The sequence below is a fragment of the Girardinichthys multiradiatus genome, chromosome 7 (genome assembly GCF_021462225.1).
Source record: "Girardinichthys multiradiatus isolate DD_20200921_A chromosome 7, DD_fGirMul_XY1, whole genome shotgun sequence".
Taxonomy (NCBI): domain Eukaryota; kingdom Metazoa; phylum Chordata; class Actinopteri; order Cyprinodontiformes; family Goodeidae; genus Girardinichthys; species Girardinichthys multiradiatus.
This window is the reverse complement of record NC_061800.1, coordinates 24459443-24582388: the sequence shown is the minus strand read 5'-3', so window position 1 is coordinate 24582388 and position 122946 is coordinate 24459443. Positions and strand designations below refer to the sequence as shown.

General features: G+C 38.6%; 2 protein-coding genes and 1 long non-coding RNA gene across 6 annotated transcripts; 2 read left to right on the top strand and 1 right to left on the bottom strand.

The window, feature by feature from the left end:
* Positions 1–17769: 17769 nt before the first annotated feature.
* LOC124871971 (rho GTPase-activating protein 6-like) lies at positions 17770–47053 on the bottom strand. 2 transcript variants are annotated; one of them, XM_047371618.1, is made up of 13 exons: positions 46772–47053; positions 32568–32727; positions 31845–31916; positions 27881–28134; positions 27457–27652; positions 27319–27374; positions 27084–27234; positions 25012–25160; positions 23166–23345; positions 22478–22575; positions 22120–22382; positions 20274–20348; positions 17770–20182 (listed from the first exon to the last, which is right to left on the bottom strand). In XM_047371618.1, the coding sequence occupies exons 1-13, from the start codon at positions 46916–46918 to the stop codon at positions 19635–19637; spliced, it is 2349 nt and encodes a 782-aa protein (XP_047227574.1). In that variant the 5' UTR covers positions 46919–47053; the 3' UTR covers positions 17770–19634. The 2 variants fall into 2 exon arrangements, with proteins under 2 accessions (XP_047227574.1, XP_047227575.1); XM_047371619.1 differs by lacking the exon at positions 46772–47053 and adding an exon at positions 39074–39207.
* A 10476-nt stretch (positions 47054–57529) lies between these two features.
* On the top strand, positions 57530–104851 carry frmpd4 (FERM and PDZ domain containing 4). Of its 3 annotated transcripts, none has more exons than XM_047371480.1 (17): positions 57530–57703; positions 76714–76830; positions 87020–87180; positions 87431–87533; positions 89452–89497; positions 90329–90433; positions 92528–92635; positions 93006–93137; positions 93252–93371; positions 93578–93714; positions 93952–94078; positions 94762–94851; positions 94947–95129; positions 95238–95361; positions 95457–96428; positions 98331–99485; positions 103227–104851. In XM_047371480.1, exons 1-17 carry the CDS (start codon positions 57660–57662, stop codon positions 104456–104458), a joined length of 4956 nt encoding a protein of 1651 aa, XP_047227436.1. In that variant the 5' UTR covers positions 57530–57659; the 3' UTR covers positions 104459–104851. The 3 variants fall into 3 exon arrangements, with proteins under 3 accessions (XP_047227436.1, XP_047227438.1, XP_047227439.1); XM_047371482.1 differs by lacking the exon at positions 57530–57703 and adding an exon at positions 65185–65577; XM_047371483.1 differs by lacking the exons at positions 57530–57703; positions 76714–76830 and adding an exon at positions 77103–77276.
* A 2733-nt stretch (positions 104852–107584) lies between these two features.
* LOC124871955 lies at positions 107585–109514 on the top strand. The gene is made up of 3 exons (XR_007039171.1): positions 107585–107866; positions 108835–108994; positions 109433–109514. It is a non-coding gene; the product is annotated as an uncharacterized LOC124871955 (long non-coding RNA).
* The last annotated feature ends 13432 nt before the right edge of the window (positions 109515–122946 follow it).

Genomic DNA, 122946 nt, shown 5'->3' with positions numbered 1-122946 from the left:
TTTAACCTTGTTTTAGGATGCTTTGCAAAGCAGAGACGGCCCACCTTAAAAGTATTTAACCCCTACAAAATGTCTAACCAAATTTAGATGTCTGTGAACATTTTTCCCAGCTATCACCAGGGCGATATGTAAAAAGCCCTAGGAGGTGTGCAGGTGATTTTATAGCCTGAAAGCCTAAGATGTTTTTAACAGTTCCTTGCTCTACTGCAAGCATAAATGCCTGAAATTAAACTATCACTCCTAATTTAATGTAATTTAAAATACTTCCTTTTTTTATTTGGTGCAGAAAATTAAATTAACATGTTTTCAAGGTAAACACTTGTCTGTGCAATAATAATGAACCTTTACTTTAAGAACGTTAAGTCTATGCTTTGTTGAAGCTGCTGCCACAGTTTTTGACCTATCCACACATCTAGACTGTTTTATGTGCTTGTTCTGCTTCTACTGTGTATTTATTTATTTAGTTTTTTGCTTTATTGTGATGAATAGTGCAACATTTACAGTGTAAAGGTGGAGTATGTTACTTTTTACTGTCCCTTCATTGACTTATTTTTTCTTTCTTTCTTTTCCATATTTAATAATTGCCTGATCATCTTGGGATTAAGGTCTAACGCTTTATGCATAGTCAGGAGTACAAGCAGAATCAGCATAAAGTGAAGGTAGAGGTGGCTAAGGCCAAACAAGGGGCATATAGTGACTAGGCTGTTCAATGAGATCTTAGAGAGTGAGACGATGCCTGAGGAATGGAGATGTGTGCTGGTGCCAATTGTGCCAGTTATGTCAATTACAGATCAATAAAGTTGATGAGTCATCCAATGAAGTTATGGGGAAGAGGGGATGCTAGACTGAGATCAGAAGTGAGCATCTGTGAGCAGCAGTATGGTTTCATGCCACGAAAAAAGTACTACAGATGCAACATTTGCTTTGAAGATGTGGTATAGAGAAGGCCAGAAGGAGCTGCAATAAGTTTTTGTAGATCCACAGTACCGAGCGAGGAGCTGTGGTACTGTATGAGGGAGTCTGGAATAGCAGAAAAGTACGTTAGAGTAGTGCAAGACATGTATGAGAACTGTAAGACAGTGGTGTGGTGTGCTGCAGGTTTGACAGAGGAGTTCAAAGGGGAAGTGGGACTGCATCAAGGATCGGCTCCGAGCCCTTTATTGTTTCCTATGGTGATGGACTGGCTGAGAGATGAGATTAAACAGGAATCTAAATGGGCTATGATTTTTGCAGATGACATTGCGATCTGTGGTGAAAATAGGGATCAGGTGGAGGAAAATCTAGAGAACTGGAGGTTTGCCTTAGAATACAGAATACCTGTGCAAATGAGAGGGAACCAAGTAGAGCTGTGAGGTTACAGTGAACAGGCAGAGCTGGAGGCAGCAGAGATGAAGATGTTATGGTTCTCTTTGAGAGTCACAAGGATGGATTGGATCAGGAATGAGTATATCAGAGGGACAGATCATGTTAGATATGTTGGAAATAAAGCCAGAGTGGCCTGACTGAGATGGTTTGGACATATAAAGAGGAGGGAAAGTTAGATAGAAGGATGGTGAGGAGGGAACTGCCAAGCTGGAGGCCTAGAGGAACACCCAAAGGGAGATTTATGGATTGAGTGAAAGAGGATGTGAGATGTGGATGTGAGAGAAGATGCAGAAGATAGTTTTAGTTGAAGACAAATGACTCGCTCTGGTGACCCCTGAGAGGGAAAAGGCAAAAGAAAACATAAAGGAGAAGAAGCTCTATACAAAGTGTATGAGAGTCCGAAGTGGTTAAATAATTATTACCTGCGTTATTCAGGAAATCAGTCCAACATATCATTTACATAAATGCTGAAGACATATGCATGACATCTCTAGGTTGCGGTGCACAGGTTACCAAATTTTTCAACATGTCAAAAAACTCTGGCGTAGTGTGCCTTAGCTGGAGATCACCTTACATATGCTACATAATGAGATGCATAGAAAGCGATGATGGAACATTACTTATTTAAAGTTACTTATCTTTGTATGTAATGGAAAAGCAAGGGAGATATGTAATAGTCAGACTGGGGTAGTCCCATCAAATTACAAGGCAGAGGTCTAATCTGCATTGTGGACATCTGAGGCATCTGAGCGTTCAGGTTCTTCAGCAAAATCCATTTCTCCCAAAACTTCCTTCCTCTTTCTTTCTATTATTGCTTTCATCATCAGATTAGTAATGTTTCTCTTTTAATTCTCCTCCCTGTAAAAAAAGTTTGTGTTGAGAATGATTGCTGGGCTGGAGATTTTCTTTGGTTTTCAACACAGGTTTTGTTCCATCCTGCTGAATGTTTAGGATTTCTAATTGAAGTTTCATCGCAAAATGAAATACAACTTAAAGGCAAATATTTTGGCTAGTGATGGAACACTCTGTTTAAGCGGTCCTAAAAAATAATTCTTCTTCTTTTTTTATTAGTATGGATGAAAAGCTTCATTACTCTTACAAAGGTGACAGTTCATTTGTTTCGTAACAAAAAACAGCATGTTTTTTATGTGTGAAGAGAACATTTGCTCACCAGTTAATATGTCATGAGAACATTTTTCCAAAGCAACACGTTTGTTACATAGGCAATGTTTAAGGGGACCAGAAAAAACTGCTGGAGGTGATGAGAAGGGGCTTTTCAAACACCTGTGGAGGTAGGATGATTACACCTTTACAGTTCCTTTGAGCAAAGTAGACTTGGATGACTTCAACAAATTTCCTCCAAACAGCAGCCAAAACCCAGATTGACTCACCACATGTGGATGTGTAGAGGCTTCAAACATTTACAGCAGATGTGCACTATCAACCCAAAGCCGCAAAACAATTGTCTGGGAAAATATCAAAACTTCTATTATCTATTGTTTCAAGGTACAGTCATGTCAAACTTGTAGTGTTAGCAAGGACGAGAAGTGGAAAATACACCTAATGAACTGGACATTGATGCTTTAACTGTAAGATTGGGTTTCATACTGCTGGAGCTAATCAACCGTGTTTAGTTTATTTGCTTTCATCACCTCAACAAATGTTCTCCAGAGTTATTCTGGAGGAAAAAGAAGGGGACTCCACTTTCCAGGAACAAATAGCACACTCAAAGTTAAAGTTGAAGCTGTGATTTGGGTAAATAGTAGTGTATGAGAAGCAATTTGTTCTCATAGAAAGGTATTAGCCTTTTTCCTGCTAAATAGTTAGCATAAACTAGTGCTAACTAAGTTCAACATTTACATTTGATAAAACAATGGTCATTAAATCAATCTACACAGGCAACATTTTGTAAAGTGATACATGGAGGATGAAGGTTTATTGTAAAGTTGTATTGCAACAAACTGCAACTGTGGTATAATTAGGATTGAACTGAACTTGTTTGGTCTCCAGTGATTAAATACATCTCTTAGTGGTGTTGGGGGAATGGTTTTGGCGTCTCGGCATCGGGGGTTGAGGGGTATGGGGATGCTGTCACCAGGGCAGTGCTGTCTCTAGGCAGACTGAGCATTTGGGTGCTGCCCTGGGGTGGCAGTGTTTTTGGCCCGGAGATGTCAGTGATGTGGTGCGGTTGACGGCACTGAGGAAAGGTAGGGCAGTGGACTGCTGTGCTCTCCTGTCGGGCCTGTTGCCGCTCCTGGCTGATGTTGGCGGGTTCTGGGCTCAGTTCCTTGACGGCCTTAAGCCTGCTATGGCTCCCAGTTGGGTGGCTCCCTGTGTGCCAGGCAGGGGGGTGCCTCTCTGGTGTTTTGCGCCTTGGTACCCATCCGCTTCTCCCTAACATATGCAAGAACACAAATCAATAGGGTCTTGAGGTGTGGCCTTCTGAAGCTGAGTCCTCCTGTCCTTTGCTGCTCTTGGGTGCTGTGTGTTGCAAGCTCGTCACTCTAACAACTGTACAATGCCAGGTGTCCGACTCGCTTATTTACACCCGCTCAACACAAACACACTTAATTCTATGCACATGCTCACCCACACACACAAACACATACACACACACACACACACACACATGCACACACCGACACACAGATAATCCAAATGGTTTTCAGTGATTAAGGTTACTGGCAGTCAAAACAGTCAGTCAGTGAGTCAGTCATTTTCTTCTTCCATAGTGGGTCGCTGGTGCCTATCTCCAGCAGTCTATGGGTGGTAGGCGGGGTACACCCTGGACAGGCAGTCAAAACATGAATTGTCAAATATATTGTTGAAATAATTGGGTTTAGCCAGTGATCAGGCACTTAGCAATATATTTACCCATGTGGTGCCTTGAGTAAAGTAATTGCCCACTTTTGGTCTTATTAAACATAATTAAGTTATTGTCTTTTTAAATCCTTAATTAAATGAAAAATAATAAAGCAGTAGAGTTATAAAATCCTTAATTTACGTCAAACGGAGGTCACCAAAGTTAGTGTAGCTTTGGTGTGTAAGTTTGCCAAAACAATGTCGGACTCCGTAATTTTCTCTGGTCCCCTCCCTGATCTGACCAGTGACAACATGTTTAGCCGCATGCTGTCATTCAACCGCTGGCTGTCTAGGTGGTATCCAGAAAACGATGTGGGTTATATTGATAATTGCCTAACATTTTGGGGAAAACCTGGTCTGATCCAGAGAGACGGCATCCGTCCCACTTTGGATGGAGCAGCTCTTCTTTCTAGGAATCTGACCGAATTTATTAGTTCTCCAAAACTCTGACAACCCAGGGTTCAGACCAGGAAGCAGGGTTTAACACTCCTCTCTGCAGCTTCTGTACTGCTACCCACCCATTACCCTATTAAGACAGTGTCCTGCCCATGGCCAAAATTGAATAGATTAAAAAATAATCTTAAAGGAGGAAATCAGGAAAATCTCATAAAAATAAACACAACTCAGACTAAAAAGAAAAATAAAACAATTAAATATGGCTTACTGACCATAGTTAGTGACCTGATTTGTGACAATCAGATTGATTTATTTTGCCTCACAGAAACCTGGCTGCAGCAAGAGGATTATGTTACTATAAATGAGTCAACTCCTACTAATTATTTAATACCAGGCGAGGAGGACGAGTAGCAACCATCTTTCAGTCCGATTTATTGATTAGTCCCAGACCAATCAATAGCTACAACTCTTTTGAATATTTAATCGTTAGTTTTCCTCATCCAAATTGCACTTCTGTTTGTTGTTTTGTACCGTCCACCAGGTCCTTACTCTCAATTTTTAGATCATTTTTCAGACCTTTTATCTGATTTAGTGTTAAATACAGATAAGGTTATTGTAGCGGGGGATTTTAACATTCATGTTGACACTGAAAGTGATAGCCTATAGCCTTTAATGCTATCTTAGACTTAATTGGCTTTCCACAAAACATTAACATACCTACCCACCTTTGTCTTCATTCTCTGGACCTTGTGCTGACATATGGCATTGAGTGTAAAGAGATAACAATATTTTTTCATAACCCTGTCCTGTCTGACCATTTCTTAATAACCTTTGAGTTTAATTTAACCGAGTACTCCACACCTGAAAGAAAATTTCATTACAGTAGATAATTATCAGACAATGCTGTAACAACCTTTAAAGAATCTGTTCCACTTTTGATTTCCTCATTATCACAGAAAAGCACAGTGGAGGGCAAAAATTTAGTTTCTGTCCCTTCACAAATTGATTCTCTTGTTCATAGTGTTACTTCATCATTGCGTGGTGTATTACACAATGCAGCCCCCTTTGAAAAAGAAGGTAATTATTCACAGGAGGCAGGCTCCTTGGTTTAATTTAGATCTGCGTACTTTAAAGCGCAATGTTAGAAAATTGGAGAGAAAATGGCGCTGTACACATTTAGAGGATTCCTACTTAATCTGGAAAAATAGCCTACTGTTGTACAAAAAGACACTTCACCAAGCCAGAACAGCTTATTTCTCATCATTAATTGAAGAGAACAAGAATAATCCTAGGTTTCTCTTTAGTACAGTTGCTAAACTTACACAGAGTCATAGCTCTGTTGAGCCATCCATTCCCTTAGCTCTCAGCTGTCATGATTTTATGGGATTCTTCTTAAATAAAATTGATTCTATTAAAAATAAAATCTTTGACATACTCCCGAAGATGATTACTTCATCCTGAGCAAGAGAGACAACATTGGAAATAACTGCAGAACCTCATTTGTGTTTGGACTGTTTTGATCCTGTGGAGCTTCCTGAGTTATCAGAAATATTAGCTTCATCTAAACCTTCAACTTATATGTTAGACCCATTCCCAACCAAATTATTTAAGGAAGTGTTCCCTCTGAGTTTTACCAGCCCCATTTTAGATATGATTAATCTATCCTTAGTAAATGGATATGTACCACAAGCTTTTAAGGTAGCTGTAATTGAACCTTTATTTGTCGGGGTTGTGGGTTCAGTGTGTGTTTGTGTTTTTGTCTGCACTTTTGTTGTCAGTTTTCAGATGGTGCTGGAGATTCTCAGGTGTGCTGGGTGACAGGTGCAACTGATCTGCTGATTGCATGGCAGGAGTATTTAGGCTGCCAGCACTTCGATGCCAGAGTGTTTGCCTTCAGTGGTAACAAGCTCAGCCACTTCTAAGCTATGCTTTGTTCTTTGTCACTAAGCTGATGTTGTTTATGTTCCTTCGCAGGCAGAAACCTGAACCTTCTGATCATTCTTCATTGAACTTTGACTCCGGTTCCAGACGTTTCTGGACGACCAAGATTAGCTATGTTTGGTGGATTTCGTTTCCAAGTACCAAGCTGGCAGCTTCCTGTTATCCTCCGTCTCCTGAACCAAGGCAGAAGCGTACCCTGTCCACCATCCAACGCAAGTACCTGAACATTGAATTAACTCCTGAACTCACCAGAACTCACTCTACAGCTCAAGTAAACCATCGGGATTTTCTCCGCTTCACACACCTGGGTCCCGACTCCCTCTACCCCTGGCGACCTGACTTCACTCACTTAGTAAGCCGTTCTACTATTAACATAATTACTTCTCGTTTATTCCTCAAGATTATAGTTCTTATTTTCACCAGTTTTCCTTCCCCTCTTTCCATGCAGTTGGCGATTCTACCGTTCACGTTCCAGTATCACTTTGTAAATAAAACACCTTTCACTAATTCAGTTGTGCTTCTGAGTGTTCTTCTGTATGTGGGTCAGATCTATCTGGAACAAAATGACATTACTTAAGAAACCGCTTGATCGAGATGACTTAAAATTACAGACCTATATCCAATCTTCCATTCTTATCTAAAATTCTTGAGAAAATGGTTGCTAATCAAATGTGTGAGCATTTACACAGCAACGACCTGTTTGAAGAGTTTCAGTCAGGCTTCAGAGCTCATAATAGCACTGAAACAGCTCTGCTGAAAGTCACTAATAACATTCTTATGGCCTCAGATAATGGACTTGTGTCTGTACTGGTTCTGTTAGATCTCAGTGCTGCATTTGATACAGTCGATCATATTCTCTTAGAAAAGCTAGAATATGCTGTAGGGATCAGGGGAACAGCGCTAGGCTGGTTTGAATCTTATTTGACAGATTCCAGTTTATTCATGTAAATGATAAATCATCTTTAAACTCCAGGGTTAATTGTGGAGTACCACAGGGTTCAGTACTTGGGCCAATTCTATTTACTATATATATATGCTTCCAATAGGTAAAATTATCAGGCAGCATAGGATAAATTTTCACTGTTATGCTGATACTCAGCTTTACTTATCCATAAATCCTGATGAGCCTGACCAGTTAGACTACAAGCATGTCTTGAAGAAATATCCTGTCCAGGAGTGACGCTGAAAAACTAGTCCATACATTTGTTCAAGGCTGGACTATTGTAATTCTTTACTATCAGGATGTCCACAAAATGCAGTTAAAAGCCTTCAGCTGATTCAAAATGCTGCAGCAAGAGTTCTGATGAAAATTAAAAAGATGGATCATATTTCTCCTACTTTAGCTTCCCTTCATTGGCTCCCTGTTAAATCCAGAATAGAATTTAAAATTCTCCTCCTCACATCTAAAGCCCTTAATGATCTAGCTCCATCATACATCAGAGATCTGATTGTTCCATATGTTCCTAACAGAGCACTTCGTTCTCAGACTGCAGGTTTACTGGTGGTTCCTAGAGTCTCTAGAAGTAGAATGGGAGGCAGATCCTTTAGTTATCGAGCTCCTCTCCTGTGGAACCAGCTCCCGGTTTTAGTCCGTGAGGCAGACACCCTGTCTACTTTTAAGGCTAGGCTTAAAACTTTCCTTTTTGATAAAGCTTATAGTTAGAGTGGCTTAGGTTATCCTGAGCTATCTTCCTTATTTTTTACCTCCGCCTTCCTCCCTCCCTGTTGGATAGAGTAAGGGGGAGTCAGGTTTAGCCTAAACCGACTCAGTTATGGTTGAGGTGCAAACACACCCTCCATTTCTGCTACCTGTATGACCTCTTCTCTTTTCCAATGGTTATAATCAGTCTGACAGAGAGAGGTATCCCACTCCTTGTGGTTTTTAGTATAACAATGGCCATCAGTGGGCTCTAGATGGACAAACTTTATCAGTTTATTATTTTACTTAGTGCCCCTACATGTGGCTCGTTCTGGGGTGGCCGGGCTCTGGCACTCGGTGGTTTGGTCTGGCCTCCGTGGTGGCCCCGCAACGTTCCGGACCCTTTGTGGGTTGCCTTGAGATATAGTTGTAAATAAGTGCTATATAAGTAAATAAACTGAAACTGAAAGTATCTCTGTAGTTATGCTGCTATAGGCTTAGGCTGCTGGAGGACATAATGACCACTTTCACCCTCTTCGCTACATTCTCACACTACTCTCCAATTTTGCATTGTTTGCAGTTATTTCAGCTTTTAACTTTGTTCTCTCTTTTCTCTTCCTAGAAGCTCCACCTGGCCTGACTCTGTGTCTACCTGTGACACCTTTCTGGAGAGGGGCTTTGTCCAAGCTTCTGCTGGCAACAACTTAATGCTCACCCTCTACCGATGATCCACATAGCCCTGTCTTTTAGTGTTTAACCCTTTCTCTCTCCTAGACATGGCGATTGACTGAGCTTTTACTGTAACTAATTATATGTGCTCTCTTTCAGACTCTAACCTTGAAAACTGGCTCAAAGTTTATCAGTTCTTTCTTTCTAGATGAAATTACTAAAGGAGCTATATCCACTAAAATGTACTTTCCTTCCCATAGAAAGTACTCCTGGATCAGTGCTTCTGTGTTCTTTTTGTGTCTCTGCTCTGTTCTCTCAAACCCCCAGTCGGTTGTGGCAGATGGCTGCTCACACTGAGCCTGGTTCTGCTGGAGGTTTCTTCCTGTTAAAAGGGAGTTTTTCCTCTCAACTGTCGCTACATGCATGCTCAGTATGAGGGATTGCTGCAAAGTCAACGCCAGTGACTGTCCACTGTCTCTACATGCTCATCCAGGAGGAGGAAATGCTGCAAGTCACTGACTGGATGCAATCTGCTGGGTTTCCTTAGACAGAAAAACGTTTTATCCAATTTGAATAAATAACTGAATCTGACTGCACTGTTCAATGATTAGGATTAATAGGAATGTATGTACCTGACTTTTGTGAAGTGCCTTGAGACAACGTGTTGTGAATTGGCGCTATATAAATAAACTGAATTTAATTTAATTAATTTTAATCCACATATTAGTTGATAAGTAGTCTAGTTTTATGAGTTATTAATTTCTGCCCATTCTCTGGTAAAGTTAAGGTTTGACACTAGCTCCTTTAATCCATTGTTGGGTTGGTAACCTAACCCAATATGCTGGCTCAATCCTAACCCAAACCTCTTGTGTTAAATCAACCAAGGGCAACTAACTTAAGAAGTTAATCCATATTTGACCCAAATATGGATTAACAAAATAATCTAAGTTGGGTTGTTTGTAACCATTAGTTTTTCGAGTGCAGAGACCTAATTGAAACTGTTGAAACTTTAAATTCCTCCACAGGGTCAGCAAGGTATGCTGCTAGACAACATCCTGCATTACCTCCTCCTCTTCACTGGGCAAATCTCTAAATATATTGTTGCTTTACAAACCCAAATTTGAGGTGGTGATGATGCCACTCCTTTTTATCTTGGATAATGATGTTATGTGTTGATCAACATGATAAACATTATCACTCTTTAACATGTTTTGTCTGCCTTGTGCAGAAAACAGTTTTTTTTCATGTTTTTCTTGATTTCGGTCATGAAAATGAATATAACCATCATGGACTAAAAGCCCAAATACAACTGAAAAGGAAACATGTAAAAAAGATAATATATGCCCTTTAAACATGAAAAGTAGAGCTAAGCAATCTGTATTATTACCACTGACCTTTTTTTCTTATTTGCCCCAAATAAGAACATTTCAGATATCGCAGCTTGGTCTTATCAGTTTTGATATATTAATACTTTACAACCATATGGCTGTGTGGCATATATTGTCACATAACATATGCTGTGAAATATCACATCTGAGAGCATATGCTAAATACTTGCTAAATGGTTTGCCGACAGTCTCAACTAAGATGAAGATAGAATCAGTATGTTCATGGATGTCCCATAAAACAACCATGATAACAACAAGCTTAGGGAGGAAAACATCTGGTTGCTTAAAGTTCCTGGTGTTGCATGGGAGTAATTTCTCTGACACATAGTTTGCTGCTTGTTACACAAGTCTGAGGAACGAACAAAGCTGCCTGTTGAAAGCTGCCTCATGGTGTCCTCAAGTGTCCCGCTGATGTAATTTAAACAGCCAATCACTTACTGCTCGGCCTTGCCAAAGAACTGACAAAAAAAAAAGAGGCTGACCAAGCTTGACCCACTGTCCCACCCTTCCTTGTCTAAAGACTACATATCGACCGAACCCTGCTTTTATATCCTGTGTGATCACAATAAAAAAGACGGGAGAAGAGAAAAATGTCCTCTGATGTGTGCACTAAAACCCTTGGGAAAGTTTGGACAAACATGCATCCACAAACCCATACTTCCTTTCTGAACCAGCATTTTCTAAGCATTTAAACACATAAAAACAAACCCTATCCGTGTATTTTTTTACATTTTCTCTTGGTCCAGTGTGGTCTCTATTTCCAAAAGGGGGGCGTTAATCAAATTTATGCCAGTGGGAGCAAGAGGCAGAACAGATGGCATGAATGAAATTTGATTTTACAGGCTTTATGAATACAGCTCTTTTAGTGCTGCACCAAGACTGTTGAAAACAGAAAAGAAAAAAAATATTCTGAGAACACACTAAATAGATAATTTAAAACAAACTTAGTATAAATAATTCCAAAACCCTTGACAATGAATGAAAGGGGTAACAAAAATCTTATTAGAAAGTATCACTTCTAGCACTAGCCTCCTCCAAGAATCCCTGTTTTGGTAAATTATAGTGAGACTCTTAACTGCCATGTCTATTTCTTAAATGTCAGTCAGTCAGTCAGTCATTATCTATACCGCTTCTTCCATAGTGGGTCATGGGGAAGCTGGTGCCTATCTCCGGCAGTCTACGGGCGGGAGGCGGGGTTCACCCTGGACAGGTCGCCAGTCCATCGCAGTATTATTTCTTAAATATTGACCCTAAAATAAAACAGAACTTTACCACGCAATATTGACTGAAACCTATTACACACTATAATCAACATTTGGATCATTTGGCTCACACTGAGCCTGGTTCTGCTGGAGGTTTCTTCCTGTTAAAAGGGAGTTTTTCCTCTCCACTGTCACTACATGCAAGCTCAGTATGAGGGATTGCTGCAAAGTCAACGCCAGTGACTGTCCACTGTCTCTACATGCTCATTCAGGAGGAGTGAATGCTGCAAGTCACTGCTGGATGCAATCTGCTGGGTTTCCTTAGACAGAAAAACTTTTTATCCAATTTGAATAAATAACTGAATCTGACTGCACTGTTCAATGATTAGGATTAATAGGAATGTATGTACCTGACTTTTGTGAAGTGCCTTGAGACAACGTGTTGTGAATTGGCGCTATATAAATAAAACTGAATTGAATTGAATTGAATTGAATTGAATTGAATTATTGGGTTCATTACCAGTTGGTTTTTGTCATTCTATTTCCAATCTGTCAAATATTCGACATGCTAATTTATATTGCTAATTCTTGTTATTTCAACTGACAACTCAAGTCATGAATTATCATAAAAAAGCATATTAGATCAAAGTTTTAAGATATTACAAAAGAAAAATCTGGATTAAATTTTAAAGCTGTATGCAATATGGCAAAAACTGCATTGATTCAAAGACAGCTGCTTAATTTAGAGTTTCATTTAAAATGATATTCACAAGATGGGACATGTACCAGTCATAAATATTGACACCCTTATTTTAATTAGCATTAAGCAGTATTAAGAGTAGCTTTATAAATATATGTATAAAAGCGTGAAAAGAACAGTTTTCATATATAAAAGAAAAGAATCATCAAATGTCTAAAACATTTTCATTAATGACCTGAACAGATGAAAATCTGAAACCTCTGCTCACCAGAGTTTATTTTACTTTCAGATATCCTATCAATACTAAAAAACGTGTCTCATTTGAAAATGTGAATTTACTCTCACAAGTGTGAAGACAAAACAGATTCCTGAAATTATCATAAACTGTATTTGTTTTAAAAGTGCAAATATCTGTCAACGCTGTGTGTCAGTTAGAGAAAAGTGGAAAATTAAAAATATAAGAAAATTCCAAAGGTTTTTGGTGTAAATACATGAAAAACCATGTAGTGGAATAAAATAACTATTTATAAAAAGTGATCCTGTAGACAAAATAGCTCAAGAAAAAACAGATTCCAGATGAATTGCCCTCCACAATTATTGGCACCTTTGGTAAAGATGTGAGAAAAGCAGTAGCATGATCTCAGGAAATTTGCTGTAGTGGGTTTTGAAGATTTCTTTTACTGCTTTGTTCATCATTTCAGATTATTGCTCTTACTGTAGAAATGGGCATGTTCAGGCAAGCAACTGAAATAATTTCTACTTGCTAAATAAAGGTGAAAGAGAGGAGAGTTTTTTCAACTTTGTTCTTTACATATAATATTTTTGTGTTTTGCAGATTTGCCATTTAAACTGTATGACTTAGGTTGAAAGTTTGGGGCACCCCTCCTCAAGCCTCTCATAATAGTTTGCAAGAACCTTTCCTCATTCCTCCTTACAGAGCTGGTGTAACTGAGCCGATGTGTCCATTTTGAACACCTATTTTTTGACCAGGCTTTAACTTCCTGTTTGTTGTCTTTAGATGAAGCTTCAATATTTCCACATACCATTTGTTCGTAATGATGTCATCATTTTGTGAAAACACCAATTACTCCCACAACATGATTGTGCCAACACCATGCTTAGCATTTGGAATGGTGTTCTTGGGCTTGCACGCTTCCCCATTTTCCAACTATTGTGACAACAGCCATTTTGGCCTGACTATTAAATTTTATTTACATCAAAAAACAGTACATATCTACAATGATTAAGTCTTCGTCCCTGAGTGCATTTTTAAATGCTAATCTTGCTTGTTGTCTGGGTTAATTGTTTCTCCCTCTCTAATTGGTCTTTCAGACCATTTATATAAGATATGATATAAAATGACAAGAAGTATGATATGATATTATATAGGGGATGAAATATAAAGCTCCCATTGTGCAAACACTAATGATGAAGAGTGATCAAAACTATTTTGAATATATGTTAAATATCATCATACCTCATGAAATGCTATTTATTTTACTAACACTTATTAGACTTGTTAGTTTATTCTGATTATGAAATCATACAACATATCAGCTCTAAATTCTGAGCTATTATTTGCAGGGAGCAGCTACTTCTGATCTTTTAGGTACTTAACACATCAGGGAGAAAATCCTTCAGTTTAGTAAGCATTCAAGAGGTAAGGAAAGTATCTGAACAGCAGTCAGTATGCTGCAGCATATTAAGTAGTGAAGAGCCTATTCCTGAAATGACAGCTAAAAGACTGAGGCTTTGTACCATTTGATTTGAAAGATATTGTGCATGACTTACACCTTAATGAGCTCCAATGTACTCCATTTTTCATGTGCAGAGATTTTTGCATAAAACTTGCCCTTGAAACCACAGGGCTGTGGCTCTTTTGTTGCTGAACACACTCAGTCTCATTTTGGATATGACCTTCCTCTGTCCTCCCCGCAGCTGCTCCTGATGCTAAGGAGCCGGCTCAAAACCGATGGGCGTCCTGCTGGGAACAGCAGCAGCACTCTGCCACAGGCTCAATTTACATCCAGCAAAGATGAAAAGATAAGACATGACATAAAATAAAATAATATATCTCAGTCGTGTGCTTTCAGGAAGCAGGTTACAAAAACTTATGATCTCTACTCTGTTTATTTTTGCCCAAGCTGTTAGTGTTTAGAGGAGGGAATGGCTTAGAAAACAATATGGCAATTTGATTGTAAGCATAAAACACATCCAAAACATCATACTCTGCCTCTTTGGCCTTGTTAACATGAAACTCTGTGATGGACACTGCAGCTTTACACACATAGCTGTGTGCAGATGTGAAGGTTTAACTTGCTAAAAAGGTTAAAGTATTTGGTGAGTATTTCAAAACATGTAATCATACAAAAGCCTCAGATTCCAGACATTTTTATCATCAGTATACTGCAAGTGGAGTTTCTGACCATCCAAGTTGTTGTGACCTTTTACCTCAGATCATCTTAAAATGTCCCTGCCAGAGCCTGATTGATAGCCTGTAAAATCCAATCTTTTAACACTGAATTATGTTTGACTATTTGATATGATTGAGTGTGAACAGCAATGAACAAACTCTATTCAATATTCAATAAACTGTTGAAGCTCACTGAACAGAACCACAGTGTTTGCTTACTAATTACAGATTGAGCGAAGAACATTTTTATAGTCTTATGCTGCCCTCCTATGGCCATTTTGGTAGTGATTTCAGTTCACAATAATTGTTGCACTTATCTTCGAAACATATGACAAGTCATATTTAACTCACAACACAAGACAAAGAACTGAGTCACAGTTTGGATTATTTTATTTCTCAGTTTCCTGCTAAATATTTGCAATTTTGAATTGATATGGGAAAAGACAGAAAAATAAATGAAAATTGACACAATTCAGCAGTGTGTTTATTTCTTTAGTAATCATGTAACATAAGTTGTCATATCGTCTTACTGTGCTGTGAAACAGGTTTCTTCTGCTTTGTTTTGTTTTTTGTCACACCTAAATGTCACAGACAACAAATACATTCTGATATAAGACAAAGATAATCTGAGTAAATCAAAATGTCTTTTTTAAAGGATGAAGGGTTACAACACCATTTCTAAGGCTTTGAGACCACACTAAAACCAATATTATCAAATGCAGAAAACACTCAACATTGTGAACATCAGTCAAACATGGTGGTGATGGCGTGATGAGGCTGCTTTGGTATTTCAAGTCCTGGATGACTAGCCATAATTGATGGAACTATGAATTATGTTCAAAGGAGAATATCTGGCCATTAGTCTGAAACCTTAAGCTGAAGCTAACTTAAACTATGCAGAACTGTACAAAACTTATCTGAAGTCCACCAGCAGGTCGACTTTTTAATGGCTCAAAAGAAACAAACTTAAAGTTTTAAAGTAGGCTAGTCAAAGTTTGCACTTCTATTCAATTGAGATGTTGTGGCATAACTAAACAAGGTGTTGATGCTCAACAAACCTTCAATGAAGCTGAATTACAACAATTCTGCACAAAAGAGGAAGCGGGGGCCCAAGCAGGTTTTAGGTTTAGGAGGCAATACCCTTTTCACATAGAACCAGGTTATTTTGGATTGCTTTTTTCTCTTAATAATCAAATAATCCTCATTTGAAAACTGCATTTTGTATTTACTCTGGTTATCTTTATCTAATATTAAAAGGCAAACCTGGAAGAAATCTGTAAGAGGTGAATACTTTTCACAGCACTGTACAGTGGCTTGTAAAAGTACTAATTTCCTTTGAACTTTTCCACATATTGTCACATTACAACCACAGACAAATATATTTTATTGGAATTTTATGTGAAAGACCAACACAAAGTGGTATACAATTGTGAAGTGGAATGTAAATTATACATTATTTATTGTTTTTGTTTTACAAATAAAAAACTGAAAAGAGCATTGTGCAAGGCCCCCGTCAATACTTTGTGGAACCATATTTTGCTGCAATTACAGCTGCGAGTCTTTTAGGGTATGTCTCTACCAGCTTTTCAAATCCAGTGACTGAAATTTTTGCCCATTCTTCTTTGCAAAACAGCTCAAGCTCAGTAAGATTAGATGGAGAGCGTTTGTGAACAGCAGTTTTCAGATCTTGCCACAGATTCTCAATCGGGTTTAGGTGTGGACTTTGACTGGGCCATTCTTACACGTTAATATGTTTTGTTTTAAACCACTCCATTGTAGCCCAGGGTTTATGTTTAGGTTTGTTGTCCTGCTGGAAGGTGAATCTCCGACCCGGTCTCAAGACTTTTGCAGACTCCAACAGGTTTTCTTCCAAGATTTCCCTGCATCCATCTTCCCATCAACTCTGACTACCTTCCCTGTCTCTGCCGAAGAGAAGCACCGCCAGAGCATAATGCTGCCACCACCATATTTGACAGAAGGGATGGTGTGTTCAGAGAGAAGTGCAGTGTTAGGTCTCTGCCACACATAGCGTTTTGCATTTTGGCCAAAAAGTTCAATTTTGGTCTCGACTGATCAAAGCAGCCACAACGTTATCCCTGACCTGTCCTGGTGTTCCTTGGATTTCATGATGCTGTTTGCTCCCAGTTCTCTTAACCAACCTGTGAGGCTGTCACAGAGCAGCTGTATTTGTACTGAGATTAGATTATACACAGGTGGACTCTATTTAGTCATTAGCAATCATCAGACAACTTCTGTGGGCAGTTGGTTGCACTCAGAGTAAAGGGGGCTGAATATTTTGTCACACCGTACTTTTCAGTTTTTCATTTGTAAAAAATGCTTTAAATCATGTATAATTTTCGTTCCACTTCACAGTTATATACCACTTTGTTTTGGTCTTTCACATAAAATATCCCCTACCACATTTTATCTTGAAAATGTAAAGTTATGTTGGTTTGCAACAATTGCTTATTTATAGTAAGAACCTACCAACTGTGCAGATGACTTTAAAATCACACCCCCAATTATTTTATACATGAAAAAGTATTTCTTACTGCTAAATAAAACAAAGTTAAAGAGACACAAGTCACCTGTGATGACAAAATCTAGAAGTTACACAGCTACATATGCCACTGAGCTGATTTAGTTGTTTAAATGTCAAAAAAGTCAAGGAAAAGTACCCTTTGATTAGTATTCAACATATTTTACAAGAGAGTGCATTGTACTCTGCTTGCAGAGCACACAATCAATAAAAATGTTGTTTTAATAAAGCTGGTCAGTGCCATGTGTTTTCCTAAGTATAACCATAGTGATCATCCCTGAGCCAGGACTCAGGAGATTTATCCACTATGAGTGACATTGTGTGAGCACAGAGTGACAGCTACCTGTCTGCCTATCTAAACAAAGGTCAGATCGCTGTGTGGTGTTGGTTGCCTGACAAATGCAAAGCTGTCATTGTCTCCAGGGCCGGGATAAAAGGGTGGGAGAGTTCAACAACAAAAAGAAGCAAGAATGAAGATTCAGCTAGTTAAAAAAAAGTGTACATACTTAAACTGCTTAAATCACATGTAAGCATGTATATAGTTTAAAGACAAAACACAATTTCGACTTGAATTTGTTAGTTTCTATGCGATGTTTGGTTTTTGCATTTGAATAAATAAGGCAGGAACAGCCGAAGTCAGGTTATCAGAAAAAAATCAGATGCAAAACAGAATTTATTTATTTAGTAATACTGTATATCAACTAATAATATAAATATATCCAGCATTATGTAACAATAAAATTTGTTATTTTAGGTAAAACATGGTGCAAGTGGTGTATGTGACTTATAATAAGTTGAAATGTAACAGCAAAGTGAAATGATGCATTTACAAGACGATGCTCCACTTTTAATTTCCTGGAGCACAAACACCAATTGCAGCATTTGAACCATTGTGACCGTAACACAACTGTAACCAAAATACATAGTGACATTATCACATTTAGCATAAAACATTCAAGTGCATTTTGTTGTCAAAATTTGCTTTTCCCCTTACAAATTGCTTAGATTTTTGCCACAATTAAATGTTTTTGATCATACTTTAATATCTGGCACAGATAAAGTCAGTAAATACTATATGCAGTTTTCAAATGATTTTATTTATTAAGACAAAAGAGCTATACAAACTAACCTGAGCCCTATCATAAAAGTTAATCATCAAGTTACTCTAATGACTGGCTATGCCACCCTGTGGGGCAACAACTACCGTTGCGTGTTTGAAATGTTGCCCACTATTCTATGCAGAATTGTTTTAATTTAGCCACATTCGAGGGTTTTTGAAAATGAACTCAATAGGACATATCTCAGCATCTTAAACTGTTGTAAGGTCGGCCTTTGACTAGGCGCTTTAAAACCTTCCTTTTGTTGTTTTAGCCAGGCTGACTTGCTGGTGGGCTTTGGATCTGTGTCCTGCTGCATAACCCAAGTGTGCTTGGGCTTCAAACATGGTTCCACTATTTACTGCAAGTCTTCTGAGCCTGAAGAGGCAAGGCAGCTACAGACCATCACACTACGAGCTCTATGTTTGACTGTTGATGTTCTTTCTCTGAAATGGTGTTAGTTTTACATCAGATGTAATGGCATGTGCACCAAGATGTGTTTTTTAATATGAGATGGGCCTTTGTGTTACTTTTGATCAGAAGTGTTTTTTAACTTAAAACTTTTCCCATGAAATGTGTACCCTGTCTCTTTCCTATTGTTAAATCATGAACAATAGCATTAACTCAGGCAAGGGAGTTCTGTAACGCTTTAATCTTCTGGTTATTTTTGGTTAGGGTTATCTCCATGTTTTCTAAATTTGTGAATAATGGCTCTCACTCTAGTTTGCTGGAGTTCCAAAGCCAATGCTATTCTTGAAATCTTTAGATCTGGGCATGATGAGATTTTGTTTAGATATATAAGCCTCCTTCATCTTGTTAGACAGGTTCTATTTAAGTGATTTCTGAATATATAGGTCTAGCATTAGTAGGCTTTTGTGTGGCTTGTGAAACTGAACCTTAACTATCCACAAAATGTCTTTAAAGGTAGTTAATTCAGAATTTAACAAGGGAGTCAACTACTTTTCACATAGGACCTATAATTTGGTTCATTGAATAGTTGGTTTGGATAGTTTTTTCAAATAAAAGCCATTTGAAAACTGCTTTTTGAATTAACTCAGGTTATCCTTGTCTGATATTGAAATGCATTTTACAATATAAAGGCATTTCAGTCTGACAAAAAAAAAGCCAAAACAAAACAATTCTTAAAGGGGGCACATCGTTTTTCACAGCAGTCTATTACATTAAAGTCTACAAAAGTTTCATGGTTGAGTTGCAAACACTCTGTATTAAATAACTCAACAAAACATAATACTATACAATGATAGGAAACAACATAAAAAGTAATCCTTCAACAAACAAACAAACAAAAAAAGTCAAAAAGCTCTAAAAATTGAGAATAATAAAATGTCAAGATGGGTTGATTTTTTAACAGAATATAAATAAACAGTCACTACATAATCTAATGTTATCAGTGAAGAGAGGATCATACCAAACTTTCTGGCAAAGCTTCTTGATTTTTTTTGGACATCATCTGCCATACATTCCACTCTGTCTTTAAGTTTGAGCAGTCAGAGCCCGTTTTCTTCTCTGCCACATCTATAGTCGGGAGGGCAGTGCTCTGCTGGGGGAGAAGCAATGTTTGGGAAATGGGTCGATGGCTCAAAACAGAGAATGCGCAATGAGAAACTGAAGTTTCTCTTAAAGGTCCAGAACACACACAAGAAGACAAACCCTCTGTTCTGTCCATAAATAATGGACATGGAGGGCGTCCTGTCCTTTGTACTGAGCTGTCTGAGCTAATAGCCCTTGATTGGCTGCCTGGTGACTGATGTAACAATGATTCTGGCTGCCTCTGCTCTGCGTAGTCATGAGGACCACTACTGCTGCATGTCACTGGGAGGCGTGGCCTGCTCTCCAAAACAACCAATGGTGTTTGTGTCGCTCTGATGGGCAGCTCTTTGTTGCCTTGGTGACTGCTCAGTCCCTCTAATGATCCATACGAGTCACATTCTGAGGCATCTCCAAGGGAGCCTGTTGGGAATCATCCGTGAACATTTTGCATTTATTTGACATCCCAAGGCCGGCTGAAGCAAGCATTAAAAAACAGACATAATTTTGTTACCAGTAATGTGATGGCTAAAAAAATCCTTCCCAAACAGTTCGTGCCAGGTGTCCCAGAAACAATCAGATGAGGTGTCTGAGAGAAGCAGGAAAATAGAGAGGATTAGACTATCTGGTTTAATATATGGTTATATAAGTAGGAAATATGACTGAACTAAATTTAAGACTTTCTTTTAAGCTGGCTTCTGTTTTTTATGACCGTGAATGTTTGGGGTTTGGTTTTCATTTTGTTTTGACCAGTTCTGAGTTCTATTGTTTTCTAAATGTCTTTTTAAAGTAATTTTTAGTTTTTTCTCTGTGTTCATTATTGCTAAAAATATGTTGCCATATTAGTTCACTCCTTTGTGTTTTGTTTCTTAGTTTACTCTTGTGTGCTGTTCCTTGTGCATTTGGATTTATTTTTATTAATAATAATTTTTATTGTTAGTCGTTTTTCCTCTTGGTTTGTAGTTTCTTTGTGTCTATTCGGCTTCCATCTGTCTCCTGTTTGCTCTCATCCACAGCTGCTCCTGATCCAATGATTAACTCACCTGTATTCAAGGTTATTTCCCACTGCCCTGTGTTATTCTGCCCTCCATCGTCTTCCCTTCAAGTACCTGATTTGTTTTTGGATTTATTAAATTTAATGATTTTTAGTTCACATTTTGGGGGGTTTTGGGCCTTAGATCTTGTTGTCATAAGTTTCTTTTTTTTTTGAATTATTAAGCATCCTTATATCCTTATATATATCCTTTTATGCTCCACCTCTGAATCCCATTTGCCTGAATTTGGGTCCTCCATATCTACCACACCTATTTTTTGTGATACTGTTTTCTTTCTGCAGTTGCATTGTTCCTGTTCTGAGATAAATTATTAAAAGTCGCTATAATAGCTGGAGAGTTTGCCAATTTTTTTTATTGTAAAATAAGCAAAATATTTTTCCCCTCTTTGGCCTAGATTTAGCCTGGAGAATCTCTGAATCAGAAACCATGTTAATGTAGGTTTACCGTTCCCTCAGCACTTCCAGATGATCGCTTAAACAGCAAACTGCATGGTGGCACAGTTGGTAGCACTGTTGCCATGCAGCAAGAAGGTCCTGGTTCAACTCCCAACTGGTGGTTTTTCTGCACAAAGTTTGCATGTTCTCCCTGGGTACTCTGGCTTCCTCCCATAGTCCAAAAGCATGACTAATTGGTATCTCTAATTTGTATAAATGGATGTGTGCATGGTTGTTTGTCCTGTCTCTCCTATGTTGCCCTGTGATGGACTGGTGGCCTGTCCAGGGTTTACCCTGCCTCTCACCCCTACTGTGCTCTTTGAGATGATTAAAACTTGAGATATTACTTTATAACCTAACCTGCTCCAAACCTCTCCACTTTCTGTTGGTCTGTCACATACATACAATCCCAATAAAATACATTAGGCTTTTTAGGTTGTAGAGTGTCAAGTATATGAAAAGGGTTCCCATGAAATGATGCCTCGGAATCCCCAAACAATACGCACACTCACTTGATAGTTACTAGTCAGCCAAAAACTTCCTTTGATGTAATTTTTCTCGATGGAGGTCATATTTTACAATAAATGTCTTGCAATTTCAAGAAAATAGTCAATTAGCCTTAACTTTTAAAAATTGTTTTGCACATTTTTTATAGATCTGAGTATAATCTTGCTTTTATATCGCCTGCTCGTCCTCCAGGCTTCTAACCTCCTGGATGTCAGAAAGACTAAATGTCAGTGGGCCAGTTCCAGACCGCACTGGCTTACATGTTCAGGTGTGGTCTGAAACCCACACTGCTTCTTGTGCCAATTGTATGTCAGGGCATAAGTGGGTCAAAGTACAACTATGTGTTGAAATAAATGTAGTTCACCTTTGTTAGCGGAAAGGGTTGGTGATGTGCCTCCTGATCCATCTTTGGAATGGTCACTTAGTTTGTACTGCCTGGGGCATATGGGATCCCTATCTGAATTCAAACTGCTGTCCTCTATGTCTTTAAGTAGCAGTCGATCTGACAGCACAGGAGAGTTATTGTCATAAGGAGAAACCTCTCCGCTGGATGCTTTGAGGGAATCACTGGACATGCAACTCTCAGTGAGAGAAATTACGTCATCTTGTCTAAGAATGCCCGAATCCCTGCAAAACATACAAAAAGACCTTAATAACATAGGCAAAGAAGACCAGTGGGCTAGTAGACAAAGCACATAAAGAGAGAACTACTGGGAACTCACGAGCACTGAGAGACTCTTCTTCGCAGCAAATATTCAACAACATCAGAATCCGTGTCAAGCAAACTAATCAGCACTTCATTCTGAAGATCTGCAGGAACCTGGGTAAAGCAAAAGTCCGGTTTATATGACCGCCTTATAAATAAGCATAACATTAATTTAACAATAACATCAAACATATTTATTAACAGTAAATACGGCAGTATCATGAATAGCAGATTTATTTCATAAGAAGCTTTCTAAAATTTGTGGATTAGTTTTTTACATCAATAATTTTAGTTTTGTAATGTTTAAAAAGCAGTACAGATTTTTATTGTATAAGACATGGTTTCTGTGAGTTATTTTCTTTGAACATAATTTCCTTCTGCTAAAATGCAAAAACGTAACAGAGATGACGATGTTATCTATAACCAGACCAGAGACTGGGATGCCTTCAGTGAGGCTTCCTATTTGCTGAGCACTGTGTGTAGATAAAATCTAATTTTCCAAAGTTCTGGACTAAAAACCAACATACTTTACTGTTGTAGCTTTGCTTTATAAGCTTCTATAAAACCCTCTCTTGGTCTGTTAAGTTGATGCTTACATTTTCTTTATGTGGCTACCCTCTGTTAAGCTTAAGAACGGCTCATAAAAGTAGGCCCCACTGTTTAAACGCTGCCTGAACTGTTCTGGGCACTGTCGGTTTGCTTACCATGAACACCTTATCGTAAGCATCGATCATCCTTTGGACAACACTGATGATGGCTGTACTCTCCTCTGCATGGGCAAAACTCTGAACAGCAAACTCTTTGTCTGAGTTCTTTTGCTTATGTAACAGGTTGGGGCCAAGGATGGTGGCTAAATTGCGTGATGTCATCTTGTTTCCTGGGATCTAAGCAAAAAAAGGATGATTGAATTTATTTGCAAGTAAATCAAAAAAAATATGAATAAAATGTAAATAGCTGGATCTCTTCGAACAAGATTAGGAATGCTCTACAGTCTCCAGGATCACCAACAAAATTGCTGTGATGTGTCAGTCAAAGCAATTATGATCCAGATATGTTCTTAGTAGTTTGGCACATCTATTATTTCCTACTGATGCTACCATGACTATCACACCTGATCTAAGATGTTTCCTCATATTTGTAGATTTTCCCTACACATATTGGAGGTTTCTGCACCTCCACTGTTAGTTTCATCCTAACTGCAGAGATTGAAGAACCGTCTTTGTTTCATTGGCTTATCACCGGTGTGAGAGGATGCAGGTGAGGGGGCTTTCAGTACATGGCTTGTTGCTCTATCCACATATCGTGGCTTCAGTCAAAATAAACCATGCATACAGAATTCTAAACCTATATGTTTTTTACTGATTACTGTGAGTTGATCACACAGGGTCTCTGAAGCCTGAAGTTATTTTTCTGCTTTTCTCTTCTTCACATACTCCTCTACTCTTATCATGGCTAAATACATTGCCAGGGCTTCTTTTCGACATTGTGAAAAATACATTTTGCATTTAAGATGCAGCCTGTAGAACCCCCAACTCCCCTGAGTCTGCCAGCAACCATCCTCTGCATGCAATTTGGAGGAGTGTGCACTTCTCCCCAGCTGGTGGCCCTGTCGCATAGGGAGTGCAGTGCATACCGATCTCTATGTGCAAGAGGCCTGCTTGCTGAGATCATTTTTGCTGCAGCTAGATTGATGGCAAGACCCCATGTACATAATACCCCTAGCATAAGCCTTGCAGTAAATAAGTGCACTTATTTTAAGATCTGATTCTATGTACGGCCATTGATCTGAATAAAACCATTTATTTCAATGTGAAAGAAAAAAAGGAAATATATGGACATAAAATATAATTAAGAAAATAGATAACTGAACCATTAGAACACGGTGTTTAGTCCAACACAAATTCAAATGTAGCATCATATTATTCTCAGTCCAACACGTTACCAATCTCAAGGTAATTACCTAAAAATGATATAATATCTGGTCAATGCGCAGTGGCAAGATGAAAATAAATAGATGCTAAGTGTTCCTAAATGTCTCCTCATTATCTCACACATGCTCATAGGTACAAGGCTTTATAACAGGAATAAACAAATTAGGCCATAACAAAGTGATGCTCACAGAAGCGTGGTGTCTTTGTGCTCATGGTGCTTCATGGAGAGAGTGTTCATGAATCATTTGATAAAGCTAATTACAATCGATTATCATGCATAACGGTGCTGCTGTTTTGGCACAGCAGTCTCTTTAAATTAGAGGCTGCAGATGCAAGGCACATCTGTCCAACTGCCCTCTGCTGGCTGCTGGCATTTATTGCATTAAATCTACAGAGCAGCCTGTTTATGAGGATGCAAATTACCCTCTGATGGCTAAACGTGTTGTTTATGGTTTTGGCTTTTGCTTTTTCGTCCAAGTAATAGAACAGATTTGTAATTAACATGATGTTATTGATACAAAAAAAAAAAACAACAACTGGGAAATCATATATATTTTTTAGAGGTCATATAAAACAGATTCTGTTTTATTCAACTCATCCAAAGAGTTTTTCTTTTTACCTTCTGTCCTTCTGTGCCAAGGCTGTCTTCAGCCTGTGAGGACACGGTTGACAATAAGCTGAGGATGCGTTGCAGCGTGTCGCTGTTACAGGGAGGAAGCAGAAATATGAGGAGCTGGATGGCACTCTGTTGTTCGGAATAGTCCAGCACTACAGAAACATAAGTGCATCAGCTTTAGTCAATTAAAAAATACAATCAAAGGTTTATGCAAACATTTACATTGAAGTATTGCACAACACTGGTGAAAAACGTATATGTACTAACCACTGGCATGAATGTTATATAAATTGTGGCCCATATGGTCACATTTAAACAGTTGTTTTTACAGGGCAGATTTTTAAATACAAGTAGTTAGGGCACAAATTTGAATTTATTGTGGATTTTCTCTAATCCACAATGGTTAAAAATTAAATACACAAGCGCAAATACACTTGCATAACCCTCAAATACTATTTGGTTAAATGTATCATAGCAAGTTACAAAGAGACTACATGTTTTTAGTAGCATCAACAAGGCTCTTGTTACTCTGACTTGACATTTGATTGTTATCATTAAAAATGCTCAAGCTCCTTGAAATTAGCTGGTTTTCCTGGCACAGACCCAACATTTAAGAATAGTTTAAGAATAGTTGACAAATTTTCAATAGGGTTGAGATAGGGTCATGCCATCTTAGCCAGCCTTTCCCTTTTCCAAACCAGATTTGAGTTGAAGACTTTGGAGGCTCGGCTTCTTCTTCATTAATCCATCCATTTTCTGCAATGTACCAGTAAAACAGACCATCTTCATGATGCTGCCACCACCATATTGGATACTAGGTACAGCATTTGTAGGTTTGAAATGCTTGCCTTACCTACTCAAAAAAGACTTCCTGTCATTTTTGGACATATATCTTAATTTTTGTCTCATTTGACCAGAAAACGTTGTTGCCTGAAGAAATTTAACCTGTGGACTGTGTTTAAAATCCAGTTCTGTGCCAGGAAAAAAAACAGTTCAAATAAAATACACCATATTTGATCATAAGAAGCATTATGCCAGAAGCATATTAATGGCTACAAAAAGTGAGTAGTTTCTCTGTAACTTGCTAAGGTACATTGAACTAAATATAAGTGGGAATGTAAAGTAATGTAAAAAAAAAAAAAAAACATGTGTCTCCTTACACATTTTTTGGGTTTTAGCTTCTTTGTTTCATGTTTTCTCCATTAGTGGATAATAGCTCTCATTCTGGTTCTCCTCGAGCCCAAAGCCTTACAAATGGCTTTCTGATAGATCTTTCTGATAAATACCCAACACTTTGTTTTTGGGTATCTATCAGGGTATATGTTTGAATTTGTATGGATTGAGGCATGACGTGTGGCTTTTCATGGTGTCAGAAATGTTTTATTTCAGTAATTCCTTGATTCTACAGATCTGGTGCGGCTCTGAAAATTTAACTCAGCGTTCCAGAGATTGTTAACTTGTGCTTTTGGGGCCATTGTGGCGACAGTTGTAGGGGTTTGTCCTGTAACCAGTGGGTTGCTGGTTTGAACCCCTCTCTGTCTCTTTTGGTGTGTCCTTGGGCAAGACACTTCACCCGCCTTGCCTCCTGATCGTGGTCAGAGGGCTCGTTGGCGCCTGTGTGTGGCAGCCTCACTTCTGTCAGTCTGCCCCAGGGCAGTTGTGGCTATAATGTAGCTAACCAATGTCAGTGTGTGTATGAATAGGTGAATGACTGATTGTAGTATAAAGCGCTTCGGGGTCGCTCGGGACTCAATGAAGCCATTCATTCACCATTTAAAAAGCGGGTGATTACTTGTTCACAGGGGGTTGGTTTGGATAGCTTTTTAAATGTAATAATTGAAATACACAACCTAGTGTATGTCTATATCTGACCCTGTGTTTATTAGAAGTAAAAATACATTTAATTTCAACTTGTGTCCTAAATGTTTGTTTTTGAAATTCCCCAAACTTATCTGCTGTATTATATTTCAGCTTAAAAAAGGTTTATAGTACATCTTTAAGTTTATAGGTATTCATGACCATGGTGTGTAAAGGTAAAGTTTAATTTGGACCCTATGTGTCTGTGTCCTCCTCACGCATTGTATGGATGAAAGCCGTGTAGAGTTCTCTTGTCAGCAGCGGGTCAGGCAGGTCTCTGAGGAATTTCTTCAACAAAGCTGCAATGACGTGGACGCAGTGCTCATCATTAAAATGCACTTCCCACCCCTGATCAAACTCCTCACGAAGCTGGATGAAACATTGTCACAATCAGTGCTCCAAAGGTTGTTCTTTTTTAATGTTGATGCAGCTGATCACAGTAGAGAAGCTTACCTGTCGTACTCTCTTCTTGGAACTCCCAATGCGGAAAATTCCAACTGTCTGCAAGCCTGAACAAAGGCATGAATGGTTCATAAGTGGCAGCAACCTCATGAACATTCATAAAATGATGGACGCTTTTAAAATGTGTACCATTTTTTTCCAGGTGCTGGCAGCAGAGATCGACTATCCTTGGCACCTGTTTGTAAATAGGGTTAAGGCTGAGCTTTTTGTCGCGGGTTTTCTTCCTGTTCCCAGTCGCCTCGTCTGGCAGAGACAGCTGAAGGGCCTCCAAGAGCCGAGACTGGTTATCATCAAGGTCAGTGATGCAATCCACAGACACTCCACCCTGTCAATCATAAGGGTGACAACCATGTACTTACTGGAATGCCAACCACCTCTTCTGTGCTGTGGGAATATGAATGGCTGCACTCATTTAAAGGCCGCATCATCGGCACGCAGAGTGAATATCTAAAAAGGTCACTAATTCCCACTGAAGTCTGCAGAGCGTCTGTAATCACACAGAAACCCAGTTGTTCTACATCAGTAAGTCAGGTTTATTGACAGAAAGGCTTACCCTCCTGGATGTTCGGGAGGCTGTGTCTGGCGTGCTGGGCAGGGTTGATTCATAATGGCTCTCAGGGGTGGAGCTCAGGGAAGAGTTGCTGCTAGAGAGCTCTTTGTTAGGCCTTGAGGACAGGTGAAGGAAGGATAGCATCAATTCAGTGGGGTTACTGTGCTCCTCCCGCAGGTGGTCATGCCGCAGCTTGTGTATGCGGTCGTTGGTTATGACGTGTGACAGCGGTATGCCGAACGCCTGTGGCGAAGTCTCTGTGTGAGTAGAAAGCAAGACATGGAGATTAAAGTTGAAGTTGGCAAAGAGTTTCTGAACTTTTCTTCAGTCATGTCTAGTTTACAGTGCCTTATGTTCACTCCCCATGAACTTGTTTATGTTTTAACCTTACAACCATACATTTCAAATGTATGTTTTAGGGATGGGATAGACCAACACAAAATAGAACATAATTGTGAAAACAAAAGGGTTTTCAACAATTTCACAAATAAAAATCTGTGGCATAGATTTGTAATCAGACCCCTGAGTTAACACTTAACTCCACCCGTCGCTCCAATTACAGGTGCAAGTCTTTTGGACTGTGTCTCTATCAACTTTGCACGTCTAGACACATATCAGATTAAATGGGGAACAACTGTGAAAAGTCTTTCAAGTCTTGCCATGTGTTTTTCAGTTGGCTTTGGTCTGGACTTTGACTTAGCCTTTCTATCACATGAATATGCTTTGAAGTGATCTGCTCTGTCGTAGCTTTGGCTGTATGTTTAATGTCGTTCTCCTGCTGTAAGATGAACCCATGCCCCAGTCTCAAGTCTTTTGCAGCTTTTAATGGGCTTGCTATATTCAGCTCCATCTGTCCTCCCACTGACCTTTTAACCAGCTTCCCTATCCCTGCAAAGGAAAAGAAGTCCCACAGAATGATGCTACCGCCACCATATTTCAACTTGGGGTTAGGGTGTCCAGGACTATGTGCAGTGTTTTCCACCTTTCCTTTATTTCGCGTGAAGGGCAAACATTTGAATTTTGGTCTCTTCTGAATAGAGCACCTTCTTCCACATATTTACTGTTTCCCCTATCCAGAATGTGACAAACTGCAAACAGGACCTCTTATTGCTTTCTTTCCGCAATTGCTTTATTCTTGTAACTCCTCCATTAAGGCCAGATATGACAGATTCTCCCACCTGAGCTGTGGATCTTTGCACTTCCTCGAGAGGTACCATGGGCATTTTGGTTGCTTCTCTGATTAATGCTCTTCTTTACCAACCTCTACGTTTCCTAGGGAACATGAACATACAGGTCCTTCTCAAAATATTAGCATATTGTGATTAAGTTCATTATTTTCTATAATGTAATGATGAAAATTTAACATTCATATATTTTAGATTAATTGCACACTAACTGAAATATTTCAGGTCTTTTATTGTCTTAATACGGATGATTTTGGCATACAGCTCATGAAAACCCAAAATTCCTATCTCACAAAATTAGCATATCATGAAAAGGGTCTCTAAACGAGCTATGAACCTAATCATCTGAATCAATGAATTAACTCTAAACACCTGCAAAAGATTCCTGAGGCCTTTAAAACTCCCAGCATGGTTCATCACTCAAAACCCCAATCATGGGTAAGACTGCCGACCTGACTGCTGTCCAGAAGGCCACTATTGACACCCTCAAGCAAGAGGGTAAGACACAGAAAGACATTTCTGAACGAATAGGCTGTTCCCAGAGTGTTGTATCAAGGCACCTCAGTGGGAAGTCTGTGGGAAGGAAAAAGTGTGGCAGAAAACGCTGCACAACGAGAAGAGGTGACCGGACCCTGAGGAAGATTGTGGAGAAGGACCGATTCCAGACCTTGGGGGACCTGCGGAAGCAGTGGACTGAGTCTGGAGTAGAAACATCCAGAGCCACCGTGCACAGGTGTGTGCAGGAAATGGGCTACAGGTGCCGCATTCCCCTGACCTGGGCTACAGAGAAGCAGCACTGGACTGTTGCTCAGTGGTCCAAAGTACTTTTTTCGGATGAAAGCAAATTCTGCATGTCATTCGGAAATCAAGGTGCCAGAGTCTGGAGGAAGACTGGGGAGAAGGAAATGCCAAAATGCCAGAAGTCCAGTGTCAAGAACCCACAGTCAGTGATGGTCTGGGGTGCCGTGTCAGCTGCTGGTGTTGGTCCACTGTGTTTTATCAAGGGCAGGGTCAATGCAGCTAGCTATCAGGAGATTTTGGAGCACTTCATGTTTCCATCTGCTGAAAAGCTTTATGGAGATGAAGATTTCATTTTTCAGCACGACCTGGCACCTGCTCACAGTGCCAAAACCACTGGTAAATGGTTTCCTGACCATGGTATCACTGTGCTCAATTGGCCTGCCAACTCTCCTGACCTGAACCCCATAGAGAATCTGTGGGATATTGTGAAGAGAACGTTGAGAGACTCAAGACCCAACACTCTGGATGAGCTAAAGGCTAATCGAAGCATCCTGGGCCTCCATAAGACCTCAGCAGTGCCACAGGCTGATTGCCTCCATGCCACGCCGCATTGAAGCAGTCATTTCTGCCAAAGAATTCCCGACCAAGTATTGAGTGCATAACTGTACATGATTATTTGAAGGTTGACGTTTTTGTATTAAAAACATTTTTCTTTTATTGGTCGGATGAAATATGCTAATTTTGTGAGACAGGAATTTGGGGTTTTCATGAGCTGTATGCCAAAATCATCCATATTAAGACAATAAAAGACCTGAAATATTTCAGTTAGTGTGCAATGAATCTAAAATATATGAATGTTAAATTTTCATCATTACATTATAGAAAATAATGAACTTTATCACAATATGCTAATATTTTGAGAAGGACCTGTATCTCGGTAGGTTTGCAGCAGTGCCATTGTAATTCTTATTTCAGATGATGAATTAAACCGTGCTCTGTGTGATGTTCAAAGCTTGGGATAATATTTCAGAATCTCTGCTTTAAACCTCTGCAGAGCTTTATCCCTGATCTGCCTTGCTGTTTGTTCATTACTGTTCTCCAACAAAACTCTGCGGCCTTAACAGAACAGTTGATAAGATTAATAAGATCGATACGATTAAATTACTGACAGTGGGACGTCATCTACTAAATAAATTCTGAAGGAAAATTGTTGCACTGGATTTTGATTAGGGGTATATAATTTTCAGATTTCTATTTGGGAAACATGTCAAAAACCACATTTCACTTTGTATTCACTTTTTATTCTAAAAAAAAACAAAAACACTGTGGTTGTAACATGACAAAATGTGTATAAATTCAAAGGCGTATGAATATATGCGAAGCACTCTATCCTTTGTAATATTTTCAGTAGAACTCATTTAAAATTACGTAGTGAATCCTAAATAAATTCTACCAAAAATAAAGAAAAAACTGGCAAAGCATGCACTTGACATTCAGAGAGTGCATACTCTCCCAAGTGCCTTTTGAACAAAAGACAGAGGAGAAAAAAAAGAGCACAGAGGGGTCTAGGAATGCCAGAGGATAAGCTGCAACGAATGAGCCTCCACTTAAGATTGTTTTAGTTATTTCCCTCGACTGCCTCGTTCTGACGGAGAACATCACTTTCCTGCCACATTGCTGCAGCGGGAGGGGCAGCTTGGTGGTTGAAGATCACAGCTTCCTCTGTACTAGAAGATTCTGATCACTCACAGCTCCAAGCGTATAAACAGCTGAGAGTGTGTCTGGTGCAGTGCGTATACACTGCTTCAGCGGAAAAGGATAAGAGCAGCTTTTAAAATGTCAGAGCCTGACAAGGCCCAGAAAACTAATAAGATGCTCCCACGGATCTAAAATACAACTGTGTTTATCTCCACAGACTTGAAAATGACTTAGGAGCAGCCTTTACAGCTATAACGCTGTGCTATAATCTTTGTGTGAAATCTTCTTAAGGGATACATTTGAATAACACTACTGTTTGGGCTTATATATCTTGAGCAGCATACCTTTTTCTCTGTTCTTTTCCTTAGATAACGAATCCAGCTTCTTCCTAAGAGACTTCTTGTGCTTGTGGCCATCTGCGAAAGTAAATACAAAAATCTAGTTTATCTAACTCCTGTTCAGGCTTGTTCCACCGCTGCTCCACTTCTTAAATGGAATGTTCAAGAATATTTGGCCTTTTTGTCACATTTGATGTGACAAAAAGGCTGTATTAAATGTTGAAAATATGGTTTTGATTGTAGATATGAACAAGTTTAGGCAGGTAACAATCCTCCTGAGTGATCAGCAAACATCTACCTTACCTAAATGGTTTGCTCTATTGTCTTTCCCATTTTAAACAGTGGCTAAAATAAATAGACCTCCCGTGTCACATGATATACTCCTGTGAAACAGGAAGTCATGGATTACTGATCAAACTCTTTTTAAGGCTTGACATACATTTTTATACAGACTGTTAGGGGAGCCAATTATTGTGGTAATAGTGATTTTGTTAAAAATGATTGGCTCTTAATGTGGGATTTTATTTCCATCATTTAATAAATGTATTTAATGATGTAATGTTTTTTTTCACTGAAATAATGTCACTGCAATAAAAGATACACTTATTTTAAGGTTTTTTACACATCATCACCAAGATTTCCAATAGCTGTATCATGCTCATACATCTTAATGAACAAAAAGAGGTCTGTGAATGTAAATATTTGCATGGGTATGAAGAGGACAAGTACATTTCGGAATGGTGATGTGACAGGCCAAGTCGTGACACTGAAGCAGTCGCCTAAAGGCAACTTTCTGAAGACGGGCCCTCTCCAGTTCTGAGAGGCTTTGCAGCGGAACCGGCTTCAGGCAAACGCTGGGTCCTAATGATGTGTTCCAGGTGATGTCACCCTGAGGAGACACACAGGCATCATTTATTCAATACAGAAGACTAATGCTGCCACGTTACACTTTCAATTATCCCCCCAAAAGATTTCTGTTTTTTCTTTTTTGTCTCACTTGAATATTTCTGATTGTTAAACAAACTGTAATTTCAGACAAAGATAACTTGACATAACCTAATAACTGGTTTTGCCACCCTTGTTGCAACATTGCCATCAGGTGTTTGTGATAACTGGCACATTGCTGTGGGGTGTGTCGCACATATGGATCTTATAATCCTACAGCACGATCCAAGTGTGCCTAATCTCAGAATGACTAACTAATAGTTTGGACATTCCCCTGCAATATATACAATATCTACAGTTAAATAGACAGCATAATTCATTGTTCCATCATCCAGGTCCTATAGAAGTAACAAAGCAGCCCTAGAACATTACACTTCAACCATGACGTTTAGCTATCAGTATGATGGTCTTTTTCTGAAATGCTGAGTGCCTCATGTAACAGGAAAGACATTTTCTCAGACGTTCCACCTTTATCTAATCAGTCTGCAGAATATTTTCCTAAAAGTATTTGGGATAATTAAGATGTTTTTATGCAAATATGATTTCTTTCTTTCATTTGGGACTCTCCTAAGGGTGTCATTTTTACAACTTTTATTTCTCATTGTTAAATCATGAACTCTGACTTTAAACGGGGCAAGTGAGACCAGCAGCGTTCTTTTGTAACCTCCTCGATGAGCCATTTGTGCATTCTTGGCGTAATTTGGGTGGGCATCTGGATGAGCTTTTTGTATTTTTGCAGGTTGGGTTTGTCTGATATAAAAATTGGTTTGATCACCTGAAACATGTAAGTATAACAGAAAAGCAAAGACAAAAGAAAACTGTAAGGGAGCAAAGCCTTTTATCACATTCAACAGGCCTTTGATATGCAACAAAAAGTGCTGTTTGTTTCACTCACCATTTGAAAAATACAACAATTTCTTTTACAGCTCAGCTGTAAAAACTGTGAAGCTGTTTTCCTAATCTTCAACAATTGTGATTATACAATTTTGCAAGAAACACAGTTATTTATTACAACACTTAATGTCACACTTTAATTCTAATCCTTGACAAATCTGCTTCACTGCAGATATTTCAATGCACACTTAAAAAAGACTGTAATAATCTTTTATTATAATGAATCAAAAGGCATTTTAAAGCAATTCTGAACATTTAGCAAAGTAGCAGTAACAGGGGCACATAATCAGATTTTACATCCTGAATCTTTAAGCATCTTCATGCTGAAGATTAAAGTGCTTTGATCCACATCTATTGAGGCAGTCATTTGAGCTATGTTGCAAAGAGGCTTAGTAACTCATTATAAGGATAAGGCTTACATTGATGTGGCTCACTTTCATTTAAACAAGCATTAGGACTGAGCTACAGTAGCAGAAATATTTTACTCATACACACAAAGCAGGAGACGTGGAATATAAATGTTGCAGAGATCTATCCATCTCCACATTTCTTTTACTGCATCGCAACAACCAAAACACTGGCAAAGAAATATCTTCAATGACAACAAGGAGTTCTGTAATTACTGCTAAGCCCACACACAGTCTTGAAGTCAACATCATCATGTCAATTTGAGACGACATGAAGAGACAGAAGGGATCGACTCAGTCAAATTTCACAGAGTAGTTGAGACCGGGTTTCCAGGATGTAAGGACAACAAACATCAACACATTGTGGAAGAGTGGAAACTTCTACCTATTGCAGCCCCAGTTGGTATTTAAACAAAGTATTGAAAAATATCAAATGCAGAGAGAATTAGAGGATTATATGACTATGAAAAGGTTAAATAAGATTCCTGTTTTTTTGTTATTTTTAATAGACTGTGCAGTTTGGTTCTGTACTTGTCTTGATAGTTAGGTTTTATTGAACAATCCAGCCTGGATAAACTTAAATTCATAAATAAACTATTTTATTAATTTAAAAAGTGAAACTTATATACTATATATTTATCACACAGTGATCTATTTAAAGTTATTATTATTCATGTTAATTTTGATGATCATGTCTTACACCTAATAAAAATCCTTCTCCTAGAAGAACGTTGGATTTGATAAAACACAGCAGACCAACACCTGCAGAAAACATGGGATATATATATATATATATATATGGAACTATGGAACCTTGATTTTCAAAGGAAATGCACAATTTACTTGAGGCATTTGGACCACAGTCTAGTTTCTTTTTTCCCTTAGCCATGGTAAGACGTTTCTGACATTTTCTCTGGCTCAGAAGTGGCATTACATAAGGAACGTGACAGTTGTAGCCCATGTAATGGTAGCTTCTGTGTGTGGTAGTTATTGTGCACTGACCCCAGCCACAGTCCATGCCTTGTGAACCTCCCCCAAACTCTTGAGTGCACTTTGTTCACAGTCCTCTTAAGGCTGCATTTATCTTTGTTGCTTGTGCCCCCCAACTTCCCATTAATATACTTGCAGTACCCAATTTCGTTAGCAATGAACTTTTGGAGCTTACACCCCTTGAAGAGGGTGTCAATGACTGTCTGCTGAACAACTATTAAATCAGCAGTTCTTCCCCTGACTTACTATGGCTATAGCTTAATATTTCATTATTGGAAAGTCCTTTTTACCAGCCTCAAATCTTCAAAGAAGTGGAATTTTGGCTTTTCTTCACCTGTAAGCCAAGTTTATTAACATTAACAAAAAATAAATGCTCAAAATAAGTTTCACTTTTTGTATTGAATCAGTTAGCTAAATAAGACTTTCAATAACATTAAGTTATCGAGGTGCACCTGTAACATAAGAAACATAAGTAATCAATACTCTTTGTTGCATTTTGTTTCTCTTTATATTTTTAAGGCTAGACTTTGATGATGTGTGGAAGGTTATAGATGACTTGATATGGAGGAGAGGCTACATAACCAATTGTTGAGGAGGCAGTTTGCTGACCGAGCTGACTAAGTGAGGATGCACAGAATGCAGTTTGTTAGGAGATGGAGGCTGGGTAACACATCTCAACTAACGCCATGAATTTATTTAAGATGTAGATATACACACAGCATGTACACAGGTCTGCAAGTTATGGTCTGCTGTGTTTTTGGCTTTAACAAGCTCCATAGCAGCATCTTGGAATCCAGCTAAACATACCAGTGGACTGGCATCAAACATCCATGCATGCAAAGGACGGTCTGACTAAAACATATATACTGATGCCGTGGCATGTAAAGTTAAACGCAAATGCTGTAAGAAAGTAGTGTAGACTACTACCACCTCTTGGCAGTACATTGACTGGTTACCATAGAGACTGTGGATGCAGGCTGGTGAAGAGACATCATGGACCAAGAAATACCACTGACTTTAGAGGCAAGTCTTCCTGCTGTAGCATCTTCTCAATCAGAAAAACATACTATTTTATTAAAATCCTCTAAACAAGAGAAACTGAAATTTTTTTTCATCTTGTACTTTTTAGTTTATGTAAGATGACAAAAACAAAAAAGCCTGATATACAGCATAGCATTTTGAAATCCTTACAATTGAGTAAATGTAAATCTATAGGGTTTTATGCTCCAACAATTTTATAAATGTAAATAGTTAAACTTTTCAGATCTAAATAAATCACTGTAAATGTGTTTGCATATAAACAAATTTAAACAGTCATTGTATTTCCTTTCAAGAGTTTAGTTTGTCTAAAATCCTGAAAGTAAGTTAACCATAGCAAGAAATCATGCAGTAGATTTTCATTTCAAAAATGTTTCTTTCATTTCTGTCTCGAGATTCTGAGTTAAAAACTTTAAACAGTTCCCAAGATAAATCCTTACAGTATCAGCACTGCACTATTTTATTGCCAGTGAAGCACATTTTATAAGGCTTGTCTACATGTCTCGTCTTTTCTGTTTTTATGGGTAACATTGACAGCACTTCTAGATAGTGCCATAACATACATTTTATGGTTTCCTGAGGAGCAAAGGATGATCAACTGATAATGTTCATCTTTATGGACCAAAATGAATGTTTATGCCATCTACCAGCAGAAAGACGCGATGTGACAACGTTTTATAAGTCAAAGATGATGAGAAATGCATTGAGCAAATCGTGCCGGTTTTGACACAAATACATTCTTCCTGTATGACTATGTATGAGGTGAAACTTTATCTCTGTCTGATGCAAATGTGAGATGACTTCCCACAGTTTCTGTTGGCATCTTCAGATGTTTGTCTCTGTGAGTAGTTTCCAAGTATGTCTCAACAATGTAATACCTCCCCCCAAACCTGCTGCATAATCAAGGGTGCTTGGTGGGTCGAGCCCAGACATGCCACCAGGACGCAGTTTTACTCCAACACTTTTACTGTTATAAAAGCAATGTGAAGATGTCTTAAACAACCAAATAACCTCTCAAATTTGTCACAGTGGAGAGAGGTTATACCCAATTCTAACAGGGCTGCCCCCCTCCTCATTTTACTGTATTTTACTTAGGAAACACAAATGATATACTTTTTAAGTGGTATTAATTGTTTTCTTCAGAAAACGTCTGAATGAACCAAAAATTTGAAACTGGTAAAACTCAAAGTAAATAAAGAGAAATAACCACTCATGATAGTGTCAATTACGTTGGGTGTTTGTGTATCCCAGCCAATCAAATAAGTAATCCTGTCGAAAAGGCATGCAGCAGTAAGTCATTTCAAACCCCAGCCGTTCTCAGTGAACATGCACTACTTGGATACAGGTGTATGTGGCTGTGTTGCTAATTTTATTTCAAAGCCTTGTTGAAAAACAGCAGCACTTCCTAGAAAACAATGGGAGGAAATCTGCAAGGTGGTTCATACAGTATGCCTGAATAGATTACACTGATCAAGTAAACTTGAGCGTGATCCATGGAGGTGATGAATATTCCTCAACTCTGGATGCCAGGTTGCCAATTTAAGTTGTATTTGCTCTAGAGTTAATACTTTAACCAAAAAAAAAATAGATTTAACTTGTAGACATATTACAGTGATTTGCAAAAGTATTCACAGCCATTGAACCTTTCTACAAGTGGGCATATTACAACCACAGATTTTAATGTATTATGTGCATATTTTTGAGGTGGAATGAAAATCTACATTATTTTTATCCATTTTTTTTTCTTTTTTTTTACAAGAAATGCCTTTTGAATCGGATACCCCTAAATAAAATCCATTACAACTCACCTAATTAATAGTCTACACGTGGAGTCTCACCAAGCACTGATCAATCGATTTTCCAAAAATACCCAGAGTATGGCCACACTGCCAACCTACCAAGAAATGCCCATCAAACATTAACAGTCTGGGCAAGAAGAACATTACTCAGAGAAGTAGCTAAATTACTGGTAACTCTGGAGTAGCTGTAGTGATCCTCACTGCAGTTCAAAGAATCTTTGTGAAGTGGTGCACGCCACAAAGCTGGCTTTTATAAATGGGAAAGAGGAAGACAGCCATTGCTAAAAGAAAGCCATTCCAGTTTCCTGTTGAAGCCATGTAGGGAACACAACAAATTGGCAAATGTGCTTTGAAGTAATGAGAACAAATTGAACATTTTGTTCTTTATGCAAAACACTATTTGTGGGGGCGGGGCTCACTTTTTAGCAGAACCGAAAAACAAAAACATAAAGCCAGAGCTATAATTAAATTGTTTACCAAAGCAGGGTCTTGTATTAGACTGACTTAGTCAAAGTCTAGACCTAACTCTAATTCAGAATCTGTGATAAGGCTTGAAAATTGCTGTTCACTTATGCTTTTCATCCTATCTAACTGAACTTGAGTTATTTTATTTTATTAGTAAACATTTTGGTCTTACAAATGTAATACCACAGTTTTCAGATTTTTTTAAAAACTGTTGAAAACCATATATCATTTTCCTTCCACTTCACAGTCACGCACTGCTGAAGATTGTGGTTGCAACGTGACACAAGTTCTGAAAATAATTACTGAGGCATGAAAACTTTGGCAAGGCACCTTGTGATTTTCATACACAACATTTGGAAACTTTTCTGTTGCTTTCAAGGTGTCAAATAGTAGCTCAACTTTCTTTTACTTAAAACGTCCAACTGGCGCAGTATGCAACAACTACAGGTGCATGCAGCTTTCACACATTACAAGACTAGTTTCATTAAAAAGACACCCGTATTATATATTAAACATATTTACTAATTCTTAGATTTTCTTAGATTTCTTCACTAGTTGACAACATAAGGCATTTCCGTCATTTTGTTTTAATTCCCTTTAATTATGACTTCATTAACTTCGGCACACCTTTCAAACATTCAGAAAACACAAGTTATTGCTCACACTGCGACACAAACTAAACCCATCAGTTACTCACAAGAAAAATAAGGGTCCTTCGTTCTCCCATCACGACAAACCTGCTTTCCAAAAACAACAAGTCACCCAAACTTCGTTTATACCCGAACTTTCACACAATTTCGCCGGCGCCACCTCACTTCGCTCCAACTCTCCAGCGCAATGAACTCCAATCAGAATCACGGTGACTCTTGGCCACCAGAGGTCGCTACCAGCACAGGGAAAAGAGGCAAAGCTGAACGAGGCTGCCTCCCACATCTATCGCAGAGAGTAGCGCATGAACCAGGGTGGGGCTGACTGGAAGAGTCGGTCTCTTCCTTAATTTACCACAAACAGATTAAAGTGTTTACTGACTGATTAGCGATGACAGAAAGGCCCAAGATGGAGCCACTTAAAAGCTTTTGACATAGTTCAACAGAGCCAACAATTGCAAGACTACACTGCCCATGAACCTCAGCTCCAATTGTAGTCAAAAGCATGTACTTTTGTGGCCCCTTATTATGCCGCGTTCACAGTATTTTGTAGTTGATTCACTCATGCGAATAGGTAAGTTTGTCAATAAAAATTTGAAAGAAACTTTTTCACACCATGATTGTGCAGCCTATTAAGGTAAAAAACTAAAACAGCATTTTTAATGTATCATTTTGGGGTAATTTCTGTCCCTGAATTACATTCAAACATGCATCTGTGATCCAAAACAGAATATTATTCAAAGAAATTGCATAATTTTTACATCTGTTTTAGATATTGCCATGAAATGTTCAGTAAGTGCTTTATGATTAAGGTTCTGTTCATTTCAAGTCATATTAATCACTTAACTGACTTGTAATTGTCCTTAATTCAGCCAAAGGTTAAAGTTTGTTACTGCAGAAAAATATGCAACCTGCTGGAATTCTTTTGTCAAAGCAAACCTTATATGCAAATCCTGAAATAATAGTAAATAATGTCATTTAGTATAAAATGATGAGTATTCTGAGGATCAAAACATGTAGCATGCACAATAGTTTTTGCTCAACTTAAAAAAAAATCTGTTCAAATATCTAATCAGATTTTTTTCAGTATATAGGCACTTAACATCAACAGATGATTTGGTTTATTTTTTTTAATTACTTAATTCTGGGTTTTTCTGCTTCATCCAAACCACAATCATGGATAGGTTAACTTATTTTATTTTTTTATTAACCATGTCCTGTCTGGCAGAGTAGCGCTCAGGATTGTTGTTTGACTGCCAAAAGAAAGCCAAACAGATTTACTTTCACAAGTGGAGCAATACAGCTAACGCTTTAAAGCTCTGCTTGATATTTATAAAAGAAACTTTATTAGAAACTGCTTTGGGATTACTTTAATTGTTATGGACACAGAGACAAAAAGGAAAAGGAAAACAATAAGAAGCACGAAAGAGAAAGAGGTGGGCAAAAAGGAAAAGGGGAGAGAAGGAGAAAAGAATGGAGGAGAGAAAGAAGAATGGAGAGATTACAAGATAACACCCTGCTTGCTTCTACAGCTGCAGAAAAATTCATTTTAACAGCTTTTTTACCAAAAAGTGCACTGTACTTATGAATGCAAGATGTATTTAGTGGTAAATGCAGTTCAATATAGAACATTTGTGTATCTGTTAACACCTGAATCTAAACACCTGTGAGTCTGAGTGTGAGTGTGCTTGTGTATACAAGGTTTCTCCATAAAAATATGCAATAGTGAGTGTGAGGAGCCACAGGCCTGCTCCCCTCGACCTGGGACAGATACGGAGGGGATCCAAGCCATAGACATCCAAAGGCCCCCCAGAGCACAGGAACCCCCGGAGAACCACCGACAGGACTACCGGAACTCCCCCGGAGAAGAGCAGGGGAGAGTCCCAAGGGAACCACCCAGCAGCCACAACAGTGCAGAAGCCCCAGGGTGCTGCAGCGACGAGCCCACAGGCCTCACCGCCAGCTGTCTATGCCCGAGGAGATCCAACCATGGAGCCAGAGACCCGAGACCCCGGGACATATCACTCCCCAAGCAGAGGCCTGACAGAGCCCAGGATGGCTGCTTGCCGGGGCCTCAATTTTAAATATATAATAATGTTAATTGTTGTTGGGATTTTTTCAGTTTTGTTTTTACAAATAGCTCCTTTGTAAAAGTTTCTATTACGAAACGTAACTGAAGCATTTTTGGATCTGTGCTTTTTTAAACTTAGTGTCTAGGATTTTTGGTTAACAGTTCTTCCAGCTTCTTTGACCCAAATGTATCTTGCCCCCAAACACAGTGAGGAGGATCAGAGAAGAAAACATCCATTGATGGAATAACCTGGTCATTCAGTATATTCAGGTAGTCAGCTGACCTCATTCTTTGAACATGTACTGTTGTTGAACCCAGTCCTGACCAACTGTAGCAACTCCAGATCATAGCACTGCCCCCACAGGCTGGTACAGTAGGCACTAGGCATGATGGGTGCATCAGTTCACCTGCCTCTCTTCTTACCCTGATGCGACCATCACTCTGGAACGGTAAATCTGGACTCATCAGACCATATGACCTTCTTCCATTGCTCCAGAGTCCAATCTTTATGCTGAATAGCAAATTGAAACCTTTTTTCCGGTTAGCCTCACTGATTAGTGGTTTTCTTAAGGCTACACAGCTGTTCAGTCCCAATCCCTTGAGTTCCCTTCGCATTGTGCGTGTGGAAATGCTCTTACTTTCACTATTAAACATAGCCCGGAGTTTTACTGTTGTTTATCTTTGATTTTATTTCACCAAATGTTAAAGTGATTGCCGATCACAATCATTTAGGACTTTTGTCTGGCCACATTTCTTCCTCAAAGACGATGGATCCCCACTATCCTTCCAGTTTTTAATAATGTGTTGGTCGGTTCTTAACCCAATTTTGGTAGTTTCTGCAATCTCCTTAGATGTTTTCTCTGCTTGATGCATGCCAATGATTTGACCCTTCTGAAACAGACTGACATCTTTTCCACGACCACGGGATGTGTCTATCAACATGGTTGTTTAAGAAATGAGAAGCAACTCATTGCACCAGTTGGGGTTAAATAACTTGTTGCCAGCTGAAACATAATAACCCATGCAGTAATTATTTAATGGGAGGCTCGTACCTATTTGCTTAGTTAAATCCAGGTGGTTTTTTGTGGTCAGGCAGTGTATGATGGGTGGTGTTTTTATTACTGCCTGACTAAAAGGGGTGTTGCGATGGTTATTTCCATTTCATAGAAGTGGATCCTGTTTTGTTCCCAGGCAAATTGTTAATGCAATCTCTTTAGATCCTCTTTACTTTAAGTCATTTCATCTTATAAACCTCAGGGGAATGCAGATGACTTTCAGATGTCTTATTCTCTGCATAATACCCCTTGAGCAAAATTATATTAAAAGCCAGCAAAAAGACAACATTGCCATCCTCCTAAACAGCGTGAGGAATGTGGCTGAAAAGGAAAAGTTTAGAAGTCCACACAAAGATGTACATAGATGTCTAAATGTGATTAAAAAAGATAAGTTAGGATTTATCGAATGGGTTAAAGAGGTCTAACTTTTAGTGTCTCAATTTAGGCTAAATTTTGGGAGTGTCGGCTTAAAAAGAGTCAAATTTCCAAAGGATTTCTCTATTCTAAATTATGAAAAAGACTACTATATAACTGAAATACAGTAGTCATTAAAAAGATGTCTTTGGAAGTCCTGTGTTTGGAGGGTATTATCCTAACATTTTTATAACACTCCATTTTTAAGTTTGATCTGAAATACTTCTAAACAAGTATTTTTTTAATGTTCAGTTGTATACAAAGAATTGACCTGGAGAAGTTGCAGCATGATCCCGAGAGACAGACACAACATGACTATCTATTTTTTCGCTCTACAAACCTATACTCCTCCATCCTAATGCGCACAAACACAGAATAAAATGACATCTAATATATGGCCAAGTAAAAAATGCTTCTTTAGACAACATCTTGACCTGATGAGTTTTACACGAGACACATTTTTCCATCCTTGGATTCGGTCTCCTATTAACCTCCTGATTTCTGTTCCAGTGTCCTTATTTTGATATTATTACATCAATACAAATGAATGATAAACGGCTCCATCTAAAGGTCTTACAGGTTTCTGAAGCTCCTATTACAGGCTCCTTGTGGGGAAGAGAATGACAATATTTATTTTGAAACAGTATAGTCAATCTGGTTACTTGGAACATCATAAAAAATATTTCTCTGAAGTTTTTATAATCACCATGTTCCTCCAACAAAGTTGCACAGACTATATGAAAACGGGACACAAAGAAAAAAAGAAACAATAAATGAAGGAATTATTTTTTGATATCTTTCAAAGCCATATCCAAAGGCTAACCTAGCAACAAAGATGAACTGCAGTAAACCGTGTTAGGCATGGTATGGATCAGAGAAAGGATTAGAGTCACATTTAACTGCAATAGACCTGCAGCAGAACCGACATACCTGTTTTAATACTATTAAAGGTAGAGCAGAACACTTAGAGGTCAGTGACTGTGCACTGAGCTGGGAATAGGTGCACAGGATATCAACACATATCACATTCAAGTTGTTACCGCCAAAGGCCTATATAAAACCTTTATGTCCAACACTGCTGCTGTATATTTTTGATAAAATGTTAAGTGCTCATTGTTCTCATGTTGTTTTACTGTTGAGTGTGAAATGCTGGGGAGAACCACAAGACAAACAACCCATGTCTGGCACCTTGATAAGCCATTGTTACCATTTGTCCCCCATATTAAGCTTCCATTTCCATACTGTTTTCTCAAACAAAGAATGGATTGAAAGTGGTTATTCAATGAGAGTATCCTTCTGTTTATGGTGGGAACGCCCTTCTGGCTGTATCTGCAATGTAACCACACACAGGTTACTGAAAAATGAGGTTGACGCAAACTGACCCTAAACAATGACCATTTTTCACACAATCTCCAGATTGTAGAGTGCCGTAGTCCCTGCAACCCTGCAAGTCTACCCCCATGCCATGCAAACGTAATGTCTCTGGTGGGAAGAAATATGTGCCTGAGGGACTGTAGCCAAGGATCAGGTCATGCTGCTGCACTGTGAGAAATAAGAGTCGAAGCTTTCTTCATGTAAACCAGATGTCTCTGCTTTCCATCTCAGCTCAGGCTGCAGAGATTCAACGCGGGTGCAAAAAAAAAAGAGTACAGTGATATTTAAAGAGGCAATCTTCCCTGGTTTGCAAAGTGTGATGACATGGTACCAGCCATGACACATTTATCATTAGCCTAGCATCACAAATGTGAATTCATACACAAAAACAACAACAGTTGTTTCTGAATACATTTACACCAGATGGAACTGAACAAGCCAAATAAAGTCACTCTTGAAATGGAAGTCTTGTAGTATTGGGGCCATTACTGGGTGGAGGTGCAGCAGTTTCATGGGAAAAAAGGGAAAATACAGAGACCCTGATTTGTTGTTGCAGTGGTCTCTTGGATACTATTGTCCCTCAGTAAAGAACTTGACTATATGCACACCCACAAAAATGTGACTTTGATTACTGACTTAAAGTAAGGTTTTGCATACATAGGCCTGCCGTGATTGTAAGCTGACAGCATGGTCATGTGAGTCTCCAGGAAGGATCTTAGTTCCTCTGTTTTCAACTGGGACTGTAAAACACAATGCAGCTGCACTATGTTCAAAACAGATATTGGTGATTTATAATTAATAGCATCTTTAACAAAATAACTTTTAGTTATGTGCAATAAAAAGTAGCATGAACATCCAAAACAGAAAAACTTGGCCAAAATGTTTTACCTCATACATACTCCCAAAAGTCACAGATATCTGCTTTAACTTATTTTTTTCCCACCTTCATTCAGGTTCTGTGAAAAAGAAAAGGTTCTGGCTGTGGAGTTACTGTTGATAACTCCTGAGGACAGATACTTGGCATTCATTACAAGGCTATTACAGTGTCAGGTCAGTGATATATTTCCAATATGATAAACAAACAGTGTTGCCATAGGGAAATTTAAGCACAACAGTGCAGATTGCCTCCAATATTTAGTGCTTTGTTTTATTTAGTAATGTGATAGCTTCCAGTGCACTTTCTGCAAAGCAGCTGCTGCACATTGAGTGGCAATTTTGCTTTCCTCCATGCAAGTTCAGATTTGCTCTGCTTTATTTGATGACAGATCTGTAAGAGGTTATACATGAAGTCCAGCAGGGATATGCACAAACTATCAATGCATACAGTGCCTCACAAAAAATCTCTGTATACCTTACACCTGTTCATAGTTTGTCACGTTACAATCATGAACAATTTTATTGGTACATTATGTGCTCAAACAACACAAATTCATCCAAAATTATGAAGTGGAACGAAAAGAAAACAGTTCCTATTTTTTTTTCATTTACAAATACAAAAACTTTGATGTGCATTAGTATTCAGCCCCTGAGTCAATACTTTATTATACAACTTTGTTTCTTTTCTTTTTTTTTTTTTTTTTGCAAATATAGCTCCAGGTCTTTAGAAGAATGTCTCTAACAGCTTTAAACATCTACAAATTAAATTTGTTTTCATCCTCTGCAAGATTCAAGGTAGGGGAGATTGGACAGGTTGCATCTTTGAAATTGAACTTTCAGGTTTTGCCACACATTCGCAGGTAGATTTAGGTCTGTACTTTGACTGGACCATTCGAACACATTGATTTCACCTAAACCTTTCCATTGTAGCTCTGGCTGTATGTTATTCTGGCAGATCAACTGCCACCCAATCAAATGTCTTTTGCATCTACCAGGTCTTTAAGTATGACCCTGTGTTTATCTGCAACCATCTTGACATCAACTCTGACCTGATTTCTTGCCCCTGTTGTGTTAAAGCACCCCCACAGCATGTTGCTGCCACCACCATGCTTTCCAGAATTAATAATTTGTTCACAGGGTTAGTTTTCAGCACCACATAGTTTACTTTTCAGAAGTTAGAAGACATCTGAAGGCAGTTGTTTGCACTTGGAACTTGTAATTTAACACTTTTGTCACAATGCATAAAATGTCAACCTTTTCTGTTTGTTTTGCAAGTTCTAACATCATCACTTAGCTTTGCTCATTCCTTTAGAGGATCAACTTTAAAATATCTCCTCTTGTCATTTAAGTCTTGTTAAATTTGAAACTTTTTATTCATCTCAACCTCAGTAAATCCAACTAACAATTTAGTTTAAATTGGATGAAACGGGATGAGATTCATCATTTGTAGTGACGCAGGAAGCTGTAAAACATGTGGATCCACACGTAAGCAAACCTGTCCAGTTAGTCAGAGACTTGATGATGTTGCAACAGCAGAAGAGTGTGATTGATTAGTTTTGGGAGGTTTTTTTTCAATTTAACTTGCATCAATCATTTTTTTAATAATACCAAGATTACACAAAATAATGTTTTGTGTAATGTTAAGCCTGCGCTATAGTACATGAAAATTAATCCCATCCACGCCCGGACCTTTGTAATGCGTAATGGAGAGACAACAGTAATGTAATCAGCTCTTAGTTCCTGTCAAGGCTTCATGTTGCCCGTTAAATGGGGACTGAAATTTGCTTTTAAACGTTTAGTCACGCCAAACGAAATTGTAGCCACACAAATCATGACGATTTCCTGCAAGAATAATTAACATCCACATCCCCAATCACTGTCTGCAGCATGATCTAACACAAAATGTAGCAATAATACAGCTGTCTGGCGCTCAAAGCAATTAGTTGGAGGTCACTGACCTTATACGGAGCCTCTTCATCCTCGGTACCACAGTGCCGCATCAAAGTCGAATCCAAACTCCTGGTCTGCCTCAGTTTCTTCTTGGAAATACTTTTGGGGCTTAGTGAGCATGAGAAAACACTGTTCAACAGTCCTTGTGCGGCCATATCTCTCTCAGCTGCTCATGTAACATTGGATGAAGATCCACAAACTCATAATCCGAACGCCTGAGATGAACCGTCTCCCGATCGCGTCCAGCGCTCGAAGCCTCTCTTCAAGTATTATGAAATACGCGCCCGTACTCTCACCTCCTCCGCCTCCCGGCGCTGTGACTCAGTGCTTCCTGCTTCCAACGTCCCAATGATGCCTCTCTGAAGTATGTTAATTTCCCCAAAACAGCATGACAAACAATACAACGGGATTAAGGGCAATACTTTGTTTATATTGGCTCTGTGACTCAGCAAAACCAATTTGAGTTGGTAAAAATGAAATAGATGGTAATATAGTGGCGTAAACAGCAGATTTAAATTTCAAACATGACTAATGGAGTTTAGAAAACATAACATCTGTAAATACTGCCCTTAAAAAAATATTTCGTGCACAGTCAGGTACGATATTCAGAAAAAAAGCTTTTGCTCCCGTTGTTCTTTTTTGCTTTGCTTTTTTTTAATCACACTTCAGATTGTTATCATTATTATTATTATTAATATCAGATGATGCTGAATAAAACAAAAACATACTTTCCACATGATGTTTTCATTTACTGAGAGAAAAAAGCCATGCAAGTCAATCTGGGCCTTTCTGGAAACTAACTTGATTAACTCTAATTCATTTGAATGAATTAATAGTTAACTTAATTAATAGTAATTAACCATATTTGTTGGACAGCTGAGTTCAATTTCACTGCCCACGCTCAGGTGTAATTACTGTCTGACATGTAGAATCAAGAAATAACTTATATAGAACCTGTTTGACAACAGGAAGTAGACTTAGATATCTCAAAAAGCAAAAGATCATGCCTCTATCTAAAGAAATTCAACACCAGATGAGAAAGACAGTCATTCACATTAGTCTGGGGAAAGGTTACAAAGCCATTTCTAAGGCTTTGGGACTCCAGTGAATCACAGTGAAATAGATTGGAGAAAACATGAAACAGTGGTGAACGTTCTACCAAAATTAGTTCAGGAGTGCGTCAACAACTCATTCAGGAGGTCACAAAACAATCAATAACAACACTGTAAGCACTGCAAGCGTCACTTACCTCAGTAAAAGTCAGAGTTAATAAATTAGCAATAGGAAATTGATTATAAACAAAACAACATCACATGGGAGATTTTCATGGCAAAACCTACTGCTGATCAAAATTAACTCAAAGCGCTGTCTCATATTTCTCATTGAACATCTTTACGATCCCTAAGATATTTAGGAAAACATGCAGTCGATTGAAAATTTGACTTTATGAAAAGTGTGAATCTTGTGACATCTGCCTTAAAACTAAAACAGCATTTGGGAAATTCAACATCATACTGGCAGTCAAAGATGGTGATGGTAATAATGTCTGTTTTGTTGCTTCAAGACATGGACGACTTGTGGTAACTGATGGAAAACTGAATCCTGCTGTCTATCAAAAGATAACCTAGAGGAGAATATCCAGTAATCGGTTTGTGACCTAAACTCAATTGCACTTGGGTTATGCAGCATAAATCTGATGCTCACCCGACTTTGGAATGACCTAGTCAAAGTTTAGACCTAAATCCAGTTGAGGTGCTGTGGCCTTAGTTCAAACAAGTAGTTTAGCTTTAAAAAAACTCCAATGTGGTTGAATTAAAAGAGTTCTGCAAAGAAGAGTAGGCCAATGTTCCTCTATAGTGATGGAAGATAACCATTGCCATTTACCAGTGCCTGATGGCAATTGTTGCTGCCAGGCAGCACAGCCAGTTCTGAGCTTTAGAGGGCAAATGCTTTTTCACATCGGGAAGGTTGATTCAGATAGTCTTTTTACCCTAATAAAGGAAATCATTTGAAACTGCTGTTTATATTCTCTCAGGTTATCTTATCTAAAACATTTAAGTGTAACAAAGGAAGGCATAAAAAATCTTTAAGGGGGGAATAGTTTTTAACTGTATTGTATACATTTAAGGTTTTCCTCAGAGATTAAACTGCAAAAACTGATTACCTCTGCTTCATAGATTTATAAGTATCCAATAAAGCATAACTCTTCTAGTTGAATTCTTACAAATATAGTAAAACTAAGTGAAAGGTTGTACACTCATCAGCTGTATTCACTCTGTCACATTGTATTATTTCTTCATTGTAAAGCAGCTGAGATACATGGCATGCCATGCCCTCTGAACGGACCCTTCCTGTGGGAGCCCTAGGGAAGAGACCAGTGTGATAACGCGACATGTGAACCAGCACTGTATGGCCTCGATAAGGATTTATCAGATACAGAGAGTCCACTAAACAGACAGGGGAAGTGGCGATAAGTGGGCGGCTTTACGTTTGATCTGCTTATTTGGTGCTGATGGAGTTTGGGTAAAGAATCCCGGAAGATTCTCATCAGACATCCCGTTATATAATTTTTCAAAGGAATAGGTCAACAAGACAAATGTTAGCTTAAGCAGAAATGCCTGGCCATGTTGACTTGTAGAATACCTTGCATTGTACACTTTGGTATGTTTCAAGAATTCTCTTACATGCGCAAAACAGAAAGTTCGCCACAGTCAAACAAATTACTGAGGAAATAAACTGCTTTGCATTTTCTCAACTGGATTAAGGTGTGAACTTTGACTAGGCTGTTCTAAAGAGTAAATGTCCCAAGTATTTAGCTCCATCCAGATTCCCTCTTCCTGAAAGAAAGCAACACAGCATGATGCTGCCACCACCATGTTTCACTGTAGTAATGTTCTGTTCCAGATTAGGTGCAAAGCCTGTTTGTTGTCACACATTGCATTTTGCATGTTGGTTAAAAAATGTATTCTTCTATCCTCTGACCAGAGCACCTTCTTCCACATGTTTGAAATCTAAATGATTTGAGAAAAACTTCAAACTAATGTTCTGTTGAAAATCTTCTGAGGTTTTCACAGAACTGCTGCATTTATACTGAGAATAGATTACACACCACACAATTGAACTCTATTTAGTAATTTACAGATGTATGTGAATACCAAGACAAACCACCCTTTTTAGATTTTTCTTAGTAAAGAATTTGGTAAGGAAAACAGAAAACAATGTATCATTTTCCTTCAACGTAACAATTATACCATTCTTTGTGTTGGTCTATCAAATAAACTCCTAATAAAATGCATCTTTAGTAATAGTGTAACAACATATTAAAAATTCTAAAGATTTTAGTTTTGTTAAGCACTGCATGTGAGAGGTAATTTTCCCTCCTCATTTATTATCAAAGGGCTTCAGTGTTGTTAGATCTTTGGAAAACAAGGTTCATTTGTACCATTAAGATGTATTCTTTGATAAGTAAACTCGCCAAGGGGCTTGTTGCATTCAGCAAACGTGAGGTTCAGCATTATTGGGTAATTCAGAAAGACAAACAAAAAGGAAATGTTTTATGTTGAGGTTGTATGAGTCTCCATAGAGACAAGAAACTGAACTCTGGCTGTCAAGGCTGGAAAAAGATCACTAGATGGGAGTAAAATAAACATATTTTACTACTCAACTGATTAAGGACATGATGTGTGGTTGTGTATTTGTTTGGGGAAGGGGGTTCTACTGCATTTTTCCAGTGGTCAACAGCCCTTGAGCAAGCGGTGGGGAACACCCTGGACCAATTGCAGGTCCATCTCACTCCAATGGATCCATCACTTTCAATATTACTTCTCTGCAGGGCTTGTGGTAACTCGTCTTCAGTATTTTTGCAGATAAAACTGAATTAGCACCATGTGTATTTTGAACTGCTGTTGCTTTTTGCCACCCAAAGGTACCTTTTTCATATTTTCTCATGATACATCCCCAAACTTGAATGCAATCTTATTAGGATTATACGTGATAACATGTAAATGAGGTGGAAGGAAAATCATACATATCCTATTACAAATATAGCCTAATAATGTGGCTTTCATTCAGTCTTATTAGGCAAATGGCAAAGGGCTGCAATGAATTTTATTAACTGATATCAAATTAAGAAGTGAACTAATTATCAAATAGAGTACCATGAGTAATTTAATGCTGGTTGGGGATATCTGAGCACAGTGCAGAACAAACTAACAATGAGCTGAAGCAGTAGTTCGCTGTGAATGCAGAGTTATTGTAGCTCTGGCTTTTTGCAAGTGGCAGTTGTCCAGGCAACATATTTTCCCACCTGAGCGGAGGATCTCTGCAGCTCCTCTAGAGATACCATAGCATTCTAGGCAGCTCCCCTGGTTAATGTTCTACTTGCCTGTCCTGTCAGTTTATGAGGAACATCACTTTATGAGATTTTCAAAGCTTGGCATATTGTTTTATAATCCAACCCTGCTTCATACATCTCGACAATATTATTCCCGACCTGTCTGCTGTGTTCTTCGGTGATGCTTTTTGTTCACTAATGTTCTCCAAGAAACCTGAGGCCTTCACAGAACAGCTGTATTTATTGTGAGATTAAGTAAAGGAGTTATGCAGGGAGCAGGTGAAACACAAGCATATGATTTTAAGGTGAATGAAATCACAGCACTGAGTTCATTAGACAGGAAAATAGATATAGAGTAGAAAAAAGTACCATATACCAGCAGATGGTTGTTATGATTGACATTGTTTTCTTTAGCCGAACAACATCCGTGTTTCTTCATAAAGTTAATACTTTAGATCCAAGCCTATCATGTGTCAGGATGCACCATTCAAAGTCCAGACCAAAATCCAACTGAGAATATGTTGGAAAACTTAAACGTTTATGTCTATAGAAACTTTCTATCCTGTCTGACTGAGCTTGAGATATTTTTAATAAAAGAATGAGCAAACATTTAAGTCTCTAGATGTGCAAACCTAACAGGGATGTAACTAATTTACTTTCTTTTGTAATTGCGCCAAAGTTGTTTTTCCCCACATGTATTCACTCTTTGGGGATGAATATAAATGCATGTTGTACTTTTTAAATGTTTTTTATATTCACCCCACTTAATATAAAATCCGGACTTGTTAGTAAAAAATATATAAATGTGGTGTTACTGACAATTTTAGTTCAGTTAGTTCAGTTCAGGTAAATTGTGTACATGGATTAGGTAACTTTAAAGTGGAAAGATTGACATGCCAAGGACTGATTCATCAAAAGTAAAAAAAAAAGTGAGTACGTTTTGTAACAAATGACAGTTTTAAACCCTGAATGACCACCACCTAATAAAACCTAGCTTTATGCAATACCTCCTTTCTGTCACTTGTCTGTGCTGGTGCACCATAAAGCATTGCTAACTGCTCACAGCACTTATGAGCCATCAATATTGTCCATTAAAGAGAAAGAGAATTTGTCCCACAGGGTCAAGAAGACAGAGTTAAACAGCACCTCTTGAAATGTTGCATGGCTTTTTGTGTGTGTGTTACATAACACGGTTCTATCTCAAATTGCAACAGGTTGGGAAGATATCTTGAATATTTTCAAACTCGACATTAATTTGCAGTCTCATTTTTAAAATTTTACCTCAGTGACTCATAATTTCCAGGACACTCGAACATGTGTAACCCTCATGTGAATGCGCCCCTGGTTTTCAGGCCTTTTTGACAAACACGGAGCCGTTAGCGTTTTGGAAACTGAGAAGTAAAAATAAAGCATCCTTTCAGAAGAGTGCATTTATATCTGATTGGTGGGCTGGTTTTTATTACTCTGATTGGTGCCTCTTACATTTGATAGCACATCTCTTCTACAGTGAAGGATGAAAATGGGAGTAATGGTGAGTAGAAAATGCAATCTGAATGTCAGACAAGCACTTGATTAACCACTTGCAGACGCGGCCTCTGAGTCAGGGCTTTGGCTATGACCGGCTCACTTTTCCCTCTTAGCCGTGATCTTTCAAACATTACTGTGCACTAAGTATTGATTTTTCATCCTTCTCAATATCCCCTTACCTTTAATAGAATTTACACCAGACTATCAGCGTTTCAAGGAGGCCTTCCCCCTCCCCTTGTGGTACTGCCAGGAACTTCTAAGCCACAACGGAGGGGACACTCACAGCCCATCCTTTCATCAGCTCGTAGCTACCAGAGAAAGAAGACATGGAGCCTAAAATCAAAGATAAAAATGAAATTTGTGTTGCCAGGTGTTTGGACAAGAGCCAAGAGGAGCACAGGTAAGCCAACAACTGTTTCAGTTCATTTTTTTTTTTTTTTTACGAAGACATGAGTAGAGCAAAAGTTATTTAAAAAGAAGCACTTTTAATTATTTTGTAATTTTTATAACTTTCCCAAGGTGTATTTGTATTCTAGAAGCAAATATATGCCTTTTTGGTTGCTGAGAGCAAATTTGGACTAAATGTGTTCTCCCATGTTTTTGTGCACCACAAACTAGATATGAACAAAAAGGAAAATAAAAAATTAATACATTTGAGAAATATAGATTTTTAAGAAACTGTGTTTTTTTTTCAGCTTGATTTATTGTCTTGTTTTTTCGCTCATTTATACATTTTAGTTGGAATAAATAGCCATTTTAAATGTTCCATTTGTTCCAGTGATTGTATTTTTGGTCCAGGGTTATTGGTCCCCATTGATAACATAAACTGTAAGTCTTGTAGTCTTCACCCCACTACATCCTCAGCCTTTGGAAACCTTTATGGAAGCCTCTTTTTTTTCAAATAAAATCAGTGGATTGAATGTTAGAGAAATGTACCCATTACTTCTAGTAGGCACATTTGATAAATTAACAAATTTGATGCACACACCCAAACTAACTGACATTTTCTGTCATCCTTCTGATTTTTAATACATGTATGGATTCAACTTTAATTGATGAGCTTTGTATGCATGTGGTAATTCTGTTTATTTCATTTTCTCTAAGTGATGTACACCTCAAATACAGGTAAATAACAACAATTAAAAAAAATATAAGAAAGCAATGTTCCAAATGCAAAACAAAAAACACTTTGTCAAAGCTTGAGGCATGACATGTAAGATAAAACATCAAGATAATAAAACAACTCAACAAATGATACAGAAGAATAAAGATAAATTCATATAAGTGTGCAAATATTTTATTTAAAGTGATACATGCATGTGGAACAATGACTGGAATCTGGTATAATTTGTCATTCTGCCATGATCCTATAAAAAAAGCAATTATCTTCTGTATTGTTAGGCTAATAATTGCTGTAATCCAGGACATTAGAAATGAGGCATGCTCTCTCAGAGAGGCTTGGAGCTTAGCCTGCAGCAGTAGAGTGTTTCTGATGCAAGTGACAGCGTCGACTTGGTGACCTATAGCAGCTTTCCACAGGCGCATCGATTTTTCTCCCACATTACAGATAATTGCTGGATGCTGTGAATCCTATCCTCCCAGGGCAGCAGGGAGGAGCTTCTTTAGTATGTTGACACAGAGTGGCTATCTGATTTGCAGAATGCGATATCCTGGGATCTCACTGACTGCCATTGACTTCTGTATACTTCCTGCCTTTTCTATATGTATGCTTAACAGCTTGTTTTTACGCCTGGGTTGTTGGTCCGGATGGCTGATATTTAATTGAGCACATGAAAATTAACTTCTGGATCCCATACTTAGGTTTTCAACTTGCTTAATTAATCATGAAGCATTATCTACCAGGCAGTCTTCTGATGGCAAGAATGATAATTATCCTGATTTGTATTTTAGATAAATAGAGCAAACTACAGCACTGGAAGAAATGAGGTTGACAGCTTTTAATACATACATCTGCAGGGCCCAGTATGGGCAAAGCTGTTGCTCTTATTAGATTAATATGCATTTTCCTGTTCTGCATGGAGCAACTCTCATCATTTTATGCAAATGACTTGATCTAGTGTTTGTTGTGCTTCATAAAGTAATGAAAAAGCCACTTCCAGTGCTGTAATTGACTAAAAATGAGCTTATTTCGGCTGTTTTAGCCATAACTTTAAAATGCTTTGACATCTTGTTTTGTGTTCTGAAAGATATTTAACTAATTAATCTTAGAGAATTAAGCTTTGAGTTTTAGCTATACATAGGCCCATGTGAAAGTATTCATACCAACTGAATTTTTTGAAGTGGATTGATGGTTTTCTAAATTTTTTACCAATACAAAATTTAAAATGGTGATGTGCAATTGTATTTTGCCCCCTTTACTTTAATACACCTAAATAAAGTTTGTGCACTACCTGTGTGGCACAACTACTACCCACCCATATGACTACCTACCAAGACATGGCCATCCACCTAAACTGACAGGCCGGCAAAGAGGAGCATTACTTAGAGAAGCCAAGGGGCTCATGGTAAGTCTAGAGAAGCTGCAGTGATCAGGTGGGACTATTGACAGGGGAACTATTTCTTCAGCATGTGGAAACATTTTGAAGAAGCTGCTCTAGTCAGATGAGAACAAAGCTAAACTTTTTTGGCTACAAGCAAAATGCTATTTGTGGCAGAAAAGTGCACAAACTGATTACACCACTCACATGGTGAAACATGGTAGCATCATTTAGCATCAGCAGGGACAGTGAAGCTGGTAAGAGGTGAGAAAAAAAGACAGATTGTGGTAAATACATTACATAAAATATGTTAGAGGTTGCAAAATATTTAAACTGGACCAAAGACCTTCCTGTTTTGCAATGACCCTAAACATACAGCCAGAAGTAAAGAGAAATTATTTAAATCAAAGCAGTTTCATGTGTTATAGTGGCCCAGTCAAAGTCCAGAAATAAATCCAATTGAATATGTGTGGTAGGATTTAAAAATTGATGTTCATAGATGCTCCCCATCCAATCTGACTGAGCCTAAGCTATTTTGCAAAGAACAATGAGCAAAAATCTCAGTTTTAAGACCGGACCCACTGTCCTGCAATTTGATAAATGCATCCCTGGTCCAATACATTTGAACTAAATTAATGGCACATTACCAGGATTGTTAGGTGATGAATCAAGTGTTTAATTCAGGTGTGTTGGTAGGACTGGATCTGGAGATCCCTGCTCTAGAGGTACAAAGCTGGTAGAGAAAGGGACATTTGCAGCAAAAGATTATTCTATAAAATATTGACTGAAGCAGCTAATTAAAAATACACTTTTATGATTAATAATTTCCCAAAAAAAAAGCTTTGAAAAACATATATAATTTTCCTTCCACTTCATAATTATGCTCTACTTTGTGGATCATCACATAAAATTCCAATAAAAATGAAAGATACACTGATGTCTGTGATTATAGTTAAGCAAATTGTAAAAAAAAGTTTAAGAGGTAAATTTACTTTCCCAAGGCACAGTAAGTCAGATGAATTTTTCAAGAAGCATGACAAATTACCTTACATTGTTTAAAATGAGCTATCCACCCACACACAGGAAACAACACATTTAGTCAATCGAGTATAAAAACACATCTTAAATCAAGCCTGTCATAACCCATTGGCAGCACGCATAATTTGATTCTTAACTGCAAACACAGTGCATGATTATTGCTTTCTGCACATCCTTTGTTCCTGCTTGTTGCAACCAGTATGACACAGAAAAACAGGCCACCAATGCAGTGTGCTCTGGCCCAGGGGCGAGCGCCAAATGATTGGATGGATTCATGTACAGTATTTCTCTCACAGAAAGGTCTGCTTTAACCTCACACTGCACTCCGTTAGGGCCATATGGCCGTGCTTAGCTACTGGACATACAAACAGAGATGATGCGTGCGGCTGGCACAGTGCTCAAACCAGGGTTGCGGTGCCAAATGTCTGTAGGTTGCATGCTGCATTGCTCTTATGTTGTAAACTAAACTTTCACTTGTCATCCATTGCTTTGTGTACTTGGCATGGGATGTGTTATGCAAGCAGCTCCATTTGCTTGCAGAGGCAGACACGTGCCTCACTTCATAACTAATGGAAGACTGTGAATGCCATTCATGCATGAGAGAGTCAGCATGGCATAATCTAGTGTCAGCAAGCATGATGTTAAAATAGAATAGCTGTGGGATAAAGTGAAAAGAGATGTACAAATGTGAAAAAAATCACATGATTTCATGAGATGCTGGCACACCGTGAAATGCTAAATTTCACATAAGCTACATTAAATGATGTAACAATGAATCTATTTGAGAACATACTAGAAATAAGCTACCTGATGGCTACTGTGTAACATAGACCTAATTCTGTGGTTTATATAGGATTTAGTTCTGGCTGAGCTAGGGGTGACAGTTGGCAGGCAGACAATGATAAAGTCTGGATTATGGTTGAAGCTTAATTTCTAAGCTCTCATGGATGATAAAACACATGGCATATTCAAAACGCTTTGTACTTTAGAGAAATAAATATTTTAGATATTGTTTTGTATATAAGGTAATGTTTATTCTTAGTCCTTGCAGTACTCAAATGCATTTCAAACTCTCCCCTGAAAAGTGTTGATATAGAAAAACATGGGTTGAATTTCCGTGAGAGCTTTGCTTACTGAGGTATAGCCTTAACCCAGCACAGCCATCCAATGAAGTCCAGCTGTTCCACATTGATCCCTCTGTGTGTTTTCTGAAGCACTGGCCCGGAATGTAATGTTATTTCATTACCAAGGCAGGAGCGACAAGCTCGTTCTCCTCCCTCGGGGCACTGGCCACTCACTTGGACAGCGCCCGTTGCATGTAATAATAACTGGCTTAGTCAGACACTGCTCAGTTGGCTATTGAGTCAAAAGCAAGCCACGAGGAACTTTGTAGTCAGAAGAAAGAACATGAGCACTCATCAGTAGAGAAGGCTTAGAAGGCCTAGACAGGAAAAGCTGAAACAAGTTCTCCATCAGGCTTGATTAGACTTGTTACCAACTATGGACCCAGAGGACAACGATCTTGGCATTTTTACAGTCATTCTGTAAGTAGATTGAATCAAAATTAAATCAGAAATAATTATTTAAAACTTTTATATCTCCTGATATGAAGGTACCATTGCTAGTTTATGCATGAAATTCAAGTGTTAAGCTATGCATTAGAAATAATTTTGTAATATCCCTTTAAGCTTTGCAATTTGTCCACTAAAGCTCTTGAAAATAAAGATTAAGTATGCTTGGCATGTACAATGGTGTGAAAACAATTAGGACTTAAACATTAAATATAAATTGTTTCATTAAGAAACATTCACAAATTGATGCCTAATCTTTTTTTATGTCTGTAAACAATTAATTTAGCCTTATTTTTTTCTTCAAACAAAATCAATCAACAACAATACCCTGGCATGTGTCTCCTTTGGTTGAAACAACTTTGGTGAGATGCTTTCTGTAGCCATCAATCAGTCTCCTACATTGGTCTGATAAAAAGTTTGCCACATTCCTCACTTTCAGCTGTGAGATGCTACCTGCATGTTCACCCTGACTTAAGTCGCCCCACAACATCTCAATTAAATCAAGATCTGATATTAGATTGGATCCAGGGCTTTCCATTTCTTAACCGTCAGCCCGTCATAGGTGGACATAATGGGTTGAAATGTTGTGCCATTGTCATGTTGCAGGATTCAGTTGTGTTAATGAATTTTTAGACATGGTCTCACAGTTTCTCAAGCACCCTCTGATACATGATTGAATTCATGGTGGGTTCTGTAAGCCGGTCAGGTCCTGCTGTGGTGAATGCCCAAACCATGACACTTTCAGTTCTGTCCATTACAGTTGCTATGAGGTTATTTTTCTTCTGATGCTGTATTTGGTTTGTGCCCAACATGACCTCTGTTCTGGTGTCCAAATTATTCCATTTTAGACTAATCTGTCCAAAGAACATTGTTTTTGAAATCCTGGTCTTTGTCTGTGTTTGGCCTGGCAAACTTAAATTGGGTCTTAATGCTTTTTTTGGAGCAAAGGTTTACTCCTTGCAGACCTCCCAAGAAAGTTAATCTTGTGCAGTCACTTTCTGATTATGCTCGCATACACTTTCATATTGTAGCAAGAGCATTCGCTTGGTGCTGTGAGGACATTTTAGGGATTTTTGGAGAGTTCTTTAAGCATCTTGCTTGATCAGCCAAACCTGGGCTCCTTGGCCATTTTTTTTTTTGAATATCCTTCACTTGAAGACTATATCTCAGACATTAGAAGGACTACCTTTAATTACTTACCAGATAATTAAGCTATTACATTCTTTTTTTCTTCTAAAGGTTTCAGAAAGCTTATTTGATCTTTCCTTGGTGTTTACTCTCACTTCAATAGTCAGGAAAACACCAAACTGAATGTTTGGGATATAACATGGCAAACCTCCTTCTAAATTCAAAATACCAAAATATGATAGTAAAAGACACTGACTTTTATGGATTTTTGTAATTCTTTCATCCAAACTGCATTCTAACTTTTTTGGCAGAAATTTCGTTTTTTGTATGTTTGGTGAGGTTGAAAATGATTTAAGCAGTCAACATTCATTAAAACTCTGCTTTATGTGGAGTTGCTACATGGTTATTCAGCGGTCCGGTCATGCAGTGCTGTCTTTTTATTTTTTATTTTAATGGGAGGAATAAAGAATGCACACAAAGTAGACCTCTTTCAGATATGTTCTTTACCAACAAGACTAATTGCATCCATGCTAAGCTGTTTTTAACCATTGAAAAGAACCATGACTTGCTGATACAAACTCAATACTGAAGAAGAATCTGGCCTTCCAGACTCAACAGCCGGACATTTTTATAGCAGAAATCTAGCAGTTCATCAATAAAGGTTCAGAAATTGAACAATGGCATTGTTTTCCTCACTCATTGCCCAACTCTGACGCAGGAGTCTCATTAGTATTGAGTTGCAAATACACTATCCACTCGATAGTTCTAATATTAGACTATGACAATACAGTGTTTTGGAAATATAGACTGACATTCCCATAGACATCTTCTTTTGAGACAGGACCTAAATGCCTGGACAAATAAGCATTTCATGCTAGATAGGATGTGCATTTAAAAGACACAAAGAACCCAAAGATATCTTTGTTCACAAAGGACAAATATAAAAAGAAATTGTGATTGGCCATGTTCATGACAGGTGCTCAGGCAGAATTGATGACAGTTACGGTTCTGTGGTAGAAATCACGCCACTGACTCAAAATCACTTATGAAAACTATTAGCATTAAAAGGAGTTTTCCAAAAATCAAGGGGAAAACAACATTTAAATAATCCAGAGTCTTCTGATCATTTTGACTAGTAGTAAAATGACAGATGGAAACAGGTGGACTGGTTTAGGAATCGAAATGTGACAAGCCATGGGCAATATTTTTAGACTAAATAGGGGAAAGATTGTAGGTGTATCAGCATGACTAGGATGGATATCTGTCATGTATTTGAGGGGTATCATTATTTTGATGTATAGAGGAGCAGTGGTTAAAATTGGACAGCAATAAAGTCACAATTTTGTCCTTGAGAATAGTATATTCAGGGTGTTGTGCGGTATTAGATTTTCGCCACACATAGATATTTGCATCACGACCAATATGCTCAGTTTGGTTCTCAGACGACCAGAACACCTGTCTCCACACATATATTGTGTCTCCTACACACCTCATGGCAAATTTAAAATGTGACTTATAAATGGCTTTCTTATTTGTTTGGTTGGTTTTTGGTTGTGCCATACTTTTTCCATTTACAGATGATGAACTGAACAATGCCTGACATGTCAGCATGAGTCTTGGTCTTCATGATGCCGTTTATTAATTTTAATGCTCTCTAGCAAACCTCTGAGGCCTTCACAGGTCAGCTGGATTTATACTGACAATAACATTATTCATTATTAGGTATATTTTGAAGGGAAATGGTTGTAATGGGTTTTATTTAGTTGATTTTCAAATGTAAAAAAAAAACTAAATCATGGAGCATTTCCTTTGCTCCAATTATGCATTACTTTGAGTTGGGATATCGCATAAAACCCCAAAAACAAACAGTGAAGTTTGTTGTTGTAATGTGACAAAATGTGAAAAGACATGGCATCGCATGTGACAGACACGTCAAAATTTCCTACTTTAATACTTAGTTCCAAAGTGTATGATGGGAGATCTTGGTTGGATATACAGGTTGATTAGGTGAACAGATGTAGCAAACATTAGCTCCCAATAAACATTATGGGAATGTTTTATAAATCTTGAATCATCCAAACACACAGTTACAACAGTGTCAGCCATCGTGTCCTTGTTACAAGGTTTTATTCACCTCACTTGTAACGAGCTGCTGCCTGCCACTAATGCAGTGAACGTTATCAGCAGGTGTGATAAAACTTGAATCCCAAATCTATTACCTGTTCAAAGCATTGCATAACTCAGCCAGGTAACACTTGACTTCTTATCCCAATTAGTCACGCCACTGCTTATATTAAAATTCTGCCCTGAAAGCAGTTTAATTCACTGAATAAATTAGCTACCGCCTCAGCATAATTAGTGTCACACTGAGACACTGGAATAGCCGAGGGGCTGAGGTGGCTAATGGGCAGATACAGGTTCACGAATACACACAAACAAGTATTTTTACAGTATCTTGCTGAAGTATTCACACTCCCTGAAGTATTTGATATTTTGATACATTACAACCACAAACATCAATGTATTTTAAGTGGAAGCATAATATATATATATATATATATATATATATATATATATATATATATTTTACTTTTTTCAATAAAAAAATGAAATTAAGTGTGCACTTGTATCCAGCCCCCTTTACTCTGATACCCTAAATGTAATCGAGTGTTGGAAGTTGTCATCAGAAGCCATTGAATTAATAAAGGGTGTCCAAACGGTATGTGATATAATCTCAATATAAATCTAGTTTTGCTGTGAAGGCCTCACATGTTTTTTAGAGAACATTAGTGACCAAAAAGCAACATGAAGACATAGGAGGCAGCGGACAGGTCAGGGGTTAAGTTGTGGAGAAGTTTAAAGCAGGGCTGGGTTATAAAACAATAACTCATACATAAACATACAGCCAGAACATCAAAGCAATGGATTACTATAGATCCAAGCATGTTCAGGTGTTAAAATGGCCAGGTCAAAATCCAAACCTAAATTTAAATGAGAATCTGTGGCAAGACTTTAAAATTGATGTTCACAGATGCGTCTCTTAGATAGTAAAGGTGGTTCTATAAAGTATTGACTCACTTTGCACAATAAATATACATTGTATAATTTTCTTTTCACTTCACTATTAAGCACTACTTTGTATTAGTCTGTTGTATAAAATCTTAATAAAACAAAGATTGTTTGTGACATGACAAAATGTGAAAACAATGAAGGGGTGTCAATACTTTTGTTAAGATAATGTATTTGAAAATAGAATCTCAGTCTGCTTCTGTAATCAATTTAATTTTGTTCTCTAATGTTCTTTAGCAGCACTTTGCCAAAGGTCACTCTGGCAAGAGTTTAGCATGTTCTTATTATCCTTTAAGGCAAGCAATGTGATCCAAAAGCACTGCTTGCAAAATTTAAGCACTGCTGAGTTTAAATAGCCAAGTGTCCCAGAATATCTGAAATCAGCTGTTTTAAAAGGAACTCAGGAAAAAAATGGGATCAGCAGGACAGCAGGGTTTTATCGGTCAAAGCTTCAGCCATAGTCGCCTTAGATCAGGCTTCTGTCTGACCCCAATATCCTTTGCCACTCATGCTGGCCTATGGGCCGCAGTCCCAAACACACAAACCTTACCGTCCAGAATACGCTGAGTCTCTCAATCCTACTGCCACCGGATGCTGTGGTTTGCATTGGAAGCAGATCATTGGACATATTTTTTCACATTTCAAAGAATCTTTCATGTCTTCTGCTCATTCCTAAAATACAGGTTCTATTTGCCTTTTAGGCATGTGTAATCTGCAGGGTGTTTGGTTTCAGAATGTTATTAAAATAATGTCTCCAACCGATTTAAAAAAAATAATAGCATCAACTCACATTGCAGTTTTGTACCACCAATCTGCATCTTTTTGTATGACTTCAAACAAATCCAGGCTTGATTGTGAGTGGAAGTGACAACCTTCTTTATGCTGTGTATCACTCTCAGCAAAGGCACATTGACTCACTCTACAGATTCTTACATGTTGTGGCATTTTAGCATAAAGTGGGTGCTAACCAGCTCTGTAAGCTTTCACTGTTTCTGCTTTGGATTTCCCAATAGAGGATCAACATTTGTTTCAACATTTGTTATTAAGTAATATGTTTGCTGATTGCGCAAAATTGCTGTTTGTGTCATGCTTCAAACTAAAATTCAAACTGAATTTAAAGACTTCTAACCATCTTGACTTCACATTCCTAAAATCAAAGTCCCTTTGTGGCAATTAGCTCAATTCAAACAGAGTATTTTTCATTTGGAGGAACCACCTTTAAAGAACGTAGTTGATCTCATGTTGTCTAATTTTGTATTTTACCCCACTCAGGATCACAAAGAAAGTTATTCAACTAGCTTGAAACACTTCTTTTATCCAAACTGTTGTAGACACATGAAAAAGTATGAAACCTCCACGGATCAAAGATGAGGTTAATTTGCTCTCTGTGTTTTTCTGAAAGAGGCGACGGATCTGTGGTGTTTAATTTATGAAGGGTGATTCCTATTCTCTCGGGCCGTAGACCTCTAGTGACTCTTCATCTGATGATGGTATTGATCTTTGCTGTTCTCTTAGTTATTGTTTAACTTTTCAAGTCATTAGCAATTGACGCCCGACATGATATTAGACATGCCTTCATCTTTTGAAACGGGAGGGCACAGAGTAGGGTTGGAGCTCGCTGATTTGAATTACAGCATTTCTGTCCAACATCTCAAACGGAAACTTCAAAGATGAACATAACATTGAGGCACATAACTATAAACAACCTAAAAATTGAAATATTCAGCCTTGATAAAGAAGTATGTGGAGCTCACCAATGCGTATGCTGTCCACACCCACAACATTTCTCAAGTCAAACAATAAACACTACACTGTTAAAAAAAAAAGAACTGTACATTGTTTTGATCACAGCTTAAACAAAAGGTCAAAAGAGCCATCAATAAAAACAGTCTTTGCCAATCAACCGCTAAAAAATCTTTGTGGAGGCAGACACTTATCTACAACACGTTGAAGAAAACATGATAGATTCAGTTCTTCATTGATGCCAAAGGCCTCTACTGAATTAAAAGTATAAATTTAGTAGGCCTCTGAAAAGTAAGAGGCTTACAATGTGACTTACTTCAGAGAAAGGTGAGATTGTTTCTATTCCCCATAACCTCATAAATCGTGCAGAGCTGCGAACATGCAAAATGCTACATGTGGGGAAAGGTCAACACTGCATATCACCATGAGTGTAAGATTTGTTGGTGGCAGCATCAAGCAATGGGGAGGCTTTTCCTTAGCAGTGACAGGGAAGCTGCTCAGAATTGGTGGGAAGATGGATATAGATAAATGGTGGAGACTGGGGAGAGAAGTCTACCTTCAGCAGGACAGTGACACTAAACATACAGCCAGAGCTACTTTGGGATGGTTTAGATCAAAGCAGCATGGTTAAGTCAAATTCCAGACCTGAATTCAACTAATAATTTCTGGCAAGACTTGTTGTTCACAAAAACAATCCATCCAATCTGACTCAACTTGAGTGATCTTGCGAGACTGGGCAAAAATTTCAATCTCTAAATGCACAAAGCTAGCTGGTACAGACATAGCCACAAAAACTTGCAGCTGCAATTGTTTTGGAAATATGTTGTTCAAAGTGACTCAGTGGGCTTAGATATAAGATTTTTAAAGCCATGCACTATTTTCTGTTCACTTCAATCACCTTTTTTAATGACAATTTTGATCATAAAAGGTTTTACAAAAACCATTTTAGTTTCCTAAGGCCATTTTGAATATGTTTTCTTGCCATGTTCCTTTAATAGATTTCAGTGTTGATATTAAATCTTCTCCTCCTTCTCTTTTGGTAGCATTGCATCAGCTCTGTGTTTATTTGTGTCAGATGGGATGCTGAAACGTTTGGAGGTGAGCAAAACAAAGGTCAAAACAAATGTGCTGTACTGTACAGGCAGTGTGATGTGCATTTATGAGGCAGAGACCACAGCTGGGGAGAGCAACACATTGGGTTCTCATAACGCAACAGCTGCTCTTGTTACTCCTATGTTGTTTTGAGAGCACATTTGGATGTGCTATCTTATCCATCTGGCTCAATTTTGTTTCTCTCTCTGGCAAAACACTAAATGCCTGAGATATGATCCAAGCATGTTTTGAGGAGAGGGATTCCTAGACGCTGGCAGCACCCCTTATTTGCAAATATTGTGCCCTCTGTACACACACGGGCATGACAAGCTCTCACATTCCTGTTTCTCTCTCCTCCACTTTCATCTCCCACCAGCATTGCTAACCCCCTCCTTTTCCTTTCACTTGGGTTCTCTCTGCCTCCCTCCAAAGCTGTTGTTACTGTGCGGTTCCCGCACATCATTCCACTGTGATGGAAATTAAATGAAGGTGGCTTAGCACAGCTAACAGAGACATGCTTTGAAGGATGTAACCAGGGGAAGCTGCGCTGCCAGATCCTTTTCCATGGACTGTGGATTTGTGCTGCTGAGGCGAGGACACAGCAATCACTCAGCCATGCAGAGGCTCAGAGAAAACGACTAATCTCTACACCTGACCTATGGAAGTCTTACTTTTATACTTTGAAATATTTATGTGCAACAAAACAACGCATCACAATGGTGCTGGAGTGAAGTAGATTTTGCATGTGTAGGTTGATTGCAGTCTGCAGCACACATGGATGTGTTCAGCTTTGTCAAGATGCCAAAGCTTTCAGGGTGAGTTTGACTGTCATGTACTAAGCAGACTGTAAATGTGCCTGTGCGTTTACTGGAAATGTGGCGTGTTCATGTGTTTCAGAGGAATTGCTTTAAAGACTCACGCAGGATTCACATGTTGAGCTATCGCCCTGAAAATGCTGAGTTAATGATCTTTCGAGGGAGCAGATTGTGCAGTCATGTATGATGTGGAATGAATGAGAAAGCGAGGTGGATGGCAGTGGGGGTGGAAACTAAAAGCTAGGGTGATTCATTTGTCTAAACTGTGTGCATCCAAGTTCATACATTTCTTATGCAGCAACTCATTATTGTTTTCCTGCTTAAGTACTCAGGATTCCTACACAATTTAATGTGAATATTTCATGTTTTTCCAAAATTAAAATTCAAAGGTCATTTTTAAGCTAAAATGGATGGATGGATGGATGGATGGATGGATGGATGGATGGATGGATGGATGGACAGACGGATGGACAGATGGATGGATGGATGGAAATACAGTTATTTTTCTATATTCTGTATTTTTTCCATACATATCCAGATCTGGAAATACCTAATTCATACTTTTGCTGACTTAGTTTTGCAGTATAGAAACCCTGATGAATGATAGTGTTATGAATACATCTGTTTCTTTTTATTAGAAGAAAAATGCACTGAAATTGTTTCAGATGGTTAAATGCAAAAGTTAATGTCCCATGTGAAATGATTACTAAGCAAATAGAAATCCAATTTCCTTACCTTTATAATTCAGCATGTTCAACTTTAGGTCAACAGAGGTATTTTATATCTAACAGGTGGTGGGAAAATCTCATGTATTTGTTGCTAATAGCTAAGGAGGATCAGACAAGCATACATAAAAATGGAAAATACATTTTAATCTGTTTTCTTCATAAATATATTTCATTTACTATACGTGGTGAGTGAGAAAACTGGAAAATGAAAAATGAATAGAGCTCTGAAGAATAGCTGCATTCATTGTGAAGAGTGACAACTCACTATGTGAGCCCATGGGTCTGCCAGTGGACATTAATCCTGCCTTGGGATTAGCCTCCATCAGAAACATCACAGACCACTGGTGGAGAAAACAGCTGATCATAAACACAAGATGCTGAATGTGACACTGAAATTATGTGTCACAGACATGGCCATTTGGAGCAGAATCTCACTTATGAGTCATCAACACACTGCACTTGGTTTTTAGAGGGCCAAGAATACAAAAAAAAACAACATTATTGTTGGACAAAGTTCACAACTAGATCCTTTTTAAAGAAAATAAGTGTCAATCATTACACAACTCTAAATATACCATGATATGATAGCAATGTTATTATTAGTCTCCCAGCGTGCATTATGTGTCTCCCAGTGGACCACCAACGTCACTACATCCTGTCACAGTAAATAATGCCATGCACCGTTGTCTCTGATCATTAGTTAACTCTGCTACATTTGCACTTTTCCATTTCATGTTTTGTTTTTCCCACTCTGAGCTGCCAGCAAGAATTTAACACACCATGGTTGAAGCTAGCTAGGCTAAACATTGAACGCCACTTCATGTATAGAAAGATATTAGACATGCAACTTTCCACCATCTCTTCTTATCACCTTTAACTCCTCCAGACATGCAGGTTTTCAGAAACAAAAGCATGCTACTCCATTCATTTCCTACATTGCGATAAAATCTAGTCAGCATTTCCGTGTTGCAAGTTCTTGGCATTGATCTTGGCATTGATCTTTTTGTCAAAAGATAAAAAGCACACCCCCCAAGTATTCCCTTCTGTAACAAAGTTTGAGCCATTTGACCAAAGTGCTTTGAGCTGCTTTGTTCTTTTCATGCACAACTTGAGCCTACCTCAATGAACTGTTTGATACTGTTTGATACCTTTGATACCTTCTGTGGGTGTTGGAAATGGTTTGGCAGCAACAGCAGCCCTCATGCAGTAATGAGCATCAGTCTTACAGATTTATGCAGATATTGTCAATTATCATTTAATCATAGAGCTTGCTAAACTCTGATGGACTGTTAAAATTTGAGAATGGGTAAAAAATTTAATTAGCATCTTTATAATTATAGCGGATATAAAAGAAGAGCAGTCTGATTGATTTCTACCTATCTTGCTGAAGGTTATATCCAGTGGACTTTTATATGTATTAGCAAATACTAGATGCTAAAAGCTGGTCAGGCAAGTGGCTGGGAGTGAGTAAGTAAGGAATACATTGTGCTTATAAACATAGACTGGGCAGTAGCACCTTTCACCGAGCACAAGTCAGAGTTTGTAGCGTTTTGTAGCATTTTGTTTGTAGTTTGTAACATTTGCATTTATTGCTGTACCCCCAAAAACATAAACAAAAAGGGCACTTTAAAGAGTGAGGTGCATTTAAAACATACCAGCTCCAATATGACAGAAATGAATAAAATGAAGCCCCTTATTATTCTGTGTATTCAAAATGCTGACATGATGAGTCTGAAATAAAGATAAACAAAAACAGGCTTCAAATCTGTAATGAGTGCTACTACAAGGAAAAAAGATACTATTTGTACTATACCCTTTACTTAAGCTTTTTAAACAGAGATAGTAAGATTTCCATGAAATTTGGAAAATACATTTAGTCACTAACTGTGTATTTATTATTTAAAGGTTTGATTTATTTTTGATTAACCCAAGTTTGGTAAATCTCTTTGGATAAATCCACAAAGTCTCCAAATTGACATGGAGCTACAGCATTAATCAATCAAATGCTTGTATCAATGTTAACAGTTAACAGTTATTCAGGGGAAAGCAAACCACACATCATGTCCAACTTTGTGCAACTTCGAACAGAGCATTAGGTAGGTTTGAAAACATTTGTGGTAACTTTATCTTTTCTGTTGGTGCATCATTAAACCATGTCATCTCTTCGCCTGCTTATAATACATGGTGCTTGTGTTGCTGCGGTTCATAATGATATCTCCAAGAGCACCCAAACTCCTTATCACCTGACCATCAACTAACTTGAAGTATATCCATACTTTAGACCACCTTACCCTTTGAAAATGTTGAAAGATCTATTACCCTGCTTACTGGACAATCAAACAAACAATGTATCTGCTATGTTTGTTTTGAAACTGTGGCTCAGATGGAGCCAATGAATTACTGAAAATGGATCGCAGCCCCAAAGAAACTGCTACACTTTCGTTTTTGAACACCTCCAAGGCAATGTCTCAAAATCCAGCTGGACATACCAGCAGTGCTGGCAGGTAACATCCTTTGGTCCAGAAGACAAAGTGGTGGGTCTGTTACAAAACCTTTATCATGTTGCTCTGGTGAATTCCTAAAATAAATCTGATGCAATACTGAAAATAATGGAGATTACAACCACCTATATAGTCCAGCATGACCGCTGGTTGCCATGGAGATTGAACATCGGTCTTAACAGAGACATTGCTGACTGCGGAGTCACACTGACTTCATATAGGCATGTCCTCATGGTGCTTGGGCATCAACAGATGTGAAGGTGCCATTTGACGTAAACTGAGCTACTTGTTCACGAACATCTTCCGGACCAGGGAAACAGATTTGTTTCATTGCTTAACTTCAAAATATATGAAAATACAATTAAAGATATGCTGTTGTTCAATTAAGTTATGTGAGGATCTAATTATTTAGAAGTCAGTGTTCATAGTTTCTTAATTCTTAAAGAAACAGATTGTGCTATGAGAAAATAATTTGTACTGTGTCACTTTCTGTTGGAGTTGCTTGTTTGCTTCCATCCAGATTATTTTTGTTAAGTAATACTGATCCATTGTTCAACATGTTTTGACAGCAACCTTTCTACACAGGGAATCATTGGTGTGGACAGGAATTGATTAGCGTTCATGCTCATCAGAGCAAAGCAAAAACCAAAAAAGATATTTCATATACTTAGCCGATAAAATCACAAGCTCTTTGGGATCAGAGGTTCAGAAATGGGTCTGGGTCAGAAACAGGTGCCAACTGGCTAGGGGATGAGGTTGCAAGCATTAATTTTGTTTCTGCCCTTGGGAGCTTTTAACAAAAAAGCAAGAGTGTTGAAACAAAAAGGTTCTGGAGAATCTGTGTCAGCTGCTACAGGGAAAATTTGTCGCTATATTTGGTTAATGTTTTACTTGGAGAGCGGATGAGACTCACAGTTGAACAAGAAATTAGATCTTGTTATAGTCTAACACCTCCTTTTACAGCTTGAAATGCATTGCAATTACAAACTTTAATATATATATATATATATATATATATATATATATATATATATAGATAGAGAGAGAGAGAGAGAGAGAGAGAGACAGAAACAGAGAGAGAGAGGGCGGCGGCGACGACAGAGAGCATCTCAGGATAGTGTGGTAGTGGGGTTGCCCGTGGCAACAATAACTGGGCTTTACCAAAGACAAATACAGCACTGCAAAATTCTGCTATAATGTTAGGGAACACCGACACTATCATTTTAAAGTGAATGTGGCTGTGCTGAAGATTGCAGCATTACTGTAAAGTGGTGATCTGTAGGGAAAAACAATTTTAGCCCCTTTTCAGTTGGTTGCGTTGGGATCTTGTTGCATATAAGCAGGGAACAGCCTTGTTCTTCCACTTTTTATGAGCAGAAATAAAGGACATGTTTACTCACAGGCATATACACAGCAGGACAAAACTGAGTTGTCTACTGGTACCACAGCATACCTGACTTCTCTAGCAGCCTTTGCATTCACAGTGACATTTAAATAGCAGGATGTAAATAACAGATTTGACTGTTTTTCTCCCATGCTGTTAAATTGGCCAAAGGCTTAGAGCTATGTTGGTGGTTGGTGAAGTCAAGCAGAGGGCAGATGCGTTCTGTAACAAAAGACAATGCCTTATGTGCCTTCGAAATGAAGAGCAGAAGGAGAAATCCTTTAATCAGAAAGGTTCCTCTCTGTCTAAAGCACTGCTATGCACATCTTCTCGGTTTCTCTCCACAGACTTCATATTCACAGAATCACATTAACATTCTGACTCTGCATAAAAGTCTGTTTATTCCAAGTCCACTGAGAAAAAACACTCTCACGCCCTCCTCAGTGTGTTTCACAAGGAATCTGAAATCATATTTGCAACATTTCCTGTCACACAGGAGAGCAAAACATATCTTTATTTTTCAGTCAACTTAAAAGACACATTCCCTGGGTTGACAATAAAGTGACAAACCTTCTCACAGCATCAGGTGGATTGAACACATTCATAGTTAATAACTCATTGTATCTACTACTATTAAAAAAGAAAATAAAAACAGCAGATTAAACTGTGCAAGTGTCATTGTAGCGCACTTATCAAAGGTTTACATACATTTATCAGTGGGATGAATGACACTGATTTTTTACTTACTTGAACCATTCCTTTATTGGAAGGCATAAATATACATAATATTACCTGAATGCATCTTAAAAACTACAATCTATTTTTGAAGTTTAAATTTATTGTGGATTTTCTTTTGCACACATGGTCTTAAACAAGGTACTGGCAAAGTTCTGACTAGATACGTGCCCATTCATCTTATGAGAAAAGTCACATTTACGCAGGTTGGTTTCTTGGCATTGATCAGGCATGTAAAGATGTAAGATAGATCACACCTTTCGAAACAGGGCTGAGGTCGAAGCCATTCATGAAGATTATTCTCAGCTGGATTTATTTATTGCAAAACCAGTTTTGATATGTGTTTGAGACAATTGTCCCATTGGATCACCCAACCATGTCCAAGCTTCAAACATGTAGTTTTTGATTTAAGTGAATTTGAAAAATGTTGAGGCAGTCCTGCGTCCTTAATAATAATCCACTACCATGGTGGTACCTCTACCATGCTTTGCAGTTGGTCGATTTTTCTAATGTTTAAAGCCTCACCCAGACTGCCACAAATTTGTCGTTGCCAGTAGCTCAACCTTTTGCTCATGTGTGATCAAAACCTTCCTCCAGAAGGCATTTGGCGTGTCCGTGTGGGTGACAGCCAGTTTAAGTTGTGACTGCTTTTTAATTCAGAATTTTCCTGGTTCTCATTCCATCTTGCTAAACTCACCTCACTGTTGACAGTGACACTGGACTTCCAGCATATTTCAGTTTCTGATAGGCTTGAACTTCGGTAATCCCTGGGTAAAGGATCCCGGTAAATTTCAGTTTATCGAGTGTGACTGTTTGGATCAGATGAATAGAAATTAATGATCCCAAATACACAACAAAACTGAATTTGAAAAGGGTAAAGCAACCTAACATTAAACTTTTAGAAATGCACTTATCTCATACTAATTGAAAATTAATAGACAATGTTTAAAAGCAATGTCTGTGCAAGGAAGTCAAAAAATTTAAAAAAGCTTTACTGCTAAGATTATTTAAATATACCACCAGAATTATACCAAAAACGTCTTGAGGCTACAGAAATTGTGTGGTCCAGGTCCAACTTGCTTAGAGACATTAATCTAAATATTAGTTGGGGTGAAAGTATGGATTTGAGCCTGCATGCATAATGCTAAACCTGTGTGGATTGGAGAAAACCTGCGTCAATTGCCATTGTGCACCCAATTCCTGTTTCTAAAAATTATTGAAGTTGTATATTGTATGACTTTTCTACCCTGAAAAAACAATTCAAATGATTTAAAAGATTTTAAAAACCCCAAATGAATGACATTCATTCACATGATGAGTGGATGCAAACTTCTAGCTGGCACTGTATTTATAGAGCAGAAACTGTCCTTAACATCCTTACTAAAACATGGGCTCAATAAACAGATATGATGGTCATGCAAACTAATGTTGCAATCATTGTGGCTTTCTTGCCCTGAGGCTATTCCCTTATCCTTCCCAAGTGCATGCATGAAACTTAAAAGGGAATTCATGCGTTCGTCCCTTGGTGCTCAGCACATAAACATCACTTGCAGCCACGTGCTCATAGGAGTCACTGACGCAAAGCACTTGTCAAAGGAAATAATGCTCTGAATACCTCATGAAAGAGCAGCTTTATTGCATTCTCTGTGGGTTAGTGCAGACATTTGTTGCCGGAACGGGGTTTCGTATTGCCAGCCCTTGTGGAGATTGTCTGTGTGAATTATTCAAACTAACTTGAGTGTCTGTGTTGGAATGTTGCTCCTCTAAGCAGTAGCCTTCTCTATAATGCATTAACACTCCCTTCATCATTAGGAACTCCGCCTTTTATGGCAACAGAATGTTAATCTGTGACAAGCATGTGTTGAAAAAGATGGATGTAAAATTAACCACTTGGATCGAGAAGAGATTACAGGACACAGTTCATGCAGCTTTTATGAAAGACTGAGAAGTCATCTTTTCCCTATTTCTCAAACACTACAATCATTGTCTTTATTTAAATATATGTTTATCTTTCTTAAGATATCAAAAACAATTAGGTGTAAAACATCCTCTAATCATGTTCAGTTTTAGATATTAAAAAGCTGCTAGGTGTTGTGATAGCAAAGAAAAAGTACTGATGTGTTTCATCGACTCCAAACATGGAGGTTAATTCCCTTTTTCCCTTGGTCTTATTATAGTTTAAAGATTGCTGTTTGGCTGCTACCAATTAAATTAACAAGTAGGATCTAAAGAAATGCCAATGCATAAGGCCATCAAGCATTTTTAAGCTAAAGAAATTCCCTACTGATCTACATTTACTTCTAATTGTCCTACAGTGACTCTTGGGTAACCTGTTCATGAATTGTGTAGCATGGGTTACCTACTTAGAGGTTGATTACTTAGTCCGATGTGACTGTGTAGGCATTATTTATTAATGCTCGATGAGGAAGATCGTTTTCACTGTCCACCAGCGAGTGAACCCTTTGAGCCTCTCGGTTAGTATGGACTGCTGCGACTCAGTGGTATGATGCATCTCCCATGTGCATACAGAAGAAATCAAAGATCATTGTAACTTTGACTGCAGTGATATTAAAAGAAATTGGGACTTAGAGCGGCAGAAAACTGATTTTTTTGGACCAGTCTTTTTCTTCAGATACACATCCTAAAGGGACGTTATTTGAAATTGTAAGTATTAGTTATTATGTTGTAGACTTTGGGAGAAAATAACCCAGTGAGGATAAGGTCTTGTAGTTAGGAAATTGTAAACATTATGAAGAGGACCTGGACTGTTTTTAAGCAACACCATCAAACACTTATGACATAGATGGACATAGATCTAATAAGTCAAGTCAAGTTTATTTATATAGCGCTTTTCAGCAACAAGGCACTCAAAGCACTGATAATAGTATTCAACATGTTCATTTGAGCTGTTCTAATTTTACAACATTGGAGCCTGTACCCAATTAATGTACTGTGGGCCAGATAAATCAATATCCATGTGGAAACATTAGTATCTTCTACACCACTGGTTTGGGAAATAAATCAGATAGCTAAAATTGTTCAGGGGGCTCAGAAGGTTGAGCACAGGGATGCAGAGAGACAACCTTTCCAAGGGACCTTCCGGTGTCAACATCTCTCACAAAGAGTTTGGGACTTGAGTGTGAAACTTGGACTTGAGTTGCAATCAAGAGGTGATTCAGATTTATGGTCTTTTAAACCACTGTCTAATGTAATCTCTGGGAAAAAGTAAGGCAGTGAGGAAGCAGACAGAGATGCACACATTCTCATTTGAAATGGTGTGTTTGATTTAAGGGCCAGGGGCAGTTCCATACTGCAGACTGTTCATGTTAGCTGTAGCCTAATGAGCTTCATAATAACCATATGGATATCTGTCTAACTGAACTTGTTGTCTAATGAGTTTAAGTTATTTTAGAACAAAATAAACAACTCACTTTTGATATTTTATTTATTTATTCATGCTGATAGGCTAGTGTTGTTACAAAGACAATTCCAGCACTTCAAAATAAAAGCACTTCCTTATCTCTCATTCCTTCAATATATTGCACCTCACAATTTTCTTTGTTTCTCACAACCTAAGATGCAGTGACTCATGGGAGTTACTACTTTTCTAACCCCCATTTAGCAGGTAGCTGTGCTGCAGTGCTAATGCTTACTTGTTTTTTTTAGAGGGTGTATTCACACCTGCCAATTTGTTTCACTTTAAACAGACCTGAGTTTGTTTCCCCCTCTTGGTCTGGACCTTTAATGCAAGTGTGAATACACTCAAGCGAACCCGGACCAAACAACCGGACTGAGACCCAAGTTTGGCGGTAGTCTTTCAAATGGACTCTGGTGTGGTTTGCTTCTGGTGTGAAAACAAACCAGCCTCGATCCGACCTTACAAACAAAAACATAGGTCTCTTTCGACTTAACAAGTCACCTTAGCAGTGACCGTTATACTGAAATCTCACCTGAACCATGGTCTGTTGCTTAGCAACACCTGCGTATTTTAGCTCGGTGCTAAGCACAAATATGCAGCACAGAGGCACTGCATGTCGCACTTTCACAGTTGTTCTCCTTCATTTCTGGGTCTGTGCTCAGTTCCGACCCCATCATTTCTGTCCAATGGGAGAATTGATCGTCACACCCATGGCTTTGTTTACAAGCTATAGGTCACTTGAAAAAATACAATGTGAAGCGATCCGTACCAAGCAAAAAAAAAAAATAAAGTTCACTTTTGGTTCGGACCAAACAAGCGGACCAAAGGACTTTCCTGATGTGAATACACCCTAGGTTTCACTGATGTTCCACTCATTAAGACAGAGGACTGGGACTTTTTCTGGAGCTGGCTTACCCGAGGGCACTCGTCCTCTTTCAACTTTCCTGTCAGGCTGCCTTCTCTAGATATATTATGGAGTCTATGGCGAATATCAGTACTTAAAAGAATCACACAACATAATAGGTACTGGAAGAGGGAGATCTAAGCTAATACTAATAATTCCAAGTTCCTGCAGCTAGTTGTGCTGCAGTGCTATTACTGGCAGGTACATGAATAGGATTGGTAAGTGAACTTGATTTCAGATGCATTTGTTTTTATTTCAAGTAAAGACAATTGTGCTCACATCCTGGTTTTGAAAAAGTTTTTATTTTCTTTATATTCTAATTTTGTAAAGTTACTTGAGTTGAGTTGTGGTATCCTGCAGCCACCAAATGGGGGGTGCAAACATCATTAATGATTGTGTACTAACATAACAATGCATGTTTCACTATATTACTTTTTTAATAAATCAGTAATGGTTTAATGCACCCAGCATGTCCTAAGTGTTTCTTTTAAGTGTTGTATTATTTTGCAGCTATCAAGTTTTACTGAATACTTCTTCTAGTATTTGGAAAATTAAACTTGTAGATTATGTTGAAGATTTTTATTCATATCTCATGAGGTTCCCACATGAACCCAAACAAATACAGACACCGAGACATACTCCCATGTAAATATACAAGACAACTGCGCACAATTCATTATCATTGCTACTGTACTTGCGGGAAACATTTTAGAGGGAAAGAAAGAGGAGCTTTAAATAATGAATGTGAAGAGCCCTGGTAGAAGCAATGGCAGGCAGTCCTTTGAAGTGACATAACTTTCTGCCACCACTTTCATAGCATTACCACTGTGCAGACACAGGCAGTGATAAAGGGAAGAAAACGAGGGGGTTCATGGAAACGCAGCATGAATAAGCTCCAACCAGTCCCAGTTTTCTTGAAAGCCTCGACGCTGTGGCACAAAGAAATGACAATGAAGAGTTTGGTTTTGTTAGTAAAATCAGAAAATGATGTAATAGATTTTTAAAGGGTAGCTATCTTTGGTTACATCTAATAGTTTCATAGTTGCCTGGTGATATATTATCATATCGGTTTAACAGTGAGTCACTAAAGTAAGTGGTTAAAATGAAGATTCCTCTGGGCTTTATTTATAAAGACTGGGCTGACATCCAAAAATAAAGCCAATTTCATGCATCTCAAGCATAAGATTGAGGCATGACATCGCTGTCTGTGAATCGAGCTTATGTAATTAATTTGATTTGTATTCACTCACTGAACTGCGCCTATGGAACATTGTTTGTCACACTGGAGTCACATGACCCCGTTGTCACTTGACTTAAATCATTTTATGGCAGTGCAGGAAATCTATTTTGGGATCTCGGCATTGTTTTATTTTTGTAATAACTCCATATTATTTTAACTTTTACATTTACACACAGGCCTTTTATATGGTTTTACATAATTCTCTCCATGTTCTGCACCTTTGCAGCCACAGGACAAAATCCTCAGGTTGGCCACCCCCTTCAGGGACCTGGAGTGCTTCCCAAGGACCCCCAAATGGATGGGACATGGGCACCATCAGGGAGGGGCGTGACTGCTACATCAAGTAAGTGCCCTGTGTTTAAAGAAACAGATGGGGAGCTCTCCCCAACCCAGATGCTTCATGAGGCATTTGCCAACCTGTGATTATTTCGGCCACGTCACAGCCTCCACATTGTCTCCATCAGTGCATTCAGAATACTGATTCTTTTTTTCTCTTCCCTCCACTGCTGCACGCAGACACTGCCCTTACCGACTCTCTTTCTCTCTTTCTCTCTCCTTATCTCTCTCTCTCTCTCTCACGCTCCCATACACCCACTATACTTTCTTATGCAGTCTCCCAAATGCAGAAGAGGAGTTTAGAAGGTGTGAGTGTGCATTCTGCTGCAGTTGATCAAATTCACCTCCACTATGATTTTCTTTCTTTCTTTTTTACAAGAGGATGTTGGGTTGTTATGCTGTCAGCGTAGTTGATTCTTCATAAGTGGCACTTGAGGCAATCTGTCCAGGCAGGTAAAAACAACATTGAGTTTTTTCATTTCTATGTATTCAATGTAGTGTAACAAGTGAGTGTTTTCTCTTTAGCTGCATGCATTTTTCTAGACAACACTGCTGTGCATGCAACCCTACTCTGCAAAATATTTACACACAACATTAATTATTATTAATGGTTTGCTAAAAAGTAAAATACAATACAAATGTAGATTTAATGTTCCAGATGCATCTAAACGAGCTATTATTTTAAATGGTTTACAAAAGAGGAGTAGAGCACTTGTCACACATGGGTTGTAGCACGAGAAGCGTGATGTCAGAGGAGTTATATAAGAAGTACGGAGCAGTGAAAGTGCTGGATGCCGAGTGTGTCTGCATAAGACAGATCATGGAGGCTTGTTTGGCTCCAGCTCCTGCTTTCTAAATTTGAGGAAGACTCATGAATAATCAAACATCCCTTCCTGAGACTGTCTGAGGCTGCGTTTGGGCTAGTTTGGCTCCAGGGTGCTGATGTTAAATACTTGGGTTTTTCTCAACAGAACACATGCCAAGTCTGCGTGACACAAGCACATGAATAAAGTAATATGGATTTAATATTTAGTTTGACACTCATTTCTTGCAAATTTGGGTACACTTTCGAGACCAAAACAAAAATATATTGAGAAGGTGATGAGCACAGTGGATTTATCATTCATCATTATAACACTAATGAAACAAACAGAATTTTACCAATCCATTAGGATAGATATCAATACTTTGAATACAAATTATGTAACTTTAACAGCTTTGAGATAGATTTATTAATTTTAATTCTAAAAATCATTTTTGCTCATCTAGGTTGTCCTTAAAAAGAATTAGTTTGTGATTAATGCATAATATGGTAATTTAATATTAAATCTTTAAAATCGATTCTAACAGGTTCCCAGCAAAGATGTGCTGATAAGTGATCACTGTTTTAGTTTAAAGCAGTTGAATTTGCTGGCAAATTTAATTTTACTTAAACCACATTCTCTAAACTCTTTAAAGCTGGAAAAAACTTTTAATACTTGCTTTAATAAGGTGGCATATACATCTTTTACCCTGATCCCCACAGACAAAATGTGCTGTTCACTGGCAACAAGTTCTATAAAACTAATAAGAAAGACACCAGCTAGTGAGTTTGACATTTGCATTAACACTGTCAGCAAACCAGACAAAGCTAGATTGAAACTTTCAAATTGATTCTAACAAGTTGTAATATAAACATTTTCCATAAAAAACTAGTGAGATGTCCTGTTCAAAATGAACGACTGCCTCAGGCTACAGTTCTACTTGTTAGCAAGTTTAACTGTAGCATTAGCACTGTTTAACTAATCTAGTTGAAGTTGGATATAAACCGTTTAAATTTAGTCAACAAGGTTCCATGTTAATCTTTCCCCTGATAACCTGTGGTCACCTATTTTTTTGTTTGTTTATTGTTTGAATAATTTAAAATCATCTAAAATATTTGGGGTGTTTGTATTATTCCCTTATAGATAAAGCTGATGAGGCAAAGAAAATATGAAACCATGGTTTCATTTTATGAGAAAGAAAAACAATGTTCTGCATCCCATTAAGGCAGGATTTTAGAACAAGAAAAACAGGATATTGCTTTGGTTATAGGCTTACTCCCCTCTTAATAAGCTACCCCCCAAAGATTCATAATATGCTGCCAGAAAGCACTTAAAAATGCACTTTGTACACTATGAAGCAGGCCAGTGTTACTCGCTGCTTATTTTTGTTCATCTTATTTGCGATAAAGCCCGCAGCATGGATTATGATTTCTGTACTGAGCGTTGTGGAGCTACACTTGCAGCTAATGGGTGTGATTAGGGGACATTAGATGCATGGCTGTCTGCACAATGGGAACCCAGCCATGTTTAGCAGGTGGCCTTAAATGGGAGGGGACAGTGCTCTTCCTGAATGCGCAGGTCCATATGTTTTTGATCTGTGCACAAGCTGCAATTTGTTACTTTACTGGCAAATACCCTTTCTAAATAAACTGTATATCTGATGAACTTTCCATAAAGTCAAACTACACAGTGACGCAACTGTTGTTCCTTCAGACAGACAGTATCGCTGTATGGGGTTTATTTGATAGGAAAATCATTTACTGATTTTGTCTAGCAGTGATGGAAGATAGGAAAAAGTGCATAAATTCCAAATGATTCTAATTTGTCAACCTGTGATTATTCAAGCCACACCATTTCTAAATTGCAAATAATGCTGTTTAACAATCTTAATATTTCCTACTCTTGTCCTCATGGCAACACATTGCAAGTTACACATGATGTTCAAATTTTCTCGAAACCTGTTAAATAAAATATAATGCTACCTTTAACTATGCTTGATGCTGAAAATAACTGGATTGGATATTTCCCAACACATCTGGTGAAAATCATCATCCTAGATGGATTTCAGTAAAATTATCTTAAATTTTAGTGTGGCTGATAAATCCATTTTGTGATAGTAATAAAGGGGCTCATTATTTTTTAACAAGCTCCAATTTGTCGAGTACAGCCTACTACTAACACCGTGGATCACCATCATGCCTAAAGGTTTCTGTTTTGAAACCTTTGGTCAGTTTAGCAATAAACGAAGTACTTTTCCCACTAATTTTGTCCCTTTTTAAAAGGCCAAAAATTTAACAAATAAAGAACATTTCTACTGCTCTATAATTGCAAAGGCGTTGGTTGTTTCATTGTTTAGAATAAATAATTGAATTAAAAGATTGCCAAAAACAAAGAAATGTCATGTAGGAGAGAAGCTGAACTTCTGGACAGAATGGTTGTGATCTTTAAGCCCTCAGGCAGTGCTACAATGAAAACAGACATGGCTCTGATGTGGAAATCTCTGTGCAGGCAAAAGGAAAAAAGCAAAGACATACAACATGCATACAAAAGATGTACTCATGAAGAAGAAAATTGTCCCAAATTCTAAAAAATCTACAACTAAACTGAATATATATGAAGGCAAAATTGATTCCAACTAGTTGGTATTTATGTAACCTCTTTTTCAAGGAGAGTGTTTGCTTATTTAAGCAAAAACAGTGCCAAACCACATTCTATACATATTACAAAATCATAGTTCTGAATCAGAAGATTTTAACTTTAACTCTAGTTTTTAATCCAGATCTGTGTCTGAACTATTCAGGAGTCTTAAAAAAGAAGAAAGCAAGTGAAAAGCTTTTTTATTACAAAACATACACAGTGTGATGCCAAACAATTACAGGTTGCTGTTAACAGGAGACATAATGCAGCTCATTTTAAGAAATGTTGTTAAAAATCACATTCACAATAAAAATATATATTTTTTTTATTTCTTTGTTGATATATTTCATTGATATTGTACACTTTACATTGAATGAAGATGTTTTTACTTTATTTTACAGAATACATTTAAATATACAGCTGAAGACACGATACATGGTTTTTTTTGCCCAATTTACCCTTGATTCCCAATTGGGAACAGTCTGCATCCGTCTCAGGTAGTTACAGACAGGTGAAGACTGGAGTCTGCATGTTTATGACAGGAACCGACCCGACCTGACCTCTGTCGCTGCCACACAAACATATTTGATTTTTTTTAGGCAAATCTGGACACAGTTGGGTAATGTAAACTAATTACTGACCCAACTGAAAATGTGTGTGTTGCCAACAGCCAATGAAAAAGAGATGTGAGGACAAACTGTCAACAAACTAATTACAATCAAGTAGTGATAAAAATAGAAGAGAGACAGTTGTCTATCTAAGACTAAAATACAGTAGATAATGAAGAGCCTTTTTGAAATAAACTAAACAATACAGATATTGAACATTAACGTTTGACTTTAGTTTCATTGAAAGAATTTACATTCTGTATAAAATATTTCCCAAACAGAATACATTCAATAATCACAAATTCAAAATGTTAATTTGCACAATCCAAACATTATATTGTTCTCTGTTAAGTTAGAAATCTGAAAATATTTAGATTAAAGCCAACATCATCCCAAATCACACAAACAGCATCACTTGGAAAAAATTGTTTCAAACTCTCAATATGAGAATTACAGAAAATACTGTCCACTCTTTCTAAATCATATTTATTTGCAGGAGGAAAGTTAGGTATTTGAATTGCATCTCTTTCACTTTATGTGGGAGTGTAACAGAAATATAGCCTGTCCGAATTCGGAGAATATATATTCTGTTACTTACCGGTATGTTTGTTCCTTCAAACCATCGCCCTTGCAAGAGTTTGATGTGTTCAGTTTGACTAACCCTGGAGTCTGTGACCCCCAGCAGGTGCAGTTATGTTTGTGATCCTAAGTCTTTAGTGGTGAGACAAAAATCTGCTGAAATCAGTCTGTTTGTGTGAACATCACGTTTCAGAATCTTTGTGGCAGGAAGTGAGAATCTTATTGTCTTTTCAAAATCTTTGAAGACTGTAAAGGTTTTTAGTGTGCAATAGAGTGATCTTCTAATATTAGGGAGGTTTCATGGTTAATTTGTTAATTTTTCTAAACAAAAAAAATTTATTATGATTTATTTTGTGACATTACAGAAACAAACCTTGATTTGTTTTGCTGAGATTTTGTAACCAGGCGCCTTTACTAAAAAAACAGGGCAACTAACTGCCTTCAGTTTGTGAGAGAATATTTGTAAACAAACAACATAATGGAGACCAAAGAACACAGTAGACAGGTCAGGAGATATTTTAGAGCAACGTTAGGTTATAAAATAGTATTCAAATATTTCAAAATCTATCAGAGCACTTTTCGAGCCATCTTCCGAAAACAGAAAGCAAATGGTACAACTGCAAATCAGAATAACCCACAAGCCAGGTAAGAAAAACAATCAGCAGCCAAGAGGCCCATGAAGATTCACAGCTCAGGTAGAACAATTTGTGGAAACCACAATCATTAGTTGTGGTTTCCACAAATTTGACCTTTATTGAAGAGTGGCAAGAAGAAAGTCACTGTAACAGTTTCCCACAAGCCAGATAGCAGGCCAAGCAAAGATGTGAAACAAGTTGACATGGTCAGATGGATTTAACTTTTTTGGCCTACATACAAAACACAATGTGTGACAGGAAATTAACACACCACCCCCACAGTGAAACATGGTGGTGGCAGCATCATCATATGAGAGGCTGTTCTTCTGCAGACATAAGAAAGCTGGATAAAGTTGATGGGAAGTTGGATGGTTTGAAAACTTATGTTCACAGATGATCTCTGTCCAATCTGAGTTTGAACTATTTTGCAAAGAAGAAAAAGCTACATTTTTAGTCTCTGTTGTGCAAAGGTGGCAGAGACTTGCAGCGGTATTTACAGTGAAAGGTGGTTGTATTCATTTGTTTAATCTTACTGGGGCTAAATACATAACCACTCCACTGTTTTTAGACTTATTTGCAAAAACGTTTAGCAAGCTATGTCTCATTTTACTGCATAATTATGCAGAAAAACTCAAATGGATATGAAAACCCTGTCAAAGCACTATGTGCAGGAAAGACAGAGAATTCAGTTTTTTTTTTTTTTCTTGACTATACATTAATAAAATGAGACTTTATGACAATAAATATGTTCATGTATTGATTTCTACATTAAACTCAAAAGTATTTTCAATAAAAATAGGAATCCTTATAGTTAATGATAATAATCTTGAGTTACAGGTTATTTTTGAGGCATTTGTTTAATCGATGAAAGGAGAAAAAAAAACTCACCGGCATCAAGCAGCCAGTGAGCCTCATTTTCAGCAATATCCGCTGTTTCTCTTGAAGAAAACCCTTACATTTACTATCATGCAAACAGGACAAGCTGTTCAATTGAGTTCTAGTAAAATATTAGTGGGGTGTTGTAGTTCTTCTCTATGGATTGCACAAATATAAATATGAAGCTGAAAGCAGCCACCATATCTTATGTTACACTGTTAGCAATGTATGTTGACTAAGATTTATGTGGGTATTTTTGAGACTTGCCTCAACATAATAGCTATGACCACCCAATTTTAGAAATGTTAAGCTATTGACAGGTTTTTTTATGTTCTGTATTAGTTATTGTATGATAGAACTCTACATTTTATTTCTGTTCACCATCTACATTTGACATTGCAATGGCAGATCACACGACCTTTGTTCTTGGCAGAAAAATCATCCCTCAAAATGTTTCCTGACTATCGATTAACATCTTCAAACTTATTATTCCCATTCTGGCTTTTTTGTGACATTGCAAATCCAAATGACAGATCTCACTGTGTCTTTGTGCCATGAAAGATTAATTGTTGGTATTTAGCTGTGAATAGAGCGTGTGTTAAGAATAACTGTGAATTACACACTGTCTGCCCAGAGCTTTAATTAACCAGCTCTGTTGGCACCACGCAGTTTCCACTGCTGTTGCTCCTGCAGCCAGGGAGAGTGAAGAAATAGTGTAAAAAAATTACATCACACAATATATGAAATTTGTTTAAAGCTACGAACACCTCTTAAACTTAAAATGTTAAAAATAATAGTAATTCACAGCATTCATGTGTTGCAGTTTTTATAACATGTACTGACAAAGGTAAATGAAATAAAGGATCTAAAACAAGAGCGTTTTGGTTTGTAGATAAATAATACCAGGTATCTTTCAGACAGTAAAGAAGGACTGGTCTAAGGGTTGTATGAGGCTCTAAGCAGCATTTCATGTGAGGGCCCACTTCCATCTGAAACTATCACAATTATACCAATTTGGGGTAAGTGTGGGAGGAGGGGTGAAGTTTATTTTGTGAAGTTTTGTTCTCAAGCAACCGTTCAAAAAGAAACAGCTGTTACCTGTTGATCTACTTACAAACAGTTACAAAGGAAACTCAGAAATAACCTGAGAAATAAAGCAGGTTGCTTCGATAGTTGCCTTCAGGTCAACTGCATTGTTGAGTCTGGTGTCTCTCATCTTCCTCTTAACAACAGCCAATACATTCTCTATGGGGTTCAAGTAAGGCCGGTTTGCTGCCCCATTAATCACAGTAACACCATGGTCATTGGACCAGCTTTTAATGCATTTGGCAGTGTGGGACAGTGCCAGGTCCTGCTGGAAAATGAAATCAGCATCTCCATGAAGCTTGTCAGCAGAAGAAAGCATAAAACTCGCACAAATGTCTGGTAGATGGCATCCAGACTGTCAGACTGTGGCTTTCAGAAAACACAATGGACCAGCACCATAGGTAACATGGTACCTAGTCATCATTGACTGTGGAGAGTTCACACTGGATGGATTCTGTGTCTTTCTGGGACCACTGAGAGGCAATCCAGTTCTTTTTATTAACATACGTCAGACACTTCTGATGTTGCTTCTGGTTCATGAGTGGCTTAACAAGAAGAACGTGGCTCTTGACACACTGACACTCCAGTACACTCCATCTGAAGCTCACCCAAATTCTTGAATAGATTTCACTTGACAGTCCTTTCAAGGCTTCATTTATCACTGACAATGATTTTTGGGTTTTCCTCATCTGTCAGTCAAGCTTTAATTGTTAATAATTTATTAAAGAGCACTTTACACACTCAAAGTAAAGTAAGGTAAGGAAATATAAACATTAAATTAGCAATAAAATACATCTACAGTAAAACTAATATAATAAGAGCATTTAAAACATTCAAAGATAAAAAAAATAAAAAATATTGCTTATGCTCAACTGGATTAAAAGTAAAGTTAAAAAGATGAGTCTTCAAAAGAGATTTAAAGTCATTCAAGGTGTTGGCCATCCTTACAGTGACTGGTAGATCATTCCAAAGTTTGGGAGCCGCAGCAGAGAAAGCTCTGTCTCCTCGACTCACAAGACGAGTTCTATGAACATCAAAAAGCAGCAGGTCTCCTGACCTCAGAGCTCTGCTGGGAGCATCCTTGTCTAAGAGCTTCAATAAGTAAAGAGGTGCCTAACCATTTAAACATTTAACAACCCAAAGTAAAACCTTAAAAACAAAATGTACAGGCAACCGGAGCTGGAAAGACAATATGGAAGTAATGTGGGTATGTTGCCTTTTACCGGTCACCAGATGGGCAGCAGCGTTTTTGACCAGAGGCAGATGACAAAGAATAGAGTTGTCCATCCCAGTATAGAGAGAGTTGTAGTAGTCCAGTCTAGTAGTAACAAAAGAGTGACCTTCACCCTTTTATGGGCACTATGAGGTAGATAAGGTTTGATTTTAGAGATTAATTCCAGATGGTGGAAGCTAGAGTGGACTACTGCACTGACCTGTTTATCAAATTTTAAACCATTATCAAAAAATAAAGAATAAATAATATAAAACAGCAGCAAACAGGAAGAGGAGCAGGCCTGGCAGGCGAGGAGCTGTCAAACAGTGATGTGCTTTAAAATTTGCTGCTCATTGCCCATTGTCATGTGTAAGCCATGATCATCAAAAGGACAAGAAATAAAGGCTTGAAATATGTTACTCTTTCTGTTTTGAATCTATGACATAGATAATTCTGAAATGAGTGTCAAAATATATTGACATTTGTCACCTGTAAATAGATACTATTTCACAAAAGTGAGTACACCCTCACATATGGATCTACTTTGATTTATAAGATATGACACTTTGATACAATGTAAAGTAGTCAGTGTACAGCTTGTTTTAACAGTGTAAATTTGCTGTTCCCTCACAAAAACTAAACACCCAGCTATTACTGTCTAAACTCTTGGGAACAAAAGTTAATACACCCTTAACTGAAAGTGTCCAAATTGTGCCCATTTAGCGATTTTCCCTCCCGGGTGTTATGAGACCTGTTACTGTTACAAGGTCTTAGGTGGTAATAGTGAGAAGGAGTGTTGAATATGGAGTTACCAGTTACCAGTTACTAGTTACAGCGCTCAGTACTTGTGCCTGGCGTCATCTCCAGAGGTTGCCTTTTAAAAATAGACGTACGAGTGGTGCCAGCATCGCCGCAGAGGTTGTAGTAGTTGGGGGCCAGCCTGGCAGTGCTCAGGCGCCGCACAATGCATCATATTGGTCTGCATGGCAGTCATCCCAGAACGAAGCCTCTTCTAAAGATGATGCACAAGAACATCCTCAGTTTACTCAAGACTAGCAGAATAAGAATATGGATTTGTGGATCCTTTTCCTGTGGTCTGATGAGACCAAGATAAACTCATTTGGGTCAGATGGTGTCAAGCATAAGTGGCGGCAACCAGATGAGGAGTACAAAGACAAGTGTATCTTGCCTAAAGTCAAGCATGGTGGCGGAAGTGTCATGGTTTGGGGCTGCATGAGTGCACCCAGGTGTGGGGAGCTACATAACATTGAGGGAACTGTGAACGCCAAAATGTATTGTGATATACAAAAGCAGAGCATGATCCCCTTTCGGAAACTAGGCCGCAGGACAGTATTTCAAGACAATAACGACCCCAAACAGATCTCCAAGATGACCACTACCTTGCTAAAGAAACTGAGGGTGGAGGTGCTGGATTGGCCAAGCATCTCTCCAGACCTAAACCCTTCTGAGCATCTATGGGGCATCCTCCAATGAAAGGTGGAGGAGTGCAAGGTCTCTAACATCCACCAGCTTTATATATATATATATATATATAGCATAAACAGCATCACCTACTATGAAATTATTGTGCATCATGGATACTTAAAGATGATTTCTCTGAACCAGGTGTGATGAAGAATTTTCTAAGAAATGCTGATATACCAAAATGCTTTAGGATGCAAAGTAGTAAAAAAGCTTTATTGTAAGTTAGTTAAATAACAGAAATGATAAGGAAATATTTTTTTAATTGTTCTTCCAGTCACATCTCACAGAGCGGCTCCCTGGACGAAGTTCGTCTGGACGGGGACAAGTTTGTGCTCCCTGCACCCCGAAAGGTGGAGATGAGGCGGGACCCCGTACTTGGCTTCGGATTTGTGGCAGGAAGTGAGAAACCTGTGGTGGTCCGCTCAGTCACTCCAGGTAATGAGAATGACCCACCTGCACACTCAGCTCTCCATACAACACTGACTCATTCAGTCTACAGCCACATCACGAGATGAAATTCACCTAAAACTTAGTAGCTCGGAGGAAAACCCACTTACTCCGATGATTCAGTGATTTTAACAGCCCTCGATGAGTAAGCTTTCACAAAACAGGACACTTAGAAAAAGGAAAACGCACTGAACAACACGTGTGTGTGCCTGAAGTGTTGTTTGATATGTTTTGGCAGGGGGCCCATCTGAAGGCAAACTGATTCCAGGGGACGAGATCATCATGATTAACGATGAGCCGGTCAGCTCAGTGGCCAGGGAGAAGGTTATTGACCTCGTCAGGTAAGCCATTTGCCTGGTGTCAAACCTGTCGCAGATAATTTAATACCAACAAAAATATGCAAATTTAATGATGATTCTGATATAAAATTTTTTCATTACTGAGTTCTGAAGTAGATATATCCTTGATACTTGCTTAATGACACCATAGTGTATTATATTTTTTGAAACAATTCTGAAGAGGTATTTTCAACTAAGCTAAATGTTTGATTTGAATAAATTTTCTCAGTAAGCTGTGTACTTTGTTGGAAGGACATACAGCACATGTCAGGGGGACCAATGAAAAACAGCATCTCTCATTCCTTCATTAACCACACTTTCACACACTCATCTATTCATTGCCTTCTGGTTATTTAAAATTGGATCATGGGGGTAGGAACTCCAGGGGGGACTCAGAAATCTCTCTCCCTTATGACACTGTGATCCCAGGGCCTTCCCTGACCAGTATAGAGATACAGTCCCTCCAGTGAATTTTGGGTCTTCCCCAGGCTTTTCTTCCCAGTGGGATTTCCCCAGTGAAGCTCCAACATAAGACCACCAGGTGGCATCATGATCAGACCACATCAACTGACTCTTTTATATTGAGCTACCTGTGTATGAAGGAGCTCCTCACCCAGTTTCTTAAACTGAGTACAGATACCCTATGGAGGAAGCTTATTTTAACAACTTTGTTTCAGGATCTTATTCTTTCATTAATGATCCATATTGTTGCAGGTCAGAAACTAGACAGACTAGTAAACTGAGAGCTTCGCTTTTTCGCACAGTTCTATCTTCATTCTTTCTTCACAAACTACAGCAGCACCCACATGACCATTGACTTGGCAGCAAGTCATCTATCCATCTCTCGCTCCAAACTAGCATCACTTTCGATCAACCTTCCATAAGGTTAAACAATAACACAGAAACTCTGTTTTCTCTCTTGCCGGCCGACACATGGACTTTACTACACATTCTGTGCACAAACGTCCTCATCAAAAAAACAACATTTTGATACATACAGGGCGTTTTTATTAAGATTCATAACATTGGTGTATGTTTGAAAATTTGAATAACGTGAATAACACAACATCTGTAGGACACCATAATTACAAATAACAACTCCACTAATCTTTTCACTTTTGCGAGTTATTCTTGGACAGCTTACTTGATGTGTTGGACAAAAAAGCTATTAGTTGTTCTTATGGCAGGAGCATGCTCTCTTAGGAGAAAAACAAAATTATTCGTCCACAACACCAGGATACTTGAACTCCTCTTCTTCTGGAAAAGACTGATCCCCAACCCAGCGATGGAGTCAATGTTTTTTCCAGTTTAGATTCATTGCCTCAGGCTTTGTAGTGCTGACTGTCATCATGGCAGCCTAAACTAACTTGGTTCAGAACTGATTCAGTGCATGCTGAAGGAAATGGCTCAAAGGCACAAAACATCCACAAAAAACAAAAATGACAGCCCAAGGTTCCCAAACCAGAGAATCTTTCAGTACACACCATAAACAGCATTGTTTTCAAGGGGCCACTACTTCAGTAGAATCATTGGCATTGGGTGGTGGTTGGTTTGAGTACCCCAATTATTCTGGGGACTATTATGTGAAGGTTTTAAACAAGATCTCCCATGGCATAGTGGTCTCGCGAAGGGGTCAGACTAAGAACGATTCAAAGACCTCAAGGAAGAACGACCAAAAATATAGACATAACTCACCTAAATTAGGAGGACCAGGGTATCCTCTTGGTGTCAGCCCTCGGAGTGGGGGCTTGCCCAATGGCCATGCCTTTGCTCAATGTGTTTAGCTGGTCAGACCTGGTTGTATTGATGATGTGTGTCACAATCTGGCTACTGAGATATGGAACATCCCTTTTAAATTTTATTAAGCAGAAATAAAGAGGCAACCATAACTCCCTCATTTACTTTTCTTTGTGTTCCACAGGAGCTGCAAGGAGTCCATAGTGCTAACTGTTGTTCAGCCATACCCAGTGAGTTTCTCCTCATTGAGTGAAATTGAATCCATCCCAATAGAGGTCTGAGCATTTGGAAGTGATTATTTTGTTCACTCTATGAAAGCAAGTCATTACTCACGCCATATATTTGTGCTAGCACTGCATCTGTTATGCAGTTAAGTTAGAATTTGAGGAACTCAAACAAAGTCAAACCTTTTTCAGCACCCACCCAGGACCTTGTGTTAACCTGCCATAATAACATTTCCTAGAGATGCAAAGCACCAGATGGTCCTGACCACACAGTGCCAGAAGCATGCCCTCTATGCAGCCTTTGTTTACAGTTCACATAATAAGTCACTGGAAATTGTATCATGCATGGTTTCCTTCAAAAAACAGACAAAAAAAATCAGAGCATGATCAAAGAAAAGAATACATATTGTTTGACGTTTCTTATGTGTCAGGAAACTCAAAGTCATTATTCACGTTAACATGAATTACCCAAACTGCAATCTTGTAGTCATTGAATATAAAATGATTAATTTGTACAGTATCAGTTATGTCAGGCACTTAATAACAGCCACTTAATAAATGTTAAATCTTTAAAAACAGATTTGTAGCAGAAACACATCATGTAATTACTTGTGTTTACTGATTTTTTTTTAATTCTGTGATGTGACAGCAAAAGAGTTATTCTTGTTCTTATGTTCTTGATAAGTGTTATCCTAATGGCAGCACCTCAAAGAAGAGTTGCCATGTTTTAAGAGACAATTATTTCCTCAAATATTACTCATGACTCATCTAAAAGCGTGAGCTGATTGTCTTTTAAATCCCAACTATTTTTGTCTTTGTTCTTTCTCTCTAAAAAAGTCACCGAAATCTGCATTCATCAGCGCAGCCAAAAAGGCCAAGTTAAAGACAAATCCTGTTAAAGTCCGCTTCGCTGAGGAGGTCATCGTCAATGGACAGATCCCAGTAAGTCACACCCAGCAACTTGTCTTGTCCAGTTTTAGAGGCAGAGATGAAAAAGACAGACTGAAATATTAAAGCTGTAGCACTTTCCATATAATATAAATAGCATCCCTTCGATGGCCTTCAAGTAATGGTGTTCTGTAATGCCATCTTGTTGTGTGAAAGCACACACACTACAGTGAGAAATGAGGTAAGAAAAGGGTTATAATGGCTCCATGCTCAATAGAAATTGCTAAAATGTTTATTGCTGTAAATAGGGTAAGACAATCAACTAAAACAACAAAAAAGTTAAAACCTAAAACCCAATTAGGAAATTTTAAATAACTTAAACCCAGATTCATAGTCAAGGAGTCCAACTCTGCTTGATCCAAGGGAGAGGGTAAAATGTCCAAGTTATTTTTAGTCTTCAAAGCAGTCGCGCACCTCCGGATCACTAGGCATGATGGACATGTGCTAGAAAACAGGGCACCAAGCATTCTCCCGAATTAAATTGGAGGGAGAAACAAGTCATAGAGTCATCATACTCACTTAGAGGACCCTAGACTCCACCGAGTTTGAAGTCAATTGCTTCCCTTTGCATAGACTGGAGCCAGTGCTACTGCTCCTCCTGTTGCCCTTCTCTGCAGCATCCTTCAGACTGTCCTCTGGTGCTGGACAAGGGGCTAAGCCTGATGCTCGGCCTTGTGTTGGGCCTTTGCTTGTCTTCTGCTGTTGGTGGTGGTGGTACTCCTCCTCCTCATCCTCCTCTTCTAAGGGGAAGGAATCCTCTCTTTCACTGCTATGTTTCATTCCCTTTTAAAACCTAGAGCTGCTTCCGGATTGGTTGTTCGTTTACAGGTGTGGGTCATTTTCACATCTACAGTGATACAACAAACACTTAAAAAAAAGCAACCAGTTATGCCAAAAAATAATAAACCTATAATAAAATATATAAAGAATATATACTGTACATTAAAAGCTACATTCCCTGGTATTCACATCAATCTCAAGTATGTTCAGCCTTTTGGCTTTCATGTAGGACTGCCTTGTTTTCCCAATTGTGTTTTGCAAAATTAGCTAGACTGGATGGATACCAAACATTTATTTGAAACGGCTGCTTAGAGCAGTTGTCCTGTAGGAAGATTACTCTCTGCCCCAGACCCTCATATTTTGCAGCATCTGACAGGTTTTACTCCAGGACTGCATTTAGCTCCACCATTAATCAGCTCTTAGTAGCATTTCTGTCCCTGTTGAAGAAAATAATCCCCACAGCATTAATTTGCCACCACCATGCTTTTTATTGGAGATGATGTATTCAAGGTGACATGCAATGTTATTTTTTTTAATTCAATTTTTTCTACATATAACCTTTTTCGTGTAAGCCCAAACCCTGAATTTTGGTCACATCTGACCAGAGCACCATCTTCCATATGTTTGCTGTGTCCCCACCATGGTGTACAGCAATCTGACAAAAATACTTCTTATGGTTTTCTGATGACAATGGCTTTCTCCTTGCCATTCTTCTATATACTATTTTTGTCCAATTAACATGTTCTCCCACCTAAACTGTGCAGATCATCTAGAGGTATCAATGGTCTCTTGTCTATTTCTCTGATAAATGTTGTTCTTACCCTTGTGATAGTTTAGGTGGACTGCCGTGTATAAGTTTGCTGTTGGCCATACCCTATTTTTAGATGACAAACCTAACAAACCTCTGAGGCCTTCATAGAACAGCTGGATTTATGCTGAGATTAAGTCAGACTGAGGCCGAAACAATTTACTAATGAGATGATTTCTAAATGCTTGCATTGGCTATTATTTAGAGGTATCACCGTTAAGAGTGCTAAATACAAATGCGCTTTGCACTTTTCAGATTTTAATTCATTTAAAAAATCACCGATCATTTTCAATCCCCTTCACAGTTCAGGGCTATTTTGTGTTGGTCTATAACATAAAATCCAAATAAAAAAATATTGCTGTTTGTGGTTTAAGAGATCTGAATATTTTTGCAAGGCACATGTTCCTCATTTAGAGTGCTACCATGGTCTCAGAACTATAAATTAAGGACTTGCCACTAAATAAATTTTTTTGATCATATGATTTTCCTTCCATTCTCAGGAAACAGTAAAGGACAACTCCCTTCTTTTTATGCCAAATGTTTTGAAGGTGTACCTGGAAAATGGCCAGACTAAATCATTTAGATTTGACAGCAACACGTCCATAAAGGTAGGTGCTGGGAAGACTCTCCTGAAATGCTGTTATGTAATCTAAAAGAAAGTTCAGGTTTTACATTATAAAGTGCAACATTTTCTCTTCACTGTGGCATTCAAAACTCTAAATCAACTGAACTTATGATGCAATTAAAAAGCAGCTATAGAGTATAATTAATTGTGAAGGAGAGGCAAATGTAGCGATTCACATTTCCCCTCTACTTTTTCGCAGTTGTAATTCTAAATGTATGTTAAAAATTGTGATGTGTTTAATTGTTTTCAGCTGTGAAAATTATTTCTCAGCATGACTGCGAGTTGAGCACGTGTAAGCTGCTCCATCTGCACCCTTTTTTTTGTTGTTAACTGTAACCTTGTCTACTTTTAAGGACGTCATCTTAACCTTGCAAGAAAAGCTATCCATTAAGTGCATTGAGCACTTCTCTTTAATGCTGGAACAAAGAGCTGAGGGATCTGCCAGCAAACTCATGCTCCTGCATGAGCAGGAAATGCTAACTCAGGTAGAAACACGGTCATGGATCGCGGTTTATTGCAGCTTATTAAACCACAGAAAGTTCCAAAGGCAAACAAATCCTAACTAACCTGACCCTCTTCATTTTGGGATCCCGCTCTAGGTGACACAGAGGCCAGGTTCACACAAGATGAAGTGCTTCTTTCGGATCACTTTTGTCCCAAAGGATCCCGTAGACCTACTAAGGAGAGATGCAGTAGCTTTTGAGTACCTGTACGTTCAGGTAAAAATGCAAGGATGCACGTATACTGAAACCGTTTTTAGAAGAATTGTTGCTTATATTTTATATTTACAGAATGAAAACAGCCATGGCTCAGACTTTTTATTCTGCAAACAATCACTATGTGTATGCTGTTCATTTGGATATCATGGCAAGAAGTAAAATGAAATTAACAGCTTCCTGTTGCATCCCTTTCTGCCCTTTTTCAGAGCTGTAATGATGTGGTATTGGAGAGATTCGGGTCAGAACTGAAATATGACACAGCTCTTCGTCTGGCTGCCCTGCAAATGTACATTCTGACCATCAATACTAAGCAGTCTCAGAAAGTTTCCCTGAAGTATATTCAGTAAGTAGTTCGGGTTTCACAATTCACTGTGGCTGAAAATGAGCCATATTTTTTCTTTTTAATGATTTGGTCCAGAAGGTCCAGCTACTTGCTGCAGTTAAACATAATGAACTAACAACTATGCCTCTGCATTAATAGTTGGTTGTGAGATCATTGCAATTCTAAATTAAGCACCCACTTTGAGTGCTGAGAACCATTTTTATTACTGGCTTATCTGTATTAACTGTGTGTCCACAGGAAGGAGTGGGGTTTGGCATTATTCCTGCCACCTGCAGTGTTATCTAGCATGAAAGAGAAGAATATCAAGAAAGCTCTCACCCACATCCTGAAAACTAACCAAAACCTGGTGCCCCCTGGTAAAAAGGTAAAGAGCTACCTGTTAAATGTATTTTTTTATCTATTTATATCCGTGTTATTTGCACATCTGACTCAAGGACACCACCTACTGGAGAGTTAAGATCTGCACGCTGCCTTGCACGTATTCAAACCCACTTAGATTCTTTTCACATTTTGTTATGTTACAACCACAAATTTTTGAGCATTTTATTTGGGGTTTCGGGTGATAGATCAACAGAGAGTAATTCATAATTGTGAAGTGGAAGTATAATGATACATATAGTATATAGTTTTCGTGCATTCTTTTCAAATAAAAAAACTATATGCTGTGTTCTTCAGTCTTTGTGATGTACTCTAACAAACTACTGAATCCTTCACAGAAGAGCAGCATTTACACCAAGGTAAAATCCCTCCTGGTGGACACTGTCTACTAATTATGTGGCATTTTAGGTGAATTTTACTTAGAGGTGTTAATGTGAAAGAGTTACGCACCGCATTGTCTTTGTCTAAAATTCCATTAGATCACATTGTAGTTTGAGGTTGTAATGTGGCAAAATGTGAAGAGGTTGAAGAGGTATGAAGACTTCTGCAATGCACTATGGTAAAGATGCAAACTGCTTGTTTTAATACAAGTGTGGGTTTTTTATGTTATGCATTACAGCTTTTTTTTACTTATTTCAGTTTAAGTCCCTGTTTCTGTCACCCCTCCAGCTGACTGCATTGCAGGCAAAGGTGCATTATCTGAAGTATCTTAGCGACTTGAGGCTTTATGGAGGGCGTGTGTTCAAATCCACACTGGTGGTGAGTGAACCCAATTTTGATGTCCCCCAAATGCATGCATCTAGTATCACATCCTGTTCAGTTCCATTTTTATGCCCTCTCTTTCCCTTTTCCAGCAAGGTGAGAAACATACAGAAGTGACTTTGCTGGTGGGGCCTAAATACGGCATCAGTCATGTGATAAACACAAAAACAAATCTGGTGGCGCTTCTGGCTGACTTCAGCCATGTCAACCGCATTGAGATGTATGCTGAAGATGAGAACAGGGTTAGAGTGGAACTACATGTTCTGGACGTGAAGGTTAATACAAATCTCTTAAATGTTTTTATGTATTATTATTAAAACCTATTTATACAACCTCAACTCCCAGTCATGTTTGTCTGATCGGATTCTTTTCTTCTGTCACAGCCCATCACTCTGTTAATGGAATCAGTTGATGCAATGAATCTGGCCTGTTTGACTGCTGGCTACTACAGATTACTCGTAGACTCTCGGCGCTCCATCTTCAATGTGGCGAAAAACACGGAAACAAGTAGGGAAACACTTTGGTCTGTAAAAGTTGGATGACTCAGCAGAATGAGTTGTGTTTTAAAATACTCCTATTACCTCTCGATTCCTCTTTTACAGGCCGTGTGACTAAACCAAAACAGAACTACCAGGCAATCGAGTGTGCATACAGCATACCCCACAAAGGATGTGAGGACAGAAATAACCAGAGGTGCAGCCAAGATTACTTAGACCAAAAATGTGAATATCTTGACCGCAGCAGATGTGAAGCCCAGCCTGTATACATGACAGAGATCCACCATTCCCAGCACTCTGATCATGTGGTAGAAAGAGCAGAGTGCTGCCGAGTTCCTTGCTCCCAGATTTATCTCAACATCCCAAGGCCTAAACCACCAGACTCATCCAGAAATGCAAAGGTGTCCTTCATATTTGGGGAACCCACGTTGGACAGCGTGAACCCCAAAAACCTGGGCTACCAGAGACTGATGGACGAAGGTGCTGAGATTGCTGACAATTATAGCCCCATGTACAGGCGTCTTGAGGAGGATTATAAGATGATGGATGCCATAGAGGAGGGTTATCCATACTCCACCAAAATCTTTGGTCCTGCAGAATGCATTGAGGAGCCCTTGCTGCACGATATCTGCTACGCAGAGACAACGGATGATGCGGAAGATGAGGATGATGTCAGCTGTGAGGAAGACCTGGTGATGAGTGACATTGATAAGCCCACATTGCTGACGTTCTCAGGGTCCAGTGATGACATCATTGACTTGACCTCCCTCCCTCCACCTCCAGAGGTTAATGATGAGGAGGACAACGATGTGCTTCTGCACTCTCTCAACATGGCCATTGCTGCTCCTCCTCCTGGTTTTAGGGACAGTTCTGATGAAGATGAACAGCAGGCTGCCGGGACTCGGGCCCAGGAGGCCTGCAATGATATCCCCATCTCTCTAATAGACTCTGTGCCCATGCACCGTGCAGAGGGCCCTGGGGAGCCTCTGGACGATGCAGTGGTGTCCACCTTGCAGGCACTGGAGGCCCTGGCTGCTTCTGAAGAACAGAGTCCTGCACAGTCAGAGAGCAGCACAGGTTCTCCTTATACTATTGTAACATTCATCCACTAACATTATACTCACTTGGTCCATTCATTGTTGATTTGCTCTTATTTTTTCTGTTTTGTTTCATTTTTTTAATAAACCCCATTCTGTTCAATGTTTCCATTTATGATATTTTTTTCATTCATTTGAGACATTTCTACTCATCATTGTGTCATTCCTGTTGTTTTCTGGATTGTTTTTACACAAAATGCAGCATGATAGGTTTCTAACATGTAAAGAAATAATAGAAATAAATTATTTTCAGTTGCTTTGGACAGATGTGACCAAACCTTTGGGTTCCCTTTTATTTCTGTAACAAAGTCTGTGGAGTGCTAATCATTTTTGTAGCTGTTACTGTTTGTTAGACAGTTTTTGTTGGGTGGTGGAGCAACATTATGAGTATGATATCTTTCCATAATGTTCAGTTATTTTACTGTAACAGGCCCCTTTAAGAAGGTATGTTCTCTTCTTCAAATGGGATTCTTCAGTACTTTTAATTGTATGTTTTGGCCCATTATTCTGAGAGGATAAGCAATAAGAGTTGAGCTGAGTTCTCTGAAAGTGGGAAATATGAGTTTTATTGCTCCAGAATGCCTTAATTATCTTTTGATTTCATGCATGGCATAATATTGAAGGCCAATTCATCTTAGAAGCAGCAGCTCCATGACAAAACAAAGCCTCTTCCCTGTGGCATCCGCATAGCTCCAATTTTGTTTGATTTATTTCAGTCAGCGTTCTCCACCATACAGTTATTAAGAACACCACATTTAAATATTTGTATCTTAAAATTAGGTTCCATTTGAGCTATTTCCACAGAGCGTTACCTCTAAGAGAAAGAAACACACTGGTGGCCGAGGACATATCCTGCACCATTTTGCAATGATTTTACCAAGTGTGAAAACAGGAACAGAATAGAATATAATTTTTAGTAATTTGTTTTTTTGAATTGGCATATATGTTTTACATATTTATTTTCTTTTTACCCATCCATCCATCCATCCATCCATCCATCCATCCATCAATACTTACAACACTTACAACCCCTTCACACAATTATATACTACACATTTGACACTTCAAGATACACAATTTTATCACCAACTTGGACAAGCTGTAGTGGAAGTTTTGGAAATGTTTAAAACATTACACTACCTGAGTACTCACACCTGCCATGTATACCAGGCATGTGTTCCTCACAGCTTCAACACAAATATTGCAGCTATAATTAATATTACAATATTGTTTAGCCTTACACCACACTGTACTGTCAGTACTGATGGATGGTTCACTCAATTCAGCAAGCCAGATGCCTAAAACAAAGGGAAACTGACCACTTAGACTTTCTGATTAATTTGACTGGTTATATGGTTAGTTCAAAACATTCATAAAACATTGAAATATAATATTCCACAAGGTCAGTTGGTCCTTAAATGTGAATAAATACATAAAGCAAGACAGCCACATCACTTTAAAAGTTATGTACCCTGTCCTGACACAACATAACAATGTGAATTCCACATTCTTGATCCTAATACTCATATTACCTGTTAAGTATGGGTGCGGATCAAACTGACACACATACTTCAAAGACTTGGTCGGACTTCCTGTTTCACAAAATCCCCTTCATTTCCTCACATTTGGACCCATTTAACAAGTGTGTTTTGTTTTTTATTACGCAATCATACAGGACAAGATTTAGAGCTTTTCAGTATCATTGTGCATTTTATCAGTAAGGTATAAGGTTGCCAGCAAATTATTATTTTTTTATTTTTATACTGATATAAATCTGCTATTATGTCCTGAAAAAATTGTTGGTGATTTGCATTAATATTTCTATTCTCATTTTCTTAAGAAGAAATCTTTAATTATGTATTTTTCTTTTTGTGATACACAGGTGTACAAATATCAAGAGCATTTAGCCCAGAGTCTTCAGATTCTGGCAATGAGACAAACTCCTCTGAGATGACAGAGAGCTCGGAGCTGGCTGCTGCACAGAGACATTCAGAAAACCACCTGAGAATGCATGTAGCCATGACAGAAGGATACCGTGAAGAAAAGGCAAAGGTTTGCACAGCTAGAGACGAGAATCCAGAAGAAGCAAAGTCCTCTGCTGTTACCTCCTCTCAGATGTTCCACTCAGATGGGGGTGAGATGGAACCAGATACTATGGAAATCAAATCAGTCAGTGAATTCTTCACCAAGATGCACATAGGCTCCCTAATGAGTAGACAGAGAGGAAAACAGAGGGAGGCGGAGAGCAGTATCCAAGGAGATACATGCAGTTCCTCTGAAAAATCTAACTTGACTTCTCAAGATTCTGCTAAAGAGGAGCCCCCTCACCTTGTAGGGAAGTACAATACTTTCACTGTGAGAGATTCCTATTACATGAATCAACTTGATCTAGGGAGAACTCACTGCAAAGACAGGCATCAAAAATGGCAGCAAAGAGCACCGGGAAGCAAAATGGCAGAGAATCTTGCACCAGAATGTGCGAATGACTCACAGGCTTCCCACGCAGACAGGCTGACAGCAAAGGGAGAGAATCAGGACTCAGATGAAAGAAACCAACAGTTAAATGCCCATCTTCTCTCCCCATCCAAAGGGCTTTTTCCTGTTGAGAGTGATGCTATTTCAGAGGACAATAAGCAGAAGCAGATCAAGCTTTCGCAGTCAGAGCAGGATGTCACACGGGTGTATGAATACCATGTTAGCAAGCGCATGTCATCAATACAAAGTGAAGGTGTTCATTCTCTCCAGAGCTCACAGTGTTCATCTATAGATGCAGGTTGTAGCACTGGCAGCAGCAGTTGTGTCACTCCAATGGATTCTCCCCTTTGTGCCATAGACAGTATGCATGTACTATCAGAGTCTTCGTTAAAGGGGATAAGTTATGCCGCTTTGGCTGAGGAGAAGGCCTACGGGCCCCCAGTGCAGGGGAAAGCAGGGCATCCAATGGACCCCACCTTGATGAGGAAGATCCATGCAGCTACCAGTGCTGAGCCAGGGTTTGGGAGCAGTCACAAAATGCCCAAAATAAAAGAAACCACAGGTAAGCAAAAAAACAAGGGGGGATGTATACTCAGTACTCAGTTACTCAGTAAAAACATTATTAAAGGAAATAAAAGTAAATCAGTATACAAACATGATGCTCACACTTTATTGTAATAAACATTGGTCGTGGTCTTTGGATTAAAAATTGTTCCTGTTTTTAAAAGAAATAACGGCAACCTGTAATTTTTAGAAACTATTTCATAATATATTATCCAAACCCTGTTGTGGATGGTTCGAAGATGAGCTACAACTTTTTATTTTGCTTGAGGAAACATTTCAGAGACCAAGAAAGAATGGAAGCAATAGATTCTGGCCTTGTAAAACTTGGATGCTTCAAAATAAATCATATCTATTCAATGAAGTGTCCAAACTAATTGCCTCAGCAATTAGAAGGAATTTCATAATGTTATTCCCATGTTGACCTTTTATATTTCTTTGACATATAAACATATACAACTACAAGTAAAAAACATTTGAGCATCTACGTTCTGCACATCTGAAATAGTACTGTACGCTACATGACGTCTATTTCAGTAAAATTGTCATTGACTGTTTAAACATGTCAAGAAATAATTCTGTGAGCACAACAACTTGGAAATGACATATTTACTGCATACACAGTCCGAGTTTATATTTGCAAAACGCGCCATGCAAATGCTGTGTCAATGATCAAGTAAATACTTAATCTCATGCTACGCTATGCAGATGCTCTGTCTGCTATGATGAAGATTCACTCACCTTGCCACACTGGTTACTTGAAGTAAATTAAATAACATTAGACTTATTTCTGATAGTTTAGCCAACAAGTGTTTGAGCACTTTGGGCTAGTTGCAGCCTCCCGTTACTGTAAATCATTGAACTTAAAATCGTTCCTCAGTTTTAGAATTGAAAACTAAAATGAGACGGTGATACCATGGCAAAGAGTAACTAGAAGTGTAACAAAGTGACACACTGTTAATTTTGGATACACAAACATGTTTTGCAGGCCAAATCATAAATTAACTTTCTGTAAGAAATTCAGAAGGTTTTGCAGGTCTGTGGATTAAACTAAGTACGATTATCTTTTTCAAAATCTAACCTACTCATTTTGATGTATAAAACCTAAAACTGGCTTTAATAAGAATATTTCTTTTATAAGGAAGGTCACATGACTACGAAGTAGTATTAGGGCCAGGCTGAGAGATTTTATTTAATACAAGAAGTGGTAATATTACGAGAATAAAGTGATAATATTACGAGAACAAAGTGGTAATATTACAAGAAGAAAGTGGTACAAATATGAGAATAAAATATTAATCTCTATGACAAGTCTTCCATGTGTTAAAATGACAAATGTTGAGCATCTTGGGAAATTATACTTTGGTATCAGTTTCACCAATAAGAACATTCTTAATCTTCTAGCACATTAGCATCAAATCATTACCAGTATCAAGACTTTGAAACAATTGTGTATATGACTGGGTCTGTTTTGAAGAAAGGACCACATGAGCTTGGAAGAAATAGGTTGTTTTGTTGAAGATGAGCTGTCATTACTTTCAATTTTCTTCTCGTAATATTATTACTTTATTCTCGTAATATTAGCCAATGACTTTATTCTCATAATGTTACGACCTTATTCTTGTGATATTAGCCTACAACTTTATTCTTGTAATATTACGACTTTATTCTCGTATTTAAAAAAAATTATAATCTCTGAGCCTGGCCCTAATACTCCATCATACATGACAGCTGCATGACAAAGAGTAATACTGTGGTGTTTAAAGCTAAAGACAGAATTCCAAGTCATGTTTTCAAGTCATGTTGCCTCTAGCAAACAGCTCCTTATAATAAATGTCCAGTACACCTTCAGTTTTCTAAAATCACCATTCTGAAAATCCTGACACCTGTTTTGACTGAAGTTTAGTTAAAGGGAAGAAATTGTCCCACACAGGATATGACCAGAGCTACTCTTTCTATTGGTGTCAAGCTCTTCTCTTTATACTGCAACACTTTTTGGTGTTAATTTCTGTCTCACTGCATGTAAGAACAATTGTGTGACATGAAACTATGTGAAAAGCGTGGACTGAATGAGTGCAAAAAAGTAGAGAACCTCACCTGAAAGCTTGTTGATTGCCAGTTGTTTATACATGCTTCATGTTTCAAAAGTCTCAAAAAAAGGAGCCTAAGGAATAATAGCAATGTTTCACTTTTTTGATTATCATTGTCAAGAGAGAGACACTCACCAGCCATTTTAGATACACCTTGGCAGTTTTAGGTGGAAGAAATGTCTGCCTTAAGTCTTCATTGCATTGATTAGGGTGTGCCAAACATTCTTTAGACATTTTGCCCCACACTGACAGGATAGCATCAAACAGAGTCTCTTGCTACACATTGTGATCTATTGAATTGAGATCTGTTTATCTTGGAGACTAATTGAGAATAGTGAACTTTATTTCATGTTCAAGAAACCAGTTTGAGATGATCCAAGCTTTGTGTCGTGGTGCATTATTCTGCTGGAAGTAGCCATCAGAAGATTTGACTGTAGTCATAATGGAATAAACATGACGAGCAACAATACCCAGGTACATTGTAGTATGAGAGCTTGCTCAACTAGGGCCTATAGTATGCTAATAAAATATATCTCAACATTATGCCACCACCACCAGCCTGAACCATTCATACTAGCCTGGATCCTTGCTTTCATATTGTGTTCTCTAAATCCATACACTTCTAACTGAATGTTGCAGCTGAAAATTAGACTTATCAGACAAGGCAACATTTTTTACAGTCTGCTATTGTCCAATGTTGTTCTAGTCAGTGCAAATTCCAGACTCAGTATTCTGTTCTTAGCTGACAAGAGCTGCCATTGTGTCTTCGCCTGCTGTAGCCCATCTTCTTCAATGATCAATGTGTTGTGCATGCAGATATGGTATTTTGCATACCTTGGTTGCAACTGGTGTCTATTTTTTAGCCAGTGTTACCATTATGTCATCTTGACTTAATCTCCACCATTTCTCCAAACCTTTAGTATGCACAGTTCATACTCATTGGATATTTTCTGTTTTTTGACCGTCTTCTAAGAGCCCAACAACCATATGCCATTGAAAGGCACCTAAATCCTCTCTCTTCCCAATTCAGATGCTTAGTCTGTTAGCAAGCTGTCAACATTTATCACTTCTAGAGGGCTAATTGCAGTGAGTTGCTGCTAGATGAGGTTTTTAATGTGGGTCATGTGGGCAGTTGTCCGGCTTTACGAAAGAAACACACAAGCACCCAATACAAACATGTATCTTATCTGTCAATTGTGCTTTCAACAAGTTTTCCATTGGGAGTTGACGCCCCCTGCTTGATGCTGAGATTATTTTAAATTGTTTATGTGGGACTGCAGTGCATTTTAAAGCTACCCAAAAATTTAGATGATTTCCTGTATTTTAATTGGCTGGGGGCACAAGACGGTGCTCATCAAGGGCAACATTCATTCCAGAGCTGTCACTGTTTGCCATGTGATTGCCCAATTTGCTATTTTTGTTAGCAAGCAACTGAACATGTGTACCTAATAAAAGTGGCTGGGGAGTGTTTGTTGTTTTGATAAGCAAGCTGATGGCCTTGCCTCTTCTTTAAGAATTATAGCATATTTTTCATATACGTACTGTATACAAAAATCTAATCATGTGCATAAAAAGATAATTAAGAGAAATGTTTGATTATTGCAGGGAGATACTTAACAGTTCTTTCTGTTTTCCTAATACCCCTAGTGTAGCTTGCACACAGCTGAAGAAGACTGGGAAAGACTCATCTTTCTCTCTCTGTAATGAAAACAGTACCACCTCCACAATCATGTCACCTTCATCGTTACGGAGTAGCCCAGAGCCTATTGAGGTAACACTGGCCAGCCTTGAGCCTGACCCATCTTCATGCGACCCAACAACAAGAAGCCTCAGGAAGCCGCACAGGGTTCAAATGCTCAGCAGGAGCTGGAGCACCTTAATGCCAGCTTGCAGGAGTTTAGAAGCACTGAAGGAAATGACCAAAGCCACGCTTACTGGACAGGCTGTTGGTCAGAATTTGCAGTCTCAAGACTTCCCAAAAGTGAAGAGGGCATTCTCTGCCAAAACATTACCTAAAAGTATGTCCCAGGGTTCAGTCCACTCCGATTTGACTGGAAGAAGACTGCTAACTGGAGCTTCACTGCTGAAGTCAGATTCAGTAGCTCCGAGGCCAGATGGAACATGGAGGTGTATTGGGCCATTTAGTCACTGGTTTCTCAGGAGAAAGCCAGTTACTCAAAGTAGTTATGAAGATAAAGAGATGGCTTCACAAGTTCTATTCACTAGTAGCCCGACTTCATTCGGTGGCAAGGGAAAAACAGTCTTGAAAGCCGAACTTAAAGCTGAGCAGATTGACACATCCGCATCACTGAATGACATGAGTCTCAAAGACAGACTTGCTCACATACACTCAATGAAGGGAAAAACTTACAGCTTTCATACAGGGTTTGCACTTGCACGGAAGGATGCCTTAGAGATGACAAGTGTGTTGCGCTGCAATGTCAGACACAACTCTATTGATATACCCGAGGTTGGTGAGAGCAACATGGAGAGGCTGTTCCAGCTGCTGCTCCTGCATGCGAAAGTGCTGAACGGCGCCTGCAGTCAGATGGCCACAGAGTACAGCAGCCCAGAGGAGCTGCTGCTCACTCTGACTCACAGCTTCCACACATTGTGCTGCTTAGCACAAGCCTGCACATCGCTGGTGGAGGGCCTGAGCACTGAAAGTGAACGCAAGGAGGTGGTGGCAAAGATGGAGGAAGTCATCATGAACTACGTGTGTCTGCTAAAAGCTGCTGAGGCAGCTGCAGGAGGCTCTGCCGGTGACCAAAGCGTGAATGCATTGATACATTTCTCTGCCACCATGTCTGTTGTTATGAACACACTAACTATCTCACTAAAATCACTGCTCAACAAAAAACTGTTACTGTGTTCTGATTGTTGATTTTTAAGCCATACATAAGAGACATGGGTTTACCAATGTTAACTGCTGTGAATAAAATCTTGCCTTGTGTATAAAATATTTTACTATCTAAATGAAAAATCAAATTATATCAATTTAAGTTTTAAAGAGATTATATCTAACCCTCTATTAAAAGTATAATATGACCCTCCCCTTAAGTATATTATGGAATATTACATAACAAGGATTATTTTAACGATTTATTGATTTCATTAGAAGATTAAAATGTAAATTATTACAACCCAAAAAGCACCTTCTTTATAAATTGTATAAAAGATATATTGTGTTGGAGAAATGCATACACTATGTATAACTTTGGACAATTTATTGCACAGGACAAGATGTTATAAAAATAAAGAAATGCATACAAATTTATTTGCTGAGTCACTTGATTTAATGAATATTTTACACATGAATACTGAGTACTTTCCTGTATTTTCGTCAACATCATTAAAGAAATTAAAACTTTTAAAAGTATTCTCTCAAATGATTCTTGCCGATTTGTGTTCTATTCTACATGTTGTCCTTTTCATATCTGGCTGCATTTTTTGTGATGCAACTTTTAAAGTGCCATATACAAATTACTGGCACCTTCTTTGTATTCTTGCACTTATAGAGGTATGTTTGTAAAACTGCACAAACAGTGAGGGAAGGTCTGTTTTTGCCTAAGTTTGGCAACTAGGTTTAATAATTCATCATTTTGGAATTAGCTCAAGTGCTTGTAATGCATTTGCATTAATAATGATGATGGTCAGTGTTAATTTGCATGAGTCTGTTGCAGAGAGAAAGGTATGAGAATGGAGAAGCAAGTTAACAACCATTATTATAGTTTGTGAGGTGGCAGGAATAGAGTTTTAAGTTAAACATTATCATCATCTTTTTTCTCTGGCAGTAGAGGCTCAGGTTATGAAAAAACCTCAGAACCCAACTCAAATCCCATCTAGATCAAAAACCTTCTTCACACAACCCTCATTATCATCCAGCATCTTCCAGAAGTCACCAAGCTGCTTGGCCTCCTATACATAATCTATCTCCTCTGCACATCAAGGATGACAAGCATGTTTGTGTTCAGAACGTCCAAGTAAGGTTTCTGTAATTTACAAAGGGTCCGAGCGATAAGTCTATTAGCATGAACATTTTTACGAAAAACTTTGGCCCACGGTGGAATATAAGAGACTAAATGTACATCCTTCAATCAAACGAGGTGTGAAAATGTTGACAGGTGGGACATCCTAGGGCGGGACTTCCGGTGGCAGGACTTCCGGTGGCGGGACTTCCGGTGGCGTAACCGGATATCATCATTAACCGGATGTTGTCATCACAAGGAAGCGAATCTTCTAATTGTATGTTTTTAGATGTTTTTATATCAAAAAGAAAAAAACATGTAGTTTCTCCACTTTAAAGGTCACTCAAGTTAATGCAGGCACGTCACACAAAATTCTGATAAAAAGAGAAAACCTGACAGAATTGTAAATTCATTTTGTTTTAACCCAGGGGTTATTTAGATGGATGTTTTTACATCTAAAAAAAAGAAAGACAAAAAGTAGATACAGAACCTTTCTTCCTCTGCTCAAATGTTTGAGTAATCTAATCTGCACCAGCAACTTGTAGAGATGATCTAAAAACATAAAAACAGAGAAACAAATGAACTGAAAAAATAGTTAAAAAGTAAGCCAAACATGGAATTATGTAAAATTTTATGAGTGCTCAGTATGCTGTTTCCAAATTAGAAATGGATTCTACAGCTAAAAGACTTTGATTGGAATCATGAGAGCCTCCATTTGGTAAAATGGATGATAATTTTAGTTACCTTAAGCTTTTCTTTTTTCATCTTAGAGCAATAGTTATTGAGGATTTAGAGAAAACAGTTTTTTCCTCATCCCACGTGGGAGCCAGAGGTTGTATCCTGTAGGTGTGGTCTATGTTAAACGTCACAAGAAACTGAAAAAATAAAAAATAAAAGTTATAAAGTCCTCAGACATGTCACTGTTTATTGAATTAAGGCAGACATCCGCAGCTGTTTCTTGTGTATTGTCTCAGACAAAGTCTTCACACTGACTGTAGTCAAAGTAATTAAGAGGACCGTGCTCCTTCCTGGCCCAAAGTGTCGAGCATTGTCTCAGTCAATACACATCCACTGTTTATTGAATAGGTGATCAGACCTCAGACATCCGCAGCTGTTTCTTGTGTATTGTCTCAGACAAAGTCTTCACACCGAATGTAGTCAAAGTAATTGAGAGGACTCTTTCCTGGCCCAAAGTCTCGAGCATTGCCTCTGACAATTCACACCCTTGTTTATTGAATTAACGCATCTGCAGCTTTGCTGAGGTGTCTCGGGGGGGGGGGGGGGGGGGGGGTGACCAAGGGGTGTAGCCATGCACGCTGATCGGTTGTCGTCATTTGGGGGCGAATCTAGAATCAACGAATTAAAAAAACAGAAGGGGGTTCTTCAGTGTGGCCAAGGGGCGTAACCATGCACGCTAATCGGATTTCGTCATTGGAAACAAAGAAGGTGGCGTAGTCAGTCATCCTGGTTCTATCGAGAGATACAACGCAATCTTTACTGGGAGATCGGATTTAAATCTGGTAGCTAAAAGTTTATTTTTAACCAGTTACACTGAAATATTTTTAGAACACTTGTAAAGAGAAACAAGAAATGTCGGAACATATTTCAGGAAACGAAGAAGGTGAGGAACATTCTGCTTCTATCGAGAAATACAAAGCAATCTTCAGTAGTAAGTATTCATCTTTAAGAATTCCTTAAGTGCTTGTGAAAGCTCGTTGGATAATAATAATGTTTAACTTATATTCTTTAGAACCCACAAGTGACGAGCTGGATGGTATCGTTTTAACACAGTCTGACTATGGCAATTATTAACTGCAACAACATCTGGTTTAGTCAACTGATGAATGCTATTTTGTGATTTAAAAAATAAATGAAATAAATTCTACTTACAGATTTAACAAGAGGCATATTCCTGAACGTTGGAGAGGTCAGCGTTTGTAACCGTCTACCTCCGAAAAAATCAAAGTTGAGACAGAAACTTGTCTTTAAAAAAGACAATCCGATCCCAGCTAAACATATCCATGAAGGAGAGGGTGAAGCCATTCATGCGCCACAGTCCCCTGATCGTGCGCCAGAAAAATTAACAGCTCCGGAAGAGGAGAGTAATGAAAAAAATAAAAATATATATATATTTTTCTATGCATATGTTTTCAGAGGTCTATGCGATATTGCAGACTTGTTTTAACCCCTGAATAAATATTTTACAGATATAGCGAATGATTTAATTCAGAACCCAAGCCTGGATAACATTCAGCAGAACTGTACCAGTTCAGTGCAGGAAGAGTTGGCACCGCCCGGAACCGTTCATATACCCCGTGTATGGAGTAAGTTATAGTTATTGTTACGGCCCCTGGCCTCTTGAGGCTGTGCAGGCTCCTTTTCTTTTTTTTGTTATGCAGATTCAGCTGTGGGGGCACACCTTCCTGATTGGCTGCCTGGAGACTGCTGGAAGGCAGCCGCGCCATTGGACCAGCAGAGAATTGCAAGCCAATCAGATGCTAATGAGGCCCACCTGCAACATATAAAATGCTCCAGTGAACATTCTCCCAGTGGGGCAGCTTGTAGGAAGAGGTTTTGTTCAGCTGTCCCCCACCTTTGGTGTTTTCAACTGCTTTGGGCAGTTTTGGAATATTTCTTGTCCTGTTTGTTCTGCTAAAAGGGTTTTGACTTTGTTGTAGTTTGCCTCTCAAGCTAGAAGCTCATGGTTGGGAGGCTTGGTACCTCCCTTTTTGTGAATGTTCTTTTCTTTTTGGGTTCCTTGAACTTAATATTCCTCAGGCTGTTAGCCCTCTGTGTTTTTTTTTTTTTTGTGTTACCTGGGTAAAATTGTATTGTGGCTTTGTGAAACCCTGTTTTGTAATAAATCCTTTTACATTCCACTTGTGTATATATATATATATATATATATATATATATATATATACATAGCCTGAGGAATATATATACATAGCCTGAGGAATATATATATCGAATGATTTAATTCAGAACCCAAGCCTGGATAACATTCAGCAGAACTGTACCACTTCAGTGCAGGAAGAGTTGGCACCGCCCGGAAATGTTCAAATACCCCGTGTATGGAGTAAGTTATAGTATTTCAAATTCTGTTCTATCCAAATCTTCGCAGAAACCAGATTTTTTTTTTTCAAAAGACCTGCATTGTGAGGTAACTTTATTTTGTTTCACAGAATATCTTGTATTGAGGAAAAGACGGCGACTCTGTGCTCTGTATACTCTATTACCTACTGAATTAATTCGTATATTTTATTAATTTCTTTTTTCTTTATCTTTCCAGAGGCAACGTTGATGGTGGAACAGATTTCATCGAGACCCGGACAGCAACAGCGCAGACAGAGAGTTTCCCTATCCTTACGTGACCGTTGTAATAAAGCATCAAGTTTAACGTTCTGGCTGCAAGTCAGACACTGTTACTGAAACATTGCGCTGATATCAAGGTAATTTAAACTGATCCCTGTGTCTTATTCTTCTTCTTCTTCTTCTGATACTCATGTTAATATGGATAGCCAGATCACACATGCGCTGAATGAGATAAGGAATGTTGTTGCTCTGCTCACAAGAAACTGAAAAAATAAAAGTTATAAAGTCCTCAGACATGTCACTGTTTATTGAATTAAGGCAGACATCCGCAGCTGTTTCTTGTGTATTGTCTCAGACAAAGTCTTCACACTGACTGTAGTCAAAGTAATTAAGACGACAGTGCTCCTTCCTGGCCCAAAGTGTCGAGCATTGTCTCAGTCAATACACATCCACTGTTTATTGAATAGGTGATCAGACCTCAGACATCCGCAGCTGTTTCTTGTGTATTGTCTCAGACAAAGTCTTCACACGAAGTCCTTGTTCATTTTCTCCAGTCTGGCTTGAACCCAATTCAGGGCTGGAGGCTGCACCGGCGACCGGTGACCTGCAGAGGGCGCTGGGTGACCACCCACCAACTCCGGGGAAAGGAGGCCATGCGAGGAGGCCATGGCGGATGGACCCTCCGTAGAAGGGTTGGAGGCGCCCATCCGAACCTCCTCAATGGCGACTGTTCGGCGGCGACGACGTCGTCCAGGGCGGGAGCCGAAACCAGCAGGGAATTCGGCCGCATCAGGGGCCGCTGCAGACGAGGATGGCTCCAGCGAAGCAGCTGTGAGCAGGTTGAGCTCGACCGGAGCCGCTGCAGTTGGGGTGGAGCGCTTGCGGCGTGGGCAACGGCGGCATGAAGAGGCGGGGGTGGCTGAGACTCTTGGAGGCAAATTGGAGCGGATCCGACCCGGTATGGAGACTGGGGTTACCGGCGTCGGTTGGCGTCCTTCAGCTTCCTCTATTTCCTGGAGCAACATGGGTGAAGGTACAATCTCCACCTCTTCTCCATACCTTTCTTTCAAATTCTCCTCCTGCTGTTGCACCCACTTCTTCAGCTCTTCTTGTTTGTCTGCTTGGTCCTCTTTCTGGCTGGTTCCTACTGTCAGCTTCTGAGTTTGGATCGGACCAAGGTCCATCTTAAATTAGCAATCTCGAGGAAGTAGCAAAACACAAAGAACTGATCAGGGAAATGAAACATGGCAGAACAGTGAGTAAATAAACAGAGGAACCAGCAGGGAACAAAGAACACAGACCAACTAATATACAGGGAGAAAACAAAGGCAAGTAATCACAGGAACTAAGAACAGGTGTGACAAGCTGGCAGGGAGGCAGAGGGGACAGGTGGAACTGATTAACAACACAGGGAAACAGAACTAAACAAAAGTTAACACAAAACACAAACCAAGTCCAAGGATGTCATATCATGACAGATACTTCGTTTATTCAACATAACCTGTTTGAACTATGTCAAAGAAACCTGTTACGGGTGCATAACGAACCACCCGAGCCTGGAGATATTGGAGGAGGAGTATTACCAAATCAACTTTCAACGCATCGTGCGACAACTCATAAACCCCAAGCTCCTTCCTGCTATTCAGAAACGTCTGACACTTCAACGCATACAAGCAGATGACTTCAGAGTGAAAACGATTGCAGAGACGGTTTTATATTAACTGAAATCGGTACAAGGCATCCACAGTGCAATCACTGATATGTACGATAAGATGAGCGGTAATGACTGTCTCAAGCAGCTTAACTCTGTTTCAGAATGCTACAATCCGATCTCAGATGTTTGATGACTTGTTTTGTATTTTCTGTATTCTCTCTCGGCTTTCTACTGGTATACATATATAAAGGTTTTGTTTTTTGTTTTTTTAAAGATTGTAATGTTTGAATTGATCTTTATTATCTGAATGTGTTTTTTCTGTTTCTCTATTAAATACGGGTACAAAATAAAAAGTATAAATATACCCTCGGGTGTTTTTTTTTTTTTTTTTCATTATTTAACAAGTAGTCATCAGAGTGAGCATAAGACTGGGATGTCTGAAAGAAGGATAATGAAGAATGTATATTACAACCCTTCAAATCCAAGTTTAAGGGGTATAGATAGGTTGAGGAGGGTTTTGCAAGATGAAACGGGGAAGAAGGTAGCGGTTGAAAAAGTTAAAGATTTTTTATCGGGAGAAGATACCTATACTCTACATAAACCTACAAGAATAAAGTTCCCGAGAAACAGAGTTTTTGTCACCAGACCATTGAGACAGTTCGAAGCCGATCTCTGTGACATGCAAGCTCTGGCCAAGGAAAATGACGGTTACAATTATTTATTAACAGTCATTGACATCTTTTCAAAGAGGGCGTATGTACGTGTTTTGAAGAGGAAAACTGCTTTACTGGATCATGACGTTTTTACCGGAACACGCGATCTCAATCCGTTTGACTTTAATCATTTTGATATGAAATATTTAGCCTTATGCAAGGATGGTAGACAAATTCCTACTAAGGCCTTTCAACCCAATTTTAACCAAGGCAATTCAGTGAGAGAGTATTACAACTTGTTTATGGCTACAGGACGACATCTAAAAGATCTTCCGCTGAGTATAACACGTCAAGAATTTTATCAAGGATACTCTACATTCGCATTTAATCTTAACCCGGGTGAGGACACAGATGCTCTATCTCCACTTTCCAGTGGGAATTTAAGATTGGAAATGTGATTCAGGCAACCATTGCCTCATACAACCATGCTGATCATCTACGCTTGTTATGACTCTATTTTAGAGATTAATTCAAAGAGGCGTGTGCAGGATTATTATTAATCTAATCAGACATGAGTAATCATGAAATTGAGGATCTACTGCATCATCTGCTGGGAGATTTGTTTTACAGTGTATGGCCGTGCGACCAGCTGCCGCTGCTCGCTGACCCATTCACAGGACCTGCATACTTTATAGTGAACACACATCCTTCACACATGCTGGGAGAACACTGGTTGGCTATGACTCTGGAAGAGAATGGCGAAGCCAGCTTTTTTGACTCTTATGGGATCCCTCCGAATTTTGAGTTCTACCCGTCAAGCATCGTAATATTTTTAAAAGACAGATCATCAAAAATATTGTATCACAATAACCAGCTTCAAAACACTCTGTCCACAGTGTGCGGTCACCATTGTATTTATTACCTCTGTCATAGAGCATGCGGTCTATCACTGCAGCAAGTGTTGTCTAAATACACCAGAGATGTGTTTAAGAATGATGTAATGGTATCTAACTTTGTAAAAAAATACCAGAAATATTTCATTAATCAGAGTTCTGCATTTTTCACTCACAGTGCATACTCCTTGGAGATGTTTCAGGATTGTCATGGAATTTAAATTGCCTATTGTTTTTTTTTTTTTTCTGATTTTAATTTTTGTTTAAATTCTAATTAAAATGTATATCAGTGTGTGTGTGTGTGTGTGTGTGTGTGTGTATGTGTGTGTGTGTGAAGTAGCCCATGATGCTAGACATGAAAATATAATCAATAAAGATTTTATTGAATGAAAGTAATAGGTTACACGTCTCATTTTCTTATAACGGTTTATGATGAAAATGTGATCCATCGGGGAGGTAGTAATGTTTTACGAAGAGACTTTTTTGGCTTCGCGGTAGTATTTTTAGGGTCTTCCGGCTCGGATCTTGACCAATGGGGAGAAGGAGTTATCTGCTTTTTTCTTCTCTGCTTAATGCAAGGGAATGCTTCAGCACTTCCAATAAATGATGCCTCTCCGTCTGTTTTGAGCCGTCTATATTCATCACGAGCATAAGGGTTATTGACTGAAGATATGGGGATGTTTACCTCTGACAAAGTATCCAGAAAGTCTGACCATCCTTGGGGTAGCGGTGCTCCAGATTTTTTAAACGGTAGCATGAGATTTTTCAACAAGTCAATCTTATGGGACCCCTTTACAACATTTCCTTTATATACAAATTCACCTCGCGAAGTCCAACTCTCACTTCTTTCGGATAATTTCTTCAAAATGTACTCAGCATTTTTACGGTTATACTTTGGCAGACTTTTCAGTAAATCCATAACAATCTGATCCGAAGCAACCTGGTCATGCCCCGGACCCATTTTTCTTCATGCTGCTTATGGTCTGGAGTCTCGCTCGATGTGTCACGCTGAAGTGTCAAACTCACCCGTGGTTCTTCTTTCACACCCTGCTTGAGTAGAGTGAGATACCTCTGCAAAAGTGCATCATATTTTAATTTTTTTTTTCATAAGAAGTCAAACCGGGGTCATTCAATATTGCTGTCATTTCAACATCCAAATTCTCCTCCGCGGTCTATCTGATGGATGTTTCTGACTGGGTCAGACGCCTGAATTGATGAGGGGAAATGAGAAACATCTGCGATGTCCTGAGAGACATTATCTCCTGATTATACCACCCACTAGATCACCAATCAAGGGGGCAAGAGCCGTTAAGATGGGTAGAATAAAACCACCTCCCTGGTTTTTGAGAGCCAGCTGTTTACGTCTGATACCAGTTCTTTTATCAGGCAACAACCTGATGATTTTTCTTTGCTTCTTCAATTTCCGGTGTTGAGAGGGTGATAGTTTAATGTTACCTTTTAAAATATTCAGAGCAATCTCACACAGAGCCTGAAGAAAGTCGGGAGAGCAGTGTACGAGAATATCTTTACGTTTCTGTGGACTGGCTTGGTACAGAGCTCTGAGCTCTGAATAATGGGACATTCCTTTTTATACGCGTAGACATGATGACTTACTTTGTTTTGGGTACGTACACAGCAGGCCACTGGTGAGGAAGTATGCCTGTTCTCAGTCTGAAATGTTCTGGGCAGGTAGGCATGAAATCAATGATTAAATAACCATGAGCTTCTTTTGATGTGTCTTCAAAACTCTCCAGGAAGAGACCCTTTTGCGATGGAAACATTAGGCGGGCCAGTATATTCAACTGAAGTTTATCTCTCGGGTTCTTAGACAACACCATATAATTACTGTCCAAACTGATAGTGCGACTGAACTTTCCCTGATGAAATACATTCTGAGTCAACATCATGACACTCATATTACGATGGTGACGAAACTGGGTAAAGACCTTCATCACGATTTCATCATCTGAGGCTTGAGCAATAACATCATCTAGAATTATCAGATGATTCTGATCAGGAGGAAACAGGTTTTCATCTTCAAAAGAATGAGGCAATCCTTCCACAAATTTAATATTTTTATTCACCTTCTGCAATTCAGCATACATCGGCTGAAAAGATATGTAAATCCACACAATATTTTCTGGAACAACATCCATGACATGGTTACAATTTTGCAAAACATTTTTTACAAAAAAGGTTTTCCCACAACCGCTGGGTCCTATAATCATACATGAGAAAGGTGCTCTAAATCGAGGTTAAAAATCAACCTCCAGTAAATCGGCAGACTGCAAATTTTTTTATTTATTTTTGTTGTAATTATGAATCTGAGAATATTATTCAATATTTAATATTAATATTTTTATATTTTAATCAAATAATATTTCGGTCTGTTAAGGGTTGTCCTGTGAATACCAGCCCAGTAAGGCGATGGTATTGGGACAAAATAGAAAGGTGTGAGACGAGCTCTGACATTATTGAACAGCATAAACTCTGTACATATATGGAATGAATTCACACAATTTCTTAAAATACAAGAATTTATTAACAATAATAAGTCAACTCAAAGTCAAACATATTTCAATCAACAAACTCTTTACTATGCTAAAACAATCCAACTAAACTACCAAGTAGAATTAAAGAATAATGAAGATTAATGGACTATGTACAATATAAACAAGTTGATTAAAGATGATTGAGAACCATGACCAAAGGAGTGATACAACATTACCATGCAATGTTTATGTTTGAGAACCAAGGATTATCTTGAAGAATCTGGAAATGAAGTTAAGTTAGTCTTGGAACCAACTTAGGCAATAATCAGCAAGCGTTTAGACAACCCTTCACAAAGCAAGACCAGATAAAATATTATTTTAATAAAATAATGTTTTAAAGAATGATCTGCTCAATAAAACCAACCTTCTGGATGACCATTTCTCAACGGTGTCTAATTAGCTGCCTTGAGTTATTGAAATAATATTCGAAGAAATATTATTAAGGGAGTATTTTGGAAAGGAGCCAAATCTTTCTGGAGAAATTAGGCTTAATGGTGTTTACTTAGTTATAAAATTTAGTAAATGATGTTTAGGAACTATTATTCACTAGCTTGAAAACCAACTACCTTTCTGTTGAATATTCCTTAGTAGCAAGCACGTGTTCTTACCGGTTAACAGTTAAGCTAACAAAGTAGCGGATAGCTTAGCAACAGAATCAACACATACCTTTAAAATACCAGGGTTAATAAAAGGGTTAAAATGTATAAGCACGGATGGCGCGTTATGAGCAATGTTCTGTTTAAAATCACCCTTTAAATAAACTTTCTTAACCTTAAAACATACAAAGAACACAAACCGGCATGTGTGCTACAGATGGCCTGCTAGCACTGAGATAGCCGAGTTTCACACAAACTTCATAAAATGAAAAACATTTAGATCATTTCATCCTAAATCTGTCTCCGCCCAAAACACCTAACCTCATGAACCATGGTGAGGAAACGTTGTCCAAGGGGCGAAGCTTGAAGAAACATCCACAGTCAACAAGCGGTTAGCTTTCAGCTAACCTCTCAGGGGTTGAAGGTGCGTTTGCTCTGTGAACAAAAGGGTTAGCTCCGGAGCTGTAGCTGGGTGGCTCGTTCTGTCCGCTGCGGTCTCTGCTGTCTTCCTTCCAGACTGGGAGACCGCGTCTTTGCAGGGGCTTCTCTCGAACATCGTCTGCGGGGGCTTGGAGATACAGTCAAGCAATGCTTGTACCTTAATTACCCCTGTTCATGAATTAAAATACTGGATACACAGACAGTATTTCATCCGTACTTATCTTTGCATATGATCGATGATCGTATGGCTTCCTTGGATCCAGTTGAAGAGTTTATGTCTTTTTGCCAGCAAAAGACATCAGCGCTGGGCCTCCCCTGACCGGTCCTTTTCAAAGGCCGTTTGGAAAGAGGGCGGATGTAGCAACAGCTGTGCTTTTATTTGGGTAGTGGCGTCACAGGAAGTCCGCAGTTATCCCGTTTCCTGGCTGTGCCGGAAGAAGGTTAATGCACTTTATTTTGAAAGTTCCGGAAAGGTCCGTACCGGAGTTTAATGTTGAAATCCATGGCTGTGGGTCCCAACATTTTATTTTATCTTTCTTCTTCTTCTTATGCTCTAATAACCAAAAGGCAGAGTTGTCCTGTCAGAAAAAAGGCATCTAGTCATACACCAAGCGAAACCTTTTAACAAATGCAGCATTTCTTAAGCGGAATCTCTTTTTATCCCTCCTGATCGTGTGCTGAGGAATTTTAATGACACCCTCACTGGACCCCGCTAAGTAAACCTCAACCAGCCCTTTGATGCTGTCCAAATTGACCCTTTCGCTGCATTCATGCGTCTGAGTGATGACTTTAGCACGTATCACTAGCTTTTTCTGGTTTTTGGTTTGGTATGCATAATTCTTGGGTCCTGTTGATGCAAACTCCAAAAGGCTGTCTCCTGCGAGCTCGTCAGTAAGATCACCCAAGTAATTTCCCAGCTCCAAAGGAGACTGATTTTCATTAACAATAAAAGATGACTTATGAGTAAGTACATACTCGTCAGCAAGAACAGCAGCCGACGCTAGAGTAGTCACCTTCTGCTCATTTAAATACAACACCACACGATCAGGAATGCACTTTTTAAAGTCTAACAGCATTAAGTCACGTAACGAGTCATATTGGCTAGCCTTTGAGGCAACACACCACTTATCAAAGAGGATGCCTTTCTCTCTAGCAAACTCGACATGTGTTTGTCCAATAGCTTTCTTGTGTTGTCGAAATTTTTGCCGATAAGCTTCAGGTACCAATTCATAAGCTTGTAAGACAGCAGCTTTAACCATTTCATAATTTAAACTATCCTCTAAAGGGAGCGCTGCCATCACCTCTTGAGCTTTTCCAGTAAATTTGCACTGTAACAAAAGCAGCCAGGTATTCCTGGGCCACTGCAAAGCACCAGCAATGCGTTCAAAGGCTGCAAAGTATGAATCAACCTCAGATTCTTTGAAAGCAGGTACTAAAGAAATGCACTTACTTACATCAAATGTCATAGCTGCCATGAAGGTGGAACCTGGTGACTCAGGATAGGCAGATTGCACTCGAGTCTGGGCCTCCAGCTCAAGTTTGCGCAGCCTTATAGCTTTATCAGCCTATATTTCCAGTCTCCTGATTTCGAGCTCCATTTGGGCTCTCCTGTCCTGGGCCTTTTCTTCAGCCTCCATTTGGAGACGTGCCAACCGCACCTTTAATCGAACTCCATCTCGGCTCTCGGAGCTCACAGAAGACAGTGGATCATAACGAGGAAGCGTGTGAGGTGTTTTTCCCTGCACACTCACCTCAGAATCCACGCCAGAGCCATGTTTGTGCTCCTCCTCAGGTAAGGCAGATTGGATTGGCACTGCAACAGCAGCCTCAGGCAAATCAGGCACTCTAATCACACCAGCTTCCATCAATTTACCTACTAATAGAGCCTTTAATTCACATTTAAGGATCTGTTTTGGGACCTGCAGTTTAAAGTGGTCCACAATCTGCAGCAATTCACACTTGCGGCAGCTATTGATAAGCTCAATAGATGGTGCATCTAGAAAGTGCCCCAAACTGAATGTAACTGGCATAGCAGCTAATTACTGACAAAACTCACCAACTCTGGACACAGGGATCCTCTCTAACAAGAATCCCGGACGAGCCTCCACTTATGTTACGGCCCGCACAGGTCTAGGGGTTCAGGGGCGGTAACATAATGATGTGTCCAGAGGAAACAAGTGGAATGTAAAAGGATTTATTACAAAACAGGGTAACAGCCTGAGGAATATTAAGTTCAAGGAACCCAAAAAGAAAAGAACATTCACAAAAAGGGAGGTACCAAGCCTCCTGACCATGAGCTTCTAGCTTGAGAGGCAAACTACAACAAAGTCAAAACCCTTTTAGCAGAACAAACAGGACAAGAAATATTCCAAAACTGCCCAAAGCAGTTGAAAACACCAAAGGTGGGGGACAGCTGAACAAAACCTCTTCCTACAAGCTGCCCCACTGGGAGAATGTTCACTGGAGCATTTTATATGTTGCAGGTGGGCCTCATTAGCATCTGATTGGCTTGCAATTCTCTGCTGGTCCAATGGCGTGGCTGCCTTCCAGCAGTCTCCAGGCAGCCAATCAGGAAGGTGTGCCCCCACAGCTGAATCTGCATAACAAAAAAAAGAAAAGGAGCCTGCACAGCCTCAAGAGGCCAGGGGCCGTAACAATAACTATAACTTACTCCGTACACGGGGTATATGAACGGTTCCGGGCGGTGCCAACTCTTCCTGCACTGAACTGGTACAGTTCTGCTGAATGTTATCCAGGCTTGGGTTCAGAATTAAATCATTCGATATATCTGTAAAATATTTATTCAGGGGTTAAAACAAGTCTGCAATATCGCATAGACCTCTGAAAACATATGCATAGAAAAATATATATATATTTTTATTTTTTTCATTACTCTCCTCTTCCGGAGCTGTTAATTTTTCTGGCGCACGATCAGGGGACTGTGGCGCATGAATGGCTTCACCCTCTCCTTCATGGATATGTTTAGCTGGGATCGCATTGTCTTTTTTAAAGACAAGTTTCTGTCTCAACTTTGATTTTTTCGGAGGTAGACGGTTACAAACGCTGACCTCTCCAACGTTCAGGAATATGCCTCTTGTTAAATCTGTAAGTAGAATTTATTTCATTTATTTTTTAAATCACAAAATAGCATTCATCAGTTGACTAAACCAGATGTTGTTGCAGTTAATAATTACCATAGTCGGACTGTGTTAAAACGATACCATCCAGCTCGTCACTTGTGGGTTCTAAAGAATATAAGTTAAACATTATTATTATCCAACGAGCTTTCACAAGCACTTAAGGAATTCTTAAAGATGAATACTTACTACTGAAGATTGCTTTGTATTTCTCGATAGAAGCAGAATGTTCATCACCTTCTTCGTTTCCTGAAATATTTTCCAACATTTCTTGTTTCTCTTTACAAGTGTTCTAAAAATATTTCAGTGTAACTGGTTAAAAATAAACTTTTAGCTACCAGATTTAAAGCCGATCTCCCAGTAAAGATTGCATTGTATCTCTTGATAGAACCAGGATGACTGACTACGCCACCTTCTTTGTTTCCAATGACGAAATCCGATTAGCGTGCATGGTTATGCCCCTTGGCCACACTGAAGAACTTGGCCACACTCTGTTTTTTTAATTTGTTGATTCTAGATTCGCCCCCAAATGATGACAACCGATCAGCGTGCATGGCTACACCCCTTGGTCACACCCCCCGAGACACCTCAGCAAAGCCGCAGACGCGTTAATTCAATAAACAGGGGTGTGAATTGTCAGAGGCAATACTCGAGACTTTGGGCCAGGAAAGAGTCCTCTTAATTACTTTGACTACATTTGGTGTGAAGACTTTGTCTGAGACAATACACAAGAAACAGCTGCGGATGTCTGAGGTCTGATCACCTATTCAATAAACAGTGGATGTGTATTGACTGAGACAATGCTCGACACTTTGGGCCAGGAAGGAGCACGGTCCTCTTAATTACTTTGACTACAGTCAGTGTGAAGACTTTGTCTGAGACAATACACAAGAAACAGCTGCGGATGTCTGCCTTAATTCAATAAACAGTGACATGTCTGAGGACTTTATAACTTTTATTTTTTATTTTTTCAGTTTCTTGTGACGTTTAACATAGACCACACCTACAGGATACAACCTCTGGCTCCCACGTGGGATGAGGAGAAAACTGTTTTCTCTAAATCCTCAATAACTATTGCTCTAAGATGAAAAAAGAAAAGCTTAAGGTAACTAAAATTATCATCCATTTTACCAAATGGAGTCTCTCATGATTCCAAACAAAGTCTTTTAGCTGTAGAATCCATTTCTAATTTGGAAACAGCATACTGAGCACTCATAAAATTTTACATAATTCCATGTTTGGCTTACTTTTTAACTATTTTTTCAGTTCATTTGTTTCTCTGTTTTTGTATCATCTCTACAAGTTGCTGGTGCAGATTAGATTACTCAAACATTTGAGCAGAGGAAGAAAGGTTCTGTATCTACTTTTTGTCTTTCTTGTTTTTTAGATGTAAAAACATCCATCTAAATAACCCCTGGGTTAAACAAAATGAATTTACAATTCTGTCAGGTTCTCTCTTTTTATCAGAATTTTGTGTGACGTGCCTGCATTAACCTGAGTGACCTTTAAAGTGGAGAAACTTCATGTTTTTTTCTTTTTGATGTAAACACATCTAAAAACATACAATTAGAAAGATTCGCTTCCTTGTGATGACGACATCCTGTTAATGACGATATCCGGTCAATGACGATATCCGGTTATGCCACACGTAAGTCCCACCCTAGGATGTCCCACCACCGGACGTCCCGCCCACCTGTCAAAATTTTCACACCTCGTTTGATTGAAGGATGTACATTTAGTCTCTAATATAGATGTAAAATAACTGCGCTAATTTGTGGCAGAAAAAAAAAATAGGTAATAAGATAAGAAACAGTAGTCAACAATCAAACTAGCTGTACCTTGTCTAACACAACCTGTCACAGAAATAATATATGCCACAAAGTAATTTAAACAGAATTAATTAAACATTAGGAATTTGTCAAGAAAATAATTTTTAATCACTGACTTCATTCTGACAATAAACTTGATGTTATGTTTTTAGGATGTGGAGGTTTTTAAGAGGAAAATAGTGAGATACCTGTACCGATAGAGTCAATGCCTCTCAATTACATAGTAGTGGGGGAGTGGTAGACACCCAGTGTCATGAATTACTAAAGTGTACAAAGGTGTTCCAGCATGGGGAAATTTGACTCTTTTGAGTATCTGGCTGTCTAGGTAAAAGGCCCTGCCTAAGCCATGTTTCTGAATGTTTACAGGCCTCGGAAACCCAACACAAACTTTTTCAATGATTTCAATGACCTTCCATCTATGATATGTGTTGACTATGTCTGTTTACTCAGTGTGGGAGACTTTAACATTCACGTTGAAAACACTCATTAGAAATGACTATATGATACACCTAAAAACTTTGGTTTTACCCAACATGTTAAACATGCCTTCTTTTCTGTTCACATTGAAAGCAACATTTACACTGTATTGCAAAAAGTATTGGGTCACCCTAAGGGTAGGAAGGGTAGTCTGTACATCAATATCACCTCCAGTACCAATGTTGTATTTAATTAGAACAAATTCGACAAAAGAAAAAAAAAATCACAATTCCGCCAAATCAACTATAAACACTTTTAAGAAATTATACATCAACTAAGCTTGTCCTCCTGCTGTCTCAATATTTTACCCACAGCTTTCTTTAAGAAAGTTTTCCCTGTCACAGCATCCAATTTGATTCAAATAATAAACATGTCCCTTTTATGAAGTGTTTTTCCCCAGGCCTTAAAAACAACAATTCAAGGTGTTCAATTAAATACACAGTAATGCGGACTGTAGAAGAACCACAGTGTTGGTATTATTTGACTGCAGTGCAGCATTTGACACTGTTGATCATGGTATATTACTGGAACAACTGAAAAACTCGGTTGGCCTTTCTGGTACAGCACTTGACTGGTTTGAATCTTACTTGTAGGACAAGGACTTACTTGTGGCAGTAGGTGACTTAATATCGAAGATCACAAAAATCATATGCAGGGTTCCCCAGGGTTTTATCTACCTATTCAATATCTGCATGCAAGCAACAAGATAAATTATCATAACTATGCAGATGGTGCACCACTATACATTAAAATGTCACCAGGTGACTAAAAACCCATTGTTGGCCAAATGCTAGAACAAATCAATGAATGGATTTGCCACAATCTTCTTCAGTTGAAATAAAAAGAAAACTAAAGTAAATTTTTTTTTTTGACCAAAAGAAGAGCGATTAAGACTCAGCACGCAGCTTTAGTTACTACTGTTAGACACCACTAACCCTGAAATCTGGGTGTAGGGATGGACTCAAACCTGCACCTAACTACCATCTCAATGTGGGTGGAATAGCAAGGCAACCCAGTAGCCTAAAAACGTAACGTGATGTGATTTGTTTGTGTCAATAACACAACAACAACCTTGATTGCTGCTAAGTTAGACTCAGAGTGAAAGAAGAGCCAGAGAAGACTGTGTGCGGCAAGTTGACACACCCTGGATAAGTACAGGAGAGAGGGAAGTGGGAGTCTGAGTAGGGACTAGTGGAAAAAGGGCAATAGTCGGCCTTCTATTACCTGAAGAACAATTACAGGATTAAAAAACTGGGGTCTCAGCAGGATGTTGAAAAACCCATTTATGTGTTTATCTTTAGTGGAATTGACTACTGCAACAGTGTCTTCACAGGTCTGCCTAAAATAAATTGATCATGCAGCTGCAGCTGATCCAGATGCTGCTGCCACATCCTCACTAAAACTTTGACAGTAGAGCACATCGCCCCAGTTCTAAAGTCCTTACCCTGGCTTACAAGACTTTTCCAGAAGAAGATAAATATTCTCAAATGGGACATTTCATAAGTATAAACAAAAAACCATGCAGCTGTCATAAGCTTAAGACTCTGACACCAACTAATATGGATTTTTATGAGATAAAGAAACCAAGAGTTGTATACAGCAGCTATGTTTTAACGCCGTATAACATGTTACCAGGTATGTGGGGTTTGGTTATCCGTGTCACTTCCTCATTACTGCCATTGTTTGTCGTGTTCACTGCTCTCCTCTTCTCCTCTTTCAAAGGTTCATCCTCTTCCAAACCAGTGGGCCGAATCCAGCTTTGTTCCCGTTTTTAATAAACCGTTTAAACCTTTACAACCATCTCCTGAAGTTATCTGCATGTGGGTTAAATGATTTCTTCCACTGTGACAGAAACTT

Bases quoted from the DNA above. Each gene is read 5' to 3' on its own strand.
- LOC124871971 (XM_047371618.1), bottom strand. From the start codon at position 46,918: ATGGCCGCACAAGGACTGTTGAACAGTGTTTTCTCATGCTCACTAAGC. The intron at 31,917-32,567 runs GTACTTGTCCTC...TTACTTTCGCAG, and splicing joins TCACATCACCATTCCGAAAT to ATGGCCACAAGCACAAGAAG. The intron at 27,375-27,456 runs GTACACATTTTA...GCCTTTGTTCAG, and splicing joins CCAGCACCTGGAAAAAAATG to GCTTGCAGACAGTTGGAATT.
- frmpd4 (XM_047371480.1), top strand. From the start codon at position 57,660: ATGGACCCAGAGGACAACGATCTTGGCATTTTTACAGTCATTCT. The intron at 76,831-87,019 runs GTAAGTGCCCTG...TTGTTCTTCCAG, and splicing joins GGGCGTGACTGCTACATCAA to TCACATCTCACAGAGCGGCT. The intron at 93,715-93,951 runs GTAAGTAGTTCG...GTGTGTCCACAG, and splicing joins GTTTCCCTGAAGTATATTCA to GAAGGAGTGGGGTTTGGCAT.